The following is a 144,179-nucleotide window of genomic DNA, read 5'->3' as shown; positions in this document are numbered from 1 at the left end:
AGTGATAAATACAGAGGCCTACAGTTCTAGACCGGTATCGTGATTTAAGAACGCTACCTTTTTGAAGACTAGAAAAATATCCTTAAAAAGTCACATTTTATTAGCTTTTCAAGTCTTTTTTTAAAAATGGCTTTTGTACTGATCATTTTAAAATCTTATTATAATTTGCCACCAATACATGTATACTGTATATAACCACGGGATAGAATGCAGTTGTGAGACTACAATTGCGTTTGTCTACAAAAAGCCATTACTGTTGTTGGGATTTTTTTGCCCCGTTTAGCGATAAATGCAGAATTGTTTTACATCTTTAGTGCTAATGGTGGAAACCGTTGGACATCAATAACATTTCAGTCCTATTGCCACAGTAACTTTCCAAAAAGTACATGCATTTTCCATACTGAATGATTCTTAGAATCAATATCCTTTCGCCACCTGCTTCCTTTCATTTAGTGTGAAAACGGCTTAGAGGAGTTGAAAAACTCAAGATTAATTAGATTACCATAATTCATTCCTGATATCTTAATCTGTACCATCAGGCTTTCATTGAGCACATGATTTGATTCATTCCCATAGTCTTGGGTTTTTGCTTCCGCACACCATCTAAAACCACTGGTGTGCAAATGACTAGCGGAGGCACATTCGTCTGAAATATCAGCTACAGACCAGGGACTAAAACAAAGATAACAGCAAAGATCATGCTAAGTGGGTTCATAGACAACAAATGCTCATTCTGCTTAAAATGCAGGATTTTGGAGAAAGTTCAAACATCAGGCTCCACGTCAATCGGCTGTAACATTTTTATTGTATAGTTTTGGGTGTCCCAGCATAAGAGGTTGCAAGATAGAATGCACATTTTTGGAAACAAAAATTTTGACCTAATATTCATGGACAATATTAAATAAAGACAAATTATAGGATACATTTGTACCAGAAGTCATATACGTATCTCTAGACTGTGTAGTTAGATCATGTCTATCATCTGTCTTTGCAGCCAAATTTAATTATCTATCCTATCTATTTTTAAAGTATCTAATGTGCCATTGAGATACAATTTTGGAGAATCGGCGTACCATAAATAATCACCTGTTGATGATGTACCTGGGTTAGGACACTTTGCCACCAGAGTAACAGGGAAGGTCCCGAAGGCTTCTGTTGTTAAGGATGCTTCCCTTATGGTTAGAATGTTGGTTAGGTGACATTTATTTGGTTAGTACAAAAATGTATCTCTACTTTCTACAGATGCATTACCTATTTTACGGAACATATTTGGTTAAACCAGTCTGAAGCTGCTTTAAAGGGAATATAATAGGTATAATCAGCTATACTTGGTGGCCGCATTAGATACAAGCCAAGACTGACCATGTGGTAAGTCAGGCAAATGCCGAGTGGATGAGTGCCACTAACCTTTGCTGCCACTCACATGGCAGAACTGGTGCTTTAATGTGCTGCCATGGGCTGAATAAGCACCGCCACATGTATGTCATTTAGCAGCTGCTGTCCTTACCATGAAGTCCAGCCCTGATTACATGTTAGATGACCTACCTTGTAATATCTCTGCAAATAGGTTTCTGATTTATAAATAATTAAATATTTGGAGCAAACAAAAAAATGTAAGAATTAGAGAGCAGAAAATGCTATTTGCATATAGCATTGCAGCAATAGCTATTTAATTGATCATTTAAGCATTTCTTATGTCATTAAACATTGCGGAACCATCTGACCCCCCGATATGAGATTAAAATACCTAGTTTAGAAAGTGCTATCAAAGAATTGCACAGTAATTAAATGTGTTTATTTAATGCAATATTCCCTTTCCTCTATACACCTATAAATGAATGGAACAAAACAAAATGCATCATTGGCTTGAGAGTAAAATAACGGATACCTCGCTGTTGCCATTTGTCTTCCATAGTTGATGCATAGGCTTAGTTTGAGCATTATATAAACACATTGCATTGCAGGCCTGGCTAGTACTGATATGAGACACATTGTGTTGAACTGTTTGTGTTTGAGTACATAAGTCTGAATTATGTCGGGGACGGGTATGGTGTATCAGTCACTTGCTGTTTAACAAAAGCTCTGGAGATGATTAAAAATACACATTTAATAATTCTCGAATGGCATCATGAGTCTTCTTTTATTCAGCAAAAACACAACTTTTACAGTGTTTCGACAGCAAATACGTCAGTTAAATAAACAATTTTGTAAAGAACCAATTAATAGCGAGAGTTAATACTTTGAGTGACAAAAAGACAAGATGTTGACCATTTTATTTCCTGGGGCTAGGAAAATCATTGTACACATGCCTATAGAACTCGAAAGAGTAAAATACCGGAATGGTTTTATTACTGAAGTCAACTCTAAGCCTATGAAATTTGTTTATCAAATTTCACATATATTTCAAGACTTGCCAAAGCTCAGAGGGAGAAGTTCTAATGCTTTACAAAATGCCAGATGATGCTTTTATTATCTGTGTTGAATGGAAGAAGATACTTTCTTTGCAAAATTATTGGGGATGTGTAAGCCACTCTCCACCACTTCAAGAAATGAATACCATTTCACAGTATGGATACAAAGTGTTGAATTTACATACGCACAACACCCTAAAGTACATTATATATATATATCAGAACGCTAAGGGGTATCATAGTATACATAAGTAGAAAATTACATGACGTCTATGTTTTCCCGAATATTTCGTTCCAAAGCATGCTTGTTATACCCAAATTTGACATTCACATTCTGCAGTAAGAGAAATCCAGTTAAAAGAGGAATGGAGACAATAACCTTTTCTTAGCCTCATTTACCTCCCTCCCACTACCTAATCCATCCAAAGTTTTCATTCTTAACTGCTCAGCGCCATCTTGGAAAACAACTTTCAGCCAATGGTAGCAATTCTAGTTGGTTGGCCAAGTAATACAGTGTCCAGCTGCACCTTCAATGAAATAAACTGGATTGTGGCAAAACAGAGGAAAGGAGCAGTGCACCTGGCTATATATAGTTACAGACACCCTGGTGGACAGAGTGTGGAATTGCAGATAAATAATACTGGTGGAGCAGCTTCTTCACGTTGGGATGTTATGTGTTTCCACTATTCCTCTCTCATTCTGGGAAAGAAATAAACACAATCAGTAACAGTAAATAAAGACAGATACTGTACAGGACCACAAAAAAAAAACATGCAGTGGGAAATCCTGTTGTTTGCCGTTTTTAAAGGGATGGGTGTGAACCTGCAGCAAATGAATATGTCCGGATCCAATCTTCTAACAATTATTTATTATGATTGTATTTTTCGAAAAGGTTTGCAACAATTGTCTCGAGAGAAGTTGAAACTGATTACCAGCCCTCCGCCCCCAAAAAAGATAAAAATGTAAGTGTCCATTGTGGGAAAGGAAGTGCTGGAAAATAAGACAAGATGCCATAGGCAGATATTAAAATCTAAAATAAATAAATTGCGGCTCCATTTTCAAATTGATCTATTGGTTCGAAGTAGAGTTTAAATAGCGGATAACTATGACTCCCTGCAGAGTTCAAAAGGTGGATTGGACTCATTTGAAATTGGGCCTTTTAAATAATGTAATTGTAGAAAGCTTTTTTTTTCCAGCCATATAATTCATTGGTTCTGGAAAGGAAAATTGCACATTTTTCACCAGATTAGCGGAAATTAAGGTATGTCAGGAATGAGGCGTTCGAATTCCTTTCATTTGAGTTAACCATTTGTATGCCCGAGGGAGTTCAGTGTTTTACATTTTTTATCGCCATTTAGAGAAGGAGGATTGAATGTTTAACCCTTTTGTCTATATCCCCTGTTTATCACACAAATAAATACTCATCTTCCCATATTTTTTTTGTAGAAACATTGAGAATCTATCGTATATCTTTAGCTATAAATTACCCCGGTCCAGTAATGCAAGTTAATCTTAGGAACCCTAGGGGGCTCTAATTTGGCAGTGGAAGCTAAAACTGAATATTGCATATCTTCCAAGTGGCCTAGGGGCAGTTCCTCTTTGGACTGAAATACCTCAGACCCTCTTTTCTATCCCGATGTCCTCCTCTTCCCAGAGCTCAGAAAAATCATAGTGTTCTATGTCCTATGAGTATATATATATATATATATATATATACACCGTATTTGCTCAATTATAAGACCACCCGGATTATAAGACGACCCCCCAAAATCTGAATATTAACTTAGGAAAAAAGAAAAAGCCTGAATATAAGACGACCCTAAAGGAAAAAAGTTTTACCAGTAAATGTTAATTCATGTAAACTATTTTTTTAAATAAAAGCTATGATTGAAAAAAATATTTTTTTTGTTTTTATTTCCTTGTATTTTCCAACCTGTTCCCCAGTTACGCACATCTGCCCCCAGGCTTGCCACACCAATATGGCACTGTGGCCCATGATATGCCTTTTAACCCTCTATATGCCACTGTGCCCCATGGTATGCCTTTTGACCCCCTATGTGCCACTCTGCCTCCAGAAATGCCTTATACCCCTATATCCCATTCTGGCATTTAGGGGGTTAAAATGCAAATTATGGGGCAGAGTGGCATATAGGGAGGTATAAGGCATTCCAGGAGGCAGAGTGGCATTAAGGGAGTTAAAAGGCACTGTATAGAGCACTCTGCCTCCAGAAATGCCTTATACCCCTATTTGCCACTCTGGCATTTAGGGGGTTAAAAGGCATATTATGGGGCAGAGTGGCATATAGGGAGGTATAAGGCATTTCAGGAGGCAGAGTGCTCTATTAAATGCCCCCTTAATGCCACTCTGCCTCCTGAAATGCCGTATACCTCCCTATATGCCACTCTGCCCCATAATATGCCTTTTAACCCCCTAAGTGCCAGAGTGGCATATAGGGGTATAAGGCATTCCAGAAATGCCCTATGCCCCCATTTAACACACACACGCGCACACGCACTTACCGGTGCTTCCAAATTCCTGCTGTATTGCCGGGGCAGCAGGTTGACGTCTCCTTCCGCTGCAGCCGGAAGGAGGTGGAGTTGGCAGCGGGGGTTTGTCTGCGTTCGTCGCGGATACCTTCCCCGGCTGTCAGAGATCAGAGTTCCCCGCACCGGTGCACCTCCTTCCAGCTGCAGCGGACGTCAACCCGCTGCCCCGGCAATACAGCAGGAAGCACCGGTAAGTGTGTGGGGGGGAGACAGGAGGATCCAGGTCCCCTGCAGCGGTGCGGGGGATCTGGATCTTAGTCTCATAATCAGACCTCTATTTGACCCTGATTAGAAGACGAGGGTTATTTTTCAGAGCATTTGCTCTTTAAAAAACCTCGTCTTATAATCGAGCAAATACGGTGTATATATATATATATATATATATATATATATATATATAATGTGTAATAAAAATCTTATAAATAGCCATCAATAGGCATTCTGGGGAACAAAGTTTGTGAAGGTCCATAGAACTTCATATACTGAGGGGTCACGGGAAGGGAAATTTGCCTAATTTGCCTAAGATACGCCTTTGTTGGATATGAGAAAGGAGAAATATAAACAAGAACAGCTTAAAGAGAGCATTGAATAAAGATAATAACAGCAAAAATGATAGAACTTTTAAGCGTTGGATTTTATTATGGTTTTATCTAATACGTGACAGCTTCAATTTACACTAGCTCTTTTTAATGTGACTTGCTTAATATAAGTTGTGATTCTCTTTGCTGATAGAGAGTAGAACAGTGGTTTGTATCTGCTTCAACAATGTGAACGACAGATGCTACAAATTACTAGACTGTAAACATGCAATCCGGGCCCTCTCTACCTAATGTATTGATTCATCTTAGTCTGTCAGTTCTGGTTTTCTCAGACCCCTTGAATGTGTGTATTGGAAGAAGGGCTGAGGGAATTGTTGGCGCTATATAAATAAAAGATACTAATAATAATTGGTATCCCTTACAATTTTCTACTAAATGGGGAGGGTAGTGTTCAATATCAAAGGTGCGTTGGACACTACGGAATAAATAATATAATGCATTGGGAACTATTGTTTTGTTCCGGCCGACAGGAGCTTTAGAATCTAAACCAAGCGATATCTAGAACAAATGTCTTTCCTTGGTGCCCAAGGCACTGTAGGTCATAAGCATGGGATTGGCCTACATGATATAGTGGAGGGAACCTATTATTTAAATACAGATGTAGATTAGCATTGACAAAACCTGGTTTTAGCTCATTTTCTTCCAATAAACGTTCTTTATCTGCGGACCTGGAGGTCGCTATTGTTGTCAGACACGTGATATTTCGGGTGATGATTCCTGCAGAAGAGCTGCCGGCTGGTGGACAACAAAGGAAGGAGCGCAGGGGTTGAGTGTGTGTAAGTATGTTAGCGTGTTTGTGTGTGTTTGAGTGGGTTACTGTGTGTAAAGATGTTACTGTGTGTGTGTGTGTAAGTAAATTACAGTATGTGTAAGTATGTTTGTATGTTATTGTGTGTCTTGGTATGGTACTGTGTATGTGTTAGTATGTGTGTATGTTTGTGTCAACCTAAGTACAGTATGTTGCTGTGTGTGTGTAGCGGGAGCTACAGACAGTATGATAAGGAGTCGGGGGGGATTTCTCAACTATATTGGACTAAGATAACAGAGCGAGAACGCATACAAATGGCTAATATACAGATGTCTGAAAACATGAGATTTTTACAGTTTATTTTTAATCTGATATTATTAATAACAAAAATGGCGTGGTTTCCTCTTTAAGTTTTTCTAAGTTCTACCTTCCTTAGACAGTATTTGTTTAATTATACCATACATGTTTTATCCATATCTTTAGACCCTCATTAATTTTTCTGAGAAGTGATTAGCATTTTAAGGCAAACAAGGTGTAGATTGTTAGTGGGACATGACCCCGCTGTCAGTGAATTATATCCATGATTAATGATCGTTAGCACCACGGAGCTAAAAGTTTGAGTGATAATGAATATAATATTAGCCTGATAAGGGATAAAATGAATCACAGTGATAACAATCACAGCTGGTACCGAAAGATTATTTTCGATAACTCATCATCTTGGTACTACATCTAGATGAAAATAATCAAAATTTCCCCGTAAAAGAAAAATCATATATTTTTTAAAATGTATATTAAAAAATACTATTGTTGGCAAAATCCTTGTTAAATAGGGGTCTTTTAATACTGCAGATGTGCCCCTAACACATGTAGATGGGCATTGAGCAGTCGATGGCATTGTTTGTTCTTTTTTTATTATTATTAAATTTCCCCGGAGGACTATATTGAGATATAATTCTCATCTGAGGCAACCTAATCTCCCCTTGTCTTTATCTGGGCTTGACAGTGATGAGAACAGGGAATTAGGCATGTTTTGGAATTGAAAAAGCAACTCTACCTGTGTGTGTGTTCTCTTTGACATACAGCATGATACGTATGATAGGAGACGCTATGTCTTCATTGACAGCTTATTGTAAAATAACTGTCATGTGATGTCAAGATAGAATCTGCATAAATCCAGAATTATTCGTAACCCTTTGCCCTATCACCAGCCGCACCCCGCAATCCTTATTCGCCTTTTCCAAAGCACAATTAAATTAAAATTATCAAACAATGGGCTTGATTTAACTCTGGGGATAAATCAAATCACAAACAACTGAATAACAAACCTTACCTATAATACAATGGAAACAATAACAAAAAAACAGCAATACATGTTATCCATGTTAATAAATATGTGCCATTATATCTGTTTTTTATCTCATTTTTGAAAGCTATATACCTGAGGGTTTCTATTGACTTACTCAGAATAGGTTTATCTCAGGTGTTAAATCCAAAATAATATTTCATAATTATTAAATGCATTAATAACTACCTTACAATACTCATCAAAGTTTCATAGAATATATATAGTTTTCAAAAAGACAATATTAAAAGTTATTCTGGGAAAAAAAGATATAACGTTCTAGTTGCATTACATTTAAATGATAAAAATTATCAACTGGATTGGGGAAATAACAACTATAAAAAAAAACATTTTTTAATTATCATCAGGTATTATCATGTTTTATCGATATAGGCAGCCCATACATTCAAAGGATCTGACAAACCAAACCATTAGGTAAAGAGGGTCTGGCTCACAAGCTTACAACTAATTATATCCAAGTTAGCAGAGGATGTACAAACTACTATCTTATGGAACTTAACTTAAAATCTAAACTTAAAATATAAAACGTAAAATATAATTTAGATTAGTATAGAGTTGTTTTTTTGTTACAAGTCTATATTGATTAAAGCAAAACCTATTAAACAGAGAGCAGGTGATCATTATGTGCCACTATCCACTTAATAAAATATATAGATCACAATTAGGGAGACAGAAATAACTATATCGCCAAAACCAAAACATAAAAGCTTGATCTAGACGCTGAAATCATTTAATTACAACCCTTTCCAGGTTTTCCCTAGAAGGAACTGGGTTATTATTAGCGGGACCCTGCAGAGAGTCAGTACCAGGGCTGGACTGGCCATCCGGCCCACTGGGCAAATTTCCTAATGGACTGCTGGCCAACAGAGCCACACACTGGCCGCGCATATCCAGCCGTTGGCTGATCACTTAAAGTGCCCATCGTTGCCAGTCCGGCCCAAATGTTTTTTAAACAAGTCCAGCCAAGGACAGGCAATATTAAATAGAAAGATATGTTATATTGTATATTAAAATATATTGTTTCCAGGGTAACGTGATATAAAGCATGAAAACGTTATTTTACCTTCTGGAAGTAGCGTGTTCCGTCACACATTGCTGCACACCTTATTTCCCTCTAATTGAGTTTCTCGGAGCTCAGTGCAAATAGAGCAGCTTATTATGGAGTCAACGGTATTTCACATATATTTCCGCTCAACAATATTTACTCATAACTTAGGGCTCCCGTGTTTCCATATAATTATCAGAAGTGTCACTTGCGATTCTAGCTGGCCTCTTATCCATGCATTCCAAATTCGCAACACCATCACCGGGCAGCCCGTAAAAGCATAGGGTGGGCTTATTTACCCTCCCGAACCCGTTTTAACCATCTGAACGCCAATAGCATGAGCAGAAGGTTAGCGATAAAAGGGTAACAAGCCTCGCTATTTTGACAGTTTCTTGAAGTGAATATGTATGAGGTGTAATGAGTCTGTTAGCACCCGTCAGTGTGTCTGGACGTGGACGATGTCAGTTAACTAACATATTATACAAAGGAATCCTGGCTCCTGCAAATGATGGCAAGAGTGAGCCACCCGAATCTAGAATCACAAACTCCAGAATGCACTCAATGCTACATAGTTACTCAGGCGGAGAAAGATTTTTCTAGATACCCATATCTCCTGATCCTGAAAAAAAACCCGATATGATACGTTTATCCAATATCGTCCCAAAGTGGAAAAAGAAATCAGTACTAATAGAATGTCTGCATTTACATCTGGATTATATCTAATGTAATTGTTTAACTTCTACATTGTAAGTGACTTTTAAAACAAATGTGTTACATAAGATCTGTTTTCCTTTTTGATCTTCCACGCTGAGGTCGGACATGCGGCTGATGGAAAAGACGGAGAGGTCCTTCGATTTGTAATCTGGTAAATCTTTCCCCAAAACAAACCGGGTAAATAAGCTGTTATACTCCTGCTTAACATTATCATGCCTTCGCTTATTATAAAGCCATAATGCAATATAATTGAAATTCAATCCCAAATGTGTTTTGGGGAATCTCATTTTCTAAAGTTTTGCTTAAAAAGTAATAATTGTACTTTTTTTTAACTTTAAATTCCATTTATTTACCATTATCCACAAACTCGTAGAGGCATCGACCTATGCAGATCTGGGCAATGTATTAATATACAGCTCCATTAGAAAGACGCATTGATTTTTAATAATGGGGTGAAAAAACAGGTAAATAGATAGGACACAGTTTTGTTATGTTGTCCAATAGAGTATGAACAACCCATAATTCACAAGGGAATAGTATGTGAAATTCATTCACTTACTTAGAGAAACAAATTAAATTATACCGCAAATAAGTTTCTTCAGAGCAGAAACCCACTAAGTAATTTATTCGCAAATGACTTATAAAATTCTTGCACTCTACAAATCAAATTACAGCACATAACACAAAGCTTCGAGCCATGTGCTCGGATTATTAACGTCAAAACAAATGATTTGCAATGAAAGTAGGATAGTCTCGGAGTGCTTCAGCCTGCAGACATTCTCACAGCACTCGAGATACACTGGAATACATGAATTTTTAGTTATTTGTGCTTCATGGAGACATGACATCTAGCTTATTACACTTGGAATGGTCGGAAATGTAATACTATAGAACCGAGCAAGAGATAGGCGTTGGTTTAAGCCAATTAGAATTCCATTAATTAATGCGCCACTGTCAACTAGAAGCTACGGCTCTGATCTTGACTGTGGCTACACTGGATCACAAAGGGGTATGTTATCATAAATTAAAGGATCCACAAAAGTTAATTACTTGTCGATGGATAGATAGATAGATAGATAGATAGATAATTAGGTGAATAGATTTATATATATATATATATATAGAGAGAGAGAGAGAGAGATAAATAGATGGATAGAGAGAGAGAGAGAAATAGATAGATAGATAGATAGATAGATAGATAGACAGATACGTAGATATTTAGATGAATAGAGAGATAGATAGAGAGGGAGAGATAGAGAGAGAGAGATCGATAGATAGATAGATAGATAGATAGATAGATAGATAGATAGATAGATCGATAGATAATTAGGTGAATAGAGAGATAGAGAGGGAGAGAGAGAGAGAGAGAGAGAGAGAGAGAGAAAGATAGAGGGATAGATAGATAGATAGATAGATAGATAGATAGATACATGGATGGTTTAGCAGAGGACGTATGTTGTATTGTAAAGCAGGCACACAAATCTTTTAAATACTCCATGGGGTGGTTTAAAGTGATGAATGCTTGACAAAAAATCAGTTTAACAGCAAGGGTATCTGTTTAAGGTTGGGAAACCATTTCTCGCAAAAAAAAAATAATAGCTTTAAAATTATTATCTCTACTTTAAGCCACCACCAAGTAAAAAGAGGAGAAAAGGGAAGAAAATTGCTATCCTGGCAACACTACTCAAAAAAGGGAAATTTTGTTCTTCTTTCAAAAATTACTGGGTTTGTCTGAAGCGTATATGAAAAAAAAAGGAGCTTTAGAAAACAACGGACACAATGTGCTAGAACCAGTGTGCTATCAGGACCCTCAATTTAATGTACTTGAAAGGAATTCTTAATTAAGATCTTGGTGATGTCTTGTGCATCTGAAATAATGGCCAAACACATTAGATGGATAAACAGACAGAGAGACCAAGTGATGGACAGAAAGATTCATAGATTTTTTTAATTTATTTATTTACTTTTATTTATTTAATAAATAAAGGCATGTATAAGGAGTGACATTTTTTATTATATTAAGTGGATCTGTATATATATATATATATATATATATATATATATATATATATATATATATATATAATTTATTTATTTATTTATTTATTTTTAGCTCAGTAAATGTTATGTGAAATATATACGGAATACTATGTTTCTGTGTAGGTAGAAAGTATAGCTAATAAACAAAACAAATATAAGAAAACACATTCTTACAAACAATACAGAACAAACACATTGCCTTTTAAATGCTTGCTTCGCTTGTCATCACGGGATAAACTCAATATAAAGTAAATTAAATGGCATTTGCGACAAAGAGAGTACTAAAGAGACCTCATTTTCCTTATACCTCTTTCAATTGTTAGTTGTCGATTTTACACTTGACTTTTGGATACATAAAATGTCCCCGCTTCTGAGAGCTAATTATGAAATGTGGCCCTTTGTGACTGAGCTAATTCTGTTCGGGTTGACTGAGTGTTCAAGTCTGACTCTAGATGCCAATCTAATGTATACTGTGGCCAAGTATCCAGGTGGATTAACGTAATTACCGATCTGAACACTTATGATACATTTTATAATAATGAAACTCAAGCTTTTACTCCGCTTGACAAATTGCAGGTATAAAATATATGGATTATAAAGGTGATGGACTTTTAAAGGTGTCTTCGATTTACTCCTTTGCTTTTTAATGTTGTCATTTCATAAGATCTTGGTACCAAATATATAAGTAGTTCTAATTAAACTATTAATGACAAATTGCTTCATATATATATATATATATATATATAAAGCGATTTGTCATTTAATAGTTATTGATTAACAAACCTGAGTTTGTTAATATATATATATATACAGTATATATATATATATAATTGTTACATATAAATATATATCTATACTGTATATATGTAACAATTATATATATATATATATATATATATATATATCAGAGAGACTATATAGCACTGCAGGATATGTTGTATAAAAATCAATAAATAATTTTATAATTTTATATTATATATTATATATAATAATTATCCTTCAGTAAAAATTAAGTTTGGTAAACTCAGGTTTGTTAATAATTACATAAAATAATACTGAGGTAGTGTAATTGTTATACATATACTTAACAGGACCCAAAATACAATAAACACGAACATTTTACAGCAGAATGGGACTTTAAACCTATTTGATCAGTTGTATAAGCTCTTATTAAATGCATAGCGCATTATTGTTGAAAGCTGTCAGGAAACCAAATGAAAAATAGTTTTAATATCTGCTCTTTGACCTGTTTTATAGTTTATGTCAATTATAACAGCAGAGAACCATGAAAAATTATACAGCATAGATGTATGAAAATGATGGTATTATTTTGAGTTCTCTGCCAACAGTTGTTTAGAAAATAATCTAGGATTCTTTATTTGTGAAAGCGTTTATGATACGTTCATTTAATAACAGATTGTATACCATATTTAGCATAAAAATGGATATGTTTTGTAAAAATATAAAAAGTGCTGTAATACATGGGTACGTTTCATGTATATATTGCTTTGCAGTAATTGGCATGCTTGGTCCCTTTAGCCCCAGATTGTAAGAACGTAAACACACACTATGGCTACTTGTAACCAGTTTTAATCCGTTAATGAATTAGCCAGCCATGGGAGGCTATTATTGTCCAAAATAATCAGATGAGTACATAATGGGTTGTATTATAGTTGCACTTGTGTAGAAAGTATGTGTGACTTTAAGAAAGTGTTTATGACATCATCACTGCCCTATCATAAATTACTGCCGTCAGGATTTTAACCCCTTCGCAACCATATGGACCTACTGCTATGCCCATAAAAGGCATCGCAAGGTACGTCCAATGGAAAATACAGTGACGCCCTCCGATGTGCACCGCAGAAGAATATTCTATATGAGCCAATATCTGTCGTGAAGATGACGCTGATGCCCAGGATCCACCTCTGTGCATGGAACTTGTTCCTGTGTCTGACTAATATTGGGTACCCCCAAATATGTTAGAGCCGGAATACCCACCCATTTCTTGCGACTCCTGGAATCAGATGTGATATTGATGACAGTGAGACAATACATTTTTTTTTATTTGTTTTTTCCTAATTTTATCACCTAGCAGCTCAAAGTAACATGTATACTTCCCAGTAACTGGCAGCTGACAAAGGGAGTGGATGTCAAACCTGGCATCCCGCTGACCCCTATGAAATGAAGAAATTTTGAGCCTTGACCCTGCTGATGGGTATTATAAGAAAACCCTCTATTCACTCATATTGGAGAACCAACCCAATTTTTTCTACTTTTTCTCCTATATCATGACCAGGACAAGATATTTGGATGTTTTAATACTAATAATGCCCCCTAGAGCTGACGGAATTCGACAGATTGTATAAAATAAGGCCCATTATGGGTTTTTTTGTAATAAATTCCATGAAATGTACACCCTCGAATGTCTCAATTGATGAGTCCCTTCAGGGAGTATATCCCGTCAAAACTCTCACTGTTTGGTGTAAAGTTGTAAAAACTTTGAGACTTTTATATATATTTATTTTCTTATGTTGGGTAAGTGTGAGCCACAAAGGGGTTCATTTGAGTTTGAAACATCATAATCTTACTTGAGGTAGGGCCATCTTGGGCCTACCCAACAGCTGCCGTGCGATCCCCCCTGTAAAATACCCGGTGGCAGGTTCGACCTGGGTGGTGGGTTGCTCTGGGGTAGTCGGGCTCTAGGGGAGGCTTGTCAAGGGCCCCATTACCATTAAAGGAGGCGGTGTCTTAAATCCATAATATGTGCAGACCAACTGGGAGAACTGGCCCCCAGAAACACCTCCATCCCATCTCTAGAGGTAAGGGAATGGGTGAAGGCAATGTATGTGGGGTATTAAAAAGTTGGAGCACAAGGCATTGTTCCTATTTCTAATCCTATATATATAATGATAAATACTCACGCAATGATACACATGGGATGTATTTTGTGGGATGTTTTTAAGAATTATTTTTCTATATTATCCCAATCAAAATCGACTAAAAAAAAAATCGACACAAAATAGGAGAGTCAGTGACTCAAAATTAAGTTATTACAAAACGTGTTTGAAAATGAAAATAGGCCACGACCAGTCCACGGAACATTGTTAAATAAATGCTTGCATGATACACAATTATTTCTATATCCTGACGCCGATGAAATCATGCAGTGTTGCAGAAAGTTCAACATCCTGGTCCTGTAAAATTAATTATGTTTTTCTTCATCTTTAATAGGCTAATGTATCTCCTATGTACTTTTGTACCCTTATAATTATTTGCCGGAAGTTGGGCGATTTTTTTTTTTTTTGGAATATAATAAGAATGTCTAACAATTTCAATAACATGCTGTTTTTTTTTTTTGCAGACTGGCATAGTTATTAACTTAATAAACACATTCTAGAAACTTAATTTGCCTTTCTGCAATGAACACAATTTGAACGTACCCATGCAATTCAAAAACGTTCCTCGCTGAACTAATATAGCGTACAACGTTGCGGTGTAAAGGTCAGGAGATCAATTCACATTTTTGACTGGGTCAGAAAGAAGTGTTTATGTATATTTCAAAACTAATTTTATTTTCCATTATCCCAATATACATATTTATTACTGCATACCCATAGCTGTGATCAGGTCGCTTTTATTTGCATACGAAGATCATGTTCTCTGTTTATTTAAAGGAGCCTCATTATATATTTCAAAAAGACAATGGGTTACTTTGTAACAAAGCAAGATTCACCTTATTTTTCTTCTATAAAAGCTCTTAGGTCCTTTGTCGTTGTCTGCTATTAAGGAAACCCTCATGCTTATCACATGTGTGTTGTAGATGTGGCGTTGTGTTTCGCATAAATCATCGGCAGAATGTGTTTTTATTTTGGGTGTAATAGTTTTGAAGAAATTAGAGATAATTGGTAACAATATTGCTGAGAGAAAGCGTTGGCTTGAGTCAGCTCAAGAAGGAGGCAAAAGAGCCATTGGAGATGAGTCCGACAGCTCGTCAAGACGAGGTTACAATTACGTTTCGGCACAACCTTGTGCCTAATTGTGGCTCATGTTCCAGAAGTTCCAGAATTATACACTTACTAATTCTAAGCCATCTTCGCCACGTGTATTCGGAAGTAGCCAGGATATAGTAACATCTGATTAAGGGACAAAGCAAATCCATAAAAAAGACTAATCAAGTAAATGTATAAAAAGCGTCCATTTAGGAATTAGCACTTTGACTGTTCTGTTAAATCGGTAATACATATATGAAAATTTGTAATAAAACGTTACAAAACACAGGTTTGATGGCTACTGGGTCAACTATGGTCCACGCAACATCCGTTTTCTCGCTCCATAACTAAATCTGGTCATATTTATTTGCAAAAGTATTATTCTACACCAGAAGTTCAACTTGAACAGGGTTGAGGAGGTTGATGCAGGAGAGGTGTTAGAGCATACATCTATGCAATTAAATCCATTATATTTAACAAGAATAATCAATGGTGGCAAGTATAAAAGATAAAACATGTATAGAAAGACCCAGAAAGGATCCAAATGTTGTCTGCTACTGTGGTCCAATAAAAATCACTTAGAGTTAGAAAGTTGATTTCACTTTGCAAAATTTGTCAGACCCCACACTCAACATCTGTAATTGCCTTGTTTTAAATTACTGTTCACACCATGGATATGATGAGAAAGTAGAGAATAGACTAGAATAGAGCAATTTCATCTCTTCTCACCTTTTTGTAAAGTGTCATTGTTGGAGAATGGAGGAAAGGGACTGGCGCATTGGCCGGTCGGTGGAAACGAATTGGTGATATGCTGAAACTAAGTATGGAGCAGAATTGTGAAGAACTCTGCAGGTAAGCACCAGAATTTGACATTGAATCCTAAGGAACACCAGAAGCCTCCATAAGAAATAAGATGATGAGTCAGAAAACTAATGGGTGAGCGAGTTATGTCTTAAAATGTGTTTCTTTTCTAAACTTGGGTAGTTAAATCATGTCCATAGATGTATTTGATAGAATTTGGGAAACTCTATAATGGAAATTCTAGAACTCAGTAAAGAAGGTTTACCTGTGTACCAGCATAACTGGTACGCAACATTTAAATATAAATTATTAAGCACAATAATTTGTTTATTTTACCACAATAAACTTGCAATATTCCACATATGGAACGTCCTTTGAATACGTCATCTGAGTAGTCCAATTGCTACGCAATCTTGATTAAGGGTATCTGTATACTTTTGGAGCATATGGTGAGTAAATTGTGAAAGCCATCATTTGTGACATATTCATAATTACAGGAATAAATTATTTTGCTATTATTCTCCACTCTGTATTGTGTGTGGTCAGATTTATTTAAGATAAAAACGAAGTAAGTTTATAGGTCACTTGGGCTGTCACTCAATGTCAAACTACAGAATGTTCTTCCTCTAGACTGACTGGGACACAACGCAACAATGGGAGGCAGAATTAGGACCAGATTAGATTTTTTGATGTCTTGACTTCTCGCATACAGCTCAGTGTCCTACACTTTTCCGAGAATGGCGTCACTTTCTCGGCACGGACTCTATGAAATGTCGGTGCGCTATACAGGGTGTCTAACTACCTGTGTTATTCTTGGTATTCTAAGGAATTCCAGAGAATGTCTGAATTATCTGTAACCGGTTTGTCATACAGCCTGCCCTGCATGAATTGGATGGATGTGGCTCCGAACAATTAACCATCATATTGTTGAGAGATCACCTTTTCACCGGGCGATCTCGCCAGCCTGAAATGAGTTAACATGTTGCGTAATATGTAAAACCTGCCTTCCGTCAGCTACCTCTCAGTGGTCTGAACAAACCAACATCATAACAAGAGTGTTTATGGAAAACGCTTAAGCGCTGAAGCAGAAAGGGCTTAGCACTGATCAGACCTCTCTCCCACCTTTATTCTTTACTGCTCACATTGAAATGCAAATATCGGAGCAGGGTTTCCACTGCCGTGCCACTCACAAATTGAAAAGCAGTTTTTATCTATGCAAATGTAAGCATGGTAATTGAAGTTAATCAATCAATGCTAGCTTTCACTAAAACCTTGAACATGATTGAATAACGTAATTATCATTCAGAAGAAAATGATGAAGTTGTAGACAGCATGAACCTTATTAAAGGAGGATTTTGAGTCACAATGGCTTAATTTAGCAAACAGCCCAGCCTTATCCTAAGCAACGCGCTGATCTAGAATGTTTTAAATATAAAAAAAAAAAGAGTAATTTTTTTATTTTTTTTTGTACATCGGAGGATTAGTAAATGTACTTGTTAAGACTAAAAGATAAACAGCAATTAGTATCTGTTTTAGTCCAAATAGTTGAGAACGACCGAGAACATGGTTTCCGCCGAAGATCAAGATGGGCTGTTAAAACTCTTCGTATCCTTAACAATACAAATAAAAGAGGTAAAAGGCTATTGTGAACCTGAAAAGATGTCATTTATAAATTGGAATGCAGTCCGTGTTAAATCAGGATAAGTATCCTGTTGTGTGCTCAGAAACAAGACACTCACTAAGGAGCTTTAAAGGGGAACTGTTGCCCCTCAGCTTTTTGCATAAATGAATTGATTAAATCTACCTTAAATTGGTGCCTTTAGCCTATAAATCAGAGGTATTTTATTGCAGAAGCTACCCCGAAGGAATTGGAGATCTGTGGCAAATAGAAATTTCTAAACAATACCCTGCCCTGAAATTCTCTCACTTCTTATCACCCACCTTTATAAAAGTTGCCGAGACTAATCAAGAACGATTAGCAACTTAACAACAGAGGAGAGATAACTTAATGAGGAGCGATAACCATACAGATCATGGGAACAAGAAAAGACAGCTACTCCTATTGTATACATACAGTATAAGGTGGTTTTCTAATGCATCTTCATATATACAGTGTATATAACATGATATAACATGGAATGGATCAGAAATCTAGCACAGACGGGGTTAATGTTGTAAATGACTATTGTAGCTGGAAACGGTTGATTTTTTATGGAATCTCTTCATAGGCGTACAGAGGCCCCTTATCACTCCCATCACTCCTGTGTTCCAATGGCCCATTATCACTCCCATCACTCCTGTGTTCCAATGGCCCTTTATCACTCCCATCACTCCTGTGTTCCAGTGGCCCTTTATCACTCCCATCACTCCTGTGTTCCAATGGTGCGTTGTGATCGCTAATCTTAGTTTAAGTTGATGTACCGTTAGAAAACCCTTTTGTAATTATGTGACAGCAGGAAAACCCTTTTGTAATCATGTGACAGCAGGAAAACCGCTAAGTGACCCCAAACTTTTGAATGGTAGTGTATAGATATATGTATAGGTGAATCATTTGGATTACAGTGGGGTAGAATAAATATTTTCAATTAGAAGAACACAGTTGGGTTTATTTACCAAACTGTAACTTGTAGGGGAGCTGAGGTTAGATAAGAAATGCAATCTCACCAATTTACCTCATATAAGTCATATAAGATCCCAATGGGTCCTGCATAACGCACATATATAATCCATGATATAGATGTAAAGAAATCTTGCCTTTTTATCTTTGCTTTGCAGATCGACTTGCTCCTACTTGGAGGATAAACTCTGTGTGGTTGTCCCACTCATAATACATCGGTAGGTTATCGATCATTTAGCATCTCACGTTTAAGTCACTGATCAGCGCATAAACCAAGTGATGCCTGCAACTATATATTAAAATCCTTAGTAAGCAATAGGGCCATATAAAATTAGATAGGACTGGGGCGCTTTGACATAGTGGCGGGATAAGCAATATATGACCATAAAGTGTGAGGGGATCCCTAATATTATGTGTGTGTAAATATGTGTGCCAATGTGTACAGGGCCGGCCGAAGACTTAACGCCGCCTGGGGCGAAGTTTAAAATGCCGCCCCCCGCCGACGCCGGGGGGGGGGCGGCGTCATTATCTACACCCCCACCGGTACTTACCCTTAAACAGTCCTGCGGCGAGTCTCCCTGTGCTGCCACGGTGCCGGCTTGTAATGCTGAGCGCCGGAAATTCACGTCACTTCCGGCGCTCTGCATTACAAGCCGGCACAGAGACCGAACAGGGAAACTCGCCGCAGAGGAGAGAGAGAGGGGCGCCGAGCGGGTAAGCGAAAACCACTTGGTGCCCCTCTCTCTCTCCTCCGCTTCAAAAAAAACAAAAAAAAAACGCTTGGGGCAGCAAAGTGCCGCCCCTTCTGAAGTGCCGCCTGGGGCAATTGCCCCAGTCGGCTCCATTGTAGGGCCGGCCCTGAATGTGTAACTAACATACACACCGGCATACATATTTACAGACACACTCATACTTTACATTCATGCTAACACACACAAATTTACACATACACACTCACTCTAGCATTCATACACACTCATACATACATACACACATACTCTCTCCCATTCTCTCACTCCCCCGGAGACTCCCTTATTCCCTTACCCAGAGCCTCCTTTCAGCTGCATACACATACTGCAGGATCACGTAACATGACATTAGGCGATCCTGCGCATTCCCGCCACCACAAGTTGAAGAGTTTTGAAATAGCCTGAAGGGCAATTGCCCCCCCCTGCCCCCCAGGTCACTCCCCCAGCCCCCCCCCCAGGTCACCCACCCATCTACCTCTGTTGGTGGGATCTGTAAAGCCCATTTTTGTTTGTATCAGTGTTGCACAACTTTAAAATATAAAAGGCCCTATATCATTTAATTTAAGGCACTAATCCTGACAGAGTCGGCGGATGCCTTTCATTAGAGGAACCCTCACGGGACCGGCTTCAAAGCCTGATTCAGAGGAGAGAAATATTTTAATCCAAAAGTTGAGAGTGTGTTCCTTCATATTCAAACACTTAAAACTTGTCAGTGTTTAAAGGAACATAGTTACCAAACAGTGATTATTTTACCTAATACATCAATGATTTTCCTTTCCAGTTCTCAAGGACTCGTGACAGTTTAGCTTTCCAGTTATCTCTTCGCAAATCAAATGCAACAATGCATTATAAATTTCCTATAGCTGGAGAGGCATTTCATTACTTTTATGGATATAGCGCCAGCAGAGTCTGTAGAGCTGTAAAAATCAGGGACAGTGGGATTTTTTAAGACAATTTAAAAATGACAATAACTTTAACACTCTTTAAGACATATTGGTACAGAAGGAGAGGGCCAGTGATATGTTTGATAGGAAATATTTTATATATGTCTCTGCTACTTAACACCAGTAGTCTATGGGACAGTTGAAGTAAACAAGGCAGCCCTGGCACTTTAAGGCCGATGGCCAGCTAATGACATAAGTGTGGCCTATGGCTGGATATGACAGGCTGCAGGTTATGCTCATGTAGCGGCAGATTAGGGACATATAGAGTGATGTTGGGCAGCGACCTACTGGGCATTTGCCGGTGCGCCAGATCACCAGTCCAGGCCTTAATTTAACTTTTAAGATACTTTCTTACATGCTGTACCCACAAATGCCTATACGTTGTTCCAGATTTACAGAATGTAACCAAACAATAAATGGATGAGGATCTGAAACAACTAGTTTGAGGCATCTTCTATTTAAAGAAAAAAACTTATATGGGCCAAATTGTGTGTTTTCCCTCTTGGAAGAGATATTTTGCGCTCTACAATATTATATATAGTCAGATGGCAGAAATGGACAGAAAAAGTAGGAAACAGAACAAAAAAGGGTAAGAGGGATCCATTACTTCATATTGTGCCTCACTGATACTTCAGTTACAATATAGCAGTCTTAAAGAAGTAAAAGAAATATATAGATTATAGATAGTATACTAATTCTAACATCCTGCTCTGCGGAATATGATGGCGCTTTTTATAATAAATTATTAAAGATCAGGACAGACCGGCCGCTCACGGGCGTCACCCTGCTGCTGCCTCTTTCTCGCGCTTGCCTAAGTCTGCTCTGCTAACAGTCACTGCGCAAGACTAGACCACATCCCAGTGTGCGGCTATCATCATGTGGCGTCAGTTCTGTTTGGTTCCACCGCCAGCTCTCTCTTCCCAGCAAGAGCTTAATCCTAAAATTTTAGGACAGTGTCCTGGAAGGAGGAAAGCGAGCTCTGCGCATGTGGTAGAAATAACAAAAAATCTCATCACGGCAGCTTTGAGTGTCACTGATGGTGTCACCCGGTGCGGTCTCCACTCAGTGCACGCCCTAGTGACGCCACTGATCCCAGACTTGGGTTGGTCATCGAGCAAACTGGGTAAATTCTGGTGGCCTGGTGTCGATGGCGCATCTCACTTACATTACTGCCTCTCATGTGGCCGATCTGGTCCTTCATTGTGCAGCCACTGGCTGGAGATACCCAGGATCACCCTGCAAGAGTGCACCGCACGTATGCCCTTTATCTGCCATTGGCCTTTTTTAGTCCCTGGTCGGTCCAAAGCCGCTCCTATGCCATAAACAGAAGGCAGGCTTTCAAAAATAAGTTTTATTTTTATCAAAACACAGTATTAAATTGGTTCATTTAGTGAATGAAGATGCTCCTTAAAGTTCTCCCTCCCCAAAAAATCATGTTTGTTGGGTGGGTGGCTATGATAATTTATTTGCCGACGCCATTTTTATTTTTCTGCTTATTTTAAAGAATATCATATGTAATTTTTTAAATAGCGGATTATCTGGTGATGGTTATAACAAGCTTTCGATTACCTTTATAGCCAGGTCAGTGAGGACCGTTTACGCCAACGTCCATTTTTCAGACCCTAATCCATGCTGTGATTTGTTATATATTAATGGTACTGCCTTTTAAAAAAAAACAAAAAAAAACTCTACAAAGTGGAAAAAAACACAGCCGTCGGCTTTATTAGACATGCTATAGCACGTGATAACTACAGATGCCCATTTTTTACATTTTTAGCTCACATTTAAAAAAAAAATCCATAGAAATAGCACCGTGAATTATAATTTTGAAGAGACTAAGTATAGTTCCATTTGAAATTTAATCAACACGAAGTGTCTTTTTTTTTTTTTGTAAAGGGGGAAAAGTGAAGCTTCAGATTTGAAATTGCAAATAATTTTGCTCTCCCTATAATTTGTTTTTCTAAGTCGACTCCTGTTGGAAGCTTTTTATTAATTGAGCTCTCAGTCCAGCAGTTGGCTATATGACTGTGGTGTTCACTTGTCTAGCATAGCTGTGATGGTTAAAAGCCTCTCTGGTTTGTCATAGAGTTTAATATGCACCCTACATAATTATGCAGGATTCACTGTGCTATCAAACTGCAATTCAAATTAGTTCAGGATTAAAGGCACAGAACAGTACTGCTTCCTTAATTGCATTGTACTGTGCTGATCACATTCAAATACCCATTACTCATTCCCTCTGTGGAGCAATAAGTCAGAGGGATTAATATTGCGGCAGGTGACAGGGCCAAGCCATTAAAAGGCAGTTATGCAGAAAGCAAGGCTGGTTTTATTCACGTTAATGAAATCAGTGAAATGAAACTGTAATAGATTTATCAAAGCTCAGATGGATTTGCTGTAAATCAGTTTGATTCAGGCAATCAAACTGGACAATAGAGATAGTTTTCAGCTATAGCAGTGGATGTCAAATGCAGCATGTGAAATGTACTGATATTCTTCATGTATGGATCAGGAATACCCTCAGTGCAGCAATACGATTCCCAAAGCACTGAATTTTCCTCTTTTTTTTTGTCTTGTGAATTATGTGTTTGGAGCTGATAATATATCCCACCATAGCTACATCGGTACTTCATTTTCTACCAACATTGTTTTCGCCGGAATCAGCGACAGAGAGCTGTCTACTTGCATGGAGTAAAGATAAAGAATGTTCATCCCCCCTACAAAAAAAAAAATCAGTGAAATGTCTTTAAGACATATATTCAAAGTTACTTTTAGTAAAACACAATAGCATTTCTTCCAAACATAATACAATTTGAGGTTTGTTTTTGGTAATTGTTTATATATTTTTTTTAACAGATTTTTAAATATGAGTGCTTTTCAATATATATTACTATGTTTTTTAAAAATGATGATTTTTATAGTAAATATACTTTTTAAAAAACTGGTCTAATTGATGGAATGTTACGGTTTCCATTAGAGGGCAGTGTAGGAAAAGAAACAAAAGATTAATTTTCACATCACTGCTTAAAAAAAACCCTTGAATTGTTTAAGTAAACTTCTAAAAACAATGGAATTATGTGATAATTAATTTAATTAAATCTTTGCCAACTATGTATTGACAAACATAGGATAATTCAAAATATAGGAAAATATCTTAACCCATTTCAGTGCTAACATTTAATTAACCTAAATCATTCAAATACCCAGTGAGGTATATATTAAATTTAATAAAAAGATAAACACTGCAAATAGTAATAATAAGTAAACCACAAAATATGTATGTTAAATAATTATATTAAAATTGTGTAAAAATACATATTTTTATCACTGTATTAGATAAGATTTCAACATTTTACTCTTGTAATGTAGGACCTGTATCCTTATTGCTTTCTTAAGAGAGGTTGTTTCTAATGAGATTCTCAGAGATGGCAAAATCAAGAGATTTTTACATAAAGCAATTAGTAATATATATATATATATATATATATATATATATATATATATATAAAGTAAATTACCTAAATATGTTTTTAAGGAATACTATTTTATTTACCAAGATACAACATACAGCAACAAAGAGAAAAAGTTATTATGTCAGATAATGCAAATTAAAGTATTTTATATATTGCTGGATTTAAGTGATCTTCCTTGTTCTTTGGTTGATTTCTAATGTAATTTTCTGTTGTTTTATAAAAAAATGGCAAAATTATTGTAGCCAAATCTAGAACTTTTGTCATTAACAGGAAACCTATACTACACATTTCCTTTAAAGCCCAGGATATCTGAAGACGCCCTCTTACAATAGAACGAGCAGACTCTCCATGGGGATTCTGGCCCAAATAAAGGAGAAGAAATAATTTATGAAAACATTGCATACTATCATTTTCTCATTTTTCTGCAATAAGGATGGCAAATGATTCATGAGGAAAATGAAATATATTTCCCTGTCACTTCAATAAATTGCAGATTTACAGCTTCTAGTCTTGAACAGGAAAAACTCACTATGCATGAGAATGAGCTGAAAATGAGTTAATTGTATAATGTAAAATGCGCAAATGGGAATGTGCCTGATCTATATACCAAGAAATATTCTTCTACGTATATTATTTACCCCTCTGAGGGTGTTAATTAGGACTCTTTCTCCATTACTGTAACCCATATAAGTGAATGTTTAATAGTTCAAACAAATTATATTTACACCAATTAAATGAACAGATTAAAGTATTTTCATAAAACCGAAACCTGTCAATTTGAAAAGGAATTACAAAGAGCATTAACGTTTTTCTCTGCTTCTAGAATAAACAAACTCTGTTTTGATTTATAAACCCTTGAAAATCCATTGTAACAGAGTATTTAGTTCTATTTTCTTATATCAGTGGCACTTGAACTCTAGTAAGAAAAGTATTTTGGCGCGGTCTTGAATATTTTGAATTTTAACTAATAGGCGCACCTCCCGAATACATTTTACGGTGTCGTCTCTTTCTAGTTTCGAGTTACCCCTGTGGTGGATATAGTGTACAATATTTTTTTTGTTTATGATCTAAAAACATGGCCTTTGCATGATTTGTGAGGAGCAGACGATGAGCGTACTATGTAAATTTTTATAAGTGCTTGTTTTTAAAAATGTTATTTTTAATAAAATGTTTTCAATGAAATGCAGCTATAATTCTTTACAATGCACAAGAAAAGAAACACTTTTCCTGACCGTATGTAATTTATATAAACGTATGTCCTACAAAATCACCCAACGTACTTCCAAGACATTCATCTCCAAAGTAACACCATATATAGTTTGAGACGAATGAAACATTTTAAAATGAAGCGTTGATTGCATTACAACAATGAAACTCACCAAAGTTTATTAGAGCCATTTTTGGTCCATCCCTTTTCCCATTTCCCTTATTGTGTTATCGTAGCTGAACTCAATTTGGTTAAACCATTATTAATTGATAGAGAAACTTTTGTGCTTAACTGTAATTTGAAGACATCGGCAAATTCCTTCTTTTTAATATCTTTATTGATCCGTGCTTATTCATTCTTTAAAAGAGGCACTTTTAATCCACCTTACATATTTATAAACTCAAACAGTTAAATTGTGCACATCTCAGATAATAAATTATGGCATTAACACAGAATCTTTAATACGGACGTTAAAAACAGTTATTACACTTGGATAATTCAGAAATATCGATTCTTGGAAATAAACAAACTTTGGTGTTAGCTGCGATAAATTGGGAATTTGTTAATACCAGATCAAATGCATGTGAGGATCTTGGTGAATATGTGTGCAGTATTTAACTTTAGCTCTTTCCCAAGAAGTATAGGCATTAGAAACATTTTGTCAATGACCATGAGATAATATTACATGCACACGCATGCATTGCAAAGAACATGCGACATCAAAGCTTGACTATACTTTAGTGAATTCTACTCATTAATCAGTGCTATGTTAAACCAAAAAGTATCCTTTAAAAACATTGCTTGTTCTGTGTCAAGAAGTTCAATACCTATTTGAAAGAAAATATCCCGGAGTGCATTATCTTTACAAAAAATAATTAATATGGAAAAAAAAAAAAAGTACAAACCACTTCCCTGAAAATAGAATATATAGGATTACCAATACCATATTTAGTATTCAATGTACATCAGTAGAAGACATTTCATTTTTCTGCTATGCATATTTCTCAAGCTAAATTTCAATGCACTCACAACATGGCGTGAAACAATTAAATATTTTGTTTCTTTCAACGGTAGTACGCTGTAATGAAGCAAAGCCCAGGCACAATAATAAAGTCTAGCATTAAAATAGGTTTCATGCAGAATATTAAAAAATTGATTTAAGACTAACATAAAAAGGGAAAAAAGGTAAGAGGCTTCCATGAGCTGTTTTTTTTGTTTTTTATCTTATATTTTTTACACTTTTGTATAGCAGATTTAATGTTGTTTTAGTTTGCACTTCCCTTTATAGCCGCTGCAGAATCTGCTGTCTCGCCATAACTAAAATGTAAGGAAACAATTAGTTCCATTTCATGTTAAGGGTTAGTTTATAATAACAAACATAACCAAGAAACGCTTGTATTATGAGACATACAGGGCCGAAACATTGAATAAAAGGGCTTGCTAGTGATCCGATGGTCACAATTTATTGAAGCTACTTTGAGAACTTAATAACCCCACCTCCTATAAATAATTCCCTTATAGTTAGAAAATGTGCACGGGCGATGGCGCCCAATCTGAGAAAAATTTTGTATCAACCTGCTCCGCGAGTGTTTAGTATGTATAGTGAACATAGGTAGTCTCATAATAACCCAGCTGGGATTCACTCTAAAACACTGGTAAAAAACACATAAAACAATATTTATGTATAAGTGAATGTCTCCATACTCTAGTATCTTTAAATCTAATCACTTAAATTCAGGGATCAGTGATGCAAACACAGTTACTTTGCTGAGATTACTTTGCATTTAAGAAAGTATAGTCAGGGAAAAGTGACAGGGTCTGGCTTCAATAAAGAAAATACAGAAACTATACTGGATAGATATTTCACTATATATATTGTGGTTTGTAAAGAATAGGAGAGTTACTAGTAACTTGAATACTAGAAGATAAACACTCTGGGGCTATCATAAATACACTTTCATTCGCTAACGTTGGTCCAGGCAAAATTCAAACGCCTCTGGAGCAAACATGGATTTTTATATTCAACATAAAACAAAATTAAAAAAACTTTAAATATTTTTCGCATTTACCTCTGGATCTACAAATACAGTATCTGGAAAATACAAACTTGTGTCTTTTTCAGCCGAAATGTAAATATCTAGCTTTGTACACTACGATTAGGTGGGCCAGTAAGTTAAGGGAAGGTGTGAAGAAGGTGATTGAAAGGTCTCAATGTAAGAGGCTTTATTATGATGAAAAGCCAAGACGGCTTCTCTAGGACAACGTTATCTTCATGCTTCATTTTTATTAATTAATATAGCAACAAGAAGAATTACAGAATTAGAACTGGAACTTGAACCTAGAGTTGGAAAGCTAAAACAATTACCCTCGAGCTGCGCCCACCATAGCTCGTAATCAAAGTAATTAAGGCCACCGTCGACCGGCCACCACATATAAAGGAACATGGTGCTCTGCGGGTATCTGCAAGTGTGAACTGCTTTGCAAAATCACTTTATTATAATAGCTCTATGTTTAGGTTAATTGTTTAAACATCGCTTTATCTTAAATAAGAAACTTGTTAAGACTGTAGTAGTAACCGTTAACTAAAATTCTCTTTTCTCTCGCTGAGATGAACTTGAATAACCTGCTCAGTGCTTATCTGCATATAGATTTTTTTTTTAATATAATCAACATTTAAAAAAGAATATAAAGATGAAACAAAACACTTTCAATGAGGAGAAAAATATAAAAAAAGGCTCATTTAAGCTCTGCGAGTTCTGTAGTGCAGACAGTCAACTCCTTTGCATATTGAAGCAGATTCACAATGTGTTTCGGCAACCACGGGACAGGGTACTGGGAGCATAGTGTGCATGCTCAGGTAAGAGAATAACAAAATAACAAAACAACAAAAGAAGCATTCGGGTTGACACTGGACGTCAGTTTTGTAGCATACGCAGCCAGAGAAGCTTGGAATGATGTCCGACACAGAGAAGCAGCAACGAATATCTCCTTTCAGAGAGACTCACACGCCACCGCCGCTGCGGTCCACTGGAATCGGTTCTCTTTGATCCAGGTTCTCTTCCGCACTTTTCATGAGCATTGCCAGTCGGCTGCTTGACACAAACCCCTTTTGAATCGCACTCATGAGCTAAAAACGAAAACCAAAAAAAAGTGTTAATAATAAAATATGGAGCCTACACACTCAGGTAACATCATCAGGGTGCCCGACAGTCCCTCTAAAGACATGCTCTGAGAGTATTTTATTGTGTGTTCTTCTAAAAGAACACTTACCTGATGTAGAAGCTGCAGCTCTGCAGCTTCCTCCTCCTTTATAGTCCAATGATTCCTACCACAGCAACAGGGAAGCGCTCCCATTGAAATCAATGGGGGTCTACCCACAGCATTTAAAAAGCCAGTGCTGGAGCTGAATGGAAGTAATTATAACATATGAATGATAAATAGCTGGGGGGCAGGCGAGGGGCAAATGCATAGGGGGGATTCTGCAGCTATCGTATGCATAAAGGTGCATTTGATGGCTGGAGTACCCTTTTAAATGCACGTAGTATAAGGCTTGCGTTGCATGAAAATGTCTATCGCTCGACACAACGCTTCTAGAAGCAGCGTCTTTTCTGACTTAATCCGTAACTTTTCTGTATTTTATATACCATGAAAACATGTAAAGTGCTGTGTAGACCGTCCACGCTAAATAAATTTTAAACGTAGGCTTAGCGATGTAATTTATTACTGAACGGGAAAGATGAAAAGCTACGTTATCCTTTAAATATTCCACTTAATCGACGATGAAATTACTTACCTCACAACAAATACAGACATGGTTGTACCTGAATAACAAAACTTGTGACCTTTAGCTGCTCCCAAGATGCTTTAATCACACTCAAAATCTCAATGTTTACCTTCTCAACAAACGGTATAAAATAAAAAGCCTTTGTGGAATTTACATTTTGTTTTCCAAATGAGATGTTTTATATGAAAAATTGCCTAAAACAAAATTGAGGAATCTGGGACCAAGATTAAATTTGCATTATTTGGCTTTTACACCTGATTCTCCATTTGTTTTACAATCATCATAAAGATCCGGAAATAGTATGTCCAAGGCTAAAAAACACAATGTGTGCGGAGTGAAAATCAAAAACAAGCAACACCTGTTTGAGTAACTTATTCACAAAACAAATAGTTTCATTTACTCCTCATTATTAATGTTCGTATTGGGACATTTGGGGCTGTAGAACACCATGATGCTTTCATAGAACCCACACATTCCAAGGTTCTACTAAAGTGGGGCAACAAAAAGGCACTTGTCTACTAAAGAAGGACACTTTGGAGGTAAGACCATACCCATAGCGCTTCCTTTTTGGGCAAGTGACTTCATGAGGGGCCGGAATAGCCCACCATACAAAATTATGGTATTTGGGGCTATGGGGGTGGGAGGTGAATAGGACGGGGATTTGCCTAAACGCTGCTGCCGTGACCCCGGAGATTAAGCTCCGTGAAACGCAAAGAAAAGGCAAAGCGGTGGAGTCTCCTGGACTCTCTGGGCAAAATGCCGAGAGATTCCAGGTACGCGTAAGACCCCTAAAGAGCATCGTTAATGCTTGATTGCTTGTCATGTAACTGAGCTATGAAATTTATACTTTGCCACATTAATTTTTGAGCAGGCAGTTTCTACGGCAGGAAGTGCAAACTGCAAATAAATTGACTTTCCTAGTCTGCTAAAAGACACCCCCGATCAAAATGAGAAACTTTTCACCCAAACGGATGTGTTATAAAGTATGAATGTAAAGGAGCCAATTACAGCTCAGCATTAGTATCTAATTAAAGGGATGTCACACAAAACAAATGAGAGCCCCATTTTATACATTGCGATAGTCAAAGATTCTCTTTAAATAAGGAAACCGCCTTCTGACGACATCGCGTGCATTAAAGAAAGGAGGTGTTCTGGAAAGCAAATGGGAGAGTGTAGCTCTAACCAAACCTACCATGGACGAGGGCTGTCTAACACCTGGCAACGTGCATTGTTTAGCAGATCGTGTTTATAACTGTAGCTCTAGAGACTGTTTACGACCATTCAGCCCATCTAGTCTCCCCATTTTATATACTCAGTTCCAAAAATATGTTTTTTGCATTATATGTAGAGCAAAACAACAGGAAACAATTCTGTAGGCCTGCCTTAGAGTGGACGATGTTAATGAATCCAATCAAAATCTTACGTTCTATGCCAATAAATTGACATTCACACACATCTAAATCTTTAGAAAGGAATCCATGCCATTATTAATACAGCTACATTTTTTCCTTCTATTCTTTTCTTGTATTCAAATTTCATCACTGGTCCTTTCTTTCAGGGAAAAGGGTTAATAATTACATGCAGAAGATGAATGTCTTTGCTCCTGCACAGATATTAAGATGACACATTTTATCTGCCGGGAGAAAGTTGACTATCCTTTCAACTCATTTTGTGCGTTTTGCCAGCAGAATGAAATGTTTATGCGCGGCAAAAAAAAACACGGCGGCAGCAGCTCAATCACGGGAGCGCCGAATGATGCATGAAACAAGGTATCAATTTCTATCGGGCAAATTTGTAAACTCTTAAACGGTGTTGACTTTTGGGCCTCCACCGGTGTTTTTTCAATCTGCTTGCAACTCAATACAGATTCCCTATGGCTTTAAATAAAATTTAGAAGAAGAAAAAAAAAATAAAAAAAAAAAAATCGAGAAGATGAATTATTGTCCACTTTATCTTCTTTGCAAATTACAATAGCCACACTAAGCTCGATATGACAGCCAAGTTTTCCCGGAAGATATAAAAGCAATTTTATATACATGCAATCGTGTGAGTGGCCTTCCTGTCAAATACTGGATAAAAATGTTCCGTTATAATTTCAAAAGAACAATTCAGAGTTGTCAAATGTTAATAGAATATGCATTTAATCTGATTGAGCAGATATAAACGCGTAAAAAAAAAAATAATTATTCTTTTTTTGTGATGCTGGACACAACTGCCGAAAATTTTCTGCATTTAGATTCAACAATGCTCTTATCTGCGGCTCATCTCGAGAGAGACAATTACCATTTCCTTTGCCTTGATCTTGTTTGTTTAACTTGACACAGTGAAGAAAGGGCTGACATTGACCAAAACCCATAGCATTAATTTATCTCATGTTAGGCATTCATCATTGCTTTGGTTCAAGAAAGAGCTGGTAGAAGTCTAAAATACCTTCACCGGCTAAGAAGAAGAAGAAAAAAACTTGGCCAGATCCAAAAAAGATCTCTGCAAGAGATCAGGGTAGTATTAAAATAATATGAGATGTAAGAGTGGAAACCATTTTTAGCTCTAGTAACTCTCCCAATAATTGTGGAAATTATTGTTGTAATTTCACGGGTTAAGAAAAACAATAAGACAAAATAACCTGTAATTAAGTAAAATTATTGTTGGCATATTTATAGTATGCCCTTTAGCGATCTTTTACACTGTATTTGTACATTTATCCAACAATAAAAATAAGATGGTGATGTTAATGCCATCGCACACGTGGATATGTTTTTTAGAGCATTCATCCTCTCTTTTTGCATTGTTAACCCTTTACACAGATTTGTTATTTATGCATGTTTATTAATCAACAAAAAACATGTTCTCAGAATAATATTATTTCAAGTTTCCGGATCCAATACATTTCTGTATACTGCTCCATATACCCACTCCAACGAAGAATGTAAGATCCCTCATAAGTATATCACTGGTTCCATCTAGATGAGCTACTGAGCTGCACCCCCACCTGAAGCCAATGGGGACTCAATATGAGATCCTGGGAAAAGTCAACCTTGTCAATGACCAGAACGCTGCTACTAGTAGGAGATAAACTTGGCATGCAACTCTCTCCATATCTTTTTTCTTCATCATGACTTCTGGCAACAATGTATTTACAAGAGGTGATGCCCTAGCTGTAAACTAGGGCAACATCCCAAGCTTCTCGAACCTACTTTGCGGAGGGGTCTCCTTCAGTATCTTTTTTTTATGCCTTCAAATCCTGGCACTCCATCTTAGTATCTCTCCAATGTGTTACACAACTTTCTAAGAGGGACTGAGCTAGCTTAAGTACAGCCCCCTCTTAGCGTATACAGGCCAGTTCCATCAACCACCTCTAGGAATCGTGGCCCACCGAGGGAGACAATCTACCCTTGATAGCGTAGGGCAAAATACATAGCTGGCTGCAGGTAGGAGGCCGACAGAGTGCTAGCAACACAGACAGAATATATGTTTCATTAAATGTAATGTTTTTGATTTTTTTTTATTATGTCATCACACCTGGGTTGATACTGACCTGTAAGAATTCATTGAGTTCAACTTGCCCGTTTTTATTCAAATCAACTTCGTTGAGAATCTCATGAAGGTTATTCGAATCCACTTGAACATTAATATTCTGATAAAAAAAACATAATAAAAACACATTACATTGGGAATTAAAGGAAGAATAAATCTTTCGGTTCTGCTGACGCTGCGGCCGATCCCTCTGATGTCAGTGGGCGGTCCTGTTGATGTCGCAGGACACAGGCTATTGTTGGAGTGGAAGTGGGCGGGGAGTGGGGCGTGACACCGCCATTCCCACATCCCAGACTTTCCCCGTAGTGACCCCCGTTTCAATCGGAGTCTATGGGCAAAACCTTGTATGCCTATCTACTACTACCTAATATGCCGATACTGCCTATGCTTAACCCCTTGGGCAGGGTTAATATTCTGCCCATCCCTTACATAATTTCTGTACATGTCCATGCAAATTAGCAATTGTACATGTACCATTACACAGATATAAAAAATATTTTTAAGTTGTACTGTTTCTAGGCAATTAAACCTTTTAACAAAATGTAAAAATGACACATCAGCTCATACAAGACCTTCAGCTGAGAGCTCTTGCTGGTTGAAACAATGGGACCTGAAAATGTAAACTAGCCCTTAAGAATGGTATTTTTTATTTACATTTTTTAATCTGTGATATTTATTATCTTGATGAGTATTAGACATAATGCATCCAAAAATTGCATATTATGTCACTGAAACAATAATTTGGAGCCACGTATAAACATGGATAGATTTCATATCAGAATCATACTCTTTCATGTGGCCCCAACAATTTCCGCAGTGCTTCAGTCCATACATTTAAATTTCATGACAAAACTAACTAAGACAAACTGATACATTAGGTAAAGAGGGCCCGGGTTCACAAGCTTAAAATCTATTCTACAGAATTCCAAGTAGGTAATTCTGGCCCACTTTTTGTTCGGTGTTTAAGAAACAGATGGTTTCGCAAAGTACCACGGCATTAGGATTAGGCTCTAACTGTTGAAAAAGTCATGGCAATTATCTAGATTAGAAAGGGTTTACACGCCTCAGACATGCTTTTCAGGAAACGTTCTGTGACGGCTCAATCGCACTTGTTTTACTGGGGTACACGTGTGCTTTCTTTGCCTGTTCAAATGTTAGAATAGAGAACAATAGCTAGTTGTTAACCTGCAACGCTTGTGCAGTATTTGGTAGTTTAGACTTGGTAGAAGCACCATAAATTATATGTTTAGTTTGTTCAACAACAAAATAAATCTTTGCTTTTCAATGATTCATTTGGTTGCCATAAACTTCTTTACAATACATGATACTGCTACAACATATTTTCCTCCCAAATACTTAAACCCTTACCTCCAACACACGCTGAACATCGAGTATGGTAATGAATCCTTTCTTGTCCTTATCAAACTTGTGAAATCTCTTCTTATACCTACAAGAAGTAAATCATTCTGATAAATAGCCCCCATGTTCTGAGACATACACGTACATACGTATAGAGTTACAACGGCAGCCTCCAAGTCTGCCCATAAATGACGTTTATTAGAACAAAATGAGATAAAAACAGGTTTTCGTCAATGCCGACCTACATTTTTGTATACGTTGGGGTTTAAGCTATGAAGGAGAAAATAAAATACCTTTAACCAGGTAAACCAAGGTAACCTTAGAAAAGCACAATGATATTGTATCATTGGCAGAAGATCCCTCTGTGGGGGGGGCTGCTACTGTTACTAAAACTAGGTTTAAAGTGTATGGTCTCCTAAGTGTAAAGTGTAACATTTGCAATATATTGAAAACTCCCTCTCATAGCAGATAACCACTAAATAAATCCCATATTACTCCAAGACTCTGATCACAGCAAGTGTTGTATGTTTGAGCCATGGTGGTCTTTTGTCGCAAAGCACTTTCCCTTGTTGGGGAAAGCATTCTACGATAAGTGATTTATGGGTGCAGTCCTATGATGCTTCTTATTATTACTACAGAAATACTGTACCAGACCAATGGCATAATCAATTGTCAAGCCTTTGAGACCCTGTAACCTGACTCGAGGCTGAAATGTCGTGATATCCACCGACCCTATACTGATTTCTGCATATCATCGGTAGGTGGCTACAAATACATTTGTAACAGTATTGTCTGCATTTTATTGTATGCATTGGTCAGCCAATGATTCATGCAGTATTTTTATTGTGTGTACATAAATTAGTATTGCACTCGCGGAAGCCTGAAAAGAGTTAGCATATTCAGCGCAAGTCATGTAATTACGTTACCTGTCTACGTCGGAGGGTGACAGATTAATTTCGGATCGATCTGTTAGTTGCTCCGATCGAGCTTTGTAGCCCATTTCATAATACAGGAACTGCTTTGCAGCTTCTAATTCTTCCTGGAGAAAAGAAAAAAAAAAAAATGATTAATGAAATATTTTGATTTTAAAAAAGGTGTGTTCTGCGTTAATGAAAATAATCTTTTCTATATATTATATTTAATGAAGGAAAAATATCACATTAATATGCATTAAAAATATGCAGGAATATATCCAGCAAACAACCGTCACTTAAAAATAAGGCAAATAAAATGTAGGAAGTAGCCATTTGGGTTTTTTGGCATATCTCATTTGACAACTTTATTCCATTTTTGGACAATAATAAGAAAAAAGAAAAAACACATAAGTTAAAAAAAAATAAGACTCATTAAAAATGTTTCATATGCCTTGTGTTCCTAAACTGGAAATAACTGGTCTATATTTAAATTGCGATAAACAACAGGACAAATTACAAGACAATGGGGTAACGTGGACACTAGGGTAGGACATCACCGGAAGAAACCAAACTATGTAGGGAACAAATGTTACTATTTTTACCCTAAAATGTACTGTGCAACAGGTTTACATTGGGTAGTAGGGAAATCTATACCTTGTGCTAACATTAAATTTGAGAGAATGTTGATACATTTCCTTGTGTGCCGCTAAGGTGGCTGTTATTTACCCCAATGCACAATTTGCATACACCTTTGCCTGCATTTACACCCTATACCTATAGCTTCATTACAGAAGTTATATTTTGTTAATTATTATTATCTTTTATTTATATAGCACCAACAATTTACGCACCAAACCTTTTCCTTTATATTTGTTAGCTTATCTCTACACATCTTTGTTTACCATCTTTGAGGATGTGGCTTTGTATCAAAGGATTTAACTTCTAACATTCATTCACATCGTGATTCGTTAAAACTAAATAAGAATGAGGCGTTGCCCATACACGAACCTTTTCGCAAACCAAGGTGGACCAAACGCATTGGGAAATCACTCAAGGGGTTAACGGCCAGTAATGCATATTCTTTACCCGACAAACAAAATAGTGTTACGCATGCAGGCAACAGTTAAACATCAGGAACTGTAGTGAGCGGGCTTACTTGTGCTCCTTTTAATTCTTCATCAAGCTTAGTTAAGTTGAATAATATGATTTCCAATTTGGATATTCATCCTGACAGATTCCAACGCTCTAAGCAAAAGAACTAATTCTTTGGGCTTTGAACCCACTTGTCCACCCTGAAGTGTTCACTAGGGAAGAATTAGCATGAAAAGCCTTATGGCAAAGGCTCGGTTCTTTAAAGATCCCCGCATAGATGCAGTTTCATTAGGAAAGTGCCAGAGTGGAACAAAGTTTCTTTAATTCCTATAGAAGAATTAAAGACAGTAAATTGTACTCTACAATCTGAAACAAATGTCACATTCCATTACAGCCTGCCAAGTGTAATGGACGAGCCCCACTTGCAAATAGCCTGTATTTCTTTTCATCTGTAATAAATATTATTAAGGAAGTCTTACGCTTTTTTTTCTTTAAGTTTCAAAATTATGACTCGGTCAACAATAAAACATTCAAATACGTTAAAAAATCTTAATACTGGAATACTGTGGGCCACAGAACAACAAAAAAAACATGTACACTCTCAAGAAGGGTGGTGACCATGGTAAAGAGTGTGCATTAAATCTGTCTCGTTGGCATTCAATGCCAAACCCAGGGATTTTTAGCTAATGAACAAGCTAATTAGATAAATGCACCCCATGTTCAGTTTCTTGTGGTATATTTCATTTTTTTTTTCACTCAACGTGGCAGCATTGCCAGAACCAACAGAATAGAGACAATGATTAGAGTTAAGTTAGATCCCCATCAAGAAAAACTCTCTGTTTTTTTGTGGAATTGTCCAATGCATTTGACATTGAACTTGGCACCGGCACCAGCGCCGGGAGATCTGTTAGCTCTGAAGTGAGACCTCAGTTTGATTTCTTAATCAAAATAAAAGTTGTTCATATGTGTCTTGCTAATTTTTTTTATGTTAAACCACAACCAGAGAGAGTTGGCAACATTCGTCATGGGAGGGAAGCCCGGCAACGTGGCTTTTTATGCTAGACACCCCCTGGTGGCTATATGTGGATTTGCAAGTAAAAGTCGGGAAAAAGAAAATCTGGTAGTGGCCTAATATCTTTAAATTAGTGGATCCCAAGAAACAATATTCCCGCATCTGAGACTGTGCCATTAGCCCTTTAAATACCAGGGGATGTTGCAATCCCTGTCTTGTTCTCAAAGAGTTTAACGCTACCAATGTGATAATATTATAGAAACACCAATTCACACAACGTACCTTTTTTTTTTGTTCCTTCCAGTTCAGTTCTTTTCCCATAATATCGACAATCCGCGGTAAGGCTTCCTCTGCTGCTTGGACATTCAAAAATGCCAGGCGCGTGCGCCGTGAAATAAGGTCCACAGCCGTGCACGCATACTCTCTCAACGCGTACTTGACCTGTAAAAAAAATTTTATCAAAAAAAAAAAAAGTTAAAAATTAGCAGTGACTATTATGAGCAAATCACTCCACACCTGTAATGAAATTCCCCAATATATTACAGTAATTTATAGGGATGCCAAGGGTGGTCTCACTTGTAGGTGTTCCCTTGGAAAATCTTTGGCAATGCCAACCTAACCTGACTATTCCCCATGCCTTTGGTAGTCCTGAAATTTAGCCCCTCATCCCCCAAAATACTTCCGGGGACACCATGATCTGGAATTTATTGAGGGGAAGTCAAGTTGTGATAAATGGAGGAATTAAGTAAATACAATTTTAGAGCATATCTTTAAATTCCTACGTCAAATACTGTCTAATAAAAGTGGGTTGGTTTTTTTTAGATGGCGCTCAAAAAAAGCAAACCCCAGGACAAACGTATTAGCCTAACAACTCAAGATGAAACATTTCTTGAACCTCTGCTTCGATGTAGGGAAATTCAGAAACGAGGCGTTTTCCAACGATGGGCCATCTCTTCCCTGTAACTTTGGCCAGTTTCGCCACCTCGTAGGCCTTGTCACCATAAGTGGAAGCGAGATGTTGAGCGACCTACAGCAGAACATCACAGATTCAGTGAACATTTCGCGAGTTAGCATTCTTCTCATTCTGCTTCTCGGAGCACAGCAGGGAAAAAAAAGCAGGCTACTTATGACAGTTTCCCAAAGCTTTTATCAAACAGACTGAAGAGGGTATTAAATCTTGATTGTGTGGGAGGAAACTCCTTGTATTGTGAACGCTTAGGCCAGCACTTACACTACTATGCATGTATCATTGTAACTGTGTGTGACTAATGATGCGTCAACCACTTTTTGCTACTGCGACTGCATTTAACAGATATATAAATTGGATTGTCACGAAAATCACTCCCACCACAAAAAAAAAAAAAAAAGATTCATTCAACAAAGTAAAAGAGGTGAAAGGCTTAAAAAAAAAAAAAGACATCACAGTCTAAAATGATAGGGTCAGAGGTTTAGCTGTTACAGAAGAAACTTGGTCTTCACCAGGTGGATAAGCAGAACAGCCTTCCAGTGGTGGAGTTAATATAAGACAAACACAAGGAGTGTTGTCATCAAATTCTATCAGATTTTTTGAAGGTTTCATATTTCATAATATTTAATTTAAAATACAAATAGCACTAGAGTGTATAGAACCAAACAGCTAACATTTACACTGATAAGTGTGGAGTCCAAGTACCTCGCTCTCCAATCCATAATCTTGCACAAGGCGGATGTAAAGCGTCGGACTCCAGTCTTTGCCACCTTCGAGGAAAAGCCCTACTGTTTTGCAAGGTCCGGCTTTCAGATTGTGAGCTTTTACAGCAGCATCTAAAGTATCCTCCGCCATTGAGCGATAAGTGGTCCACTTTCCACCTAGCAAAATAATATGCGTTAAACTATCATACATCCCGATCATTAGATTTGCTGCCTTTTAATCAGGTTGCTATGAGATTTATTTGTTCTCTGTCTAAAAATATTACAAAATTGTCTGTAATAGACAAGAATTTGCCCACTATCAAAAACAGTCGTTTGGCATTCCAGCTCCCATAGTGGGAAAGAAGAAGCACAACTTGATTAACTCTCTTGAATTAGTTAGCACTGATAAGGTAGAATGCCTTGTTGCTATATCAGCAGAAGACTGTATTTCATATTTCTGCTGGTTTTAGGTTTAATAGAATGTTGTGGAAGGAAAGAAGTGTCAGAAACACCAATTTGCTTAATAGAATACAGCATTCAAGTGAAATATCATATATAAAATTGAAAATGGAAAATTTTGTTTTGATGGCGGCAAAAAGTTCAATAGTTTAAATAACTTGGTGCTAAACTCTTCCCTTAAAAAAATATTTCAGGAAATTTGGAGGTTATCTATATTTACCAGGAGATTATGTTACCTGCTATTGTGACAAGACCACTGTCTCCCACATCAACGACATGATTGCGAGATATCGATTGGGTGTCTGTGGAATTGGGATTTGTAACCAGTGGACGGATTCCGCTCCAAGCCGCGAGTACATCTCCCCTTCGGACTGTCATTGGAAGAGTAGAGAAATATTACTAGGCAGCAGAATAACAAAAATAAGTTTTGTTTGGATATCGAATAGAACAGAATCTGCAGATTTCTAGTTATCATAAGCCACTGGACTTACAGAGAGCCATATTCATGGGCTTCCAAAAGGTTTGGATTTGGAGTGATCAGCTCATGTTGTAATACGTCCAGTTAAATAGTGAGGCCGGCATAGAAAAATGATGTAATAAGTGCACTTAAAATGGCAAAATGAAAAAACTCCTGCAAATGTATTTCAAAAACTGTAATTTCCCAAAATATAATGAACATTCTAACATGCGGAATGCTCTCTACCGTGTTATGGAAACACTAGGATTCTGTGAAACCACAAGGGTTTGCTTAGGACAGAACCTCGGGTTTGTTTGAATATGTATCAGTCTATCCATGTTAATGAAATCCGGACTGGAACTCTGTGCGAATGCGTCAATGCAAATGCAGTTTGGGTGATTTGTTTATGTAATCTTTGGAAAAATATATTGCAAGGGTGAATGGTTCCATTTGAAAAAAAATAATACAGTTTTGAAATAAGGGGAGCCTATTCACTAAAATTCTGAATAATTATTATTATTATTTAATAAGAAAAGAGAGGCTCTTTTCATTGTTAAAAAAACTCTTTAAAATTTGTAACTTTTCTTTGCTTGTCTCATTATGCACATCATATTTCTATCAAGTTCTTTACATATGTAAAATTAATACATCTTTAAAGACGGGTTTCTTCTACTGGTACAATATAATTTTTTGTTGTACAGTTATTTAAAAAAAATAAGTAACCGTTTCTAATAATAACGCTGTAACCAAAGTTTAAAGGTTGCCGTTCGAATTCTTCTGAACGCAAGGAAATCAGCCTATTTTTAGGTACCAGCTCCTCGCTGTCGTGAACACGAGACTGCCGTCCTCTTAAGACACTTGACTCTCACAGGCATGACAGATGTGACTCGCTACTCAACACACTGTCCCCAGACCACTGTTTTATTTGTATACTCATCACCATGGAGGTCAGTGTCCAGAATGTTCTGAACTGGCTCTACAATAGTGTATGTTGTCCAATTACACAGTTGATTATAATAATAATAAATGTATCTCTCACCCTTATTTAACACCTTACAATGAGATCTCATTTCAGATGCGACTGGCCCTGATTATAGCAACAGAAACAAGCAAATATAATCGGTATGTGAAATCTAGCTAATAAAATAAATCAATTTTATATTTTTGTAAATGTTCAGAAAAATATAATACTGTTATTTAAAAAAAGTATATCGTAGACCATAACTTTTTTGTTTTATGCAAAATGACACATACATTATTTTTAAAAAGTTAGTAAAGAGATGTCTGTCTTGATTCTCTGCTCCCCTGCTTGCTTCCACTGAAGCAAGCAATGTATGAAAGTATATTTGCCTGCACATGCACAATGATGCACATCAGCTCGACGTGGAAGACTGTGAGTTGGGTTCCCACCAAAGTCAATGAGAGTCCATCATACAGCGTGAACAAAGGTAGAACCCAAAAGGGTGAGGGTAGCTTCAATAGCCTTTCCATTGGAGCTGGAGCCGTCATGGCACTTTTTTTATATTCACCCCTCCTCGGTATTGCTCGTTTGTGTGCACATGCACCAATTATTCTTGCACTTTTTTGATTGCAAAAGCGGTGTGAGCATTCACCTTCACTCATTGGAAACTCCACAATGGAGCTAGGTACTTGGCTTGGGGTAGGTGGGTTGGCCTCCTTGGAGGGGGAATAAAATGTTTCAGCCCTCCCATTGGCCTTCATAGAGTGCGACCCTAGAAGACACGCGTAATAAGGACCCAGACCTTCACCAGACTTCAATACACAGCTTTTTGCAGTACAACATTATGTATGGGTAGCCATCTGCAGTAATAACACATCGTCCACAGCCTACTATAGAGGTGCAGTTTTGTTATCATATGCTATCTCGCGCCTCTCTATAAAAAGCCTGAAAACACCCCAAGTAGCCAACTCCTTTCTGAAGGTCTCTATTGTTGTTTGCTACAAAGTATTCAGTGTATTCTAAACTGTGGGTCTTGGTCTGCAAAACACAGCAACACATATTGTCATTGTATCACGTTAATTTATAGCCTCGCAAAATCTGTCATTTGCAAGCCGCAGCTATAGTGGAGTAAGAAATGGTATACCAGATGCCAGATACAACCCTAGGTGCACATAAACCCCCACAATGCCTAAGGTTGTACGTGGTATTTGTTATGTTTAAAAAAAAATAAAAAAAAATAAAAAAGAAGGGAACTTGTCTACCTCCCATATACTAAAATACCTTATATTATGAACTTTACTTCAGGCAATCAGAAGTTCAGGAAAGGATTCCCTAGTCTCTGTCATTACATATTAATCTTAGGAATGGGCGATTCGAACCACTGTAGTGAACTGGTTAGTTTTGATTGGTTAAAAATGTCCCAGCTTACTACCCAGAACAATATATTCTGAGGACTCGGATTATTTCTGTAAAGCCGAGAGTAACAAAAAAGCGGTTTTAATTTTTTAATGGATTATTACAATTATCGGGGGGAAAAAATAGTTTAAACAAGTGAATTAATCTGAACACAACCTGGCAAACGGTGGAAGCTGCTCAACAACCCTAATACGTCATATCTAAATGCCTTCAAAAATGACAGTTTATTAAAATTCACTTATATGCGGCAGAATTATTTCTAAGAATATTGGATATTGCAGACTATTGAAATCGCATTACGTTGAGCAAGACATCAATCGTGCTTCTCACTGATATCTTGCCATGTGCTAAATCATTCCAGACTACATAAATCCTGCACCTGTACGGCGATTTGTCTTACTCATTTTGCGCTCGTATTTCTATATATAAAATTTTTGAAATACACCTCATAAGAGAGCTCATGAGTCGGGAAATGGATGATGTTCCGCCAGCCTGTTAAACCAGCCTAAGTGACGTGCTAATCACGGGAATAAAATGGCATATTACATTTATAAACGGATGGAACCAGGAATAGCTGCTTATGAGACGCTATAATTAAACAGCTGGAACGCATCCAAGCCTGTGTAAGTCGATAACCTTGGCACTGTTTCTGGCAGGGGTAGGTCTGCAGCCCGTTGATATGCCTAGCACAGTGGTTCGGTTCAATAACAGGCAATCTATAAACACAGCTAATTACATAAGTGAAAAACAGCATGCGACTAGGAGGGGATTCTTCGGCACAGGGGAAAAAAAACAAAACAAAAAAAAAAAAAAAAAACTCTCGGTGAATACAGAGCTAAAATTATGCTCCAAGATATAATACCTTGTCCTGCAGCCAGCCCCCGTGCTGTATGAACACACGTCATGGAAATATGATTTATTTTTATTTAGTTTAGTTTTTTAATTTTGTAATATCTGTTAGAGATACATAGTTGATAATGATTGCCCTCTTTTGATTATTGGACCCAGACACTCTTGCATGGTTTTTTTTTTAGTGGTACCGGACACACGCAGAAGCTTAGTCGCATGCTTAATAAGCTAGAGAGACAGACTTTGATGGCGGATAACAATTATTTGGCCCATGCAGTCTGCTATTTAAAGACTTTAATTGGTCGTAACTAAGATTCAGGAGCCATATGCTTATCCCATTCATGTTTAAATTAGATAGATAGATAGATAGATAGATAGATATTTGTAAATTACAGTAGACATGTATTTGTTTCTTTTGGAGAAACTTTTACTGCTTAGAATGCATTAGTTTGTCCATAACACCTTTGAGCAGATCTGAATATTTCTTAAAGCCATGAATACAAACTCAATAGACAAACTAAAAATTGCTGACGTTGTATAAAATAATTGTTATTTTTATCTTACAATGTATGCAAATATCCCTTGACAAATCCCAATTATTTTTACACGTGCCTAGTGAGTGACTTTACCGTTTTAGCAGACGATTTACGACCCTGGCAAGTAATTTAGGCCAGTAGGCTGATCTCTAATTAGCATCCATATGGATTTGCTACAAAACATTGAATCTCCATTTCTCTAGAAAAATAATGAAATTAACGTAATGCTTACAAGAGTGAGGTGTGATAGAGTATTTCTTAAACACTCATTAAAGCAAAACTAAATCTTTAAATTTTTTACAAAGGGTTTTACATGCTTCTTTCTGCTCTTAAAGAAACATTTGGCTCATAGCAAAATAACATTCATATAAAATAAATCTATTTCCCTCTCCATTATAAAGAATAATAATATAAGGGAGACATTTAATAAAACTGTTACCACCTCAGTCAACAGTTTTACTTAAAAGAACTTACAAATATAATCATACACAACCATGTTCATCATCAACAAGCAGTTGGCAAAACTCAATAGAACGCCCCAACAGCTTGGACCCTGCTGAGCACTTTATTAACTATAAAACGGTAACTAAGACTTTGCTCTCCAGTCCCAACAAGTTTTCAACCCGAGTCCTCATTAGGGTTGCCATCTTTTGATGAGCCATTTCCTGAATAGTCATTGAGAGGCTGCAGCCGGGGGTATAGATTTATCAGTGAAAATAAAAATGTTTTTAGTATTTTATTCCGGAGAAAGGAAAGAAGCAACACAGAAGAACAGAAAGACAGGTGAAAAAAAGATGAGATATAGGAGAAGTGACAGCAAAGTAAAAGTTAGGATAGAAGAAAAGATAAAGGAGGAGGCAGAAAGAGAATATACAAGAGAAAGAAGAGAAGAGGAAAAAGAAAGAAGAGGCAAGAGGAAAAAGAAAGAAGAGGCGAGAGAAAAGAGAAGAGAGAAAGGAGGCAAAAGAGAAAAGAGGAAGGGGAAAGAAGTGAAGAGAAAAGGGGGTTTGTGCATAAAGCCATATAGCACATGGGAGATCAGGAAGAAAACAGGGACCCTATGCCTGTGGAATGTTGAGGATAGCGCTATGAAATCTGCTGATGCTTCATAAATAGGATGTATTGTAATGAGCAAGAGCCCTAATTCAGTGGACTTGGTACCTCTGCATTAAGAGAATAGGCTGAACTGGAATTCCGCTAACACGTTACAATCAATTAGCCTGGTGTTTCAGTTAATACAGCCTTTTTCCACATAAAAAGTCACTACACCCTATATGTTGTTTTTACAGTAAAAGCAGTAGGAAGAATTAGGACGAGTACCAGGGACAATTTTGTTGATGTTTTCATTATTTAGAATTCCCACTGTTCGGAAAACAGTGACGGAGGACCTGCACCAGCGTAATAACGTGAACAAGAGATTAATATGTGTTTGGATATAAAGGTACAGCCCACGCTTTCACTAGTCAGTGAGGGATAAAGCGTACAGCCTGCCGATGCTCCGTGATCGAGAGTATGGGATTATCCACTCTGTTATCCACTTAAACGATTATCCGTGAAAGAATCTATTATACGGCGTATGCTTAATGCCTTTCTGAACAAGTGAGGAATTAAACCACACAAGGCAATTTTCTACATCCTCATAAATACTGTGAAGCCTTGTTTAGGGGTCCACTTTTTTCAGAGGTCCAGAGATCAGTTGGCTCAATAAATAATAAAGAATCCCCTGAAATGAATGGGTTTCATCTGAGGCCGATACACAGTGACTTCCTTATTTGAAGTTTGATAGAGGATATATAAGTGGAATCTGGTTAGTACATGGCGGTGGATCTGCATAAACCTCTGTAGTTAGGAATGCACAGAAGAATGATGTTTGCTGCGTAAAGATGGGAATCCCCACGATTTCATCTAGTAATTTATTCTCAAGTTGTTAACCAAGGTTCTTGCAACAGCACATGGGTATTATTTATTTTATTATATAGCGCCATCATATTCTGCGGCGCTGTACAATGGGATATAGCCAGCAAGCTGGCCTAGGGCGGGTGGCACAGGGCCGGCAGTTGGTCTGCAACTTTTGGGCTGCTGCTTAATGGGCTGGTTACAAGGGAGAGAACCATAGGATACAGTAAAAAAAAAGGTGCTGTAAGACACAATGTCATATACTGGTGCTCGTAAGGACGGAGGAAGCGGACCTAGGGTCACTGTCCTGGGTCAGGCCAGGGGGCAAATACATTGCAGGGTAGAGTTACATGCTTTTCAACTTTTTCAATCACTTTTCCTTACTGTATTTAAACCATTGGAAAGTTTCCTTTTCTGCTGTGAATTTTGAACTGAAAGTGCAAGTCAGACAACGGACAGTGAGAAGAGTATAAAAAAAAAAAAGTATAGAAATTCCAAATTGGAATGTCATCTGTAACTTAGGACATGAGCATTTGCATTGCGATTGTGTAATTGTCTATATAAAATCTTGCTGTTCTTCTGTTAAATTTGACCACCACGGGGGTGCATTATGCACAACAGTAAAAAGGTATTTTTTTTGCTAAAAATAGAAATAATGAAAAATTACTGTCATCTTAAAAGATGCAGATAAAATGACATATTGCTGTCATCTTATGAAACATTGAATAATTGCACGCTTCCCACTGAGCGATCCATAAGAAATGGTATGTTACTTATTACTTACATTGGCATCCAGTAAGTGCTTGTAATATCCAAATTGTTTGCAGCCTTGCAATGAATTAGCAACACACGTCTGGTCGCCATCAAGAAATGGGGTTCTTGACGGCTACCTTGATTTGCAAGCTATGCCTGACATCTTTCTGCTTGAAATTAAGAATTGTCTAAAAAATGTGTTTAATGGATTTTTTCTAAGCAACACCATAAAAATATCTTGTTATTGAAATGTTCGCCCCCCCAAAAAAATAATTAAAGATGACACTGTATTGCTGGATGAATTGGTTTATACAATGTGCTAGCAAAAGATGTAGATGAAAACTTTTATGAACTATAGGCTTAATGTGCAGATATTATTTCCTTGGAAGGCGACCCTTGCTGCTGGTGTCTACTTTATCAACACAAGAATAAAATAATTAGAGGTCCCCCAGATATCTTGGGAGTAATACAAGCAATGACACATTCCATAATGTCTGCATGTGTTTCAGTGCTTCCTACACCTAAGATCTACAGACTCTTCAAAAAAAAAAAAAAAATGATGTGTTGACAGAAGATCAGTAATTCAGAAAACATCACCAATATCCTTCTTTTTCTTACATTTTTGGGCTCTTTAAATATATTCCAGTAAAGAAAACAATCTGTTTACCTTCTACGTCGTTGCTAAGGTAGTTTTTGACTTCTGTTAGAATGAAATTGATGTCTTCTTCTGTTGGAATAGGGTGGTGGGTGACCTCTGTTGGGGTGTCAGTAGTTCCTGCGATGGTCATCTTCTCCCATGGTAGAAAGAAAATCACTCGCCCGTCGCTGGTGGCTGGATCAAGCAGTCCCATGTTATCAGGGCTAAAAGGTGATGTTAAAGCTTGATTTAAAATTTTATTGAATGTGATACCAATTCATTAAAGCATGTATATTTTTAAAATATACATTGAAAAGTTGTTAGAACCCTTTAAGACGTTACAAATTGGACTATTTTTTTTAAAAAATACAAATTCACCTATCAAGCAAGCTACGGATAGAACGAGTTGATAATCTACAATGACCTTAAGAACATTACCTGTAATATCCAGGCATCACAATATGCACGCCGGCACTCGGTTGGCAAATATTGGAGACTTCTTGTTTATCCATTTTGCGTATTGAATCAGTGAAAGGCCCGGTGGCGTTGATCACGCATTTTGCTCGGACACCAAATTCTTGTCCTGTAAAGTAGCAATGCCGTGAAATCATTTTTTTTCCTCCTGCTTGTGTTCATCCAAATATTTATTATATTTGCAAGCTCACTTGTGTAATAAATGTCATGCATTTTTATCGGACGGGAACAATTTTTTGATGCATAACAATTAATTACCCTTTCCATCCAGTATCAGCATAGCTAATAAATTACTGAAACTTGCAAGAATTTAAATCATCATTTTCATCATCACAGCTTTCAGCCATTTCTTAAAAGTACATAGGGTGGCATAGGGTGGCTGGTCTGGGGAGATGGCAGTCTCACTCATCACTCAATGGGCCAGTTGATCTTCTCAACCAGCTTACTTACACTATCGAATAGTATGCCGAATTGGATAAAACGAGAGGTGGGGTTATCTTGTCTATCCTGTCCCAATGTAAGGTTCTACCTCCCCTAGTTGTGGTTCTGTATGTCTCCCTTCTCACTAATGTGGCCTAGCAAGTGTTCAATTTGTGGCCTACATAAGGCATAACAAAGAGTCAGCGGACACCATCATGTATGAAGCTATTCTCAATGCTTTTAACCATTGAGCCAGATGAGGATTTGAAACCAGTTCTTTTAGATAGAAAAAAAAATGTTCACACCATTCCGCAGATTTTATGGAACATTTTGTTTCAGAGGTGCTTAAAAAGTTTTATTTAGAATAAGTTTTATTAGTAAGAAATAAAGAATGTACAAAGAAAAGAGTATCATCCCTCCTATATAACTGTGTATATATATATATATATATATATATATATATATATATATATACACACATATATACATACACACACACACACACGTCTTCCATCCTGACTTCATATTTTTGCAGACAATTAGCTCATTGTCAATAAAACTAAAAACTCAGATCACCGCTTGCTTTTTTTTTTTTTGCACAAATAAATAGAGGATGCCTTTACAAAGGGCTGATGAGATGTCTTCACCTGTAAGGATCCTAGAGGTCATCTAAAGCGCCAAAAGAATTACTAGTTATAAAAAAAAAAATTAGAACTAGGAACATACGACAGGCTACAAGTCGCATACCTGTTAGAACGTCCCTGCACCGTGCGCCACAGACGCGTTCCTGGCCGCTTTCCGAATCCGTCTTCTTCAGCAAGCGCACCACTTCAGTATAATTGGCTGTGGCAGCGCCGTACCTGGCAGCAGTGAGTGCGATGGCAAGGTTCATTCGTGCATCATTGTGTTGTCCTGCAGCAGAGGACAGAATCACAGGAAGGACATGAGTCACCTCAAGCCACTGACTTGTGGTATGGAAGTGTGTCACAAGCGATCAGTCTCATCTCTCCCTGTCACACTGAATATACATGATGACTGGCTAGATCTTACAAGAATTATTTAAAGATACATTGTCTCTTCCAGATCAGAGATTTAACCTGCTACACATCAACGCTGACAAATGTATCTTCACCATATTGGCCTATTTAAGAAGACAGGCTTGGTTTCATAATAAATACATAGCAACATTGGGGGGGAAAAAAGCATAGCTTTTTGTTGACCAATTGATCAGTGGTAGAGCCACACACATATTTAAAAGCAAATTAATAAACGCACAATATAAATCACTTTAATAAATGTAAAGCTCCAGTTAAAGATGCAACAATAACAACTCTTGATGGCACGTACAGTAAAGTCGGTAATAATTATTCATTTGTTTTAGCATTTGTAACTTATATAAAGGAGATAGGTGCACGCAAGCTTTTACTTTCAAAGGCAGTGTTTACATCAAACATTTATCACCCTGCATCTAAACCGTGTTTATAAAGTACAATGAATGTAAAGTGTGATTAATCTTTTTAAACACAAGATTCACGAGAGATTTTCCCCATTTATTATTTCCTGTTAAGACCTGGCTTAGAGAAATTACTCCGCGATTCTGAGACCGGCGCTCTATGTGCCTGGAATAATTAATCTCTGATTACTTGAATGGTGGTCTTAACCCTTTCGGTACCCAGTACTGCGGTGGGCATAAATGTTCGTGGTTCTAGCACCAGATCTTATCACAGATTGCGCAGATAAAAAGCTAGAACAGATGTTGGTGCAGGATTTATGCGCCCGGCACATAAAATGCTTGTTACAAATTGATTATGTAAAACACCTAACTTAAGATGTGTCTGCCCTGCTGTAAACCGGTAGAGATGTAATCTGTCTATGGCAAAAGGGCACAGAACGGATCAATGTTTTAGTGGGTCAGACGTCCACTCCCTTAACTGCCCTGTCGTGGCGAGGCTAAATCAATAACGAGAACTGATTTCTCTCTATTTACCAGGATTATGTAATTTTTCTTTACACTTATGAAAAACTGGAAAACTAATTCAAACAGTATTTGAGATGTGTGAATTATTCATGTCACAAAGGCCTTTGCATGGGTTTATGGCAATTTGGAGTACAGCACCCATTACATCTAGCTAGCCAGAGGCCGGTAATACAGCGGGTCGAAATGAATCAAGCTTGATTTACAAAGTATTGGGTTAAATGGTTTTTGGGCTTATGGGGTGTTGAATCTTGTCTCCAAAACAAAACAAAATGATTCAAATTAATGTGCGACTCCACATCACTATCTCTATGGGAAAAACTAATGAGTGCAGCTTCTGGTTATTAAATTGGCATCAATTTCTAAATCCATCCCTGATTTGATGTGTTTAACCCTATGAGTATCAGACTGCAGTGCATTGCATTGGTTTGTTGTGTTCTATTCATTGAGTCCTATTCTAACTGAGAAGGCTCAACCCGAGTTCCCAAAAAAGAACAGGCAGTTTATATGAATCTTGTTCACCCATGAATTGAATGGCATAAAATGTTGGGGATTTATTCAGAAAACCATTTCATCTCACCAACTTTACCATCACCATGCAGGGCGAGCAGATGGGATCCAAGACCCAATTTCATATAAATATATTAGCGTTATTGTTGGCTGGGTGACAGCTTCCCATGCCCTTGGGGGAACATATGTGTTAATATCACTGTACAAAGGTACATTAGGTCAATTTCTCTGTGCCTGAATCACTGATTCATTTGTGAACTGGAGTAAAGGTAGCTTAACTATACCTGAAGAAGGGACCCAAGAGTACCGAAAGCTTGCATTAAACTATACTCCCAGTATTATTTTTATTCCATATTTGTGACTTTATTAGAAAAGTTATTTAATCACTCTGTTCTACTGTCTAACATGGACCCAGCCTTTCTTTCTGGAACTAGTCTGTCAAACTATTATCCCCATCTCATGGGTGAGGGACAAAGGCAGAATAGGGTGGCCCTGCCCCCTACTGCACATGCCCATGATGAATAAGCTCATGTGTTCGACAGAGAAAAAGAGAAAAAGAGAAAGAGAGAGATAGTGTGTGTGTTGGGTGTCTACACAAAAGTTACTAGTCCCTCACCATGTTGTTCCAGCGGCAGATTCATGTCCAGAGGGCATCCAAGTATTACTAATACAGGGGATCCCAACAAAAAAATTTAAAAAGATGTGCCTGGCTTAGCCAGCACACAATCGAACGAGACTGCTCCTCCACCTCCCGTAAATCTTCTGGATAAAGTATGAACATGTTAAATAAACTCATAAGGATGGTTCCCACAGCACCATGTATCAAAGTTTTAGTCACATTAAAATTATGCTGCATTATTAATTTATATTTTGCATCCACTTGGGCTAAATCATGCAACACTGCAACATTTCTTTGGGAGTTAGCAATGCACGGGACCTACGACACCTGCTTTCTAAAAAACACCTGAATCTCATTTTACAGTTCTACTGTTTTTTAGGTCTTTTACATAAAATTCACCAAGTTGGCCAAAGTGCAACCATAACCCAAGGAATCCCTACAGAGGCAGCCTTTTTGTTAACCAAACCTGTTTGTATTAATGGACTCTGAAAACAATTAAAAGAATGGCATTTTTAAATAATAGCACTTAGTAAAGAAAATAGGTTTTAAAAAAAATTAACACTTATTTGACATCGGTATAGGCAGTGCATACATTTATACAGGATATCAAAAGGTTTTTTTAAAATATAGTCCCATTAGGTAGTTTGCCTTCATAAATGAGAGCACATTCACTAATTAGATCATGGCATGATTACAAGACTGTTACAAACTTATCACGTGCAAGTGTATTTGGAGTGGGGGGGACACAATTATACCAAACCTTGGCAAAGGATTCATTTCCCCTACCCAAGCCTTGTGTTAATATGACATCTGCTACATGAAAAATTAAAGGTACACTTAAGGGTTTTAACATATGTTTATAACAAAATCATTCTTGTGCGCTCACAGCAGGTCTGTGGCACCCCATTCTTGCAAAAAGCTTGCAGATGATAATCGAATCTCCTGCCGTACCTGTAACAATTTAATTGTGTAAGTCAGCCCAGTCAGGCATCCCTGGCTTATGACTTGGAGACATGAAATTCATTGTCATTATTGTTCCTGTCATTTTGTATCATTATGTCTTGCTGCAGAATTTTCTTCACTCCACTGCTTTTTTTACCTCCAGGATTCAGAGATTATGGCAGAGGATGTGGGGTGAGAGCAGGACTATGAACTACAATTACCCCAAGGGAACCACATATTAAACTGTTTTTTCCCCTCCGACTTTACTCGATTTGACTGTTTGTCCACCACCAGGGCAATGACAAAACAATTTATTTTTATGGAATCATCTGTTTGTTTAGATCTTTGACCATTTGCAGCCGGAGTCTAAGGGCTGCAAAATGCTCACTGAAATGGGTTAAACACTCGTGATTTTAAAATTCCACCGTGTCCTCTCACCATCTCGCAATTCTTTCTCATTTGCCATGACCATATCTAATGCATTTCTCCAATAGGATCCTTTTTTTGTTTCTTTTCAGAAAATAAATATCACGACAGTCATTTCAATTTGTACCCACCTCTTGGGATTGCTTAGAATTTTGATCTGGAATACATGAATTGAACAATAAATTATATATATATATATATATATATTCTAGTGGCTACGAATATTTTATTGCGGAATCTCAGACATGATTCTCCACTTATTCGTGATAGACATTGTAGACATGAGTCCAAATGATGTGTTTAATGAAAGTTGTGTTCCTTGAAATGCAGCAGCACAAGTTGCTAATGCTAACTGTCCCCATCTCTGTTTCTGTATTGTAATGAGAATCTCCATCTCAGTTCCAGTATAAAAAGTTGCTGACCCTCACTCGCATACATAATCACCCATCCAGTTCACCCATTTCCCTGCTACATCAATATTTGGTCCTAGTTTTATGTCCAAGATAACACAAAGGCATACATGAATAAATTTTTGTTCTATATTGACCTCTAGCCTTTCTGATGGAAGGCTGTTCCACCAATGAAACAAATAAAGTTACATCTCTGCCTGGGAACTCCCGGGGTCTACCTGGAGTCTCCAGGCAATGTCTTGTTTTGCCAGGTCTCTGGGTGACTTTTTTCTTCCTCTGGGCAGGGGGTGGCATTTGGCCACACCTACTGTCCGCCCACTTTCCCCCTGCTCCCCACCCAGTTCCTGTAGACTAAAGGCTGTCTGTGCATAGCACCACCCACACAACAATAACCTCCCCCTCTTCACAAAGCCACTCCATAAAGATAAGGAGAGCTCTGTGTAAGCTACCTTGGGAAGTTCCCATGTGTAAATTGCAATATTTTGCGCTAATCAAATATTTTGACTATTTTGCACATACTGGTATGAGTTTTAAGGTTAAAAAACTACTAATATACATTAACAGATATATCAGAGTGATGGGAGTTATAAAGGGCCCCTGTACGCCATGAAGATATTCCATAAAAAAAAATCTGCCGTTTTCAGCTACAGTAGTCATTTACAACATTAACTCCATCTGTGCTGGATTTCTGATCCTTCTCATGTTATTTTAATGGACTAATTTGCTTTTCATTAAAAAGTGAACCCAAACTTTAAAATGCTGGTGTATATGATTTCTTGTGATTATTGTTGCAAATACTTTGTGTCCTGACCCATGGTACAGCTACTATGTGGAGTACATCGGTAAGGCGGTGCTTTTAGTAGCTGCTCATTTTTCAAAAGGTTAATGGTACCTGATAAGAAACAATGTATATTAGCCATGCTCGACTGATTAAAAATGATATTGTTTCAAGAACCTGGTACTAGTTGGTACTTGCTTGATAACAGAACTCCTGCTCCCACTGCCTTTATTCCTCTAATGTTATTCATATGTATACGTAAAGGTTGCAACTGCACCATGAAGGCGGCTGGTAACATGACACCTTCCCCATTTTCATAAATTATTTGACAAGGAATCTATTTTTCTCCTTCAAGGAACTTAAACGGCCCCACCCCTACCGTGAAGAACACCTTTGCCGTCATTACTCAGCAGCTGACTCCAATAGATTTCCGATGGTGCGACATTTGCCCCGTGGTGCCCACATGCTGTTGTGATGTCATACGCCTATGTGCTTCTCCCCACCCTACACAGATTCCTTCCAAATGGTTTAAAAATTATCAAGAATGTTAACCTGTTAATCACACGCTAGCGGTTCCTACTAATGTATCATATATAGGTGTGTAGTAGGTATATGATCAAACTAAAATATCCAGATTTTATTTTTTTTTTTAACACAAACTTGTGAAATACTTGTTCACCTGAGGACTTACTAAAGGCTCTTAAATGATTAAAGTATTTGAAGGGAAGCGTTATTTAGTTAGGTCTATAATAAACGTAAACATAATGTAGAAACAACAAATCTGACAATAACATAGTAAACAAGAATATAAACGGCAGGGTACACATTTCCTTTTTGCTCAAACTAAAGCCTAACATCACCTATTCATGATAAATAGAGGGGGCTTAAGGTAAGAGGAAAGTTCTTTTTAGCTTTATGTATTAGAATGATGGCACAGTTACTACCAGCAAAGTTTTTAGATGTATTATATAATATTATGTAATAAACATTATATAATGTTTCGGTGTATTGCATTTCATCAAGTGCATGTGCTAGACAGCAAGGAAGGAATACATTTCTAAGAGTAGTAAAAAGACCTAGGCTAACTAGGACGCAGACCCTCTGCCACAAAGCCAGAGACTGGTCATCCTATTGGGCAATTAGGCTCCCCGAGACGCTGTTGCACAATGGGTAAATTACAAGGGGGATCTCTAATCCCAGCCAATTTACACTAAGGAGGTCTGAGTTTAGCCTACCTAAATAGCAGCTTCCACATGAGTATGTACATCTTTCCGAGGCAGAACACTGGGATATGATGTCATACCAGGTGCTCGTTAGACATAATGCAATCGCAAGGACAGTGCCCACATGAAATCCATCATACCCATAATTATATTCGGTTTGTACGTGGCAGTGATTAGGTCCAGCTCTACACGTATTATGTATGAAAGAGCAACACAACTATCCTCCTGCCTTCAGACATTGAGTAGAGTCAACTACCATATCCAAAGCACTCATCATCCCTGTAAATCGTAGCATGACACCCTAGAGAGACATTTCTTCCTTCCACTATTACAACTGAGATATGCAGAACACTTGTAACATTTTTTAAATAACGATCTTAAATATATGTATTTTCACTGAAAAAAAGTAAGAACAGGAGTGATAACAGATGGGAACATTGGAAAAGTATTTTTTTTTTTTTTTAATTAGTAAATGATTTATTAGGTTAGAGGACCAATCTGCGCTTCATTGCACAGCACAGAGCTGAATGAATCTGATGGAATATTGACTGGTGGAAATCTAAAAATATTTTTCTTTATTTTCAGAAAAATTCACTTTTTTTTTTTCTTAATCACGCACAAAATAGAAAACAACTGAAACAATAGATAATACTTAGTATCGAAATCTCGGCTATAATGTGCATTAAAACAAAAATTCCAGTTGTGTTAATTTTCTACAGATATATAATATGAAATCTCTTATTGTCCTTGAAAAGGGCGGACAAATCTGAGTATTATACTTGAGATATAATAATAATTTAATTGTGAAATTGTTCCATTCCCATGCTGAGCAGATATATAGAAAATTGGCCATCCACAATAAATTTTAAAGAGAATATACATTTCTAAGCATTAGGTCTGCAACATCTCGGGATCAAAACATAGAATATTTCACCATTTGCATGCATTACGTAAAATGTCATATATAATATATATATATATATATATATATATATATATATATATATATATATATATATGTTGCTTGGGACGTAAATGCGTCACCATTAAATTCAATAGTTAGTCTTCCTTCCTGCCAGAAACATGTTTTTACACCATAACATATTTTTACCGATAAGCACAAAACTGTATTATACTTTGGGGTCAATTTATCAAAAGCTTCTTATTCTTATTTATCTCACTTTAGAGTAAAATGACTTCTTCATATGCTATTCAGTGGGCTTTCCTCATAAAACATTGATAAATTTCAGACATTTTGATGAATTAACCTTAAAGGATAACAAAGAATGATGTCTTAATTCTCTCATATAAGATAAACCCCTTATGATGAATAGACCCTGTTACATAGCAAAAATCAAGGTAGAATATTACACATACATCCGATATGGCATACAGCAGACTTCCCATATGTTTCAGGTCATAAAGTCCTATGCAACGTATTCGTGAATAAACATTTTGACAAGATGTGATGAGTGTACATCGTATATTTTATACTATAGACACATATACACATACTTAGTGAAACAAACATACATATTTAAAGGCTGAAGCTAGTCTGAAGAAGATAAACATTCTCATTCTTTTTTTCTTTTTACATAATTTGATATCAAAAGCTATGACTATGGAAATCTAGGCAAGAATATTGGTATATAATAGTATATTGAGCAACTGTATTTTTATGACTTCTAAATAAAATTTCAGAAATACCAAAAATATATAAATATATATTATATTAAATAATATAAAAAGTTGTGTATTTTATTTCCTTTAAACCAGCACATTTTGCATTCTGTGTTAGAATAAACATTTCAGTAGATTTCGCACAACTACTGCTGAAAGCAGTGTATAGGTTTTTGGTTTTTTTTAATCAAAACATATTCTAATTTATTGAAATCTTTACCATGCCTCCTTCTTAGATATCCTAGAGCTACATAAACCAAAGTGACAGATCACTGCTCAGATAGCAGCCACGTTCCGCCCCCCAAATGTTGCCTTTTTGCTGTTCTTGAGTATCCGAATTTCAGTCAATGCTAAATCAGGTCTGACATGTACCCCTAAGAAACAAACTTGTAACTTGTGCCTTCAAAACAAGCCTTAAATAAATAGGACACATTGTGTGCACCCAGGCTAACATTCAACATATGCTTTAGATTCCAGATGCTACGACGGAGCGAGGATAGCCCCTGGACTAGTCTGGGAATTGGTAGCGCTGGTACTTACACCATTCATGCTGCGCTGTGTTCTCTGGCTATATAAAGACTATGCTCATTTCACAATGCTAGGGTATAATTATCAACCTTGGATTTTAATTGCATTATTAGTTCATGTTAGCCCTAAAAGAGAAATGACTCTCTCTAATGCTCACATATACTTGAGTGTGGATGATATAAAAACCGACGTGTTCATATCTGTGTTTGTATACCAGGACCGTCCACATATGTTCACCACTATAAAAGTGTGTGTGTGCATATATTCCTATAAATGTGTTTGAAATGAACTAAATGCAGCATTTAGAACATCGTTTCTAGTATTGCTGAATATCCAAAAATTTCCTTTACAGGGACAGTTTAATATGCATTATTCTTTGGTGAGGAAAAGTACTTTATGAGAAGTTTAACATCTTATTAAAAAAAATAAAAATAACCTTAGCAGTCAATGAGTGGCATGCACTCGCTCCCACTGAAATCCATAAGAGCACTTTCCGCTTACGTGCACCGGTGTTCTTGTCAGACATTCGAAGAGCCAGTGTTGGAGCTGACTGGCGGTAAGAACATCACGTGCCATGAGATTTGTGTAGCCAAACACATCTCCTGCACGGAAATGACTGGGTGGGCAATGCATATGGGGGGGGATCTTCAGGTGTTCTGGGAACAGAGTTGCAAGCAGGGTGACCAAGTAGTAGTAGCGGTAGCAAGATGCTTTAAAGCTGAAAAGCTCCTTGCACAAGGTAAGAGGGAGAGGGTGCTGGAGAGCTGTACTGTAGATAGGAGAGGGGGAGGGGAAGAGAAGGCAAGGAGAATAGTAAAAGAGGTTAGAGGTAGAGAAAATTTAGAGAAAGGTTAGAGAGGGAGTGGAAGGGGGGAGGAGAAGGTGAGAGTGAGGGTGAGTATGCATATGTAAGTATCAGTGTATAATGTTAGAGTGAGTGTATGGTGAAAGCATGCAGTGTGAGCGGATGCTGTTAAGTGTGTGTCAGAGTATGATGAGGAGGTAAGCCTAGGGTTTGTGGCCCCTGGGATAGGGAGAGGAGAGAAGTGGTAGTATGTGTGTATGTTATTTACAGGGGATACCTAAGAAATACTGCACCCAGGCGCCACTAACCTAGACTCACCCAGGTGAGATCATGTAAAGTTAAAAGACACTATTATATGCATTAAAGTGCACATGATGGCTGGAGTGTCCCTTTAAACAGGGTGCTTACTTCTGAATACAGGTAACATTTTAGTCGATATGACGAGCAAAAGAGATACCGATGTCTAACCTCATATTAGCGTATTTATAGGAATTTATCTAGGATTAAACTGATACTTATGATAAACGCATACAGTGCATGTTTGCGTGTCCTGCTGCCCTTATGGAATTCACCAAAGCCTGGATTTTATTCTTCATTTAGCAAATTGGTCCTCCTGACTGATTAGTTTTGGGACCAGGTTATGAGTTGACTTGGTTTAATGATTAATTGACTGATTTTTAGAAAACGCTATGTTCTGCAACACCAAAATTGCAAATGACACTATGGACACTCACAGTATAATTAACCAAAATTATCTACCCAAGTTTTTACCTTAGAAAAAAAAAAATTTATTTAGGGTAATAGCTATATATTAGATAATACAAGTATTATCTGAATATAAAAATAAAAATTCTTATTGCTAAAGGATTTCTAGCTAAAATCTTGTTAGCATCATTACACATAAAAAAAACTTCCAATACACCTATTCTTTTTACAGAACCTCAAGCAATTAAGAGAAATTTGACAGAACCTACATGCGTATAAGCGTTCCTCTATCCAGTTCGTATTTGAATTTTAAGGAGGTGACACTGACATGCAATTACTTTTGTTTTGAACATTGTTCTTACATGCAGCTTGCAAGAGATATGGCAAGTGTAAACACTGATGAATGTAAATGCATATTATATATATTTATTCAATGCACTCAAGCATTTAAACTGAGTTACGGTTTATTTATCGTGAAATATATATGAGAGACAAGCTCAACTGAGAATAGAGGACTTTTAAAAGCTGGTGTTAAGGTAAGCCCCCAGTCAGTAATGCCCCTAAGTGGGCAAATTTTGAATGGTCACCTGTTCTCATACTCATACTCCGAGTTTTTAATGATGCTAGGGGAAGCATGTGAGATATATAGACGAATATATTTTGGTAATGTAGCATCCTCTTAAGTTAAGTTAGCAATAAAGATGACATTTATTTTAAAATGGCATAACACAGATACGCAGTGTAAATGAAAGCAAATTTATTTTTGGGTTATTGTCCTGTTCTCTCGCTAGGTGGTGCTATAGTGATAGGGCAACATCACTCAAGGTCTACAGGATCGTGGATAACAATATAAAAGATATTGCAAAAAACTACAATTCTTCATCTCAAGGCTAACCTTCAACTAAAATATGCATCTGTTTTTATGTACATTAAGTGAGACTGGACCTAAAAATACTACGAAGGAAAAAGTACTACTACATTGGGAAAAAGTAAATTAACACTAGTTAATGGTGTTGGAAATAACACCATCATTTCCACACCTTCAAAAACGTGTCGACTTAGTGGGAGTTTAGGCACAGTAAAGATTCCATTCCAAAGCACCAGGTTCTACTGTTATGTCCCTTCGAGACTCTGGTCAACACGCACATTACCTAACCTAATGTACAGCATGTATTCAGTTTTTTTAATCATAGCAATATGTGAGAGCAAGGTACCTTAGTATCACGAATTAGAACAGCGGAGAAGCACACATTGGTCTTTATCCAGTATACTTATGGCTGTAACTACCATGGGACAAGAGTGGCAATGTCTATGTGCCCTTTTCCACTTCCAGGAGCAAGTGTGACATTAGTATGAAGAAGGACCTTGTTGGCGCTTGTTGGTAGCTATTTGGTATATGAGTTGACATGACATAGTACAAAAGTAAAGTAGGTAAGTAGATAATGCTGGAGCTTCTTATAAAAGTGTTCTTTGATCGTAAATTATCAAAGACTTCAGTTGGCTTTACCTGAAGTATTGCAGACATTTCATGTCCAAGAAAATGTGCAAATGGTACCTACGTAGGTTACTATGTGTTGTGAAAATTACATAGAAAAGCATCTATAACCCTAGACAGCCACATATTTAAGGGGGTTTCTTTTCATATTTCATCGTGACGTGTTCCCTGTACAGAACCCTTCTTCCTGCATTTGTGTGCTAATCTCAAACTCTCAGGATACAATGGCTTGTTATTCTTATTTTCTCAGTACAGATTTTCTTCCGTAACGTCTGCTCCTTGACCGATCCCAGAGAAAGGCTAGTGAGGGAGGGGTTAGATAAACTTATTTATGAAACATTGAACAATTTTCATGGTAAAATGAAGGATCTATCCATCTGTTCTAAGGAGATTTTAATGTGGTCATCGGTTATCTTCAAGGATACTGCTTTAAGAGCATGAGAAACAGTGGATCATAGCTTTAAGCACAACAGAAAAAAGAGGTCCGTTTCACGTACGATATAGCCAAGTGAATCGAACGTAGTCAAATCCTGAAAATATATTACACACAGAAAGCATGGTACCCTAAGCTGATTTCACATAATAAGGAAGTGCAATTATTGTGTTACAACAAGGGGGGTTGGAACATTCAGCCTTGGGTGGCAATTCCAGCCATAAAACACACTCAGTGTGTACCATCCAGTATTACCCAAAAGACATACAAGTCAAAATTGTAAATATCTGGCTGTAGCAGAAGGCATTTTGTTCCCAGAAGGGCTGGAAAACCATAATAAAATGAGTGTTTGAAGGCAACAGTGAAGCATGGTGGATGTTCCTTGCAAGTTTGGGGATGCATTTCTGCAAACGGAGTTGAGAATTTTATAAGAATTAATGATCTGTTCAATGATGAGATGTACAGGCAGATACTTCTACATCATGCAATACCATAGGGAGGCATCTGATCGGCCCCAGGTTTATTCTGCTGCATAATGACCTCAAACATACAGCCTAAGTAATTAAGAAGGATCTTCAGCGTAAAGAAGAACAAAAAGAGTCCTGGGAATGATGGTAAGACCCTCACAGAGCCGTGATCGCAACATTATCGAGTCAGTCCGGGACTACATGAAGGCAAAAAAGCAACTGAGGCTGCCTACATCTGCAGAAGAACTGTTTAGTGTCCGATATGTTTAGAACAACCTACCTGCCTAGTTCCTTAAAAAACTGTGCACCAGTGTACCCAGAAGATGTTATGCTGTTTTGAAGTAAAAGGGTGGTCATACCAAATTTAGATTTTAAATTTTTAAATGATAAAATAAATTATTAATGAGTCTATTTTTTAAAGCATTGTTACTTTACAGCATTTTTTCACACCTGCCTTTTTTGCACAGTTCTAATATATACACACACCTCTAATCATATGCTTTTGGGTTGAGTTATGCTCACATTCAGCAGACAGGCATTGTTTTTGCTCCACTAAACTTCTAAACATTGAGAATTCCCTCTCTGGCAGAAGAAACAATGTATCCATGGAGATCTGACTCAGTCAGCTAAAAAAATCCCTACTGAGCTCCACACATACAAAATACGATTCCATGCACAGAAGTCAGAAACTGGATTTCGTAGCTAGGTTTTGCCTAAATTGAAGATACCCCTTTTTTTTAAATTATGCATAAATACACATTTTAGATGACTTGTTTGCATGGTTAACATAAAAAGACGTACAAACATAGGATTTACCGTCATAGTAGACAATAGCTCCCACAAGCTTGTCTTTCTGCAGCATTGGGAAGAGTTCCAATGCTTTGGATTTGCTCAGGACGTAGCTGCTTTTCAGGCACTGACTTCCGGCTACAAGATCATAAGCCTTAATTCCAACCCAATAGTAAGGCAACTGCCACCATCTACAAAATAAAACATAATAATAAAATTTGCCAAAATGATGATGCCACCTTGACTGCACCCAATGACATAATCCTAACCTACTCATATATAATCCTAACCTATTTATATATGAAAACCAATAGGAAGGAATGTATCTCAGATGCATATACTTTTTATTAATTATCCATTTTGGGTATTTTTGTCACCTTAACTACCTGTAGGGTAATTATCATGCAATTTTAAATTTTCTCTATTTTAATATATTTATACTAAATGTTGGACAATACATAAACATGGTACTAAACTAAAGCCATAGCCGTCTTTGAAGAAATAGTACATAATTAGGCACATGAAAAAGGGGAATCATGAACACTTCTTTCTAACCCCGTTTTCATCATATACCATCGTGCACGTGAACCAATCAATGTATTAGCCTTTCTTACCAATTCAGCTATCCTTATGAACAAGCCACTTGGGTTACCATGAAAATGTTCATTCTTCCACCTTAACAATACGGTGAACAATACAGTACGAGTTGGCCCTAAATCAGCATGCTTAGTGTGGCAATGCTATGATATTCATCTCTTTTGGCAATAAGAATAAGGTGTTTAGTGACCCCATCATGGGTTGTCAGAAGGGAGAAACCAGACATTAGGAAGAACTTAACACAAACACCTTGATATTAGATGCCTCCAAATAATTTGTTGATATGCAGAAACAAGAATATTAAAAAAAAAAAAAAAGTCTTACTTGTAAACTGGCAGCATTATGGGTAAAGGAGCAGATAAATGTGGAGCAATCTCAAGGAGATTGGCGCGCTCGTGTAGAGCTTCTTTAACCATTCTGTACTGTAGAAAGAAGACATTTAGTCAATGGGGTAGTATCAGATTTCCATACTGTATGCGACTCCAAATGACATCAGAGATATAGGTGCTTTGAATACACACCCACTCAATAAGCATGTTTTTCCCACTATAACAATATACAATCTACAGCACTACCTCTCCCTTTCTTCATACCTTATGTTTCGAGCCAGGCCCGCTTTACCTAATGTATCAGTTTGTCTTAGTCTGTCAATTCTAGTTTTGTCAGACACTTAAATATATGAATATCAGCTGCAATCTGTAATGAAAACACATTTTTTATGCATTGGGGAATATTTTTTCTGTTACACTTATGATTTTGAGCACTTCCTGGGCAGAGAGTTGCAGTGTCACACAAACTGGGATGAAAGCAAAGTAAAACATGAATAAAAAAAAAAAAAAAAAAACCACTGTCCCAGACTCCCCCATAACAGCTGTTAATCTCTCGGGGAATAGGAACATTTGTCACTGTGTCAAAAGGAGTAAGTACTTATAAGCATCATAGATAATACAAAGCTGCGGGTCTTGTGAGTCAGTTCTGGCCATCAGCTCTGCTGGAAAAACACTGCTATCCAAGTTAAAGTGATTCATAAAACACACAGCCTTTGGCTAGCATGCAGATACAGCAAGCTAAATGGCGAGTTGCAACATCAGACAATTTGTCTTGTCAATAATACAATTACCTACAATTAAAAAAAAGATTTAAGACTAAAGGACGTTAAATGTGCTGTTGTGTCTCACACCTAAAGACTTTCACCCTGTTCATCACACTGAAAAATAGAATTTTGTATTCAAATTCATATTTGAACTGATGTTCAATCTTTTAGTCCATATCCATCATAAAATAGATTCACAAAAGACAGAAAGCCCTGACTTTATGTATACAGCGTGGGGGAGAACAGAGACAGGGAACATGACAGAACCACTGAGATATGTCAAAGGATTTAAGAAGCCACATAGGGGTAGAATTTCCAGAAGAAGAAAAAAATATCTACAATAAACAGGCTGGATCCTTAAAAAAAAAATCTAAATATTACTTTAGAGAAAATAACATTTATAGACCATCAATTATAAGAGCCAATGTTAGTTTATCACACTTCCCAAAAAAAAAAAATAAAAAAATGTGAACACCTTTAAACAAATATTATCCCAGTTTGACGGGGTACAGGATTTTTCAATTTTTTTCCCAATGGAGCCAACTTAAGGTCAGCCTATCTTCAATGATATACTTGCACCCACATGGCTGAGCCTCCATATTATGTAAGAATTACATTAAATCAATTATATAAATTTTTTTAAAAGGGCAAATATCCAAATTGTAATCAAACCTACACTGTAATAGATATTTTTCTATTATTTAAAAAAAAAAAAACACATAACAGTAGCAGACATGAATATAAAAGTAAATATGAAATAATATTGCCCCGTGATAATACGAGACTTCTTGCCAACTTAATTTTACTTTATAATTGCGTAAATTATATTATGTACTTATGCCATTAACTGCACCCCTCCTCATGACATGTCTCTGAGACTTAATATTGGAGATCAGCACGTAGTTTCTCAGAGCACACTATGCGAGTCAGGGGACTGGAAATCGTAAGGTAAGGGTGGAAATTTTTTTGTTTTGTTTTTTTAAATGAATAAAATAAATACAAGCTGGTCACGCCGTTAAGTGGTCGTCAGAGTACGGAGGATATGATAAGTTGTGTGTCACCCAATTCTAGACCAGAACCCACTATGAACCCACTGACCCACTCTTGGTTTATGACACTATGCGACAGATAAACATCTGGATTAGTCACAAGCCTGTGGTTTTACTTAACTGAAAGGAATTAGAGGAAAGTCACCAAAACCATAAAAAAGCTGCAAGTAGGTAATTTATAGTTTCTAAAACATAGTTCTCTTTTTATGATCTTCATATTTCTGGACATGTGTAACCGTTACTGGTAACTGTACTTAGTTTCAATTTGAACTGAAAGCCATGATCAAAGCATTTGTTCAGGATGAAAACCCAAATTAAATCCCTGCCAATTGTCTCCTCGATTTATTGTTATCTTATTACAAAGAACAAATGTAACAGTGTGTTGCAGGGCAGGTCTTTATAGAAAGCAGGAACAGTGTTCCTTATTTATAAAATCAGTTGGCGGTATCACGCTGAAAATGTGTGACGGCTCTTCCTGTAAAAACCGTCACAATTTTATACGTACCGACAACTAAACTGCGACTTTATATAGTTCAATATTCCAACTTACCGACTCAACCATACATTAGGAAGGGCGGACTGCAAAGAGTTTCTCCTGTTAAGAAGGGCCGAGCTGGCCCTGTATAAAGAATAATGTATGTGGGGAGTGTTTCTGAAAAGCTTACATTTAGCTATATTCCATGCAGGGCTAACTGTTTTGCAGAAGAAGGCTCTTCATAAGGCATTGTAAAGTCAGCGAGCAGAAATGTTCTACTCCCCAGCAAACTCAAGGTTTAGTAAATCCACCCTGTGTATATACATAATGCCAAAATGCATATTGGGGCTTTATTTTAATTTCATACAATGTTAGTCTCCAAGGGGGTGTCAACTGCTGTGCCACGACAGAAGGTGCCAATACCATATTCATGGACAAGTGACTATATTAAAAAGTGTATCAAGGGTAAGAGAAGGGTTATGGCCAAGTACAGCCAACATTGTTTTTCACCGCAACAATGGCAGGACAATGACCACACAATGGGTCATTCTGCCTGATACTGCAACATAAGCCATTCATCTTAATAGTAACCATATGTGTGCATATTTATGAATAATTACACTACAAACCTGTTCAATGTCCAACTTCATGATAGCTTTTTGTAGGTATCTAACACCACCATGAATCAGTTTTGTGCTTCTGCTGCTGGTGCCAGAGGAGAAATCATCTTTTTCAACAAGGGCCGTTTTCAGTCCTACAAACAAAGTAACACGTGCACTGTTACAACGTCATTGAAACACGGATTTAGAGGTTAAAAGAAATATGCAATACATAAAACATTTTTTATATTCAAATTATGAATTATTGATTTAAAATAAGTAAATTTTTTTTAGAAATTTTTTTGCCTCTTACTTTTTTGGAGAAACAAAAGCAAAAAAAGAAAACAAACAGCTTTACGAAGTTGATAGAAGTAGAATTCTCACCCCTTGTCAATATATGTCAGCTAATGGGCTCAGCTTACTGCTGGCAATGGTCTGACCAATGTGGCTTTCAGCCAACAGGAACTTCAAAATCAATGCCTGCTCTTAACAGGAATGTTTTGTATTTTCTCTTGCTCACAACTGTTGTTTCTAGCATGTGTTGTTTGTTACCAAAAAAAATAAAAAATAACTAAAACAAGTACAGGTATTTTTGTTTTAACCTTTAACATTACCACCATTCTAAATATGTTATCAAAAGGGAAAATTAATGGAAGTTACTCCCTAATCCTGAAGATAATAACAGTAATAATTATTAAAGACATTTTGATTCCAATTTTGCTGAAATCGACGTAGGAGAGGAAGCCATGTATGTTAGCTGAACACCGCGACTAGCTGTCACTACTGCTACTGATTTCAACGGGAGTGCTTCAGCGCATGTGCAGGACGCATACGTATGCTTCCTACCTCCAGAGGCAGTCAGAGAGAGGAGGAAAAGAAATAGTAGTCTTATTTTCTAACTTAGATAACTAAAGAATGCATGCTTCGATTTGCCTGTATTAAAATACATTGGAGTTCGTGTGAATTCCAATGTCCATTTTATATGAAACCAGGAGTGGAGCGGTCCTTTAAAATCATATGATCGTATTGTGCTCTCATCATATTTCTACATGTATAAAGGTAAATGTAGAAATATGATATATATATATATATATATATATATATATTTACACACACTGTATATTTTCCTGTTCTATTAGCTACATTTTATTGCCATAGCAAAAGATTTAAAAAAAGCAGAAGAAAAAAAATACACAATAGAAAACAAGGCATGAGGGGGCCAATACAGTATGTTAATTTTGCAGCTGCTTCCCATTTAACTGAATACAAAGTCTTCAGCCCTCTTAACGAACTAGCAGTGCCCTTTCACTTTGCTTAGTCATGGACCATAAGCAGGAATAAATCAGTCATTTTGCATCAAGAAATGTTTACAGACCCGGAAAGTAAATCATTAAGAAGTGTAAGTTTTTGCAATTTTGGCGCATAGTCGGTTGTGCAAGACAATAGATTTCACAAAGAATTAACCCTTTCAGGAACAAATAGGGTGCTAAAAGGGTAAAGCGAGACCCTGGGTTTGGTCCTTCTTAAACATAAGTTTAAGTGATAAAATGTAGATACTTACCGGTATTTCCTTACATACAGTACAGACAACAGAACACATTTTAAGAATAATTGCAAGTTAAGGGTTTAAACTTACCTCTAGTTACTGCATCCAGGGCACATCCGCATCCAGTTGCCCCTCCACCTATGACCAACACATCAAACTCTTTGGTGTTTTCTAGAGTCAATAGCTGGGCCTCTCTCGACGGGAGCTCATTCTGGGTAGCATGCTTTACTGGTTCTGCAGCTTCAACATACGTAATATTTGCCTGGAAAATATAGGTCACTGTTAGAAGTTACCTAAATCCAAAGCCTGAGTATTTTCTTACTTTAGGTATTTAGCATTTCCGAATTACTAAGTACATACATCCCATTTACATCCCCAGGATTTCCCATTTTGGGCCATAGCACACTTTTTAAAAGCCCTTTATTTGAACGTACCCGGAAACACACTCACCCCTTCGTAATCAGAGTTTTCTAAATCAAAATCCAGATATTAAAAAGTCTTCTGGTCATTCTGAACGCTTCTTGAGTATTATTCACCAAAGAGAGAGTTTGGATGAAAGTTTCAACTAACTAACATAGCTATGTATTATGAAGGGCTAACTCTAATCATACTGGAGAACTTCTCAAGTAAGGCTACCTGGGGAGTGGCTTTCGGGAGGGCAGGCCTAACCTTTTGTGGAGGGGGTGATTAGCAATAGACTGTCTTAAATTGAAGAGGCGTAAAAACCATAGGAATTGAACATTACTACCCCTGCCCAGGGTAAAAAAATAATCTGCCAAGGAAGCAGAGTTTCACCCAGAGACCCCAGAGCAAACCCAGAGACTTCCCAAGCATAATGCAGGACAAGTTTAGCTATAATTACAGGAAAAGCCCACTGGGTTTGGTCCTTCTTAAGAGAAACAAAACTTTTGTATAGTTAATTCAAAGAATCAAAATGCTCCTTCAACCTAGTCTTGGATGTTCTAATAGCTTGGGGTCCACTTACATCAAACCAGCTCAAGGAACAGTGCCTGATGACTGTACCTTTTCTAAACATTATTCTCATTTAAGATGGTGACATATTTTCCGGCACCATAGTTTGTCCATACCTAATGAACATATAATTATGTTCTGTCCTGTTAGGGTGATGATGATCTGACACCTACTTAGACAACTGCTTTTTACTGTCTGAAGCTGCATCGCCATAGTGGGATTTAACTTCACACATTAATAGCTATGGAGCATGATAGATCTACCTTTTGTAAAAGCGACACTGCACAGACAAACCACTCATGTGACTGTAAATTGAAAGTGACAAGAGAATCAGCCAAGCCAGGATATTTTTTTTTAGCATTTTTATCTATTGGATTAGATGCACTGGTATTAAATTATTCAAGGGTCTACCATGTTGGTCAATGCACTAACACTCCGGAATACAGTAAGCACATAACCATGGATAGTAATCTCCAGGGACCATCCATGGCTGCAGCGATACCTAGACTACAGAAACAGTTATACGTAAATGATGTGTCCGTAACCTGGTTTCTCTTTGCATTGAGCATCTCTTTTCCACGCTGCTGATGTGAACCATGCTGACCCAACAACACTCCTACCCCATGATTAAATAATTAATTTTCCAGGGTCAGAAGAGGATATGCAATGGTCAAAGAGATACCATGTCTCATTTTAAGGGCAGGATGATTTTCCACATCGCGCAGATGATGCCAATATCTGGTTTGACCCGGCTCGTAAAGAGCAGTGAAGGACGATTGGGAGCTGAGACGTTTAAAGCAGATCTGTCACCTTTCCCCAAATAATTCATTTCACAGTTCTACACACTAACTAAACCCATGTAGCATTGTCTATAGAATATAAGATATGTGTATTAAAAAAAAAAAACAACAATTGTGTATACCATGGGGCTTGTCAGGGACAGTAGATGGTCCCTTTAATGTATGAAATGGTTTAAATAACCACAAGTACATTTTACCTTCTGGCTAGTTCCAGACATAAATTTATATTTATACTGATTCTGCTGTAACGCCTCTTGCCCACAGACATATCCACAACAAATAAAAAAAATACAATGTTTCATATAAACCCTGTTGATGCAATTTTGTAAATTAAGAAATATGTTTGTAGACATTTGTATAGCTCCTGGTGAGAAGGTTGTGATTAAGTCCACCTCCAGAGCACAATCCAAAATCCCTTAAATACAGTACAATATATTATATTCTATCTCAGTATAGCTGAAAATATTACACCCATATGTCTTTTGATCTATGCATTTGCTAACACACGGCATGAATCAATTCACCTGCTCTTTCAGGAGCTTCTCTCACATTCAAAGCTTAAACTCTTGTCAGGAGCTCATTCTCTTTTTAACCGTATGGAAATAAATCCTATACTCTTTGGCTAATCACAAATCACATTCTAACTGTGGAAAGCTGGCGGGGGGGCATTTAATTGCTCTTAATGTGTACATTTGATGAAACAGAATCTAGATAAACTATTTTCCTACATTAAAAGACCAAGTGTATGGTTAATGAAAAATATATTTCTTTAAGAGGAGAAGAGAGAAGACTTACAGGAAGAAAACAAAAAAAGACCGATATTGCATCAATATTTAAAAACACGCCTCCCTCCCTGCCATGTTTAAAAAGGTTTACGTTACAGCGACAATTATGGTTAATTAATGCATAACTTAGTAGTCAAAGCCAAAATCTACAAAAGTGAACTTAGGAAAGCAAATGTTTGATAAACCTACATTAAAGATTTCCTAATCTCGGAGAAACATTTTATTCACTTTGCATGCAACCCTCATTTTAAATGATTAGATCAATTTTCCCCGAGCTTGTAGCCCCATTAGAATTGCAAATTTAACAGCGTTCCTAGACATTTGCAACTTATGGTGTAACAGCAAACAAGATCTAATAATTAGTGTCTATTTCTGAAAGAAGTGCATATTTAAAGACTACAGGCAATTAACAAGCAGGTTGTCCTGTAATCATGTACAGTATTAATTTGAGTGCGGCGCTGAATTTCATGCAAATGACTCTCTTAAACAGCGAGTGCTTACGTTCTTGCAGGCAATATGATATCCAGTTAATGGAAGAGTTAATATAGGCAGTCATTTTAATTTATTTATTAGCACCTCTTTATTCACCGATTCCGTTCATTCGGTACACGATGTGAAATATATTCTCCTCTGTTTAAAATAATTCCCATGCTGTTCAAAAGAAAAGGCCCCAAATCGTGTTGGGAGGATAACGACATTTAAATGAACAGCCTTTAAACATGATCGGGGGTACGATGCTGCCGCTTCCACCCACAACTTTACATTTCGACGTCACTGTTGGATTTTGGAAATAATATAAACATTTTTCTAAATATCTAAACTTTTGCTATTTTTCTCCATTTTAAATCTCTTCCTTTGATGTACCTCGCACTAATAATTTAGCCTAAAACAAACTTGTGTAATGAGAGGCAAAGAGATTATTTAACAGGACAACAGAATCAAAATAGTTATTGCACCTTGAAGCACATCCTAACATAGTCAAATTGTTTTTTCCATCAATATAGATTTTATAATATTATTTTATTACAAACTGGCAGCGTTGAATCGCAATCACATGGCTACAAAAACACACATAGGGATATTGCAATATAATAGTTACTTTTAGAACTGATAGGGAACTTTCTGCATAGCTTTTATTTAATAATATTACCGAGAACAGTTTTGAAAGTGTCATTTTCTGTAACATGTTTTCACAAAATACTATTTTGGTAAGAGCTGTATAATGGCTTTTTGTTTAAGTCTTGTCTCAATCTACTAAACAAACATATCACACTGCACTGCGGTAAACAAGTGAATGCCTCGGTTGTAATCACCCAGAGAGACACTTCTGACCAATTATGATCTATGAGAAAATTGACTTAATTAGCATAAACAGGACTTCATTAGCATTGCCACAAAGAATCTTCAGTGTGCTGTCTGACATTTTAAAACTTTGTAGCTTATTTTAGGACTGGCAGATAAATCAGGACTGGCGCAGGCTTATAGTAATATAGCAATTACACTGAAATGTATTATAACTGGTAAAGAGTTATATATCATACACACACACATATATACTATGCGTGGGGTTTTTTTACGTTTATCCATTATAATGTAGGTAGTGCCTAAACTTTAATGAATAATGTAAAGTAAGGGTTTATATTTTTCAGTAATGTAACATCTGCTACGGAACAGCAAATAAATTCAGCACTTAATAAAGAAGTGCTAATCTTCAGCTTCTCAATTGCAGCCAATGATTAAAAGCTTACATCGGGTGAACAGATAAATTCCCCTCCAAGACTGTCTCCCATTCACAAAGAAATTTCGCAGCATGAAGAGAGTTTCATGGAATCTTGAAAGAGATCCAGGCGATGTCCCCAGATGCTTAGCATAATCTGGGTTCTCCCAACGCAAGAACAGAATACTGCGAATCTCAACCATTCTTTGAAGCTTTTCACATGAACCTGATTTCTACCACATAGGAAGACATAATTGCTAAGAGTATATTCAGGAATAAGAAATAATTGAAGTGCTTCATTTTTCTTATCCAGAATTAAGCACCTTGTAAAACTCAACAAAAGAGTCTTTTCACTGATGAACCAACATGCCAGATTAGCCAATTATAACACCTAATTAAAAGAACTTAATCATCTTGCAATTGTAAAAGCACTTAACACAGCATTAGCCCGAGTAAATCCCAGTATGATTTCCACAGCAGAACTTCTGTCATTTGATTAAAACAAACTACTTCATTATGGACCTGATCTTGATGCAATAACGCAAGTGGCACTTTCTATGATGACACAAGTATATTTCTCTTCCTTATAATTAGATCACAACAATTAACCAAAAAGAAAGTGAAATACAATATTTATAAAAGAGTATGGTCAGTCAAAATGGCTAATTAGTCCAGACTGCTAAGGAAGTTAATTGTGCTGATGCCTTGGGTCACCCTTAAAGAAGTCGTCTTGGGGGAAAACATATTTATCTCCTTGAGAATAAAACCCAGCGCTATATACAGTAATTTTGTTCGGCATTGACAAAAACTTTTTTTTATTTAATTTGATCCAATAAACTTTCTTTATCTGCAGACCAGGAGGCTGTCATGTGATAATTCAGGGGACTTTCATTGGTCAGACACCACACGCGGAATCTTTATTGCAATGCTAAATAAGTCCTTTCATCCGTAGACTTTTATTACTCAGTGCCCGGCTGTGCGATTAAGACAGAGCCATTCTATAGTTTACCAAAGGCAGTATGATAAGGCGTCACAGAGTGTTGGTCTAGTAGACATACAAATGGAAAATTTGCAGCTGCCTGAATATACTATGCAAAAACTAGAATTGTTTTAAAAAAGAATATATATATTTCCAGACAGGCCAAGGATTCTAGAGATATTTCCATATTTATCAGGAATTAGAAAAGTAAGGGGGGAAAAAAAAAAAAACACTAAGCGCTTGGGAAATGTCTTCTTCATATTGGGTTGTTGGGTTGAAATGGTTAGTTTTGTGCATTGGGGCAAAATACATGCTCCCTTTCTACTGTGCTGTCAGTTCAGCTGACACAGTTGAATAAACCCCAGTAAGACTTCAACCGTGAAATGGAATTAAAAAGAAAATATCACAATATATCTTTTTACTTAATAGTGTAATGTGATCAGCTCCAGAAAATATACAGAAAACGAACAGGAAAATATTTGACAAGAATTATATCTGTAATATGTAAACAATGTTATCGACAATGTGCATAATACATAGGGTTTACCTTTCTTTTAGTATCTGTCAAATGGGAGAGACCAAAAACCGTTGCAACAGCCCCTCCGCCAAGAAGAAGTGTCCCTTTCACCACGTTCCGAAAAGCCATTGTGTCCTCTGTTGGAAAAAAAGGGACATTTAAATCACTTACAGGTATTCTAGCAACATATGTAACTGAATGTTTAGGTGTAGCAAACCTGTGTATTTCTTTTTACATCCCTTCCTTGAGGATAGGATGTAAGCCCAATAAACGTTCCGAAGCTCATGGTATATGCAGTGAGGTATCTACCTTTGGGGCCACCAGTTGTGGTCAGCCTCCTAATATAATAATGCTTTAAGAAGCTGAGCACTGATATACAATGTCTACACATCTGTACCATAAATAGGCCAGTAGGGGAGGACTTGATTGCCCGAGAGGACAATCTGCCCCTCGGTCTTGTTAGAGGTAGCCTGCCAACCCCCTTTTCCCTGTTGGCCTACACTAGGATATGTCACTGGGTATGCAAGGTTGCAAAAATGAAGAACAATGGTATAAAATATTTATATTAACTCTTAAGCTAACATACATTTACGAAGTCTAGTATTTATCGTTATTACCAGTGGGGGGAAAAAATAAGGTGCTCATTTCTCACACCATTAGTGGGTTAGGAGTGAGAGGGGAGCCATGGGTGTGACAAAACATGCAGATTCTGCCAGAAAAAGAAGAATCTGACCAGGAGACCAAGAGAAGCGGGACTTCATCCGGAGACTCCAAGTCAAACACAGAGAGTTCCCAGATATGCAGATGTGAGATGGCGAGTGAAATAGAACCGAGTATATAGCATGATTCAAAACCAAAAATTTGTTAGAACCACTTACACACTTGTAAGTAAATGCAGTACTAGATAAATCTTTCTTAAAAATGTTAAATGACCAAATCCTTCCCAGAAATATTTCATCAAATCAAATTTTGTCTTCATATTTTTTGTTGGCAAAACAAAACTGTCACATGACACAGAAGCGGGTATTCATAGGCCGTTGCCAAATTTAAAAAGTCTCATAATAGGTTGTGTTGTTTTCATGTGAGTCACATGCCAGGGAATGCAATTAAGAATTTGTCTATATATTCAAACAAAATGGATATGTATGGCAAGTTACGGAAATCTGTTAACTTTAAAAAATATACACTTTCAAGCATTTCAAAAATCGCGCGCAACAGATTAAACTGTGAAGGATCCGAGGCATATGACCAAAGAAACTTAAGCCGACTTAATCACCGGGGGCTGCAGGTTCGCAGACGCAGCTCTGAGATTCTATTTCAAGCATCCCAGCTCCTTAAACACAGATCCCACTGCCACATGATCCAGCCTTTGGTATAAAAGAGTACACACTATCCTATTCATGTACCTGGATTCCCTCACCACTGGAACAGGGAATGACTTCATGTGTAAACCTCAGATTCCACTGACCTATGCGATCTTTGCAGAGCTAAAAACAAACTGATTCTTTTTTTAAATGTAAAAAGAAGCATCAAAATAGTTTATAAATAATGCCTCCTGCTTATTTCACAAACCTACAAATAACTTTTTGGGGGGTTTTTTTTTGGGGGGGGGGGGTCAGACAGCATTCTATCTTAAAAAGAAGAAGAAGGTTAACTAACTTGAAAACTCCCACTTTTAAATTAATACGACAACTAGGTCATCACAATAGCACTGAAGGTGAGCCGTGAAAGACGTCAAAGATTCCACGAGTATAGGAATAGTCAACAGTGTTCTTTGATTTCCCAATATTTCCTAGTACATAGTCCCGAGCTCCTAGCGTTTCACCTGCACCTATTCTGTGTATGCATTCCAAACACCAGTGCATACATGCTTACTGAAGCAAGTACGTGCACAGAAACCGGGTTCTCTCGACAGACGGGGTTCATTACCTGAACCTGTGATGCCAGCAAGACGCTAAAGATTTTCCTAATGGAAACTTTGCACAACAAATTTAAGGACAAATAGAAAGAACCATTAACAAGGTCTCTGCCCAAAAAGCAAGTGTTATCATAGTTTGTGACATGAACCTACAAGCAGATCATGCGGTTCTTCGCAACCTGGGAGACTTGGTCCAGTAAAAAATTAACATTTACCAGTAAGATTAATAGGAAATCTATATTCCCGTCACAAAAAACAGCAGAGAGCAGGGAACATCTGATGTGATTTATCTACAGTACCTGGACTCAACTGTAACATAATGCCACCCACGATACACACGCACCCACCCAACTCCAGCCCAGAGTACACAACGCATATTCTGTCAGCTTCGGTACAATCAGAGAAGATACGCTGTGTACATAGAATGATGTTATTTTACTAAGTAGAGGAGAGGACTATATTTAAAAACAGAAGACATGTTAAGACAAGAAATTGTGTAAGATTAGAAAGTAAGAAGTTGAACATTCAAAAGTATTTCTTTACTTGTTAATAAGTAGAATAGTCCTGCAATCAATTCACCTTGTGGTAGAGGTTATCACAATGAGGGTATTGTATGATGGGATAGGTATAAGGGTATGCTGGACATCGGGCAAGACAAAGCAATATGATGGGCCAAGTGCCTCTTACATGCAGTCAAATTCTATTTTTCTGTTCTTCTTTATTTGATTGACAAAACCGCAAACAACTTTGATATTCTATACCCCGAAACAGACTTTTTTTTGCATTATCAGGCCCGATTCCCTGGTAGTTGTCCCATTGTCCTGCTTTAGGAGAAACAGTTGGGGAGCTCCTAAAATTTCTCCTGAGTGACTCACGTGGATGTATTAAAATGTGGCCAACAGGAAACAAAAAGTTCAGGCGCTATGGGACCTCCGGAGTAACTTATTGTTGTGATTTAACAAAATGTTAAGCAGAACGGTAGAATTTTTCATGGATAAATGTTTGTGTATTATAGGCATTAATTGTCAGTGCTACTGAGGTTTGATTATTTCGGACGAGTTTGCTTGGTCAGCCACCAGTCTCCTTCCAATGGTAAGAACCTTCATGATCTCTGACAATGTGCAAATTTTCAAATTCCCATTTGCCCAACGAGATTGGACGAGAGATGTGCACTTCAACAGTCTAAACACATGGCACAGAACCAACACTACTAAGGTGTGTCTCGACAAACTCGTCCTCCACTCACATCCTGCATTCTACCTTTGGAATATTAAGAATCAAGTCAGTAGAGCACAAATTATGACATTAAATTTCCTACAAATCAATCAGTGTATCTCCCAACACTCTTTAGTAGGGACAGTCTCCTCCTTGGGATCTAAAATTTTTAGGCTGCTACTACTTTTTTCTAGGAGCTTAAAAACGTTTGGCAAATATAAATGTATAATAGTGTTGCCATACTAATATGTATATAAACAAGGCTGCCATCAAGGTGGGGTACAACCAGTACCCGTGTATGTGGCCCAGGACAGCACAGCCTCCTAGATCTACCATGGGCCTCCTCATGGGCGTCCGTGGCCCACTACCTGCACCAGGGCCCTTGTGGACTTTGGAGCCCAGATGTCCCTTTTCCAAGGATTGGGGTCCAGTGGACCACTTCTAGGCATTGAGAGTTTAGTGGGGATTATGGTCTGGTGGTCCCCTTGCAAGCATGGGATGATAAATTGGGAGGATCATGGAGGCCCTGTCTTTAGGTATGTGCTGGGCCACCAATATTTGTGATGGTGGTCCTGTATATAAACAGTAGCAAATGTTTATAGATTTAAATGTGCAAATAGAATATGTTATACTACTTCTATATGTAATAGTTAGTTACATACATTTAAATACATATAGACACATAACCTGGTAATAGGTAGGTTCAAATTCACATGAAAAGTTTCAGTTACGTTATATCCCCAGGCCAATGGCCCAATCTCTAAGAACATCTCAAAAACACGAAAACGGTCACTCTTTAGACATGTTCGAAGTGAATATCTAACATTTCTTCTCACTGTTGATTTTTGGAAATGCAGCTGTCCTATTTTTAATAAAGGAAGGAAAGATCAGGTTTTGAACATATCTGGTTAATTTGAATTTACATACTGGTTTTTTTTTCCCACTATGGCAACTCACAATGTGCGAAGACGTAATTGTCTAGCATACCAGTAAAGCCTATGAAAACATATCTTCTCACTGTGTTATATAGGGCTATATAAAATGCACAGAGTAAAAATGACAAACAAAAGAAAACATACACTTTACGGTCTAAATGTCATATAAAACGTTGTGACAACACATAACAATTTGTCTTGCGTTCTAGCAATAAAAGTATAAGGGCAGATTTATAAAACAGACTTTTACTTTGGTGTAAGTTAATGGCACCTGCGTCTGCTCAAATTTATTCTGTATCAGTAAAATATTAAATACATCTTTAAAAGAGAAACCAACTAGTGACAGCCCCGTACTGCTCCTCTACATCCACTGAAACTGTGGCTGCAGGATTTCATTGTATAAATCATATTAAGTTTTGCCTCATTCATAATTTATTAGGGACTGATTATCTTGTGACACAAAAACAGACATGCTTTTTCATAGAAACCAAGGAAGTTTCTTAAAATGTTTGTATGTTTTTATGCGATGCTTTTTTAGAAAATAATAAAATGATAGATCTGCAAAGCAGAGGCGGCTCAAAGATTTCAGGGGCCCTTGGAGAAAAGAAAAACAAAAAAGACAGGGGGACTAAATTACAGACCAACTAAACATTGAAATGCTTATTAAAACCCTCTTATTTTTTTAAAGAGGGAAGACAAGTTTGGTAAACATGATACCTTTTATTGGCTAATTGATATAATAGATTGCAAGCTTTTGAGACTATCATATGCCTGAAGAAGAGACCTAGATAGTCTCAAGAGCTTGCATTCCATTATATGTCAATTAGCCAATAAAGGTATCACCTTTAACAAATTTACTTTCTCTCTTTATAATGGAAGCATTACTAGGACACAACATGAACTATGAAGAATCTTAATATTACCCATCCTTCATCCTCTGAGGAACCCATTACACCATTAGAGCAGCTGTTTAATCTTCTTATATGGTGGAACCACCACTGCTGTAAAGGTTTATTTGCTTGCAAGACATTTCAACGAATGTTTAGTCTAAGTGAGACGGCACCTTTAACTTAAACTCTCTGACTAAAAAACCCAAGCGGCTTTGTCCTCCTCCAGGAGATGCAATTCATTAGGAATCACATAGCAGCTGGATGCCTAGACTTGTAGGCAGATAGCTTCATACATACCACAGCAACAGGTAATCTGAGCACCCCACCATCGGGAGTCGGACAACAAAAACATCACTGATAACAGCAGTTTGCCTGTTAGGCTTACAGAAGCCAGTTTAAAGGTGGTTGTTAGGTTAATACACAACACGTCCATAAATGATGAAATAGTATTGTTTTCAGGACATTTAAAAGTACTCTATAGTCACTACTTTTAAATCTTTTTTTTTTTTTTTTTTAGAGGCACATTGGAGTCCATTTTGCATACTATGTATAATTTCATTTTGCTTCTCCCCTGCCTGCTTCCTCTAAAGTAGCCGTCATGCTTAAAGGGACACTCCAGTAAAGTCGACAAAGAATGCATTGTTTTAGTATACAGTACCATACGTTACCAGCAGATTTGTACATTTAGATTCAAATGACCACTTCCGTGTGCCATGTCTTTTTCCGCAGCTTCGCGTCTTATCTTGCCTCTTATTGTTCTTCTGTCTTTTCCTGCTTTTCCCATTATCCAGGAACTTCGGCAAAAGGGCGGAGCCACTGCTCACACTGAGTTTTACTAGAACTCCTTTATGGTTCTGCAGAATCTCCCACATATATTTGCAACAGGGAGCACAGCTATGATATACAGTGGTGTATTTACCTTTGGCGCTGCCTAGGCGCACCCAGCTGCCATCACCATTCTGAATGACATCCTGGTGCCCAACGTGTCTTTAAGGAATACAGCGCCTTTTAATGCGTCAATGGAGGCAGTGCTGATTCAGCACAGCCTCCATAGCATACGAAGGTTGGTATAGGAGATCAAAGATCTCCCCTGAAACTGGCCCAATGTTAGCCTAGGCCTGGATATGTCACTGATCATATGCATTAAAGTACACATGCTGGCTGGAGTAGGCCTTTAACTACATTGTCTACACATTTGCTATGGCATGTCAGCTCAACGTGTAAACACTATTCCAACGCTTAATGTGGAGGCTAGATACTTTAAATGTTGTATAAATATTTCTCTTCTTTGCTTTGGTTGTTTTATTTTATTTATTGATACAGCATTGTTTACAAAGTTGCTTAAAAAAAGAAAACATTGCAAATTGGACATGCTGGTATTTGAAGAACATTTTAAGATTTACTAAACTGACTTTTGCTCCTTTCACAGCTGCTACACTTCATCTTTAGCATCGAAGGATGACCTTTGTAGCAGAAATAGACTGATACCTGAAACTACTTGGAATTGGTATCTTTTTAGCTGGAGTTGATTACCATTGCCAGTCATGAAGGAGCTGTGCTGTCCCATTTCTGACTCTCAAGGGCCAACCACAGCAAACTTCTGCAAGAAGGGCCATATATAAAGCAAATTTGAGAGTTTAAGTAAATATGTATTTTGAAGCCAGCTCCGCCCCTTCTTTCAGTAGAAGCTGGTGGAGACTTTATAATGTATAATGATGTCATGCCATGAGTTAAAACTTAAACTCACCTGCCAACTACCATTTTAGTGAGTAAACCAAGGTAAATCAGATGCAGGCTACCCTTGTGCTAAGGTAGACATGTTAACTAAGTTACGGGAATACACTGTGAAGGGTGATACATAAGGCTGGGGACTTTCTGGGCTCAGAGAATTAAAGTTAATTATCAGGTCACCAGGGCAGCCTTTTGGATTCGAGGGAGAGTGATGTTCGACTCCACCCACTCACTACCAGGTTCCACCCACACCCTGCTCCTTTCATGTATATTATAGCTAGCCCTGCCCACATATGTGGTTAACCCCACCCATGCATGCAGCAAGCCCCACCTTCACAATGCAGGGTAATCTAATATATTTCGGTCAAAAACTGACCTAATTGGTACACATAGCGACATTGTCTAATTTAACCAGAAGGCTAGTAAAAAATATAAAGGCCAACGTACATGCAAGCTCCATAAATCTCTTTACAACCCTGCTATTAAAATAACAGGTAGGCAGCATGTATAGGAATGGCCTGAAGATGTTTATTCTTAACTCTTACGGTTGGGATTTATTGACCAAAATATACCCAATAAAAGCCAAGAAACGGTTTTTATTTTTATCCCCACCCAAATATATTGCCCAAAATCACAAGTTTCTCAGTATCTAATAAAAAATTTCTAATATGATCCACCTAAATGACTTCACATTAAATATGAACTCCCAGGGTATTAACACACAATAGGCGACTGATTATACAATGTTTCTTCCTGAGTCATACGTCCTTCAGCTACACACGTGTTCAGAGTGTGTCTGCTGCATGCGCACCAGAAATGATCAAGTTATTTATTAACACTTTAGTATACAGAGTTAAAAATTTAAAGTAAAAAGGAACACGTTGTGAAAACAAAAAAAGCTTCAGTAACGCTGTCCAAAACAATTTGTACTTTTATAATGGATTTGGGGTGAAAAACATCTGCCTTTGGGAAACGGAGCTGTCAATCACTACCTTCATGGGCAACAGGGGACAGCTCGGCTTCCAAAGAGGTTCTGCAGTGGCTGTGGACAGCAGCCCTAGATGATTAAATGGGGTTGACAGTACATTCACATATTTAGAGCCAGCAACCCCTTGGCCACTAGATATCTACAAACCTTCTGATGATGCATCTCCATGACAACCGCAACCTAAACATGGGCTTAAAGCACCCCAAATCCTTTACACAACCCCTTATGTGTTTACTACAAGCATGAATTATGTCATACAGCAGCTACACGTACTCACCAGAGCTTACACTGTTACACTGTTACCACACAGACATGCACAATATCCCACCGCTTCTCCTTGTCCTATGGAGAAAAGCTCCTGTCACCACGCAGCCGGGCCCAGTATCAGTCAGTATCAGTCAGTATCGGTCAGCACCAACCGACGGGCAGCTCCCTGTCAGCCTCCGGCGGCCACCTGTTCATTTCAGCAAGAGCTGAGCAGGAGACATCAGCGAGCCAGCGAGGCCCACAGCCCAAACACGGAAGTGGACCAGAGACAGCTGGATGATTGAGGTAGGAAGTGCCCAATAGAAATGCAGAGTACTTTACGCACTGTCCAATCAGAGGCTGTAGGCTTGGCCCGCCTACGAGTGTTCAGGATTATGCTTTGTAACGGTGCGTTGTGTGTTCGTTCTGCCAGGATAGCGATTGGTGCCAGAATTTGGCCGCAGAGCTGACTGTCATTGGGTGTGAAAATAAAAGTGTCTATGAGAGAGAGCAACGAAACCATGTATTTGGTTACTATAGATAACATTAAAAAATGCTTATAAAGAATGCTTTATAAAAAAGCAGAGAAAATCTGATGCTTCAACGTAGATGGAGGTTTGGAGGAAAATATATGTTTATATAATGTATTATTATTATTATTATTGTTAAGACTATTATTATTGTTATCTTTGTCATTTATTAATCTTATCTTTTGTCCCCAGTATATCCCCAGTCTTCCAGAATCGGGACTTTCCACCGCAGATGTTGGGGCATCTGTGGCCTTAATTATTGTGAGCAACGAATGTGAAGGATTAAAAATAATTATTTCTTAGACATTTTATGCGGTATAAACCGAGGCAGCTCATGTGGGTTTACACAGTTAATTTCCATGATACTACATCTGTAATAAAACCCAATGTAGCAGTTTTAAATGCATCAAAATTACCAACATTAAAATCCCAAGGACAATTAGACACCTAATCTTGTAGCACTGCCTGGTGTGAAGTCATCAGAAAATCTCGCCGAATGGATGGAGAATTCATTTTGGTTAAAATCTAGGGTTGGTATTAGCATACATGCCAAGCTTGGAACAAATATGGTAAGGATACTAAGAAGATGTGCCTTAGCATCACAGCATCCAGCTAATCTTCTGACAATCCGTCTCAGGAGCATAATCATACCCGGGAACTTTCTAAATGAATTCCAACATACAACATAGTTAAACACTCCTATCACCCACTTACACAATTAAACATGCATGCTCACGCACACATACACAAAGTACACACCCATGCTCTCATGGCCATGCCCATTGCCATCTTCTGTGAGACATCTACAAGGGTGGACAAAGTGTGCAGAGCATAGATGGATTATGCAAGCCTACTAATTAAAGCTCCTTTCGTTCCTTGCTTAAAATGCACCTAAAAACATGGCTCTGTAAGCATGCCTAGTGAGAAAGCCAGCCCCGCACACAAAGACAACACTATGGCCGAAACATCATAGTTTCGAGAGCTGGGTAAAAACGGCCATTTGGAAAAAAAACTATTGACCTCTCATGTCCTTCTACTATCGTGGGGATTTTTATTCCCATAGAAGGTGTTGTGTAATGGGCAAAATTGTGGGGTTTCCGTTTTAATTCTCGTGAGAAAAAAAAGTAACAATTTTCCAATCTGAATTTTTTTTTCAATTATTTCTTCCTAAAAATAACTTTGTAATTATATTAGAAGCAACATTTTTTTTCTAACAGTGTAAAAATAAAATAGGAAAAAGGCCAAAGAAAAAATATCTCTGTAGCCCAGTTAATTTCTTAGAAGATGCAATTTGTTTCATTCCTATGGGATCGGTGAGTTATCAGCCACCCTTCAGCGTGCAATACTTGAAACGGTATTTGATTGACTCAGAAACGTTTACTGTCTCGCACTTTTCGGAGAGCAAGATATATTTTTCTCCCATTAAAGCAGGACAAATAACACAGCTGTGTGATTCGAGTCATAATGACAACATATAATAATTTGCCCCCAAGGGTGTCAAAGGCCGATAAGATCAATAAGATATTATCTTGTATTTTGTATACAACAAGCAGTAGTATGTCTGTTCCATCTACTGATCCATATCACATTTCCCCTCAGGGTCATTTGACGGGTTACAGAAATAGAGCACAGAGGCTTGGAGCTCGTGTCCTTAACTTCAGAGCAGATCTTACTGCTAAAAAAGGTTAAGAAGCAGCAGCTTTCATTTAAAGAAGTGAATTCCTGTTAATTGACTTTATTCTTTTTTAAATGTATGTTTCTTGGAATGTCAGTGGCTCATAATCCTATTCAGTGCCATGGTGACTGCATCCGTCGTATAACATTGCCCCACAATTTCCAGTTTCTAAGGAGGTAAAGATGTTTTGAATTCAGTCACCTGTATTAAAGCAGGGATTTCAATTGGGATATACTGTACCAGTGAGAATAGCACCCGCTGGGATGTGCAGACTATAGGATACCGGTATCAGCTCCTGATTGCGTGACACCGAGAATCTGGAGTGAAAATCGTGAGTCTCTTGAAGAAGAGCGCGAGAAGTCCAAACCCTGAACTCAAGCGTTAAGGCCGTATTGGACTGTATGCCAAGACTCAAACATTACAATCACCTCCACACCCAAAGAACAATAAAAAATACAGGATGTGTAACAGTGAAAGTGTATGTACGAAAATATCAGAGCAAAGGTAATAGATAGGGCCAGAATTTGTCTCACTCCCAATGGCACCCATAAAAAGAGACAGTCTAGTTAATTGGGAAATGTGACTTAGCCTTCAGCTATTCATAAACCACTGTGGCTTCCCTACTAACCCCTTGGAGAGTTCAACAATGCCTTACATGCCATGAAGAAGCCATCTGACTCATGAACATTGTAACAACGTGAAATGTGATGCTACCCAGGAACTCAGCATTACATCAGACGGTTACACAATCTCACCTTCCTGTGTATAATATGTTAATTACGTGATGCGAGAGACTAACTGAAAGGGACTTTTTTTGGAGCTCTTTCACAATTCTGCGGCAACATCGCTTAATATTAACAAAAAACATTTCCATTTTACATTGGTCCATAAAATTGGATTATGTTACAAAAAAAATCCATGAGTAATGTTTTTAACTTATTGTTTGTAAATGTTACTCATCGAAGTCATGTGCTCTTCTTGAGTAAAACCGGCATAGCGTGCAGAGTCTCATGAAATGTCATTAAGTCCCATCTGGAAACCCTAGCCTCGCTAAATTACAGCTTAAGTTATAGAAAATATAAAGCCTCTATAAAACCCTCATTGTACAGAACTGTGAACAGCATAGAGTAAGTCTAAAAAAAATTTTTCACTATACAGAGTTCATTAATTTTGTGAGCCATTGTTGTATATATTTACTAAAAGCGTATAATACTGTTCATAAAAAAACAATTATGGGCATTTTGCTGGTCTGCACGGGGCCATTTTGGGCCTGAAAGCCCCGTTATCGAGAAAGCTGATGTCACCTGATCTCTGACTAACTTTACATAGTTGCCCAGGGAAAAGTGATGTTTATTTTGTCTCACGGGTGGCCAAGATCAGGTGTGTTACTGTCCGGTCAGTGAACAGCTTATAGCCAGGGCTGGCCCTACCATGGAGCAGAGTGGGACAATTGCTCCAGGCGGCACTTTTGAAGGGGCCGCCCCAAGCCCTTTTTTTTTGAAGCAGAAGAGCCCTCTAGCTCGGTCTCGGTGCCGGCTTGTAATGCTGAGCGCCAGAAGATGACGTCATTTCCGGTGCTCAGCATTATAAGCCGGCACCGAGACCGAGCAGGAAGACTCGCCGCAGGACTGCTGAAAGGTAAGTACAAAGGGGGGGGTAGGGTAGAGAATAGGGAGGGAGGGATAGTAAGGGTAGATAATAGAGAGGGAGGGAGAAGAAGATTAGATAATGGGGGGGCGGCAGAGGAAGGGTAGATAATGGGGGGGGTGGCAGAGGAAGGATAGTTAATAAGGGCGGCATTTTAAACTTCGCCCCAGGCGGCATTATGTCTTGGGCCGGCCCTGCTTATAGCTAATAATAACCTTACTGACGCAGTCAAATGGCTGTCCATAATATAGCATTAAATGCTAAAACAATTTTCTAAAATTGAAAGGAAAATAGATAAAGGAAAAAAAGCTAATTAAAGTGCCTGTAATTAGCTGCAGATGTGTGAATATAAAGAAAATGTAAGACGAAAACTAGACTGTCAACAATTAGCTATAAATCTATGATTCTGAATTTATTGACCTCACCCCCCTCCTTATTCACAAATACGCTTGACCACCAGCTGTTACAAGTGAAGCATTGGTGGTTCAGTGGTAGAATTCTCGCCTGCCACGCGGGAGGCCCGGGTTCGATTCCCGGCCAATGCAACAAAATTTTCTTTTTGCTTGTAAAACCCTTAATGTTTTTTTCCTACCTAGAGTTAAAATTGCATGTCCTGAGCATGCCCTTGTGACTTTGAAAACCCTCTTAAAATGACTATGGTTAAGTAAAATAGCTTTCGCTCAAAAGAATATGCTCTGCTTTATCAGTGTAAACAGACTTTATATGTTAAAGTCTGAGCTGGCGACAAATCATTAGACAAAACAGATCTGTATTTTTTTAAGAAATGCCTTCGCTTGTGACAATCTGCGATAAACGGGTGATATTATGTAACACACTGCGTTCCACACGTCGTTGTTTAGTTCTATGTGTAGAAGGAGAGCGGAGGAAGTAATCAGCTGGGGGATGTAGCTCAGTGGTAGAGCGCGCGCTTCGCATGTGTGAGGTCCCGGGTTCAATCCCCGGCATCTCCAGATAGCTCTTTTGCGGTTTCCTGCTCTTTAAAGACCTCAATGTGGCTTTGCTTTAATTTAAATCGAATAAAAAAGCAATATGACGTAAAACCCTGCCACGGGAAAAGCAGGGAACTTGGAGCTGTGCCAGTTAACTTAATTTGCATTATGGATGATTTGTTCAGGCAGATTAGTGATGCCCTGCAAAAAAAAGTGTGAGATCTCATTGGAGGGTGGCTTAACCCCGCCCACAACACTTTTTCTCTGTTCTGCTCCCCTTGGTCCCATCCCACTTCTGAAAGCATGAAGTAATTTAAATTTAAGAATTTTAATTTAATGCCAGTTTTTTGTGGATAGAATTATAAATATTAAACAAAATTCTATAGCTGTGTATTACATTTTAGTTGTGAGGATTTAACCCCTTCCACTGATGACAGATTGCATCACAGTTCTCTCACTTCTGTGATGGGTTGTTATCTGCCAGGGAGGCAAGTACCGTCTCCACTACCTCTGCATGTAACTCTCTGGGGCATTTTTTTTTTCTTTCTTCTATTTCTTCTGAATTCCATGGTTCCTCGCATTTTATTACCTCTCTATAGCTGTGAAAATATTTGTACAATCTCTCTTTTTGATGCTGGCATCCATGTTTGCAACAGCATAGGCATCACCAAGATATGTAAGAATGGTGATGACATCATAAGAGCGTTAGCCCTGTGTTCCATTCACACTCACTTTTGTTATGTCAATAACAAATTAAAATAAAACACACAAGAGTTTACATTTAAAAAAACCCAAAACTTTTTATTTAGGTCATAACAGAAAACAGCATATTGAGAATGAAGGGGAAAAAAATCTTCAGGGCAATTAAACATCCATAAAGAGATAAAAAATCCTTGTGGGCCTGTACCACTAACCTACAGCCTGATCCTAAACATCCTGCCTAGTGATCCAGAGGAAGGTGAAAAAAGTTGGACAAAAGGTTGTATCTCTTTGATAGGCGATTGGCACGTTTCATACTAAAGAATAAAACAGAATAAAACGGCCAACAAAAAAAACATAAATGTCCCTGGATGGAAGAGGGATCCCAGATCCTCACAAACATTTATCAAGAGCAGGCAATGAGTTGTGCTGCCCGAGACGGACGGTACCCCCAAACCCTAACTGGATTCGTTGGTTGTCTAAATAACTCAAGATTCTTTTGCTCTGACTCTGAGCTCACACGCTGCCGGCTCCTACTTTTATAGCTGCAGCGTATTATGACACGCCGCCGCTTTATGATGTAATGTGATGTGGCTCTAACATGCCGTATATGGCAAACCTGTTTATATAACTCAAGCCTCTTATGACACGCCCACACTTTATGATGTATTGTGGGTATAGTATGCATGTGCTATTGTTTGAACCCATTGTTGCCCATTTCATGACCAATTAGAGGATTGAGCTCTACAGAACTATAGGTTCTGTATAGCTCTAGGACTCCATACATAAACCTCCAGATTAAATTGTGATGCATAATCTGGTTTATACATCGCATCTTTTTTAACTACTAGCATGGCTCTTATTCCCATTTTGAATTGCAAATAGCTCACCCCCCCCCAAACGATCACCTGATATATATCGCCATACCTGGGAACCGTCCGGGTTTGACCCCGGAGATTGCTGGGTGAGCACTGCTTCTCCGGTTCTCCGGGTCAAGACAGGAGGCTATAGGGATATACTGTATAAGAGATATAAGGGATTGAGTCCAAATCACAATGACTTACAATGTACTAAATACATAGGTTAAATGTAAAAAAAACAAAAAAAAACCTATGTTTTTTCTGTATTCCATGTTCATTTTTTTTGCCTGGGGTTCTCCTTTCGGATACAAAGGAGCCTTTATATTTTTCAGTTTATTAATGTACATCTTGGGGCAGTATACACATGATCACAAAATATAAGGAGTTAAGAATAACCGACTCTTAACTATAGGATCTGAAAAAAATGCAAATCTTGACATAGCCTTTCCGTAAGGCAGGTGAGTTAAAGCTGTGTTTTGCCAAATGATTTGTGTCTGATTTAGGTTAGCAGAGGGAAAAGGTTTATTGTATTTCATTGTAAATGCGAGAAAGAAGGTGAAGTAAAGAAGTTTTATCGTTGGCGTGAAAATTAATGCTTACTCTCACAAAGTGCAGATAATGGTAAACTCTCGTGAACTTTTTCAATCTGACATTTAATCCCAATTTTTACAGCTACAAAGAAAAAAAATATAGTAAAGACATTTTCATCCAATAATGAATTGCCCTTTATTTTTTTTTCCACAATATCGGAGTAATGGTAAATTCTTACAAAAATTAAACTACAAGGCATGGCACTTTATATTTTTTTAATAGACTTGAACTAAAAAAATAGTACTTTTGTTTTCCTCCAGTGTATTCTGTTTTTTTTTTCTTCTAATAAAACATATTCTCCTAAATTCAAGGAAAACTAGTTTAGGTAAGAAAATTAATGGAATGATACTGTTCTTGAGTTAGGAAATGCTTTTTTCTGGTGTAGCAAATAAAAGAGACAGTCTAATGCCCCTGAGACTCCTACTATAGATAAATGTATATTAGAGTACTCTGTGAGTGACCCTATCACTCTGTGAGTACTTTAATAGTATTGTATTGTAATAAAATTAGTATTCCATGAAAAAAAGAAAACTAAAGCCCTTACCTGACTCAGAAGTAGCAGTCCTGCTGCAAAAGTTACTTTTTTCCTCCATGATCCAACATTCCTGTCACTGATTGGCTGCTTGGAGCTGTCAATCAGTGGCAGGAAAGTACTCCCAAAGAAATCAATGGGATGAGCATTGCATGCAGTGTTCAGCATAGCCAAAGCTGGACATGGTTGGAGATGAGTACATCACATCACATTTACATATGTTGTATGTTGGAAGAGGGAGCAAGGGGCAAAGAAGGCAAGTTGTTTGGGGCGGAATAATTTTCGCACCAGGGCCCGGTGGTTTCTAGTTACGGCCCTGGCTTGTGGCAAGTTCGTGCATCAGGGTCTTAAGTGTCATGACAATTTCCTACTCTGCTTCAAAAAGCACAATTTGTATTCCTTTGCATTGCATGATATAGTATGATGTGTGTGATATGCGTACAATGTGCACACCTCTGGAGTAAAATAAGGTAAAGACACTAAATGATGAACCACATGTGCGTTTCCTTTGTCCACAGTCTGATGAATTGGGGAGAGATAGTTTTGTTGCATTAATTAAGTTTCTAAATTGACCCCATGGGTTTCATTCATTATTGAAATACCAATGAGTTATCGGACATTACATTCCGAAAGATGTTGACTAGAAATGTGCTTCACCAATTACAACAATTCACTCATCCTATTGATTGGAATTTACAATAGTATAGTCTAACTCAATTGAAAATGTCTGCTTCACTAGCTTATTGCTGAGCCATAATGTACCAAATGTTTATTAAGCTGTCACAGGGCAGTAAATACAAACAGCCAAAGTATATAATAAAGCACTTATTTTCTGTTTTGCTGTGTGAGGGCTGCCGCGTGTGTATTAAACTGGTGCCTTGCCCTAAAATAACTGATAACAGATTTTTGGAGGAATTTCACAGTTATGATCCATCTCTATTGCAAGCTCCTGTGCAGTTTGTTAAAGGTGCTGTTCCATATAGGTATTTTTCCCCAATTCTTTATTATCATGTACTACTATGGTATGCATCTTAAATAAGCTTATTCCTTTTGTTTAAATACCATTTTGTATTTTTTTGCTGAAAACATTTCAGCCAGGCTTCTTCTTCATCCTGTCTGTCTTCACTGCTCAGCCTGACCATCTCTGACACCATAGGAGTGTTACCTTTAAAGTATTCTAATTTAAAGGGACTTCACTCCCATCACTCCTATCACCCATCACTCCCATCACACAAAACACACTCACTCCCCACTGTGGCCAACTTAAATTAGGATCTGAAAAGCTTTGCTGTTTCACATGCATGAGAATGAAATAGCAGGTGGTCAGACTATTGTTATCTCATACATAGGGGTGGGCTTTGGAGGAATGACAAGAATCTGTTTCTGTATTTCAATATAAATACAATACAATTTTTAACACATTTGTTTACACAGGGAGCATTAAAGAGAAATACAAAATGACATAATGCAGAATTTATCTGGCGATATTTTAAGAGACCCCCTAGGTGGAACAGCACATATAATTTATCTAAAGAACATTTACCATGGAATATAAAACAATAAATAACAATAACCACGCTTCCCCTTTTAAGAAGCTCAATTCTATCTCAATGAATGTTGAACTCAGTTTGATGCTGACTCAAATGGTTAAATTGTTACACGTTTCCGCCGAGCCTTATGTTTTAAACTTTGTTAAAAAAAAACATTGAGACAGGAGAATGCTCTGTTCTGGTACATTTAAATCATCTTTGATGAGTAATAGTACAAAAATGATACATAGACACTGTTTATTATAGAGAATAGAAGATCGTTTCCTCCCACTCGAGCTATTATTATGAGAAGCCGATTCTTAGAAATCCATCATATGGCTGCAAGGAATCCTAATTAGATGAGGAGAGAAAGCTTCTTCATTATCATAATGACACTCAAATAGATCAGTGTATTGGATGCCAAGATCTGGATATGGAGATCAGGAAGTCACAAGCCCTGGTACGCAGCGGAGTGTTCACTGGGAAACTTAACATCGGGGCAAGCTGTTTTTTATGTTTATTGACTGGAAGCCAATTGTATGTTGCTGGCACTGATATTAGGCAATCGGTAGCCATTACACATCTGCTGCTTACATAAACAGCTCTGAAAACCATGCCAGGATTCTTAGCCAAGGTGGAACTGCGGAATTTTAATGCCTCAACATTTGTAGAACATCTTTAGGTTTAGATGCCATTCACTATTCTGCATCTTAACGAACCATGTTGGCAGGGAAAGGCTGGCACCTTCTGGCTCGAGGGGCAAGTAAAGCCAAATGGTCCCATCGGCCCCTTGCCCCCAAACATACACCCTGGCACACATATGTACTCACACTTACACACACATACACATGCTTACATATACTAACACGCTAGCATTAGTATAACATTACTAACACACACTCCCTCCCACACCACACATACACATTCATGCTCACACACTTACACATCCATGCTAACAAAAAAACAAACACATACACAAACACATCCATGGTAGCACACAAACACATATATGCTAACACACAATTACATATACACATATATGCTAACACACATTCATGCTTAGACAAACACTTACGCATACATGCTCATGTTAACACACACATGAATACTCCATCCCTTACACTCTTACTCACTCGATCCCTTCCTTCCTCCCTGATCACCCAAAAGGCATTTGGTTCCATTTTATGAGGCTTAGGGTCTACCTTCCCACTGGACTTGTCACCCTAGGCCAGGGGCGTGTACAGCCATAGAGCTTACAGTCTATGATCTACTTTTATGGACAAATACTGGTCAATTCTGGTTGACATTTACCTATATTTAGCAATCACTGGCTTCTTTTTTTCTACAGTATTAATATACCCCATACCTCATATCACACATTAGTAATTATTATTAGAAAATAGGTTTCCACACTGAAGTGAGAGGAAGAATCTGGGGCAGGGAATTCTCTGCTCTGCGGGTTCTACTATTTGTTTTGCATACAGATGGAATAAATAGAAGACACTGATACTTTTGTAGCACTTTGAGAACCTCAAAGTGTTGTGAAGAGCCTGTGTTTGCTTAGAGAGGTCATTACACAAGCCAAGGGATCTTCATGGTAAGGGGCTCCCCGTCCTTCTCACCACACATGGAAAGTATCTACCTCCATCACAACCACTAACACCCAACATGAAATGCTTCTGGAAAAAGCTTTACACATAATGTATGCTGCTGATGTCAACTCATTCGTAGATCTGGGGAGTGTGACATGGTGCTTCCCCAGCAATGTAGGAATGTACGCTGGGCACCTTTCCCAAAGCCTCCATTATACTGTGTTTTTTAAAGATGTCTTGTACCTTGATGTGCAGTGGAAAATTAGGGAACAGGATTCTCCAATCAGTCCGCCTATTAACACAACGTACGCAAACAGGTTTCATTCATTTGTGTCCATGTTGCTTGAAGCGGAAAAACAAATATAGGTCATTGTATTAAAATGTTTAATGCAGTGGTGTATCATTAAATGCTGCCTTCCCAACCCTTATATTCTGTATAGCCACATACATCCCAACAGTCCGGGTTTTCATGGGGCAGTCATGATTTTCGGGCCATGCCTCCCATCCCACTCTTGGGACCAGCCCTAACCTCTTGGACGCCTGAAGTTTTGGGGATAGCCATATGTCTATGTCATGTGTGTTTATTTCCCTTTAATTTATTAACCTCTACCAACTCTGCTGGAAAGCTGTTCCACTTATCTACCATCCTCTCTGTAAAGTAAAACTTCCTTACATTAAAACTAGGCATAAGACCCTCTGGTTATCCTAACATTTCTTTGAAAAGTGATTGCAAACAAAAAAATTAAACAAATTAGGCATCTATTTTATGCCTTAACCCTTTCAGTCCCCTTAGGGCATACATGTACGTCCTTAAAACCTGTAGCAAGAAGACCATTAAGGATGCCCATCCTGACTTTGTTGCAGCGCCACTGTGGACATCCACTGGAAGTTCACTGGAGGACACGAGAGACTCAGCTGCGTCTTTCTAGACCAGGGGTGGGCAATTAATTTTCCCATGGGGCCACATGAGAAATTGGAATGGTTTTAGAGGGCCAGACCTCTACAAACTACAAACTCCGAAGCCTTGTCCATTTTGTTAACTTATGTGCTGTTTAATAAAGTTATTCAAGCCTACGTCATTGGTAGAGGTGCTTGAATAAGTAAGGCCTGAATAACTATTAGCACAGCACAGAAGTGAACAAAATGAACAAGGCTTCGGAGTGCATACCGTATTTTTCGCTCTATAAGACGCACCTGCTGATAAGACGCACCTAGATTTTAGAGGAGAAAAAAAAGGAAAAAATATTTTGAGCTAAAAAATGGGCTAAAATATTTATTACAATAACTGAATAAGCTATGAACACAGTAAGACACACGCAGTAAGACACACACAGACACAGTAAGACACACACAGACACAGTGAGACACACACAGACACAGTAAGACACACACAGACACAGTGAGACACACACAGACACAGTGAGACACACACAGACACAGTAAGATACACACAGACACAGTGAGACACACACAGACACAGTAAGACACACACAGACACAGTAAGACACACACAGACACAGTGAGACACACACAGACACAGTAAGACACACACAGACACAGTAAGACACACACAGACACAGTGAGACACACACAGACACAGTAAGACACACACAGACACAGTAAGACACACACAGACACAGTGAGACACACACAGACACAGTAAGACACACACAGACACAGTAAGACACACACAGACAAAGTGAGACACACACAGACACAGTGAGACACACACAGACACAGTAAGACACACACAGACACAGTGAGACACACACAGACACAGTAAGATACACACACACACAGTAAGACACACACACACACAAACACAGTAAGACACACACACACAGTAAGACCTCCCTCCCTAACCCCCCTTCTCAGTATCTCCCCTCTAACTCCCTAACCCCCCCTTCTCAGGATCTCCCCCCCCGCCCCGGTCACTTACCTTAAACTCCTGTGTTGGAAGCGTGAGGCGTTTGTCTCGGGTGCCGGCGCTTCACTGCTGATCGCCGGCGTCTGACGTCATATGCCGGCGCCCAGCGTAAAGCGCCGGCACCCGAGACAAACGCTTCCAACACAGGAGTTTAAGGTAAGTGACCGGGGCGGGGGGGGACACCGGACTCATTGGTGAGTCACCAGGACACTCTTTGCGGGCCGGTCCGAGCTATTCAGCGGGCCGGATGTGGCCCGCGGGCCGTGCTTTGCCCAGGTCTGTTCTAGACCCTACTGAGTTCCCTTATTTCCCCCTGCTGGCTCATTGCAATTATTGCAATCAGCAATGCAGGGCTTTGGAGCCCTGCTTGCTGATCACACTGCAATCACCACAAACAGATTAAGAAGAAAAGAGGGAGAAAAATGGAAATATAAATTAAATAAATAACAAAAAAAATACCATCACCGGCATAAAAAATGTATGAGAGATCACTAAAGGGATCTCGATCCATATTGCACTGGGAACAGAGCAAAAATAAATAAATAATTAAATAAATTAAACGAAAATTAAAATGTTTCCCCCTTATCCCTCCAACTATAAGTAAAAGAAAAATCTAAAGTGAATCAATACTCCCAAACCCCTTAAGTTGATAATATTAAAAATATGTAACATTATTATTATTATTAACATGGAGTAATATGTATGTGGGGTATCACTGTAATGAGGAGATGTTGCTGAGCATAAATGGGGTCATTGTTCAGCTGGGGCACTGCATGGAAGAAAATATTGCAAAAATTTTATTTATTTTCTATTTTAGTATATTTTTTTTTATCTATTAACACTTAATAATAATATTAATAATAATATTATTATGTATTTCTATGATTTACAAAATTCTATAATTACAAAAAAAAAAAAAAAAATCAATTGGGAGGGGGCATCGTGGGGCTCAAAATAAGTTATACAATAAATAACTCCATATCATAAACTTGATTAAATAGGCTAGATACATGGCTAGAAATACTCAAAACACTCGGGCCTGGGGCATAAATCAAATGTCATGTAAGGTCATTCCAGGACACCGAGTATGGCAATGATTAACCCTTTGGGTGCTGGAGGCAATCCACTCCAGCTCACTCCCAGCTAGAGAAGCAGGTGAGGGGTGTGACGCCGCCTGCAGACAGTCACTCCGGGGGGCCACAAGACTTGTGGAAAGTGTTGAGTTTCCAAATACTTTAGGAGGAAGCCGCAGCTACAATCTCTCTTCCCCCATCTGCGCCTCTGGGCTATTTCAAGACGTACATCAATGAAAGAACCCGCCTTAGAGACCAGCCCTGGAACCACCCCCGTGAGATATTTATAGCACGGCTGACGTCACGGAGACAAGCCCTGCTGACGTCACCGATGACGCTTTTGGCTGGAGAGCTCGGGCTTGCGGTGCTGCGCTGATACAATGGAGGGCTTTATCTGGCTAACATGCACCATGCACCCAGGGCAGGCTGGAAATAAAAACATACCACCGGATCTAGGCAAAGGGGAATGGGGGGCAATTGGGGACCAAAATTGTGCATTGCAAAAAAAAAAAAAAAGTGTTGCAATAATGGCCTCTGGTGCTGCAAAGAGGGGATGCGCTGAGCACCGGGGAGCTTTGCTGTCTTGGTCTCTCTTCCTAAGGGTCCTCATCTCTTTGATGTTGCAGATGGATCAGAGGGATTCCTGGAGAAAGCCTCAAGGAGGGGAGGAATCGGAAGGAGAGAGGGTAAAGTATGTGCAAAGGGTGTGGGAGGGAGAGGGACCTGTGTCATGACAGGCAGATTTATTTTACTTAGGGCAGTGGAACCCTGCTAGTCCAGATATTCCAGTTTGTTGTGTGTCTAAAACCTCATCTTACGCAGAGCCTCTTGTTATATATAATTTGTGCATATATTTCTGTTTCCCAAAATATATTCTTCCCAGGAGGTTATGCAGAAATTGCTGACTTTTTAGATACTTGGTTGACAAGCTGCCTCTTATAGGGATGCCAATCATCCTAAAGCCAATCTGACCCTATGCCATAGAAATAGCAGACCACATAAATCCGGACTCTCCTCTGCCACACACACACACACCTTTACACACAAAAACATTCTGCACATTTTTCCTGCTGCAAAGACTCAGTCCTCAAATCTTGCTCTCAGGAGCCATACCCCTATCCCATGCATGTTTAAATGTGTTTGCTGTATTAGCTTCTGCCACTTCTGCTGGGAGACTGTGCCACATATCTACCACCCTCTTAGTTAAGTAAAACTTCCTTACATTACATCTAAGCCTCCGACCCCCTACTAGATTCTGATCTCTTGTTCTAACATTTTTCTTCCTGTACCTAAATGCTTCCATCATACCCCCCACCCTCACTTCTATACATATTGAGACCCCTTAGGGTGGAATGTTTGTTTTCGTAGAAAATACCCGAGTTCGCCCAAACAACGCAGGGAGACGGGTCCTCTCCCCTACTATTATTAGCTCTGTGGCGAGGAGGAGCTTACAATCTGAACACGTAATCGCTAGTAATTTTAGCCGTGAGATATAAAAGAATGCATGCCAGCTTATGTAAACTTCCTCTCCCCACACTGCTATTTTTAAACCTGTGTCTGCTGATAAAATACCTTCTATTTTTTGAATCCTATTTAAAAAAAACCCACTATTTATTAAAAAAAATGTGTTTGGCTAGATTACGCCAATCGTGTTAAAGTTTGCGAGCGGTCCTCACAGCTGGAACTGCTGGGTCCAGATGTTCCTAATAGCTGTTTAAGCTTGGATGGGCAGATAACATATGGTATGCGACGGATCTCCATATGGGCCAATTAGCCCCTTACCCCTATTCATATCAATCATATACTGTATGTTCTATTAGAACATTCATGGTACTTGGCATCATGTGAGGTTTTTTTTATACAGGCTTACTTGAATGATGATTCCATTTTTAGCTTTTCAACGAAGTGAGTATTTAAAAAGTGAAGATTTAACCATTTCATTCCCAAGATAATATATGAATCTGCAGTTTTGTCTGTCTTCAATAGCTAGAATTTGAAATGATCTCATATATATACATATATATATCTTGTACAGCGCTACAGAATATGATGGCGCTATATAAAAGAATAAATAATAAAAATTATATATATATATAGAGAGAGAGATAGTCATGTGGTCTAAAGACCTCTTAATTGGGTACAATAGGTAGGAACACATAAGGAAAAGAGGTCCTTGACCCATTGTGCTTACAGTCTAATGTAAAGCCGTTATTGTGTGAGTGGGCTCTTCTATAGTAGACTATTAGTAGTAATCATGTACTTTAATAATCGGGGTCATCACTATGTATACAGACATCTCATAATTCATCCACCAACTCACCTGCCGTGGCACAATAGGATTGATTTGCACTAGAAAAGCATTTATTACTTACTTCCATACATAATACTCCAAACGGAATCATTTAGGCACTAAGCAGTCTTCTGGCTTCAAGCCTGGTAATCAAAGCTTCTAGGTGATCATGGATAACCAGGTAGAAAAGTGTTAAGCAAATCTCACGCGTGGGTCTATACACAAAATATGCTCAATATAAACAATATGAATGCATGTAAGCCGGGACCCTCTTTTGCTATTGTATTGATTCTTAGTCTAAGTTCTAGTTTTCTCAGACCCCTTGAATGTATGGACTGTAAGAAGCGCTGCTGAAACTGGTGGCGCCATATACATAAAAGCTAATAATAATAATAACATATTTATGTTTGTATATATTACTTCATTTGCGTATATTTAAAGGCCCTTCATATAAACACACAACCCATTTGCTTCATATATAATAAGCAGTTTAACGTTGTGAGTAGAGTTTATGCAGTTTTATAATGAATAACAGTGACGGATATATTTTATGTCACCCTCTGAGTGCTGAACCTTTGGTTTATATTATAAAATGTGAATTTATTCTAAAATAATATATTCAGCGAGCGCACTGGCACTGGTTACAAACCCAAGTATTGTTATTTAAAATAATAATAATAATACAAAAATATATAGTAAGTAAATACGTTTATTATAGGTTAATGTAACGTTAAAAATGTGTTTATTTGTATTATACATTCAGTGATATTTTATTTTGACTGTGTGATACAGCATCCCAGATGGATTTTTCCAATGTTGTGTTACAATTCTTTCTGTCGCGTTGGTTTCTGGTATGGCATTCACATAAAGCCAACCTCCAAAAAAGCATTTCTCGCACTCCGTGAAATACGTTGGGTTTTTGTTGCCAGAGCATCATACACGAATAGGAAGAGACTTAAGGAAATGATGCGTTGTCGTTTAAAATACAATTGTCATGTGTCAGGCGGTTTGCTTTAAGATGTCTTACGACTGTCAGTATCATGACAAAACGGACACATGATGAACAGATACGTTGACGGACTCTATCACAATTCAGAATCTTCCCTAATTTGTCATCTTTGAGTCCTCATCTTGGCATAGGATACCCTGCCTGTTAACAATCTCAATGGTGGAAAGTAAATTCACTTATTTGGACGACTTTTACACATTTGTCTTGCAATAGATTAATAAAATGTATTTGTGTATATACCGTATGATAGTTACATGCAGTACACATATAATATATATTTTTTATTTTTACCTTACATTATTTATCTATTATTAGCTAATTAGGTTTGTGAATGCATTTTATTTTATTTTTGTTAAAAAATGAACCTTTTTAAAATTGTAGTGGTTATAGCCGTAATTTTCTGCAGGATTATGAGGAGGCCTAATACGAGGTTTTGATATTTGATCACTACATATTAAAATATTTTAATTAAATATTTAATTAAAATGTATTTAATTTAATTAAAATGTTTGTAATCGTACCATTTATGGTAATGGCTTTTTTTTTTCCTACTCTCCCCATTTTCAGTATTAAACAAATCTTGTAATTTTATAAAAAAAAATACATTCTTCTGCATTTTATTTGGAATCTCAATAATTTAGTTTGGAATCATTAGCCTTGTGCACTGGAAAGTCACTCCCTTGTGAATGCTTAGTAAATGTATAATTCTACACATGGTATTATATGCATAATTTTCTTAATCTTTGCTACGACTCTTTCAGGATTTAGTCAGTGTTTATTCTCATTTTATGCAGATCGTTACCTTGGTGCTGCTTGATATAACTTGATTAGCAGCCTCCCCAGTCATGATTGGTAATTAAAATAGGCATTAAAATTAGTCACTTAGCAATTTTGCTGTTCAATTGGCAATTAAATTACTTAATTGCAATTACGGTCCTAATTTTAATTGGCAAAATGATAGATGTAGATTTAAGATAATATGTATAAATACTTTAATAAGTATCTATATAAGGAGGCTTTTAATTGCTTAAGTTCGTTGCATATGTTTTTCGCCTAAACTTTTTAAAGCGAGAAGACTTCAAAAGAAAACTCAGTGCTGACATTGGCCAAATATACTCTAAATTTGCTTTCTCTTGCATGACTGTTTGGATTTTAATGTTGTATGGAAGAAGGTCAGTCCCAACCTGATCCTGGAGATGATGATCTACAGTTTCTACACACATGCTAGGTCTAGGCTCTTGTCCTGAGGATTAAGGTTCTACATGGATGAAAATGGTTACATTTCCATACTATTAGAATACCTGCTCTAAGTTATGTACATTGTATCTGTCCTAGCAGTTATTGGCGGTTAAGTTTGGACCAAATCTCGCTATTTTAACAAAGTCAGTTGTATCCAGATTGTAACCAAAGGTCCATATACGCTGGTCCTCTCAGCATCAAGGATTGTTATTTGCGTAGACAATATAATCCAGTGAGACACAACCATAAAGTACATAGATTATTATTATAAAACTTACTCTCCTTGGCTGAAACATTAACCAAAATTGTTTCGTGGTCATGACTATTAATCTGATAAAATGCTGGTAAACATCATCAGAATAGGAGGGACTCCTAAAGAGATGTCTCAGACAGCCTCGCCAAAGACCAGTTCACTTTGTACTTTAATATGTAGTCTTTAATATATATATATATATATATATATATATATATATATATATATATATATTAATGGCAACTAACCTTAAGGAGAAGTTGCAGCTCCAGAGTTGCAGTAAAATGCCTGTTCTGTGGTTTGAGGATTCTTGACAGTGATTGGCTTCTTCCCTTAGACGCCTACATTTGACAAAACCTACACTGGAGCTAACTAGTGATAAATATATCACATGGCAGGAAATGTGTTCAGCCAAGTAAATCTCCTCCATGACAGTTGGTGGAAGGGTATGATGGCTAGAATGTCCCGTTTAAAACAAATCTTATCAACTGCTTATTACTAGGCCTCGGGGGCAATGCTGTTTGGCCAGATCTCAACCTTTCTGTGGCTGTATACCCATTATTTCATAATCCCATCAGTGTTCCATTACCAATGACATAATTTAATAATCAGATCAAGAGAGAGATGGAGAACATTGGACTAATGAATTGCCAGTGTTCCCAGGTATGGTAATAGGTCACCAATTATTCTATTGCTAACGGATTTAGTTCGAAGATTTAACAAATCTACTTAATGAAAAGAACTCAACTGCAACTCTGCTTCCCTCTATTTGCCCAGGACTGGCTCTATCCTATAAATGACCTAGGTGCTTAGGAAACTTAGGGTTGTCTCCTAGACTCGCAAGCAAATTGGACCATACCAAGTTCAACGCTTATTTGTGTGTCTATATTGATTATTCACTGCCTCTGGGGACTTCCAATGTATAATAAAATGTATTATTTATTTAGTTTTTTGTGTCTTATCGTTTATATCATATTGAGTACATAACATTCAAGGAGCTGCAGTCATATAGAAGTACATCAGGGACTGTTGACAAGGTCTGTATCACGGAGATACTCCCGTACCCCAAAAGAGGACACATTTGAGCTGCATATGGATCCTATTCATCCAACCACAGACAACACATACAGTCTGTCTAAAGATACCATTTTCCATGAACAGGGTCAATAGCTTAAAGTAGCAGGTATAAGATTTTTCTTTTGCGTGCATCACCAACCAGGTAAGCTTTAAATAACTGCCCCTCTGGTGACTAATAAATTCCTTTGCAAAACATTTCTTTTTAACTCATGGAATAACAATCAGGTTTTGTTATATGTTATTTTAACGTCTATCTAAAATGCATTTGTTCTGTTATGTATGTTTTACCATATATTAGAGTTCATGACTTCCACAAACATGGACATGGAGGCACACAACAAGCATTCTATCCCAGATATTAAAAATTCATTACATGCATCCCAGTTGGCATAAAATTGTTATGCGCCTGTGTTGCCCCAGACGCGTTTAGGCATGACTACCTTGTTCTCCCACTGGGACGTACATTAAATCAATTTTTGTAGAAACACGCACAAGGGGCTGTAATGTGGGTTATAATGTCCCTTCTGATAGTACCACATTTGGTCACTTTGTATGTATTTTTGTGTGTTTAATATAATCACAGATTATACTTAGGGTAAGGCGATACTAAAAAGGTTTTTTTTATTTTCTTTTAGTCGTATATATAAATTCACGAAGGTTGGAACGTATTCTTTATACTCTCTATATTGAAAGGTTTCTGTGCAGCCTTGTCTTAGAGCTAAACTGACTTTTATAGCACATGGACTTGCTTGTTAAAAAAACTTTTTTAAAGGAATAGTCATACTTTTTCCAGGTCAATCTAAATTATTTCATGACTATATGTAGCTTTTTGCATGGGGCTGGATCCTCTAGAATATAAGCTTGTGAGCAGGGCCCTCTTTACCCGACGTATAAGTTCTTCTTAGTCTGTGAATCCTAGGTTTATCAAACCCTTTGAATGTATGTACTGTAAGAAGCACTGAATATTTTTAGGGGGGTATATAACGATAATAATAATTTTATTTAATAATTGATAGCGCCGTTAAATGGAAATGTCACATTCTCTGTCGATAAATTCACTTATTAAAACCACCTACAGCTTGTGTTCTTTGTTTTTCAATCATGTATTTACCAAACCTGTAAAATATTTTTGTTTTTCTTCAATAAATATAATTCTGAGCCTGTTTGGTTATGTACTTTAGTGCTGGAAAATATGTTGTGTGGCCACCTTCTGGTGACTGATGGCGTTAGTATATGAATTCTTTGGGACCAAATATGACTGTTCATCTGTCAGCAATTAACCCCTTCTTTACTAAGGGTATATTGTTCTCCTAAGATCTAGAGCTTTTTTTGTATTTTGCCATATGCTTGTTCATTTTTAATGTACCCCCATGATTTATAGATTTTTCACGTATCGATAGGGCTATCTTTATATACATATAGTCCAACAATTCATGGGACACATCACATGCTTTGATACAAATCAGAACATTTCCACCCATGTATGCTGAACAAAATAATAAAAATAAACTAAATATTTATGAGAAGCCTCATCCCACTAGTAAATTATCATATGTTTGTAGTACGTAGATGTAGATTGCATGGCCATGTAGTTGACGATACACAACATAGGGCAGGTTAGGCACATATAAGAATGGGTTATATGCACAAAGAAAACATATACATTTACACAAGTATTATTGGTAGGGTATAGCACCCCTTTGCACCTCTGGTGCACTGCTTTTGTGAATAAGAGCTTCAATCATTATTATCAGTCTGGCTGAAAAGCTCACCTGGCCATTTATTTTAATGAATAAAATAAAGTGACATGAATATGTGTGTGTTTGTGTTTTTATTGTTTTATTGATATAGTTGTGAGGGGCACTTATGGCACAATGTATGACCTCTGCATTATAGCAGGGATCAATTTTGGCTGGCAAAACGTGTATTTGTTATACTACTGATGGCATGGCAGGAGGCAGCCATCATAAAGACATGGTAGGTCATCAAAGGCAGAAGAGGTGAGAAAATAAATTTACAAGCGGGGGTTTAAAGATTTCAACATTAATTTGTTTCAATTTAATCAACGGGATATAATCTTAAAATGTAGATTCAACATCACAGGTGTCATTTTTACATATAAAATGGTAAATATCGCCCTAAAGAAGGAAAGCATTTATTTTTTTCCTCGTTAAGGCTAAAAATATACACTCTGTGCACAGAGCATGGTAAGCTCTCTGTGAACCAGCCAGTCCTACATAACACACACTTTCAATAAAACATTGAAACCCCTCAAAAAGACCACAGAAAGGATCCAGTTATCTATGAAATGGTAGAGTCTTTGGTATGCTAGACACCCTGGTGGGTATACGTGGGATAGCAAGAAAGACGTAGGACAAAGCTTCTAGTAGTTTTCTTGTGAACAGATGCCAGTGGGAGCTGGGCAAAATCATATCAAGGGTTGTTACCGCAAAACGATGGATTTTACACTGGCTAAAGTGGTAACTCCAGCCGAAGACATGAGGAAGTGGGTGAAAACCATTATCATCGTCAATCAGGTTATTACACTAGGAGATGAAATCAAAACAATGCTGAAGATAATTTTTATGATGTAAACCAATATGAATGCACTAATCTTAGGAATTTATTAATTTTATGTTCACTCTCATCAATGTAGCCAGTCCTTTGCTCCACAATGAATAGAAGAACAGCTTTGTTGAAGTGCTAGACCGTATAATACCGCATTGTAACATCAACCGTATGATATTAAGTATGACCTGATGCTACATGGGGCAAATACCCCAGCCACCCAACCCTATTCATAATCACATCACTGTACTCAGATACAATTACTGAATATTATCATTTTGAATAAATATTTTTATTTATTTCTACTTTTTAAAGCTGATCGCCTGCAGAATTTACAAATACATTTATTCCGATACAGTATCTGACCAGTAAATATGAACACACTATGGGCGATGTCGTCAAATCACTGTCAATGTGACAATGGTAACCGTTTCAGAATTCGTGCTGGATACAAGTGATGTAAACGATGGCATTATGTGGGTGTAGGAAAATCGTCTTGCTTGGGGTGACCCCGGAGGCTGCACTCAACAAATAACTTTTTGTAGGTTTTGACAGCTTGGCTAGTTTTAAGATGACAGAATTACAGCATACGACGCTGAGCACTGACACTCACTATTACTGGAGGGTAAGAGTGCATTGAAAAACATTCTATAGTGGTTATTCGCTATAAGTGAAAAGAGGTAATCTTACGAGGAATTATTTTTTTGGTGACACTTATATCGCACCGATGACATCAGTTAAAACGGAACTGCAGATTACGCACCGCGAGGTAATATATGTTTTACGCATGTAAAAGTATATCTAAAAATAGACATACTCGACATATCTATATTTCAAAAGAGGAATTGCTTAGAAAAAAATAAAATACAATAAAATAAGATAAAAAATACAAAAATGAGTAATTTTTTTTAATGTTGCATATTGATGCGTGTTAGTCTTTAATGATAAGGGGGTCCTGGGTACACCTTCACTGGTGTCCCCCAACACAGCCTGTCCGTACCCGCCGCCATTAGCACACTCCAATGATCCCACGACCACCACGTTCAATGCTACTATATGACGCTCTATACTTAGTTATATACGGTGGTTAAGGGGGCCGAAGCTATTGTGGGACCCTATGGCTATACAGGGCCCACAGTAACTTCCCTTTTTGCTCCGCATTAAAGACAGACCTACCCAGGGGGCATTTGTATGCATTCCAGGACCCTACATAAAAACAGCGATGTAACATTATGATGAACTTTTGCCACATTTGCAGCCTGGAGCAAATACTTGACCTGGTTATATAGTAGCACCACCTATAAATGGGTACATGTTATGCGTGGATACAATAAACGACACCACGTTACCATGGTGCACAACGCATCAGCCCTAAACATACCCACATTGGCACCGTAACATAATATCTGATGCTTCCTCCACACAAAATGAGCTTAATAATGTCTGCGAATCACGCGATATCCAATGTGACTGGCAAGTGATGGGGTTTATTCAGCATTTTGCCACGCGCTAAAAATTCTCTCCTACGGTTCCCCCGTCGATGAAGGGTCCGGGGCATGACAGCTGGAGATTAGACGTGTCACGCTGTCCTCGCAGTCGCAGCTGCTCCGGGTCATCCCTTGCCTGGCCTTTCCGTGAGCTGAACACCGAGTCCAGGTTGATCGCTTGCACAGCCTGATACATTTTCTTAGAGTTCTCTTTCAATTCACGTGCTTGCATCTAAAATAAATAAGGTCACCACGCATTTCGATCGGACACAGAAAAAGCCGTGAATGCAGGGACGTTCCGAGAGATTGATAAATCTGTGTTTAAATATATCCTGCACGTGTGAGGAACCTGCAACGCTCTAAGGGCTTTATTCTCTAAACCAGGGGCGTCCAACGTGCGGCCCTCCAGCTGCTGCAGGACTACATCTCCCATAATGCTCTTTCGGCTAAGGGGCTGGCTGAGGGGTATGGGAGATGTAGTCCTGCAGCAGCTGGAGGGCCGCACGTTGGACGGCCCTGCTCTAAACCCTGAGTTCGTAGGTGGGCTCAGAGTGGCCATCTGGCGCACTCAACGGATGCCTGGTGGGCCGCTGGGGGCTGCACTGTTACCAATACAGCTGCTTTTAGTGGCAGATAGGGTCCTGCAGTGTGCGACCGCATGCCATGCGAGTATAAACACACAATGTGGGGCTGCTCATATCCAGCCGGCAACTGCAGCATTTGGCAGCTGCTGGCCTTAAAGCGCTGGGACCACCAAGCCATCCCCAGTCTGACCCCGTTTGCAGGTGACTTGCAATACCTCGCCTCATTGACTTAGCTGTGCATTATGAAAGGTATAATCAAAGAGGAATAGATGAAATTGGTGGAGTCACTGATTTAATTACACATTATACAGGGTTAACCCTTCTTGCATGTCGCATTATAAAATTACTCAGATATGAAACTCAACTTTAATGCAATCACCGATCACCCTTTACCCTACATTATCTAGAGCACCGGTTAATATGTAACTGGGATTATATCATAGTATTTGCATGGAAGCTGCAGCATGGGATGCATTGTTTCGGGGTAGGTGGCAACACTCAGCCGGATCCCCCCCTCCGTGCCCCGGTGTGAAGGTCTCTCCTGTGCCGCCTCATTATGTTTTATTCCGTGCAAACAGGAGGCGGTAAAAGTATTCACCTGCTGCTGGACTGCAACTCCCATCCTTATCCGGCGTCTGCCTGGCTGGGAGTGATGAGAGTTCCAGCAGTTCAAGAAAAGTCACCGGGCTGCAGTTTCTCAACTTTCCCTCGCTTGGCTCCCGGTGTGAGGAGCGTGAGGAGGGGGCCCCTCGGGGGGGGGTGTCAGTCTCACGGGTGAAAAGCTCCCTTCGGTGTCAGTGGAGCAGCGGAGGGCTCCACGGCTGGGTGGGTGGAGGGGGTGGCGTGCTATTTTTGGCCCAGACGCCGTGTTGCGTCAATGGCGGGGCCCCCTGCGTCACACGCCATTCTTCCGTCCCCGGCTCACTTTTTCCCTTTCGTTGGACTGGGCGGCCCCGCCCTCCGCCTCTGACGCGCCCCTGCATGCTAATGAGCTCCTTCTGTTTGCTCTGACAGTTAAGGTGGCCTGGCCGTGGCCCCGCGCCCCTCCCGTGCCTCTCTCCCACTCCTCATTATAGCTGCTCTATAAACGGCCCTCCGCTGGCCGCCTCCCCGTCTCTTCGCTCTCCGTGTGACTATTTTTATAAGCGGCAGATAACTGGGTCACACTCTGCAGCCGGGGGCCCCTCCTCATTCCGGGGGACACCCCTCTCCCGCCTCAACTTCCAGCTGGGGCCCAATGTGACAGCAGGGATATATTTATACCCAGTCACACTCTGCTAGTACCAGCACACCTTCAAATAGCACCCACATGCTTTTAATTAGTGCTATGACGAGCACACGGGGCAGCTGATAGACAGTGTACCTTACTGTGCCACTATAAATATACAAAGTATATATATATATATCCCATTGTACAGTTCTGTGGAATATGAGAGTGCTATATAAATCCATTTATTTATACATACACAGTTCATATTATTATTATTATCATTATTATTATTATTATTATTATTTTTACAGTGCATACACATAAATATATATTATGTGAATTATTATTTCATTTTATATATATATATATATATATATATATATAAACACATACAGTATATCACAGTCTGTAGAATATGAATGTATGTTTATTTACCCTTAGGCCTCTGTATAGGTGCCGGTATATAACATTCACCTGTAATTAGAATTATTTGGATAAACAAAAGCAGATAAAAACAAATAGAGGATCTATCAAAAGATTTCCCTATAGAGAGCTATATAAACTAGCACCGAGATCTGGACACCTGCAGTTTAATTATGTAAAGTCCTTGCTCATTAGGTTTGTCGGCACTGTATAGACACACTGGTCTGTAAAGGATTTTTTTAACATCATTTTCTTAAGAAACTTCCCATCAGGGAAGGATTTTGTGGTCTTGAAATGCAGGTTTTTTTATACCTGATTATAGTCCAGGATATAGCAGCAGTGCTGAATGGGTTAAATACCCAATTTTGCCCTGGTCACTGTCCAGAGGCTAGCTGTTTTTTTTTAAGCTATATCTTTGGATAATTCCCCAAATTATGTTTTTTTTTTTACGATCTCGATTGCTTTTCAATGTCTTTTGATCCCAGATGTTAATAATCCAGACTTCTGGTCATTAAGATTCTGGCACATGGCATGGACACCATCATGCTGTCTCTTTCATATATCATAATTAGCAGTAAAAGAGGAATTTACCCTTCGTAAAGACATGCTACAGAGCACATAGATCTATGGACGTGTCTTTAAGGAAAGTATTGATTTTAACTTAAGTTGTATATATAGCTTTGTGTGGTTCAGGCATAAATGGGAAGGAAAACATCTCCAGCACATTAGTCTAAATGTTCACCTGTTGGCTGCATGAAATTACTATCCCAAGAGACAGGCAATCAGACCTGTAAGAGGCTTCGATTTATAAGTCGCGTGTTCCAGTGCAATCCATAACATACTTTTATCAGATTAAGGTCTCATAGAACATGTCTCACGTTGTATATGCCTCTTGGAAGTCTTCAGAAACATCCAAATAACTGTAAAGGTCACAACCTTGTATGGGTTGGCTACTGGCTATTAGAATGATGGCCAATTTAATCTTACTAGCCAGAGACCAAGACATTAGACACAAAATAATTTGTAGTCCTCACTTATCTAGTGTTTAAAAAAGCAGATAGAGCTCTAAAGAGTATGTGGAGATATCTCAGCTGCTTCGGGCCTTCTTTGGAATCAGCATGTTGTTTTGCGTGATTTTCAGAGACAATTCTTGATGGCGTCGTTGAGGTTGTGGGCTTTCAGTGATTTACAGGCACACAACTGACTTGCTCCTTACCACTGTGTCCAAGTCTTCATATGCGAAACAGGAATATGTACGTTGGCATAGGTGGTGGCGTTTGAGGCTGTACGAAGTGTATTGGCCTTTTGTGGGAAAATAATGAAATTAAATGCATTTTATGGTGGACCAAACTGCTAACATCACGTCATCCTACATGAAATCTAACCTTCTCTTGAAATCTGAAAAGCATTATTAAGAATGCGAATAAAATCATGTAGATCTTCAGTCCATTCCGACTAGCAATTGATTGGCATGATTCATTATAACTGCAGCTTTGCTTCTTAGGCCACTGAAGAGAGAGGACATATGCCAGGAACAGAGGAATCCTGGAATCTTATTGTCCATGGTCATCTTTCCCATTTTTTTTTTTACCATACATGAATTCACATGGTAACTAGGGTGACCACATCTGCCATGTTTTCCAGGACAGATATAATATACTGCTGACCTGATAAAGTGCGGCCCTGCAGTATATGAGATGTATAAACTTAAATATTCAGTTATAAAACCCACACACTGCGCTTTACCTGTGCTGGTCAGCAATATATATAAATTATATTTGTCCAGGGAAAAACATGGCCAGTATAATCACTATACTGGTGCTGTAAGTGTATTATAATTTAGATGCCCCACTACCCCTAAATCCATTCATTAAAATCCCTTTATTTCCCATGGCTGGGCTCAGGCACCCTGCAGTTTGGCACTCTAGGAAGCTGCCTAATTTGGCATCTTGGACATGCTGGCATTGTTAATCCACCACTGAGCATTTGCCAATCCATCAATTAATCCGAGATGCAACACTTTTTTTCTGACTATTGACAGTTGTCTGTCACAGGAAGGAAATGTATGCTTTGTTCCCACTGAAATATATGGTGTTGCAGCTCAGAGATTCCCATGGGCAAGTGCGGGTTCTACTGTCCCCCTCCTAATGACCAAATGCTAGGTAGAGAGCTACCAATTTACCTCCGCCAATAAAGTCATATCTAAGGCGTGATTGCTCCTTGTCCGTACTAGCAATCATAATAAAATAAACTTGCCAGCACATCAGAGCTACATGATTAGCAACCTGTACAAGGCATTAGAGAGGCAGGAACAGAGAGAATAATGTACATCAGGTACTCCGCTTAGCATACATATGATTGACTGCCTTAATTACACCCTGCCGCTCTCCTATTCATCTTCAGCACTTAGGGTCAGTGACCAGGAATAGCAGGTCAAACCTTAATCTTGACAATGTCTTCCGAATGTCTTTTTGGCATTGACACAATATTGCCTTTCCAGTGTGGGGGGAGGGGAATTTGCATTGGCACAATGTGTACCTCTTTGAAAAGAGTACATCCTCCTAATGCAAGCCAAAGGATTCTTAGAAGCACCTATACAAACATTGTGAAATGAAGTATGTGTATAATTATATGCACTGGTTTCCAGCAAGAAATCAGCAACTGTTCTTTTTCCATCCTTAATATTGAAATTGTTACACTTTCTCTTTTGTGTATTATTATGTTTCTTTTTTTATGATACAAACACAAAGTGATACAAATGTTTCTTTTTCAGAATGAATATATCTTTTAACACTTAATTTGGAAGATGGATTCTCTTCTCTAAAGACAGAATTATACAAGAAAGCACTTTAGCTAATAAAGAAATTAACCCTTTATAGGAATGTTCATTTATCCAGAAGGACATATGACTATTGAACAATGAATTTTCTGAGTTCTTTCAGTAACAGGAGGGGTAGATCTACTAAGGTTACAAGAAAACTTAATGTGCCAATCCCAGCACCAGGGAAGAATTAGACAGATGGATCTTTAAAGATGGCAGGGAGTTTATATGTACTTGTCACAGAGCAGAAGGGAATTCCTGTCTGTTGCATTGCAGGGTTTCTGGATAATGTAAGTTTATTTGAGCAGTAAAAGTATTTCCGGATGCTAAGAAGATAACAGAGAGATGTGCTCTCACCCACATGGCTAAGAATAGGATCCAAGCTGTATATCTGTATGGAAATGTTATGTAATTCTTCTATTGGTGACTCAGGATGCAGAGAATGAAACAAGAATTTTGGTGTAAAAAAATGAAAATCTTGTGTATGCTCATTGGGATATTTTTAGATACTATTTGCAGCCTACTCAAGGAGGAAGGAAGGCATTTTAAGACCATAATAATTTGATTGTGTCTGTGCCCCTCCCCATACTGTCCTTAAACACATCCATGCATATAATCAGACATATCGTTTTACCATGAAGAGGTTAAATGTTACAATTTAGGGGTTAAGGGGTGGTTTGAGGTATATAATCCAAGAAGAATTCCACCTGAGAATCAGAGCAGAAGATCCTGCTGCAGAACATCTTTGACCTTATTATTCCTGCTACATTCACTTGTTCCATAAGAATACAAAAAATAATTAATCAATTTAATAACACACAAAAGAATTGTAAATTCAAGAGTTAACCACTGAAATGCCAGAGAGCAGGAAAACAGTGTCCTTTAGCACTATAATGTAAGGAAAGGGTTAACTGGTGGATGTTTAACAGCTCTGTCTACATATAGTAGTTAATAAGATACTCAGGTTTAAAAAAAATTAAAAAAAACAAACTATAGGACTGTTTCGATAGCAGAAGGAGGTTGGGAACTCGATTACATTCCATTTATAGAATCAGTAAAAAAAATGGTTAAAAACATCGATGAAATTCCATTTATAGAACCAGTAAAAAAAAAAAAATTTAAATAAATGATACATGCTGTAGATAGACACACATATGGTCGGTGTCTATATATAAACAGACACGTTACTGAAGTAGTAAACACACACGCTGTGATTGTGTGGCATGCGTGTCAGTCCACGCGTGTCCTGTCAGCTGAAAGTCTACACGCACACTGTCACACACACACACTTTCCAAGGGGTTGCCCACTGTTGGAAAGCCTGTTACAGAAAGTGAGAACCCGGCTCTTGCTCCCACCTTAAACCCAGATCTCTCTCTCACTCTCCCACCGTGACGTTTCATCGGAAATTTACCAAAGCCAGAAACATTCAACTGCACTGCCCGAGAGAGGCTGGGGAGCCTGTCATTGGCGGATGTTGTTGCTGACGTAGGCTGACGCTAGCTGCTTGTAGTGTATGTTAGCGCTGGTATACCGAGCCCACATAAACAAAGGCACATTGGAGGGAAGGGCTCAGAGCGCTGATCACCGCTCACTACTAGCGCTGCTCCTGCCCCAGCCACAGGGATGTGCACACAGCTGCATGCCTAGAGGAGCTGCCCCCACAGCGCTGCAGGTAAGTGCCCTTTTATTTCATATATATGTATAAAGTATCTATTCATTCTGGAGGAAAGGGAGACTTGTCACATATGAAACAGATGTTACTAATGTGCTTTATGTGTCTTTTATTTTGTGCACTATAAAGAGAGTGTTCTCAAGAGTGTCTTGCAAAACGAGAGTGTCTTCCAGATGTTGCCTGAAACAGGATCATTAAGGAATACTTTCATTCATATATATATATATATATATATATATATATATATATATATATATATATATATATATATATATACACACAAATAACATATAGAGTGAGAGAGAAAAGATGACTGTAGCAATTAAAAGACAGGTGGCCTGAGCATCATGATGATGGTGCTGATTATTATTATTTAGCCCCTTTTTCTCTGCTGGAGACAAGTTGCTGGATACCTATCACATATAATTACAGATCGCTTAGCTCTGTGTCAGTTCCTTAAGGAATCTATCATGTTGCTAGCTAGACATCTCCTGTCTGTGTTGTGAATACCCCTCTGTAGGGTTACCCCACAAAGTGTATATGGCAAGGAGGTTCACTGGATGATGATACCCCAGCTGGGACAAGTTCCTGAATGCCCATATACTGCGTGCTTTGCTGGAGGATACTTGTTACCCGGCTGGCTCTGGGGGAGGTGATATCACCGTCTCCTAGTTACTGTACAGGGACCATCAGCTGAAAGGGTGATGCAAACCAATTAATATTGAAGTGATCTGGATGCCTTGATAGTATGTCCTGCGCTAATAAGCTGTATTGCTGGAGCTTTTCAGTTCATTCTGTACACAGGGGTTTGCGATTTCAGCTCTAATGTCAGCCCAGTCACACAAGTTACAAAACGACATATCTTGATACAATGTATGACTTGTTCAGCAAGTTTCCTTTACTAAGGAATTCAAAGCCCTTCGAATTAAAACATACACGCCATTAGCATTTTCATTTAATATAGTTATATTATCTTTGTTATATTATATATATATATATACATATATATACATTATATTACTTTATTATATATTATATGTTTATGCTGGAAAAATGGTGACTCAATGCTTAAATGAACAAAAAATATTTTGCCCCAAATTGTATATTAAGTACACGAATATGGCACATCTAAAACCTTGTTGAAAAATAAAACACTATTATAATTATTACATTTCTCAGGCCTCCTTAAGGAAGCCTAATACTCTATGGTTATAGATTGCTTAAACAGGAAAGTGTGTTTGGTTATGGGCTAATTGATCAAATGGTTACTCTCAAATAACTTGAACAGCCTTTATGTACAGATTAGTGACTCACCAGATTAGTGGATATTAGTGATTTACAGTGGTGAAGTGTACACACTTGTTAGAACTGGTGCTACTTAAACAATTCCATAAGAACCCTTTTTCTACACTCTTCTACTTTCCAATTCTGTATTGATTTAGGTGTATATTGCATTTAAAAGCACCACTTGTGATTAGACTTAAAGCTGCATTTAAAATATATAGTGGATCTCGTGATGTTAATATATATATATATATATATATTATATGTGTGTGTGTGTGTGTGTGTTTCTTCTTACATACTTTAATATTCTACTTCTGTCTGTGTTTCAGAAACCTTTGCCGGAACCTGGGTTCTAAACAGAACATTTTTTATTTCATCTTGGAAAGTTTGTCTTAACGATAATTACAACACTGTCCTCTTTCAATTCCATCGACAAGGAGCTGACCTCGGCTGAAGGTTTGTTTTTGCCCAATTTATTATTTTATATATGACCCTATTTTAGTTTGGGTGGGGGGTATTGCAATAACCGGATGAAGGGGTTAACTTTGCTATATTAATATTACGGAAAAGACCCCCCCATAGAAATCCTATATTTCTAGAAACACTTAGCTGATAGAATTGGGGAGTATCTGTAAGAGCATGTCATGGCTACTTTGTTTTCCCAGTTATTCCCAATACCTTCCAGAAGGCTTGGCTTCACAGTTTTGATTTTGTCTTAGACCTTAGGAGTGTCTGGTTCGGTGCATTGTAAGGTTTTTTTGCATGCTTCCAGCACTCTAAGGGTTAAAGTGAATAGATATTTTTGTGTAATCAATGAAACAATGGTCCATGAAGGGACCTAGAGCAGAAAGAAAGTGTATCAGGATGGGTATATATTAAATTGTTTCATTTGCAGCCATGCCCTGTGTTCAGGCTCAATATGGGTCATCGCCTCAAGGAGCCAGCCCAGCTTCCCAGAACTACAGTTACCACTCATCTGGAGAATACAGCTCCGATTTCTTAACTCCAGAGTTTGTGAAGTTTAGCATGGACCTCACCAACACTGAAATCACTGCCACCACTTCTCTCCCCAGTTTTAGTACCTTTATGGACAACTACAGTACCAGCTACGAAGTCAAGCCTCCTTGCTTGTATCAAATGCCCATCTCTGGCCAGCAGTCTTCTATAAAAGTTGAAGATATTCAAATGCACAGCTACCAGCAACACAGCCACTTGCCACCCCAAAGCGAGGAGATGATGCCACACTCAGGCTCTGTCTACTACAAACCCTCTTCACCTCCAACCTCCAGCACTCCGGGTTTCCCTGTCCAGCACAGTTCAATGTGGGATGACCCTGGCACACTTCACAGCTTCCATCAAAATTATGTTGCCACCACCCACATGATTGATCAGAGGAAAGGTCCTGTTTCCAGACTTTCCCTGTTCTCTTTCAAACAATCTCCGCCTGGAACTCCGGTGTCTAGTTGTCAAATGAGGTTTGATGGCCACCATGTTTCCATGAACCCCGAACAGTCAGGAGCTCACCATGTAGTAGACGGACAGACTTTTGCAGTCCCTAACCCTATAAGAAAACAAGCATCTATGGGTTTTCCTGGACTCCAGCTTGGCCATGCATCTCAATTGATAGACAGCCAGGTCCCTTCTCCACCATCCAGAGGATCCCCATCAAACGAGGGTCTCTGTGCTGTATGTGGGGACAATGCTGCTTGCCAACACTATGGAGTTCGTACATGTGAAGGGTGCAAAGGGTTTTTCAAGGTTAGTATGAGCATCTTAAAATATATTAAATACTTGTCACATATGTAATATTATGTGACAACACATTGTCTAATATCCATCCTACAAAAAATCTAGAAGGTCACGGAACTTGAATTGAAGCTTCCTGAATTAATCTAATGTGTTCTACTTGTTCTCAAATACATTTCTGGAATTAGGTCCTAACAAATTGTAGTTCCGATGGAATTCTAGTCCTTCTAGCAGTCAACTTGGGGGCTTTTTTTTTTTTTTACATACCCTAGCTATAAACTCATGTTTGGTAGAACATTAGTATGTGTATGTGCCTCTAAGAAGCCTTCCCATCAGATTTAAATTGGATAGGACAGAGAAAAGTGTCTGAGCTAACCAACTGGAACAGAATTCCCTATGGTAAAATTAAGTGATCTCTTTATTTCACTATCCTGATTGAATAATCTTATCATTTGAAATAGAGAAGTCTCCAAGGGATGGAAATAATATGAATGCCCACGGATTTCTATTTACTGAACGTCTACTCCTTCTCTTGGCATACAAAACACAGCTAGGAGCTTGCAAGAATAGCTCAAATGTTAATGCTATCAATTTCCTCTTGTTTAAATGCCCCACACAATAGCAAAGGCATCGCAAGACACCTCATTCTCATCACTTGGAATTCTGGCTTTAATGAGAATTAACAAATCAAAGTCGGATTCCGTCTCCTTTTCCTTACCCATTTCTTTATTTTTTTTCTTCTGTCTCCTTCAGCGCACAGTCCAGAAAAATGCCAAATATGTTTGTTTAGCGAATAAAAACTGTCCGGTTGACAAACGACGCAGGAACAGATGTCAGTATTGTCGCTTTCAGAAGTGCCTAGCAGTCGGCATGGTCAAGGAAGGTATAGATCAAAATCATTCCTTATATATTCTTTACGATGTATAAATTTATAAGTTTGTGCTTGATGTCTCATTTGTTTTGTAAATACAGCGATAGACTCCGCTTGTGTTAATATTACACACTTCCCTGGTTCTATTTGTGTAGATGCAATGGTTATTTTGCAATAATATATTAAGCAAATGTATAGGGGCACATATTAGAAAAGCCTATATATAAATGTATGTAGACATAGGTGTATCAGTGATCCTACTGCAAAAAATAAAATAAAAGGTATTTTATTAAAAAAAGAGCAGTCTTATTTAAGGAGGAAATCTGATTGTTTAATATAATAGATTGCAAGCTTTTGAGGCTACAGAACAGGTGCATAACATGCATTTAATTGAACAATCAGTCAGTTTGGTAGAAAGGGTTTAATAGATTGCAAGCTTTTGAGACTACAGAACAGGTCCATAGCATGTATTTAATTAAGAATAAGTAGTCAGTTAAGGAGCACATTTGGTAAAGATGCTGTAATATAATTAATTGCAAGCTTTCACGACTGTTCTGTACAACACGCCTGATGAAGAGTCCTATATAGCCTCCAGAGTTTGCGATCTATTACACTATAGTAATCGTAATCCTAGGATATATATAGGATTACTATAAAAAAAAAAATATATATATATAATTATTTTTTTTACCAATTTTTTCTCCGTTTTCTTTCTGTAGCTAACAGGGTACCGTTTTAAGGGTCTCAATTAAGAAATTGTTTTTTTTATGAGTGATTTCTTTGCTTTGGGAAAGTGGTTGCATTTGTTGTCCCTGATTTGCAGTAAATTTGAAGCACATAGACTAATAGGTGCCCCCCACACTGGGCACATGCCAGGGCCAGGGAATTTAATGTCTGGCAGAATGTGATGTGCTTTGTGTGTGTTACAAGCAGCAGGCACAAAGGAGTCAAGGGTGTCTTTGTAATGAGTGAAAAAACAATGCGTGGCAGGAATTTGAGTGGGTGCTCAATGTGAACATCTCGTTTTTTTCTGTGTCCTGCAGTGGTTCGTACAGACAGTTTAAAGGGACGGAGGGGTCGCTTGCCATCCAAACCCAAGAGCCCCCAGGAGCCATCACCCCCCAGCCCCCCGGTGAGCCTGATCAGTGCCCTGGTGAGAGCCCACGTCGACTCCAATCCTGCAGTGAGCAGCTTGGACTATTCCAGGGTAAGTGGGTGTCCTGTATGGGGTGGATCTCTGCTACCCTCAGCCAGTACTGGAGACCCCATAAGGGGCATTTAAATGACCCATTTCCCCGCTGCATCCCCAGATGCAAATGCTTTTATGCCAGTGCTCCTGAAGCTAATTCCCTTTGACACCTAATTCCGAAGATCACAGATTATCACACACATCATGCAATCATGTATGCACACTGAGTACTTGCAAACATTTACAGATTTCCACCCTAAACCTTTTAACTCTTTTTTAATAATAATAAAAATATTTTCTATTAAAAAATATTTTCTGTATTGAACTGCCATTAGGGAAATGTCTATTTTGGAAGCATTTTATTTGTAAAACAACCATCATTAAATTAATTACAACAGAAATTCTTGCTCTGATCAAAATCAGTATTAATAACAAAGCTCTTGTATTATAAGGGAGGATGGTAAATTGACACCATTTTCAGAAGATCACAAATTATTAGTCAAGAAAGTAAAGTATACTGCTTTTCACCTTAAACTTCAAATAATAATAAAAATATATTTTAATATTAAGGACTATATTATTTTCTGTATTGAAACACAATTAGGGAAAATATAAATATATATTCAAAGCAAACTTATTTTATGTATAAAAATCACTGAATTAATTACAACTAAGCCGTTTTAATTATTTTAATAGCAAATATCTCCTATGATAAAGTAGGATTGTAATTTCATGGGTTAAATGTTCATCTCATTGAGTATTTTTTAAATTGTATTATTAGCATTATTTGTTACTTATTTTTAAGTTATTTTATTTTGAATTAATTTTAGTATTTAATAACAATCTTAGTAGTATTTTAAATTTGAATTTATTTTATTAGTTTCAGGCTAACCCAGAATTTCAGATGACTGGAGATGACACACAACATATACAGCAATTCTATGATCTCCTCACTGGATCTATGGAGATCATTAGAGGTTGGGCAGAGAAGATCCCAGGGTTTTCTGAGCTCCACAAACAGGATCAAGATCTTCTCTTCGAATCAGCTTTCTTGGAACTCTTTGTATTACGATTAGCATACAGGTAATTATTAAATTACATTTTGATTGTCATATTGCGAACCTTTTTCAAAGGTCAATTGATTCTTATTTTATTGGTAATTGGGATGTTTATTATTCTCATACTAATTATTTTTTGGGGGGATGTGTCTTCTAATTAATTGCAGGTCTAACCCATCAGAGGGCAAGCTGATTTTCTGCAATGGTGTGGTCTTGCACAGGCTGCAGTGTGTCCGTGGGTTTGGGGAGTGGATAGATTCCATTGCGGAATTTTCCTCTAATCTGCAAAGTATGAGCATCGACATATCTGCATTTTCCTGTATTGCTGCACTGGCTATGGTCACAGGTTAGTATTTTCTAAAACTCAAATTAGAACAGTGCATTTTTCTGCGTGGAAAAAAACCGCGAGTGGGAGACTTTAATAATATTCCTTTTTTTCTTCTGTAGAGAGACATGGCCTTAAAGAACCAAAAAGAGTAGAGGAACTTCAGAACAAAATTGTCAACTGCCTGAAAGATCACGTGACTTTTAATAATGGGGGGTTAAATCGCCCCAATTACCTTTCCAAGCTCCTTGGGAAGCTTCCTGAACTCCGCACCCTTTGCACACAGGGTCTACAACGCATTTTCTATCTCAAACTAGAAGATCTGGTGCCCCCTCCAGCCATTATTGACAAACTCTTCCTGGACACTTTACCCTTCTAAGACATTTCAGTAAACCCTTAAGTAACTTTACCCAGTTAGAGGACTCTGCTTATGAAAAGCTGCAGTTTGCCAGGAGAAACCCATGCTGTCTTTGCCAAGGGCAGAAGGGAGGACTGGCATCCTTGGCCACTTCTTGGATACCAAGATTGAACTCAACAAACACACTGCTATCAACTTTTAAGGTTTTGCCAAAATTCCTTATATACTACAAGAGACAACGTCTTAATAATAAAAAGTATATTTGCTCAGCTAAGAACGACCCAAATTCCTAGAGTATTATGGTGACCCACCAACATTACCCTGCCAGAGACTAAAGTTTTCTGTTGTAAAGGAAAGCTGTAATATATTGTGAAAAAATAATAATAAAAAATAATAATAAATGTTCAGTGGGTGGCATGAAGAAGGATAACGGCTTGTACATGTATAAGATACAGTTTAGCTATTTTTTATTATTTTGTGCCTATTTATGAATAAATATCAAACCGATTCTACAAGCTGAGTTTGCTAAAAAAAATAGAAAAAATAATTAAAAATCACAAAAAATAATAAAGCATAAAAAAGAAGCATGTTTATACAGTGCTAGATCGGGAAAAGTTATAGGCAATTGCTATTTCAGTAATGTCTATATTATATAAATAGTATTCAGACACTATGTAGTCTGTTAGATTTTATAAAGATTGGTAGTTATACGAAATGTAATTTTGTTTCTCAACTGTACCATAAGTGGGAATATGTATTATTAATTAATAATCACGACAGAGGACACATTGTGTTTGTAACACCGTCCAACATTCCTTGTTTGTAAGTGTTGTATGTAATGTTGATGTTGATATAAAAGGTTTATATCTTAATTATTTTGTTGTCTATGGCTAAGTTAAACTTGCATGCAAAAGCTTTTATCAGTTTCCAGTTAATGCATACATCACTGGAAATTACCGAGCACTTTGAAATATTTTCTCCAAATTAAAAAAAAAAAGATTGTCAACTAATATATTATTTCATGTTTAAGTAAAATTTTAAACATTGCCATAATCTTATTTTAGTAAGTGGTTTTTGTATGTTTCAGCATCATACTAACCAAGAGTTAATACATCTCTTGCAGAATTTATTTAAAGAAGATGCTTCAGGCTTATATTATATACCCAAGTGGATAGATTATATATTTTATGGAGGATCAAAGATAATGTGTTTAAAACACGAAAAAATGCGACTTTTAATTATTTTATTTGTGGGTTAATTTGAACTTCGTGAAGCTAGTAGCGGTCATATCAAAGGAATATTATATGATCAATGGAATATTTGGAGATTAATATCATATGATATAAGATATTTGAAATTAGAATAACGTATTTTAATTAAATTGAGGGAATATTATTATACACATTTTTTTTGGGGGGGGGATTTTGAAAATGATAAAAATCAACACAAAAAAGAAATAATTTATTATGTACTGTTAGGAGATAATATTGTGTTTGTGATAATGCGCTTTTAAAAGTTGTGAAAAATATACCCAGAAATACGAAGTATCTTAAGACATAACACATTTAACAGGTAAAGAAAATTTTAAGAAAAATACGTTTTCGGTCATTTATGAGAGCAAAACAGACATTTAAAAGCATCCTTCAGACAAAGGTGACATTAATAAAATCAAGATTTTTAAAGTGATGTGCATTGGGCATTTATCACCAATCTTATTATAATATATGCATTTTCCTTTTTAAGGAAAAATATTTCCTTAAACTGCTTGGTATGAAGCAACCCTTCTTATAGAAAATAATTCAGTCTAACTCCAAACCACCTTCTTAGTATATATCAGATCCAATATCCTGTACCTGCAAGATCTAAGCACCATTGCCGAAGATTGGATTTTAAATTAACATTGTTGCCCTAAGAGAAAATGGGAGAAAAAGGTGGAAAAGAATAGGAAACAAATTTCATTATTTTGAACGTTCTTATTCTACAAAAAATATATAAAAAAAACCTAAAAAAATAAAAAGTACTTAAGGATTTGGACTGGTAACCAATTTATTTCAGTTTTATGTCCTTACCTGTTTTTTTCCTGTTGCAATTCTTAGGAGTAATTGCTTTTTTCCTATAAGGAATCTTAATGCACCGTTTACAAGATCGTTATTTGAAATCTTCTGTTTTTCGAGTATATATATATATATATATATATATATATATATATATATATACTCGAAAAACAGATGCATTATATATATATATATACATATTAACAAGCTGTGAGAAGTATTTAATAATACATTTACTTGTCTTTTTTCATTTTTTCCCTGCTCTATTTCTTCTTATTCATTGACATCATTTTCTCATTCTCCATCAAACACTGATCTCACTTTATTTAGAATAAGGGATCAATAACTGTGATTTAAAACAAATATTTATCCGCACCGCTTTAAAGCCACGCACCACAATTTAAGAGTCCAATTTAGCAGCTAATCCCTTTTGAAAATCGGTTTATAGCATAGAATCCATCATTACATCGGAAATGAAAGTGCTTTTGTCTATCTTTGCATTGAGAGTTTGCGGAATCAATGCACTTTATATTTGATAATATTTCTGGAAAATTTGAAGATATCTCAACATTTTTTTTTTTAAAAGAGGAGCTATTGACCTCCCAGCTGTGAAACCTGACGCTAATTTTTTTTTAAAAAATCGAAAATGGAAAGCTAAAAATATGGTGTATAATTTGATGTATAAATAACAGATCTATTTCAGCATTTTGTAGTGTTTTTTCAAAGTCTGCACAATTTTCTTTGAAGATTCTATTTATTTTAGTAAGTTTAATATGTAGATTAGATTCAATGGACGTAGCACAGAAACAAAGAGTAATTGTATATTTTGAAAAATAGTTTAGTTTTGTAGCGTTGAAATTCTACTGAATAGATTAAGTCTCGTATACGTTTAAAGATGTTCTTGTCATTTTTTAATCGAATATAGCGTATATTTTATATTATTATAATTTTATTTTTATTATTAGTATTTTTTGATGCATTTTCAGACCTGTCACCCTTGTAAAAAAACAGAACCCCAAAACCCTACTGTAATAATTTTAAGAAGGGAAAATTTGCATTCCATGTTTAATTTTACAAAATTATCTTAATCTTAACCCCTTAATCAAGGGGTTAGTTTTAAATTCCATCGAATTTTAAAATGCATTTTAATGGTTCTTATTTTATAGATGTCAATTGGAATTTTCACTTTTTTAAAGTATAGCTAATTAGAGAAAGCTTAACCAGTTCAGTGCCGAGTGAAAGTACAGCACCTGCTAATCCAGTTTTGAGTTTAAAGCCCCCACTCTTTCCAGAAATCAAAGCTTAATGATCTGTGTCCATGTGTGAATGGAACCCTGAAAATAATTAAATAGAAAATTAAAACCTACCGAATAATATTTTGCTTTTATGTTGTTTTAACAAAACGATTATTCCTTGATAAGGGTTAGACATGGCTGAAAAGGACGTTCAAATACGTGCATATGTCATGACTATTAAGATTATTGAGTTAATTACACACAGTATGAGGTGCTGGAAAATTTGGGGTTAATCATTTTACCCTTTGAGGACCAAGGCTTTGTCCCCCCATTTGGATCTTCAAGGAGTTAATTGTTCCTGCTCAATAATACTGGTCAATTAAAGGTCATATATGAAACAAATAGACAACGTCCACTTAGTGAATTTTATGTGGACAACACATTTATCTGTGGGTATTAAAACATTTCTACATTAGTAGAATGACTATGTGCATTAGTGATACCTTTGTAATGTATTGATATATACACCAGGTATTCACTTAAGCACTTGAGGACAGAGCTACGACTCCCATCACTCCAATCCACCCATTATGTGGCTTATGATACTGGAGGTTGTAGGAAAAAAGCTTACATATAAATGGTCTAATGAAACATACACTAAGGATGTAAGGACAAGTGCACCAGGGATTTAAACTGAATGTATAGGGATCTCTGCCATTAAGCCTGATATTTAAAATCCAGAGCTCTAAAGGCATAGGATCTGAACATAAATATAATATATCCACTGCAAAAAATACAAATTATCATTGAAGGTCTGGAGTGAAATGCTGCCATGTTTACACACCATTAACCCCTTGTATGCTGAAGGGAGATGATATTGCAGTGTGCTGCACACTAGTTTGATGGCACTCACCGGGTAGGATCTACTGATAAGGCAGTAAGATGAGTTTACTGAGGGGCATATGCTGCTAAAAAGCAGTGATTTACTTCTTGATTGGCTGGAAGACTGCTCTGGCCCCATTGGCTGCATGAAAACCGTCAAGGTCATTGGCTTTAACCTCATCAGTGCCAGAAAGCACTGAACCTTCAAACTATGCAGTACATACTGCAGGACTGCCTTTGACCAGTTTATTGTTAAGTCTCTATACCACTACACCATTTGCAGAAGTAGTGTTTATTCTACAGTGTACTTCTTCAGTGTAATATAAGGGTGCATGATCTTAATAATTGCATTCAGTTACAGAATATTTAATTATTAACCCACTGTTTGTCAGTGAAAACCTATCTAGCCAAGGCCATTATTGTGTTGTCTGCAGAGAAGGTGGCACAGGGCACATTAAGAGTTATTTACTGCAGATGTTAGCAATAGGGTTCTGATGTGACCATATTTATACTATAGAAGCAATTCTTATTTCTCAACCAGTGCTAATGTGGTGTTTATATGTGATGCAAATACCAGCTGCTAGCGTGGCATGAATTGAGCCAGGGCATGGCTTAATGAGCTGAGCTGGACTTGCCCACAACCTATGGAAACATTAGGAAAGTGGAGTTAGAGCCACCACCAGACAGGTTTCGTGTCCCAGGCTTCACCCAGCCAATTTGGGCTTGCTGGCCCATACACCCATATCTCCAGGGTAGAGTTGGTAACTTTCAAATGGTCCAGCAATATACATGTACAACAGATGTAGAACAAAAGGGACTACCTAGAAACCATTTAAAGAACATAACCAGGCTGAGTATTAATGTCTTAATACATTACTCCATATGGCAATCCTGAACAGGGATTTGGCACCCTAACAGCTGAGGGTCAAAGCTTTCTGGTACACTATGCAAACTGGTGTTGGTGCCCCCAACCACCCTCAATAAGCCAATTGTATCTGACATGACCAGGCCCTACTGGGTGCTTTCTGCAGCATTTTAACCAATAGTGATATTGTTAACTAGTTCCTATTAGAAGAGGATCTTTGATGATCCATATCTTCATCTTAAATTCAGCAAACTTTACATTGTGGCCACATGTTTCACTAGACACCCACCTACAGACCTCAATGGAAAGACTAGCCACTACCAGATGATAAAACTCACATTAAGCCAAAGTCATGCGTGGCTATGTTTTACACGAGAAGCATAAGTTTAAGGTCATCATTGGAGTGGATTGCCATAAATGTAATCATAGATTCAATGTATAAATTATTTGAATTTTTTTATCAATATTTTTTTTATGCATTAAAAACACTACAGGCTACAGGCAAATTGTATATCGAATGCCCAAGCAACCCTTGGACGACTTCTGTTTATGCTTAACTCAACCTACTGTTGTTGCAGTTTTGACAGTCGCCAGTGTGAGCTATTCCATGCCACACGATGAAAACCATTTTGCGCAATTTGTTGTTACAGCACAATGACAACAAGCGACACGAGGTTTCCCATAGTGTTAAGTTGTGCGCTATTCACCTCTGAATGTGTTTTTATATTTATTAACCGTCAGTGTTCATCATACTGGTATTATTATGTGACTTGACATTCTTTGTGCTGTGAATTCAATATCCTACAATGCACCTTCTCTGAATCAGCATTCAAGGTCTTTTTTTTCTTGCAAAAGTGCTTCCAATATTGTTCTCGTAACAAAACAACCATGCCATAATTAAATAGGGAGGTATAAATCTAAACCCAGACGCTGAGAAGGTGATGGTGAATATTAGCAGAACCTGCACCAGACTGTGACCTGATAAGACCTAATGTATTTCATACCTCCCGGTGTTTTGTCAAGGCTCTCTTTTATAATGCATACATTTATGTAATATGCAGCTGGGTGTGTATTCAAGTAAGTCCACAATTTGTGAAACCATTGACTTAGAGTAAAGACTTCAGAAGCTGCCATTCAAACCACAGATTTCAACCCAATTTTATAGGGCGGTTTCTGAATTCCTAATAGAAATACTTAAAAGGATTTAACAAAGGACAGAAAGGGAGTTTTGTTTCAAAGGATGTAAAATGTTAGAACAAGAGGCCATAATCTAAAGCTAGAGAATCAGAGGCTTGGATGTAACATAGGGAATTTTGACTTTACTGAGGGGGTGGTAGATAAATGGAATAACTGCTCATCAGAAGAGGTTAATTCAGTAAAGGAATTTGAACATGCATGGGATAGGCATAAAGTTATTCTCAACCTAAGGCAAGACCAAGGACGGATTTACATCAGGAATAATGGGCAGACTAGATGGGGCCGAATGGTTCTTAACTGCCATCACATTTTATGTTTCTATTTCACGAATTCAAAATTGTGGGCACTTTTGTATTTGGGGCAATACAATAAAGAAATGGTCATGATTATCTTGACTCATTTTCCATTGCATGCAGTTTTGGGATTCTATTGTTTTATAAGATAGTGAGCCTGCTTTACTTTTTTAATGTTGATTTGATGTATAATAATGTTTCAAAGGTACCATATACAGGTAAAATCTAGAGATTATCTGAGAAAGCAATGGCTAATTTTGGGTGACATGTTCACTTTGATTTCTGCTTATGCCAGAATCCAATGCAGTGCAATAGTATGTCGTATTGAGGTATAAAGTAGCATTAGCTCTTAAACATATGTATTCTGCCAGGTCTTGAGTCAACCTTGAGCTGGTGTTAATGAAAACCTTGTTTCTTTGTAAGAAGTCACACAAAATGTGTCCTTGGAACCTTCTGTGAAACCTTAGAAACATATGCCTTGACCAGGATTTTCAGATCACTCATCTTGGTAAAAGTATGGTGAAGGGGTAGAGTTACTTTTAATGCAGAGTATCTTTGGCTATTAGACTGTCGCTTTAAAGGTTATTATTCAACTATAGATAATACGTCAGATGAGAAAATAATGACATTCCAGAGCAAATAGAGCTGCAGTCAAAAACCACAAAACAGAATCAATGACAATGTCAGAGTTTGAAGCTCGATGGTCTTGGTGATGCAAAGGTGATACATTGGTAGGGTGGTATCATTTGGAACGTAGGACCACAAACCTTCATCCCTTAGAGGTCCTGTATTGGTGAGGATACTCCATTGAGTGGTCCTCAAGAGCGGGGCTCTGTAAAAAGCATTTCATAATGTTACTCTTAGATGTTTCCATTTTGAGCCCCTTTTTTCCTGTGGAAAATGTTACCCTCTTATACTTCAATAAATCATTTGACAGATTAGATAGCAGATATAAATAAAATGTGATAGGTCCAAAATGAACATTCTTTCACTTTTATTTAGCCATATCTGAAATAATTGCAGGCGTAACTGGGAATTAGTCTTATAGTGGCTGATGACTGCTTTATCCTGAAGCCTTCAAACAGAAAAAGTAAGTGTAACGCACGTTAAGACATTTGTTTTTCAACTTCCATTCGGCACACAATAAGAGGCTAATTGTAATTTTCTATGACAGAGCCGTAAGCGTTGCAATGTTTCTTGTCATTGGAGGTGAAGTTCTTCCCAATGTTTCAGGTTTAGACATATTTCAAATGCTGTCACACAATAAATGACATTGGAAGAACTTGCTGTTTCTTAAGTGTTTAACAAATTACATTTTAAATGTCTTGTTTTATTTTGGAGAAGTTGGCATCGCACTTCCCACAGATACAGAATAGATCAGCGGGGATCAGCAGAAAAGGATAAATGATTGAATGGAAGTGAAGTACTTAAAACAATAAAAGCATAAAAATCCAAATGCACCTCTGCCTATCAATATTATCATATTAGATGACCTTACTTACATTTTAATGAAATCTTTACCATGGATCTGACAATCCCATGTGTGTTGGGTTACAAATGAATCAAAAGACATTGGATGTGTTCTAAAATTCAAAAGACATATCCATACTTTTTATATCCATTTAAGATGTTTTATTAAAATAAGTTTTTCAGATCTATTTGCTTCATTTGAGAAATAATCTTCATATTTAAGGGGAATACACCTGTATTCATCTGTAATAGATAGTGAGGAATTTTAACACATTATCGGAAAATATTGGAGTAAACCCCAGAAATAGAATTATTAGCCTTGCCGCGTACTGTTATTATTTAGCTCAATAAAATAGGTGGCTGGTTTGGGGGTCATTCATAAAGATTACATTTCATAGCAACCATGGTATGAAAAAACAAGTTTACCAAAACAACAGCTTCATGCATATGTTGTCAGGACTGTTGGGAGCTATGAATTCTGCAGCAGTATTGGAATTGATAGTAAATATGTCAAAAGTGGTAAAAACTAGGCTGCTCACACAGTGTGTACAAGCAGCTAGAAGGAAAGCTCTGGGCAAGGAAAGAGGTTAAGGGGGTAAGGGAGTGAGGTAGGGAGTAAGAGAGTGAGAGGTAGTGAGCATACTCTCACTCTCAGGTAAGTGTACGTTAAGGGGAGTGTGTTTTAGCATGAATATGTATGTGTATGTTAGCATGAATCTGTATGTGTGTTAGCGTTAGTGTGTGTTTGCATGAGTGTGTACATTTGTACAGGTGTATGTAAATATGTGTGCTAATGTGTTTGTTAGTTACCGGGGGGACAATGGGCAAATGGGGCCACTTAGACTTACCTGCCCTCCCATGGTCATGAGTGTATGAGATTTTATTGAACTAGATCACAGGTAAAAAAACTTTGAATAACATTCTACTAGAGAAACCACAAGACTCAGTATGATACTGCCTTGTGGTAAACAACAGGTTGTCAAATTATTAGTTACCCAGAGGGACCCTCTGACTCTGCAGTCATGGGAACAAAATGAAATAAAACCCACTTTTTCAATTCTAAGCTAGCTTACTATACACAGCACCTGGGGACCCCAAGTCTTAATGGAACCCCAAAGCTTGTTGGTGCACAGGTGGGCCATTTGATGCTGCCAAGTATGATATCTGCTGCTATTAAGTCCTTTACTGGTCCTTTACTGTAAGGTATGTTACATCACTGGCTATTTTTTTTTATTAAAACTGGCTCCTTGCATTTATTTGCTCCATGATATAATTGCACATAAGCAAGGGCTGATTTCACACACGTGCAGTGACATTTACAACAACACAGCCATGTTCATCCAAAACGTGATACCTTCACAGAGAGAGAGAGAGGACCCTCAACAGCTCGCACGGGGCTATCAGCATTTTGGGCTATGCCACTAGGCCACACCTAAACGTCTAAAAAGTGAATGAACAGAAAATGTCAAAGCGGGGTGAGGTTGGTTTTCTTCCTGGATTTTAGTCCGTTAGCAGTGCTAAAGCTTTGAGTCGTGTTTTTTTGTGGTTTACTTCCACCTGATGAACTAAACTGTTTTTTTCACCCACCATACACAGAATTCACAAAGAAGGCCTGCATCAGGAAACAGAGTATATTTCGAGCTATAACAAGGCAAATTAACAGAGTCAGCATGCAGCACAGTATGGCCACACTGCATCCCGGGCTCATAATCTTTTGAAACAAGGTTGCAGCTTCCATTTTTTTTTATACTTTATGCACTCATTGCTTTCCTTAACTACGCTTTATCATTAAGACTCAAGAACACAGACCAAGATGACAGTAAACTGTCCAATGTTGTTTATTCATTTAAATGGCAAACTGTCAATGCTTTTTACCTGTCAGGAGCAAAGAGTAACTAACTTTCTACATCTGACATCCTAGATCCCTCCAGTAAATACAGGTCCGTGATGTGCACACCGAATTATGCATACGATAAAGACGCTTCATTAATGTAACCCAGTAATTGTGGGTTATTAAAAATAATTGGGACTTATATTCATTATTTTTGGAAGCAAAGAGAACAGAAGCTTAAAAATAAAAATTTGGAAATGTATCCAATCAGATAAACGATTAACGAAAAATCTTTATTTGGGAAAATGTATATGATTTCATTCAAAGTAGGACATTTCTAAACTAATAAGTAGATTTTAGCAACCATGGTCTTGGCAAAGCCTTCTACCAAATTCCCAAAGGGTGAAAATCAGACACTGATTATGATTTGTCTTCAAGCGGTGGGCTTGAGGTTGGCTTATTGAAGATTTTTAGGGTACTTAGTGAAATATTTACTGCTAGTTATGTAACTAAGTGAATTATTTAAAACAATGCCCAGAACATGCTCAGTTACAGCACATCAAATACATATTATTGTGATGTTGATGCCATGGCGCCACTCAAAATTCCCCGAGCTCCTGAAGAAGAGAAGAAGGACTTTTGACTGTCTTGTTCTTAGAAAACTTGTGTGGGTGACAATGTGGGTTAAAAATGTGGGTTTTTGTTCCCATGCATATTTAATGAACCCTTTTCATATATTGGCATTGGAACCATTCTCCCCGTCTTGTCTGCCCATTTTTCCTGATGTAAATAGTCAGACTTTCATCGGTCGTTGTTCTCGTCTTCTGCTGGAAGGTTGCTCCACTTATCTACCACCCTCTCAGTATTACATACACTGCCAGACTGAAGTTTTAAACGTATTTATACCCAGGACTGTATCTATAACAAGGGGACATCCTCTACGGCTGGAGGAAAGAAGGTTTCTACACCAGCACAGACGGGGGTTCTTTACAGTAAGAGCGGTGAGATTATGGAACTCTCTGCCAGAGGAAGTGGTGATGGTAAACTCAATAAAAGAGTTCAAAAGGAGCCTGGACGTGTTTCTTGAAAGCAATAATATTACAAGTTATGGATATTAGATTAATAGGGACAGAACGTTGATCCAGGGATTTATTCTGATTGCCATATTTGGAGTCGGGAAGGAATTTCCCCCCTGGTATGGGGCAATTGGCATCTGCTTCATAAGGGTTTTTTGCCTTCCTCTGGATCAACACAGTAGGGACACAATATGTATATAGGTTGAACTTGATGGACTTTGGTCTTTTTTCAACCTTATGAACTATGTTACTATGTTACTATGTTACTATGTATCATGGCATGCTTAAGGCCCTTAGGTACAAATTACTATGTTTTTCATAAGAATACACAAGATTTCTAATTTTGAAGCTTTCCAGTAACTATTTTCTCAGCAGTGGGTTAAAACAATCTATATTAAGCAGCTTTAACATCGTCCTATATATGATATTGACATTAATACATCCAATACCCCAGATATTTATAGCTACTGTGCTTATAGACCCTTTATAATCATATTTCATTCCATTCATATTTCAGAACTTCTTGGAGATAAAGGTTACATCTGGACTGGTCAAAGAGACCTAGAATGTGAAATTAAAGATTTGGTAGTGAACAATGTAAATTATTAAGACAATAAGTCTTAGAACAGCTGGATTCATTTACATGGTAATGAAGCCAGCTGTTCTGCTCAAATGGGGGGTAGTGAATGCCACAGTAGGACAAGTTGCCTGCTTTAACCCTTCCGATCACACTGGCAAGAATCAATGAACAGGCTGATAATATTTGCATCCCAGATGCTGAAATCAGCTTTATTAATTATGTTTTTTCCCCAAACATAATTTGGTGTCAATGAGGATTCTGTAGATTACTGAGCAAATAAAATGTATTAGTTTGCACTCTAATACAGATTGACACTTACACAATGAGTACGTGGACTGACACTTTTTATAACGTTCGACAGAAAAAAATAAATATATATATATATATATATATCTGTTTTTGGACATTTTTAAGATTTTTCTGGGTTTATTCTACAGCCAGTATATACCATAAACGCATCTAAATTTTAAAAGAGAGATAAGGTTTCGACTGTCCTCATTATTCAAGAGGCTATTAAAACACACAAAATGGGTTTCTCTCTAGGAAAAAAAAAAGTACAGTGGAGGATAAGTTTAATTAGGACAAGTAAGAAAGGAGATAATTGTGGCTTTTCCCTTAAATTATCATATTTAATGTCACCGTAACTTGTTCATGATATGGAAAGGAAACTATTAGGGAATATAGAAGCTGTAGCACGCAGTCTGGAATCTGCGGGCAGAAATAAAAATAATTATATAAAAGGCTATAAAAAGCACAAATGCAACAAATCATATTGTTGAATGAAAAAGGAGGACGTTCAGTTTATTTAGAAGGCATCTTTCAGTTTTCAAAATAAATCAGGGTTACTCTGTTTAACCAAGTCCAAGCTTGAAGTTTTTTTTAGAGTTATTATATATCGTTGACATAGTTATTGCAAAAAGTCCTGTTTTCATTGAGATTGCTCGATAAATATATGTCTGGCTTCTGATCAGTTTGATTTAAAATAAATAATTCTCATTTTTGCCACCGGCATAGGCAAGATTACCTATTTTTTTTTATTATCTTTTATTTTCTTAATTAGATTAATGTCTGCAGACCAGTTCTGCCCATAGGTGGCGCTGCAGAGTAAAGAGGTCAATACATCTGAAGCCCCCATTTCCTATTTTTTTTTTATTTATGAGATTATTATTTATTAACTTATATAATGGCATCATATATCTTTGGTATGTAATTTGTGCTTTACAGTGTTTATAATTTATTTATACTATTGGTTGTGACTGTGCAGGTGATAGATGTACAAAATACACTGCTCAATGGGGACATGGTGCATAGTTACTTTGTTATTACAACAATTAATGGTAAGGTACAATACATGGGACCATTTCTTTTAGCTGAGTGCTGATAACATCAACTTTTCAAACTTTGTCCCAGAAGCTCTTGTGTTGTATTGGGTTATTTGCAATGAATATGGCGCAGAGCTTATTCACCAATTTTAATATATGTTGTAACTATTTTGAATTTATTTATTTTGAAGGTGAGCTATACAATACTTAGCAAAGTATGTTCTATTCCTGAATGATTACCCATTTAGTACTTGATACAGTTTCATTGAATGACTCAAGGGGGGGCAATCATTTCTGTTTCATCTGTCCAGGAATGTTCGGAAGTTTATTAAACATATGGTAAAAATAAAAAAAATCTATTTAAACTAAGAAAAGTACATTATAGACTTTTTCATTGGCTAACTATTGCACAGATTAAGACACATATTGTTTTTCATCTTTCTAACAGTCTTTTGTTATTTAACCTTTTAAGCACAAAATGAAACCTTACAATTTTTAAATGATATGTCCTATTTGTGTATCAAGCACACAGCTGATTTAATGAAACGACTAAAGTCTTCAGCCATAAATACTTCGCTGATAAAAGTGTTGGTTTTTTTTAATTTATAAATTTAGTAAGGTAAACATTAATTATTTCATGTTATTTGTAAGACAATTTTAATAACTCTCCGAGTGCGTCCACATAAAGGAAAACGCAGTTATGCTGTATTACTGCAGCGCAAATATCATTTGCGCACTTCTTACAATATCTTCCCAATACTAAAGATTGTAGATTTCATTAAGAGCTCTTGACTAATGTTGTGGAATTGTGCTCCTTCACCTGAGCGTGGACAATATGATGAGAGAATAGATCAACTAAACACGAAATCTTGGCAACCACGCTCTCTGGCAATGTTGACTTTTTGTTATCAGGCTAAGCCTTGGAAATCTTGCTAGGGTGAGAGCAAGGCATATTAATACTGAACGTAAATATGGCCGGTGAAACCGGGATAGTTCAATGTATGTGGCATGTGTATAACGTCAATTTTGAATTCACACATATCTAATGTTAATATGTTGCTGATCTATAAAGCACTTTCCCGCATTAGGGGGTCTACAAAGATGATTACGTTATGGATTTTACTCATCTCACATTCTGTAGGGTACCATGGTAGATGGCGGCCAGAAACATGTAAAAAATGGATGCGTCCTGTTCAGTGTATTCAGGTGACACGGTTCAAGCATGGTCAGAATAACTAGTCACTGGCAAACATCAACACAGGGGATTCTCATGGCCAAGGCAGGTGGATTTCATTCAAGCTGGCTATAGGTTAGGGGCTAATGGTCACAATGTTGCGAGAATCACTACCCAAGAGCAAGGTACAGAATGTCAGGGCGTGTTCCGGATCTGAGAAACATATCACTTATTTGTACATACAGCCTATAAGTCTGTGGTCATGCGTTTCTAAGGCAAACATCAGTTTCAGCATCAAAGAGTGTTTTCTTGCTGGAGGAAATGCTTGCAATGTGACATCACAAATCAGATCTTTCTCTAGAAAAAAACTCTAGAACAATATTCTTCAACATCACTAAAATGACTCAAAAAGAAAGCCACCGTTGAAAGCAAAAGTCTTAACCACTTGCGCTACATTGTTACGCTCATGTAGCGGGTGGCCAGGGACATCCAACTGCTGGCTACGTGCTACAGCGGCAGAACGAGTAAGCGTCTGGCTCTGTTGGCCAACGTTTGCCTGGTGTGACATATGGCCAAACCGGGCCTGGTCTTAACCACGAACAAACAAAAAAGTAAGCTTGTCCGAACAATAGTTTTTAATCTAGATTTATTGAGATAATATATTGGACCAACAAATAGACCAAACTTAATTTAGTAATATTGAGTGACCTCACAGAACCTTTTACATTTAATGTAACTTGATAAGATCACTTGTTTCTAGAAATTACACAAAACAGGCACTTTAGTTTTTTAAAGTTCCGCGGTGATCAGGAAACAGTTGGATACTTATACTGTTCTGGCCAAAGCTCTTTGTAAACAATTCACACATTTTATTACCGATCAACTGTAAAAGCTGTTATCCATCTCCAAAGATGAAAGAGAAGGATTTAACAATTTTCGCGGATGTGACGACTGCACAGTAAGAAACATTGGCTTAATGTCAGAAAGTAATTACTAGTAGTTCTCGTGGTGAGGAATTATTTTTTCTAAAAAGCTTTGGTAATAATTATGGGCAAATTAACTGCTTTAATGAGCCACTTACGCAGAAACGGCAGTAGTGATGGTGTTTGACAAATGCGAATTGGATCTATCTCATTTCAGAAGTGTAGCTATCTGTTCTAAAACCTTTAAGGCTACGTCCAGTCTTAGCAATAGCCTAATTATGTAAGTAGGGACAGATGCAGAGAGATTCTTGTGTTTAATTTTTCTGTTTGTAAGTGACGACACTGGGGGTTGTATACTAGAATATTAGTTTAGAGTTGGGACATTAGTGACAATCACTGTGAGACACAATTCCCATTAGACAAAAAAAGTATGTACTTTATATATATATATATCATGGGTGTTATTAGATCAGACAATTGTCTGATCCCTGTTAATATTCAGGGATCAAACATGTTTTTTTTTTTAACTATAGCTTTAGATTTATGTTTATGTATACTATTTTTTTAACTATAGCTTTAGATTTATGTTTATGTATACATATATTATATCACCCCTATTTGCCTCCTGCTATACCTATGCCTAGGGCATGTGGAGCACTTGTAGCCCCGAGGCTATGGATGTTGCTCACAGCAGGACTGCCATTACAAGTTTACCAATATCAATTCACATCAACTCGCATCCCATTTACATACTACAAACACACACATCCCAAATTCATACCCTCTAAGCTTGCCTGTCGGGTGGGTTCTCATTCATTCTTTATTTTCTAGATACAGGGTTTTGCCCTAGGTGACAATCTATATGTACTTTCAGTAGTAGATGGACTTTCAGAGGGTCAATACACAAAAGAACCCTAATAATAGAGCTGTGCTCTCTACAACCTCTCTACTTGGTGGTCTAGTGGGACATATGGACATTTGTGCCTCCATTGGTATGGGCTGCTTTTCTCCTGCTCCTTTGTACTCAGTACTTGTTCACATTGAGTTAGGCTTTAATGTCCTTATTCAGTGCATGAAACTCCATGAGAAGCTGGCTTGGATAGAGCTATCCTACTAGGGTTTTTGTACAGCCTCTTACCAGCCTATTAATGGATTATGTTGCGTTGTATTGGAAATCTGGTGCCCTCACTGATGGACTGAGCTGCCGCAAAGATACATATCTCTTCTAGATATCAGGAATCGAATCCTTACTGTAGGAAAGGGCAACCAACGTCTTGTTCTTTTACAAACCAGGTCACCGGTCTGGTTACTCCACTGAATTGTTGCCTGTAAAGTAGGATATTTCTTTCTCATGAATAAAAATAAATAAATTCCTAAATCAGGTTGTTAATATCTCACAAAATATTTACTCAATCTGCCGGATGATTAGTGATTTGCAGAACATATACACATATCTAAAACATATTAAAAAACAGTTTTGGGGAGTCAGTTTACACTAGAAGAAAGGATTCATTGTAAACTGGTTTTAAATGGGTCAGGTATTTGAAGTAAAACAATGCAGTCAATTTTGCTTTAATCCGTATAGATTGTCATTATTTAATTTGCATCTATTAAGATTTAACCAAATTTACCTAAGACGCTTCCTATGCAGCACGCTGGACGGCATCCAAGAAAAGCAGTTTTAAATATATCCCTTTTATTGACTCAAGATTATCTTTTGGGTTTGGCTATGAAAAGTCTAATTTTCTTCTGTTAGAAGATATTGTTCTTTTCCTGTGCTAAATTTAAAAAAAAATGTGTTGAAATCCTAATTTCCCTTGGGAAAATGTTCAGGGCCGCTATTCTGAACATAACATTCAGTAAATAAAGCTTACTACTCTAATGTAAAGACACCTGTAGCCATGAAATCTCACCATATGTATTTCATGCAGGCTGTACTTTGCATGAAACCTCAGAAAGGGCAGTAGCTGGTTGGTGGGCAGAATGGGCTTTGATGGACGCTCATTAAAAATATATAGAAATATTGTGTTTAGCAAAAATACAAAACTGATTAACCCATGGTAACGCAAACTTGTATATCATGCTAAACTTCTGGACAGCCATTGCATAAAAAACAAAAGTATTGTAAACACCTGAAGTAAAGGAACAACTACCGGATGTCTTTTTTTAAATTTTTTTTTTTAAAGCCACTTCTTGGATTAATATATGTTTTATTGCATGAAGAAGTTGTAATATCGAAGGGTGTGTTTCAAATGGCATTGATTATGAATTACAGCATAACTATACGTTGCAAAACATCTTAAAGAACTTAATTTATTGTTTAATTACAGTACGCATGCATTGTCTCCAACCAGATGCCATCCATGGTTTGGAGGGGGAGGCATGAGCTTGTGGTTCGCCCCTTAGTTAAAGAGGTACAAATATCACATTTGCTAACCCGGGTTGGGATTGGTAATTGTGTACCTTGTATTAATTATAAAACGTGCACACAGTACAATAAAGCACTCTTATAAAGACAGGAAGATCTGATAATTATTTTCCTGCATATTTTTTGTTTTATTTAATTTCTGTATGAAACAGGCTTGCAACTTTACAAAAACAAACCTGGCACACACAAACTGTTGTAAGTGAGTTAACAAGACTGCCTATAAGGACCATTAAGGGAGCATTGAGAGGATACTAACTGGTTAAAAATGTTGTTGGCAATATGGCTGCATTTTACGTTACCTTCTGCCCCCTGTGGCTATGTCTGTAATTGCGAGGAAATAATTAAAGGCTTGTTCTTCATATTATTTAAATAGTATTAGCTCAAAGCAGTTGTCTCCGTGCCTGGCTTGTCAACCTGGGCTTGCTTGTTCTACCTCCTCATTTTGAAAGATACTTTATTAAATAGTGCACTTTGACTACCTGTTTCACTAAACTAAAATTCATTGGTAAATTTCTTTCTCAAGCTCAAACTCTCTTTTTTTTGACACACCTAATCACAAAAATGAGTGGCTCCTAGTTTAGGCGAGGTTCATGTCAGATTTTATTCACTAAAGTACGAGTTTTCAGGAGAGTTAAGCTTCTTAACTCACTGACAGTACTATTGAACCCAGCATAGTAAATCACTGAGATTTCTTGAAAATCAATTCACAGACCACGAACTAAGAAGTATTAGTGCAGATCACGGTATCTGGCTAATGATGTAAGTATGTCAAAAGGCTAGATATGTGATGCTGCATGCTATACTTTTATACGCACATAGAGTGAAGCCAAGCATATTCAGCCACTGGATCAGGTGAGTATGGGATGCCAATTGCTAGCAGCCCACTGGGCATTTGCCCCATATGCCAGATGGCCAGTCTCCATCTTCACTTGCAACTAAGTATGACTGGGGAAAGTGGCATGTGGGGGGGGGCTTTCCAAGGCCCCATTAGCTATAAAGACGGCCCTGGTTGGAGGGTCATCAGTTGGCCTTGTTTTATAGAGATGGCTGTTTTTTTTCCTTTTCCACAAACACCATATTTACAGCTGGGATTTTGAAAGCTTTGGTGCTAATGGAAAATTTAACACTGTGAAAAATACCATGAAATGCATTATGTTTATTTTATGACACGCGGCAGAATATAGAATAAATGACTTTAACCATCATGGGACAACAGGTTATTTAAAATTCAGTGATCCCGGATGTGTGCTATTAAACAGGGTAAACTGTTAAGATGTGTGTGTTACTGACTAAGCTAATGTTATGTGTTTGTTCATTTATAGGCCTTTTGTATCAAAAGCAAAACATAATCCCGACTCATAGGATGTACACCTGAGCGAGCATCATATCAGACACTATCCACAGGAGTAAGAGGGTAGTCTCCATGTGGACCCCTTGTGGACCCCTTGCTCACCGTGTTGAAATAGACGTCAACCACACCTCAATGGCGAGGCCAAAACGGATGACTGAGGTTGTTGGATCTCTCAGACAGGATACATTGAAGATTCCTTAAGAATAAAAGTATAATTGAGACATGGACTTTTTGCTCACTGCACCACATCTCAATGTTCACGAGAAGCCACAATGTATGCCTGCGCAACGTTGTTTTTGATATGCAGATATGTTTTTTTTTTGTCTGTGCTGCTTTCTGGTTTGGACAGTTACATACATTTTATTTATAAAATGTTGCAAGTGACAAAAAGTCAAAGTCCATGCATCCATTGTACAGCGCTACGGAATTTGATGGAGCTATATAAAACAATAAATAATAATAATGTATCCATGATTTTTCTGTGATTTCCTCCCATTTTCTAATTCATTAAATTTCTCCTTAATCAACTCCTCTTTTTAGTCCAGTTTTCTTAGGAAGCCGAACATGCCTCGTTTGATGGTACTCCCATGATAACCTTTACACCGCTGCTCTTGTGGGCAACATTTCAGGTGTGGAGTCTAGTGCGTTAACATTTTGGCCATATTAAACTCGCATATACTCTAAAAATGCAGTACTCTAAGTATGATTCCTGCTTTTTTCTTTTAAAGGCATTGTTACACCTAGGTTGCTGAAGATTTCGGGAAACCTAATTGTTATGTGACATGAAGGTTGTTGCTATAGAATTTGAAAAACGTTTAGTAAAGGTTTCTGTGTTACTTCTATGTAAAATGTAAATTATCGCTTGCTAATTAAAATTGCTTACATGATTTTTAAAAAACTTTTTAAATAAAATACTAACAAAAACATTGGCTTCAGGGGCATTAAGGGGATTAAGTAAGCCCTGCTCAACCTCCCCAGAAAGACTAAGTCCAGGAAGGGGTTAAAGAAACTCCCTTTGTGGTCAATAAAACGGAATGTCCCTTTACCTATATATATATATATATATATATATATATATATCAGCTGAATGTACATTAAGTAAGTACTAAGCAAACAATGACAATGCACATAGTATTTTTTTAAAATGTGGTTATTCATAAAATACTTTTTTGGGGGGGGCAAATACACCTAGAACTGTCATTCATAGGACACACACCTTCTCAGGATATGCTTGCTGATGGCACAAAAAAGAGTGGGAGAGGTTAACAGTTAAATTTAAGGTATTCTGGTTTTGCTCTCAGGGTAGAAAAACCAGAAGCGTGAGTTTTTTTTTGTCTGACGGGAATATATGGCGACTGCCTGCGTTTGACACGTAGGAAAGTGTTTGTGGTATAGTTGCTTTTTTTATTCTAAGGTACAACAGCATGACGGTGTACCGTCATTCTACGACATGGAAACGCGGCAAGGGAGAGAGATCATTGAGTAAATATACGCAGGGCTATAAAAAAGTGCTACAGTGTATTTTTCCTTTGCATGCTTCTTAATTTAAATACTATTTTTTTATGTATCTTGCAATGGAACTTTACAGCAACAGGGCCCTTTAGCGTTACAGTGATCAGCGGTTACAACTAAGAGGGGCAAATAAAGACATTTACAGAGTAGGGCCAGAGGGGAAAATTCTTTCCCTGGAATTTTGCCACAACCATCCCTGGTCTATATAGAAAATATATTCAAATATATTATAATGATGGACACCCAAAAGGATAATTTTGTAATCCTTTTTTGCCAGGTTGTGTGAGCAGCTTTATGACATCACAGTACGTTTTGCTCGTTATTGTTACCATTTCACTACTTCAAATCCACTCTCCCCTTATTTTGCACATACCCGGTACTTTATTTGGACATCATGAATGTGCAGTTGCCAAAAGTCTGGAGGATCAGAACAGCCCACAACTATTACATATAGTTATGTGTCAGAAATATCGTGACGTATTTAAGAATGTTGGTAACTAAGTGTCACCAGACATGATTCAGACTGCTTGGGACTTTGACATGGGCTGTAGATAACTGTCACATTTATCATGAAAAACAAGTTTGAAATGAACTCTCTGTGGATGGGCTGCTGCTTTAGAGTTTGCATATTACATTTTAGCTCTCTTGGGTCATTAGAGAGGAAAAACGTTCATCAACTTAACAGTCTGATCCCGCCGTATGGACAGTCCAGAACCAAAGTGCAAGGAAAATCTCTACTACACAAGGGAACCAGCAACCCCAGCCATACATTTCAGCCTTCACAGGCCTTTCAAGGTGGACCAAATGGTATTCCTTTAGGCACAAGAGAGCAAGGAGGCCCACAGGCTACTAAATGGCCTTTGTGAGTTTATCTCAATCTTGTTTGTGTCACATCCAATCAATACTGTCTTTTGAGGAGACAACTGGCATGAAATATCATTGGAATTAAAACAATGCTAACACCTCAAGATTCTAAGTTGGCAGAACTAGTTTTCCCCTGGCCAACTGTCTATTCGCTGTTTCATATGAAATCATCCCTTTGAAGTCCCTTTTCCTCTAAAATGGCATTTCTTGTTATGGTTCCACTAAGCTCTCAGCAATTCAACAGTTAAAAGAGGCTTGCTCTGAAAAATGTTGCATTGAGAACCTATTTTTCCCATGAAACCTGCCGAGTGTTGGACTTCTCACCCTAGAGGGAACCCTAGTTTCTTCCAAGCAATGTGAACCCTGACACACTAATGATTTATTAAAACTCTGAATAAAATAAATAGATATATCCTCACATTTCACTGAAGATATTTTGGGAATGGTTACAAAGCATCGTACCAGCCTACCTTAAAGACTTTCCACTTCCTTCAGAAACAAATGAATGCTTTCAACATTTGTGGCATCAATGCTTTATCATTCATATGACTAAACAGACAATCAATTCTGCAGCAATGTACGGGAATGAACAAATAAGCTCTGAATGATGAGCAGAAGAAAGTAAGCCCCCTCCCTATTTCCCTTTTAATGGCTAATACCGACAGGGACAAGACCAGTAAAAGGAGGTTAATGAATTGCAAAGATCCTTTAGAAAGTGATTGACTGATATTGGAGCCCACTCAAATCAGTCATAAATATTTACTTTTATTAGCAAGAGTAGGTCGCTTGTTATTTTGAATTGATTTTTTTTTCAAAGCTGGCAAAAATTTACCACTGTGACTATTACCAAGTGGTTCATTTTGTCAATATCTTTAAGCACAAATTTATTCGGTAGGCAACAAAATTATAATAGAGACCCATTAAAATATGTCTTGTAGGAGCTAGCAAGCCTTTCGTGAAAAGGCAAAATTATCAAAGGTTTGCTATTTCTGTACAGTTAATTATTTTAATATCTCCCATTTGACATTTTGCTGTTATTGAATATAGATTAGAAAAAAGAAAGTAGGCCCTTTCATTGTAGCATTAAGTAAATAATAGATGTCTAATTTTTGTGGAAATTGTTTGCTGTAATGTTGTTACATGGAGTGGAGAAAGAGGGAATAAAAGAAAATATATTATTCCAGTTGATTTACCTTTGTGTAAAAACACAGAAAAATTAAAGGGAAAAAAAAATGTTAGATTGGACTATCCTGAAAGAGTTAATGATACATGTTCCTGACTAGATTATAAATGAAGCTGAAAGGGTTAATCAATAATGCAGGAATAATATAGTTATTGTTGCAGACTATAAATTCTATAGGGCTGAACGAGTTTACAATGTACGAATTTAGTTTCTAAACAAGGCTGTAAGGGTTAATAATGCATGTAGATAGCTATCTTAGCCAAGTGGGTGGAAAAATAGTAGAATATGCTATCTTTTAATTTACCTTGACTATGCAAGGCATTGAAAATTACAGTGACTTTATCCATACTATTGTTCCGGTCCCTTTAATGCCCAATCATCACACCTGAAGGAACAGAAAAAAAAAAAGGAATTTCGCACAAACACCAAGAAAGGGTTAACATTTCCCAGGGCAGACAAGTTTCCAATTCAATTAGTTTTAATGAACCTTCTGCTCACTGGTTACTGAACTAGAAAGAACAGCAATAAATGCCCAGAGGATAGAGTGAGGATATTAAAGGAGGCTTAGCGTCTAGTATATAAATTTCCTAGTTGACTAAAAGAGTTGCCTTGATATAGATTTGGGACACAAATGCTACAGAAAGATATATTTCTTTGTACTTGGTGTATGAAAAGATCATGATATGGGCTGGTGCTTGGGATGAATCAGATGTACTTTGAGCAAAGTCTGATAGTTCATGAATTTTCATCAGGGGCTGGAAGGATTTTGTTAATGTTATGGAAAGGGCCGGCTGATATATATAAATATTAAACAATTCTAGTCTAAAGCTATAAATAATAAAAAAAAACAACCCAGACTTTTTTAACACTGACTGTTTATATGCCAAGCGAGGCTGTTATATAATTATTAACATAATTTTGCTAATATGTGCTTTATTATGAATTTATTCTATTATTTAATATTGTAATATCCAAATAGTCTAGAATTCCTGATGAAGCGTTTGTGTGTTGCTGCAAATTGTTCTTGAATGGTTTAATGTGATAACATCAGCTAATATGTAGGTATTTGAGGCAAGTTTGATTTTTTATATATATATATATATTGCTGGTGCATAATATTGATATCACGCAGGAAATTTTACAGTTTTTATCTTTATTTTTGTACAGAATCGCATTTCACATTGTCCAAACCGTTTTACAAGGTGCAAACAATGTCTCTGTAAGTCAGTTTGTTATGTTACATACCACATGTCCTGTCTACCCATTGTACAGCGCAACATAATTTGATGGCGCTATATAAAGCAATAAATAATAATAATAAATACCTGGCAGGTATATATAGAACAGCATATATGTTCTAATTAAGCATACCTACCGATTTTCGGGCACTGTCCCACTTTTGTGGGCAGTGTGGATCATGGGCCAGTTGGGGAGATCAGATGATCTCCCCTGACCGACCCAAGGAGCTCTACATTGATGTATGTATAAGCTGTTCAATTAGATAGACTAAGAACGCTGATTATTTAAAACATAACTTTTAATTAACTTTGAGATAAAAAGCTCCTAACAAGCTACATTCCAAAAATAAAAAGATCACTCGACAAGACTCTCACGCCATTCCTTTGGGAGCTGAAGCAGGTGATCATATATAGAGATCTTTTCACATTTGAAAAGCAGTTTCATATGAGCTTTTTGTTACAAAGTAAATTAATTCACGCAGGATAAATACATTTTTCTTTTTGAATAATTGAGCTTATTTATCAAACATTAATGGCAAACCCAACACCATAAACAAGCAAATCAACAGAGTGACTTTTTCATCTTTTTTTAAGTTCCATCATATCAGATTTTATGACATAGCTTCAAAGAATAAGTTAAATATAGTATTTATGAATGACTGTAATTAACAAATAATATTATGTTAAAAACACACACCATATAATATTCATGTGTAAACAAAGTCCACTGGTTTAAAAGTTCTCCAATACTTTATTAAAAATGTTTTTTTAGTGGAAAAACATTCAAAAACAAATAAAACAAGACAAACCTGGGCCTGAAGAATATTATGCTCCATTATTATGAATATTTAAGACAACACCTCACGGAGGAATGATAAGAATTTAAGCATTAAAAAAAAAAAATAAACAAATGGTCCTGTCTAATTTGGTAGGGCAGTGAATTAAGGACCACAGCTACTATCTGGAACTTTGAGGTAAGGATTAAAGAGGCCGAAAATTTTTAACTGGGACACCAATGAAGTCCGTTTCGACACGCATGTAGATGTATTATAAATGGGTGACACAAATTAACATTTTTGTTTCCAGAGGAGAGGCTCATGCCAAGTTAAGGAAAAGAAACACTGTTGATAAATAACTCTGACTTGCAGACTCCTAAAATGCAACTACGGTAAAAGTCTAGAACTTGCCTCAAAGATATTACAAGAACTTTGTCAAGTAGCACATGAGAGAAGAGAGCCCACAGCCATATACTAAGCAAAAAAATTCTCTTTGAGTATTGACATGACAGTTTTTGAAAGTTCAAGCAGAAAACCAATTATAATGCGCATTGGAAGGCCCCGAGCCCTGCTGTTCAATAAATAAAAAAAGTACAACAAACTCTTTTCCAAAAAAAGGTTCTAGAGAGTTTTCTCTTGTCCCGCTACTTACAATATGATTACATAAATAGTCTCTATTTGCTGTTGACTTGCCAGGCAGCTGTATTAAAGCGTAAATCAAATCAAGTCGGGATTAGACAGTAAAAGAGCATGGTTTATAGTAATCTATCCCCTAGGAACTGTGCTCAAATTCATCAAACAGAGCTTAAAGTACAGTATATCTTATACCCCTGTGTTTCCGAGCTGTACCAGTGAAAAACCAGTTATTATTTTTGATATCAAGAGAGTGTTGATAGTAGCTTTAGCAGGATCGCGTGCTTATTAAAAAAAAGTACTATGAGTTATATCTGTCACTTAATTTATTTATTTTTTTCTCATGGTTAAGATTCATGAAACGGGCCACAAGACTTAACACCACATAAATGATTGTAGAATGTCCCATGGGTATAGTTTCTGAAATTTCAAGATTACCGCTCTTCAAAATAAAAATTAAAAAAAAAACAACAATAGTAATAATTACAAATAATTAAAAAAGTATTTGTTTTACACACTCCTGACATTTAATACAAGATGAATGGATGAATGACAGCTTGAGGTTCCATTTATGTGACTCTGAAGCATTTCTCAAGACAGAACCAAGGAGGACAGATAAAATCCCCAAGGCCCTTGAAGTTCATCCATTGGAGACAAGGAGCTGGCAAATATATTGCTTATTTTGCTAAAGACACGGGTAAAGAAAGCAAATCGAAATAAATATAGTTAAAAAGTCATCTTAACAGTGTTGTTCATTTGAGGTGTGGCCAGAATATTAGCAATAATTAATAAATTATTATTATTTATTGGCTTTGATAGCTTACAATGAACAATACATTAAAAATCAATAAAACATTTTGGTGTTTATTTTGAAAATATTAGTTTACACAATGTGCTATATTTCTATGTGCAATTTGTGTAATTACTTTTTCCTGCAATAAAATTTTTTATTATTAACTTGAGTAATATTAGAAAATTATTTTGCCAAAGTACCCTATTTTATTTTAAATTACTATGAAGCCATTCATTGTCATTCTTGCTCTAATATAAAAATGTGGGTTTTTTTTAATTTCAATTTTTAAATTAAAGTCAATCTTGAATGGAAATATGTATTGATAAATGTGTTTATCCTTGTCTCGCTTTTAAATGCAAACATTGCCTTTAATGATTATGTGAAAAAATAAGAGAATACTTTGTATTCTAGTGCATATGATTTGTTTTTTATTCACAGAATCTTCGAAGGATGCATTGATTCTCCAGACAGGAAGTCGGTGTTTGAGCATGCCCGCTTTCCCCTACTTCCTGCTTAATCCCCGCCCACTTCCTGCCTATTTCAATTAAGAAACGTGCTAAAATTGGTAACATTAATCCTTCATATTCTGGAATAAACATTGCTACACTATTTACCATTCTATAAACCGAGGAATAAAGCTATTCTTTCTTTGTCTTGATATTGGTCAGCATTTTTGCCTTGCATCAAATATCAGAAGAAATATAAATTAAAGTTATTGCTATTGCAGTTAATTACAACACGTACATTACCCCATGTGTGCCTTGTCTGTTCCTATGATGCATAATAACAATATTTAATAACTTTTATATATTTTTTTATATTAACTTTTTTATTATTATTTTTAATCGTATTACAAATAACGTGCTTATGACATATGTATAGTTATTTGTCTACTTATTTAATTTAACAATGCTGATCAGTTTATTATTTAATCATACAAAAAATATTATGTCAAAAATATTGCGCCGCCATATTATCAAGCTACAACCTTAGTTAAAGCCATACACTTTGTGTATGCTACAAGCATTCAGATAGATTGTTGGGTGATAATCAGGGCAGAACAACACCTTTGAAATTGGCCTTCCTATTTCCTGAGTGGAGAAACGAAGGCATCGGTG

At 37.4% G+C, this 144,179-nt stretch overlaps 2 protein-coding genes and 2 non-coding genes across 9 annotated transcripts; 3 read left to right on the top strand and 1 right to left on the bottom strand.

Annotated features, from left to right (window-relative positions):
- Window positions 1-28,251: 28,251 nt before the first annotated feature.
- LOC149285206 (glycerol-3-phosphate dehydrogenase, mitochondrial) lies at window positions 28,252-72,517 on the bottom strand. Of its 3 annotated transcripts, none has more exons than XM_089495741.1 (17): window positions 72,419-72,517; window positions 72,182-72,184; window positions 66,709-66,880; window positions 65,103-65,227; window positions 62,181-62,278; window positions 61,287-61,450; window positions 48,222-48,386; window positions 47,019-47,163; window positions 46,611-46,804; window positions 39,312-39,446; window positions 38,618-38,793; window positions 37,841-37,972; window positions 37,228-37,386; window positions 34,854-34,966; window positions 33,937-34,015; window positions 32,570-32,668; window positions 28,252-28,377 (listed from the first exon to the last, which is right to left on the bottom strand). In XM_089495741.1, the coding sequence occupies exons 1-17, from the start codon at window positions 72,515-72,517 to the stop codon at window positions 28,252-28,254; spliced, it is 2,184 nt and encodes a 727-aa protein (XP_089351867.1). The 3 variants fall into 3 exon arrangements, with proteins under 3 accessions (XP_089351867.1, XP_089351866.1, XP_089351868.1); XM_089495740.1 differs by lacking the exon at window positions 72,182-72,184 and adding an exon at window positions 68,915-68,917; XM_089495742.1 differs by lacking the exon at window positions 72,182-72,184.
- A 12,120-nt stretch (window positions 72,518-84,637) lies between these two features.
- TRNAG-GCC (transfer RNA glycine (anticodon GCC)) lies at window positions 84,638-84,708 on the top strand. Its single transcript has one exon. It is a non-coding gene; the product is annotated as a tRNA-Gly (tRNA).
- Window positions 84,709-85,062: 354 nt separating this feature from the next.
- TRNAA-CGC (transfer RNA alanine (anticodon CGC)) lies at window positions 85,063-85,134 on the top strand. The gene has a single exon. It is a non-coding gene; the product is annotated as a tRNA-Ala (tRNA).
- Window positions 85,135-112,731: 27,597 nt separating this feature from the next.
- LOC149285203 (nuclear receptor subfamily 4 group A member 2) lies at window positions 112,732-117,402 on the top strand. 4 transcript variants are annotated; one of them, XM_089495689.1, is made up of 6 exons: window positions 112,732-113,592; window positions 114,334-114,463; window positions 115,495-115,583; window positions 116,521-116,723; window positions 116,920-117,044; window positions 117,146-117,402. In XM_089495689.1, exons 1-6 carry the CDS (start codon window positions 112,732-112,734, stop codon window positions 117,400-117,402), a joined length of 1,665 nt encoding a protein of 554 aa, XP_089351815.1. The 4 variants fall into 4 exon arrangements, with proteins under 4 accessions (XP_089351815.1, XP_089351814.1, XP_089351812.1 ...); XM_089495688.1 differs by having other exon boundaries at window positions 116,866-117,044; XM_089495686.1 differs by having other exon boundaries at window positions 115,495-115,658.
- The last annotated feature ends 26,777 nt before the right edge of the window (window positions 117,403-144,179 follow it).

This window comes from Sceloporus occidentalis, unplaced genomic scaffold, assembly GCF_023333645.1.
Source record: "Sceloporus occidentalis isolate IW3139 unplaced genomic scaffold, rSceOcc1.0.p SCAF_83, whole genome shotgun sequence".
Classification (NCBI taxonomy): domain Eukaryota; kingdom Metazoa; phylum Chordata; class Lepidosauria; order Squamata; family Phrynosomatidae; genus Sceloporus; species Sceloporus occidentalis.
This window is presented reverse-complemented; position numbering and strand designations above follow the sequence as displayed.

Excerpts from the sequence above, each read along its gene's own strand:
- LOC149285203 (XM_089495685.1), top strand. The coding sequence starts at position 112,732 with ATGCCCTGTGTTCAGGCTCAATATGGGTCATCGCCTCAAGGAGCCAGC. Across the intron at positions 113,593-114,333 it reads GGTGCAAAGGGTTTTTCAAG|CGCACAGTCCAGAAAAATGC; the intron begins GTTAGTATGAGC and ends TGTCTCCTTCAG. Across the intron at positions 114,464-115,494 it reads AGTCGGCATGGTCAAGGAAG|TGGTTCGTACAGACAGTTTA; the intron begins GTATAGATCAAA and ends TGTGTCCTGCAG.
- LOC149285206 (XM_089495741.1), bottom strand. The coding sequence starts at position 72,517 with ATGGCTTTTCGGAACGTGGTGAAAGGGACACTTCTTCTTGGCGGAGGG. Across the intron at positions 62,279-65,102 it reads TGAAGTTGGACATTGAACAG|TACAGAATGGTTAAAGAAGC; the intron begins GTTTGTAGTGTA and ends TTCTTTCTACAG. Across the intron at positions 28,378-32,569 it reads AACTCAATGAATTCTTACAG|CTCATGAGTGCGATTCAAAA; the intron begins GTCAGTATCAAC and ends TTTCGTTTTTAG.